The 140161-nt window shown below is 34.9% G+C and overlaps 5 protein-coding genes across 13 annotated transcripts in view; 1 reads left to right on the forward strand and 4 right to left on the reverse strand.

Annotated features, from left to right (window-relative positions):
* Window positions 1-13420: 13420 nt before the first annotated feature.
* Window positions 13421-23422, reverse strand: LOC128245025 (uncharacterized). Its single transcript, XM_052963223.1, has 7 exons — window positions 23160-23422; window positions 19324-20377; window positions 19091-19199; window positions 18471-18581; window positions 17907-18231; window positions 17524-17705; window positions 13421-16705 (listed from the first exon to the last, which is right to left on the reverse strand). Exons 2-7 carry the CDS (start codon window positions 20370-20372, stop codon window positions 15359-15361), a joined length of 3123 nt encoding a protein of 1040 aa, XP_052819183.1. The 5' UTR covers window positions 20373-20377; window positions 23160-23422; the 3' UTR covers window positions 13421-15358.
* Window positions 23423-32954: 9532 nt separating this feature from the next.
* LOC128244990 (protein FAM13B-like) lies at window positions 32955-110824 on the reverse strand. 6 transcript variants are annotated; one of them, XM_052963190.1, is made up of 28 exons: window positions 110701-110791; window positions 108913-108944; window positions 98046-98149; window positions 78282-78474; window positions 76316-76525; window positions 75484-75667; window positions 72634-72757; window positions 69407-69511; window positions 63957-64120; window positions 63254-63307; window positions 56319-56431; window positions 52477-52519; window positions 51041-51203; window positions 48881-48976; window positions 47520-47865; window positions 47066-47207; window positions 45460-45525; window positions 42662-42723; window positions 41821-41879; window positions 41071-41152; window positions 40144-40319; window positions 38783-38866; window positions 38489-38575; window positions 37304-37369; window positions 36340-36611; window positions 35901-36002; window positions 34873-34927; window positions 32955-33959 (listed from the first exon to the last, which is right to left on the reverse strand). In XM_052963190.1, exons 3-28 carry the CDS (start codon window positions 98103-98105, stop codon window positions 33891-33893), a joined length of 3177 nt encoding a protein of 1058 aa, XP_052819150.1. In that variant the 5' UTR covers window positions 98106-98149; window positions 108913-108944; window positions 110701-110791; the 3' UTR covers window positions 32955-33890. The 6 variants fall into 6 exon arrangements, with proteins under 6 accessions (XP_052819150.1, XP_052819142.1, XP_052819136.1 ...); XM_052963182.1 differs by lacking the exon at window positions 108913-108944 and having other exon boundaries at window positions 110701-110824; XM_052963176.1 differs by lacking the exons at window positions 108913-108944; window positions 110701-110791 and adding an exon at window positions 105299-105434.
* A 2654-nt stretch (window positions 110825-113478) lies between these two features.
* LOC128219038 (STAM-binding protein-like) lies at window positions 113479-125161 on the forward strand. 3 transcript variants are annotated; one of them, XM_052926858.1, is made up of 10 exons: window positions 113479-113539; window positions 114513-114770; window positions 115268-115343; window positions 115883-115975; window positions 116607-117022; window positions 117700-117883; window positions 118321-118458; window positions 120411-120523; window positions 121193-121295; window positions 123645-125161. In XM_052926858.1, exons 2-10 carry the CDS (start codon window positions 114544-114546, stop codon window positions 123708-123710), a joined length of 1416 nt encoding a protein of 471 aa, XP_052782818.1. In that variant the 5' UTR covers window positions 113479-113539; window positions 114513-114543; the 3' UTR covers window positions 123711-125161. The 3 variants fall into 3 exon arrangements, with proteins under 3 accessions (XP_052782818.1, XP_052782814.1, XP_052782822.1); XM_052926854.1 differs by having other exon boundaries at window positions 113491-113539; window positions 114527-114770; XM_052926862.1 differs by lacking the exon at window positions 113479-113539 and adding an exon at window positions 113760-113845 and having other exon boundaries at window positions 114527-114770.
* Window positions 125162-130516: 5355 nt separating this feature from the next.
* Window positions 130517-138460, reverse strand: LOC128221342 (glutathione S-transferase 1-1-like). Of its 2 annotated transcripts, none has more exons than XM_052929926.1 (6): window positions 138202-138460; window positions 135621-135791; window positions 135050-135108; window positions 131714-131855; window positions 131116-131205; window positions 130517-130907 (listed from the first exon to the last, which is right to left on the reverse strand). In XM_052929926.1, the coding sequence occupies exons 1-6, from the start codon at window positions 138265-138267 to the stop codon at window positions 130701-130703; spliced, it is 735 nt and encodes a 244-aa protein (XP_052785886.1). In that variant the 5' UTR covers window positions 138268-138460; the 3' UTR covers window positions 130517-130700. The 2 variants fall into 2 exon arrangements, with proteins under 2 accessions (XP_052785886.1, XP_052785898.1); XM_052929938.1 differs by lacking the exon at window positions 138202-138460 and adding an exon at window positions 136538-136678.
* Window positions 138461-138771: 311 nt separating this feature from the next.
* The window catches only part of LOC128224311 (L-threonine 3-dehydrogenase-like), a 3118-nt gene continuing 1728 nt past the window's right edge, over window positions 138772-140161 (reverse strand). Inside the window, exons 4-5 of the mRNA XM_052934124.1 lie at window positions 139720-139888; window positions 138772-139282 (exon numbers count right to left, since the gene is read on the reverse strand). Of these exons, the coding sequence (XP_052790084.1) occupies window positions 139080-139282; window positions 139720-139888 (372 nt within the window). The 3' untranslated portion in view covers window positions 138772-139079. The remainder of the gene's footprint in view (window positions 139283-139719; window positions 139889-140161) is intronic.

Below are 140161 nucleotides of genomic sequence, written 5' to 3' on the forward strand. Positions count from 1 at the left end.
ACCTATACTCTATGTCCTTATATGCAGCAGTCCATTGTAAATAAACACTAAGGGTGACCTTGACCTTTGAGGTAGGGACACGGGTCTTGCACGCGACACGTCATCTTGGTATGTGAAACACATGTGGCAAGTTATTTTAAAATCTGTCCATACAAGAGAAAGTTACAGCCCGGACACGACAACCTATACTCTATGTCCTTATATGCAGCACTCCATTGTAAATAAATACTTAGTGTGACCTTGACCTTTGAGGTAGGGACACGGGTCTTGCACGCGACACGTCGTCTTGGTATGTGGAACACATATGGCAAGTTATTGTAAAATCTGTCCATACAAGAGAAAGTTACAGCCCGGACACGACAACCTATACTCTATATCCTTATATGCAGCACTCCATTGTGAATAAACACTAAGTGTGACCTTGACCTTTGAGGTAGGGACACAGGTCTTGCACGCGACACGTCGTCTTGGTATGTGGAACACATTTGGCAAGTTATTTTAAAATCTGTCCATACAAGAGAAAGTTACAGCCCTGACACGACAACCTATACTCTATGTCCTTATATGCAGCACTCCATTGTGAATAAACACTAAGTGTGAACTTGACCTTTGAGGTAGGGACACGGGTCTTGCACGCGACACGTTGTCTTGGTATGTGTAACACATGTGGCAAGTTATATTAAAATCTGTCCATACAAGGGGAAGTTATAGCCCGGACACGACAACCTATACTCTATGTCATTATATGCAGCACTCCATTGTAAATAAACACTAAGTGTGACCTTGACCTTTGAGGTAGGGACACGGGTCTTGCACGCGACACGTCGTCTTGCTATGTCGAACACATGTGGCAAGTTATTTTAAAATCTGTCCGTACAAGAGAAAGTTACAGCCCGGACACGACAACCTATACTCTATGTCCTTATATGCAGCACTCCATTGTGAATAAACACTAAGTGTGACCTTGACCTTTGAGGTAGGGACACGAGTCTTGCATACCACACGTCGTCTTGGTATGTGGAACACATGTGGCAAGTTATTTTAAAATCTGTCCATACAAGGGAAAGTTATAGAGCCGGACGGACGGACGGACGGACGGACAGACGGACGGACGGTGCGATTTTAATATGCCCACCTTCGGGGGCATAAAAAGAAGCAGTTGAAATTCATGAATATCAGTAAAAGAAAAACGTTGCAATATGGATATTCAAACATTTTATAATGCCATTGTCATCTATCTATATACCAATTTTCATTCAATTCCCTTTAGAACATTCCAAGCTGTGGTCTGAACAAGTATCCGTTTTGGAAAATATCACGTAAAGGGGAGAAAACTAAAACATATGCAGAGTAGAATTATTATTTTTTGCTACTACACTTCCTGTCGTTATCATCTATTTATATACCAAGTTTCATTTGAATCAATCAAGTACATTCCAAGAAATACCCATTCATCGTATTGTCATTTCTCTATATTTCAAGTTTCATTTCAATCCTATTTGGACTTCCCAAGATATGGCCCAGACACACATCCATTTTTTAAAAACAGATAAGGGAAGTTTCCTAGGGAGATAAAAAAAATGCAGGACAAACTATTACGTAAACGGGAAAGAAAAAACACAATATGAAGGGCATAATTATGATTCTTTTGCACGACACTTCATTTCATTGCCATAAATCTATATTTGAAGTTTCATTTCAATCCCTTTAGTATTTTCCGAGAAATATGCATGTGTTTTTGCAAAACACTTCAGCCTTTCGCCATCTATCTACATACCAAGAAATACGGTTATGCGGAGATAACTTAACAAGATATGTTTGTCAAACATTATGCCCCCCCCCCCCACGAGCGCTATGTTGTCAGGATTATTTGGAAAATTGAATGAAATATGCATAAACCGAAATGACGGATTATTTGTCGTAGACATTGGATGCCTTTGGGGCAGTTTAAAGATTATGACCATTCAAAGTGTGAGGATAGTAGATACATTTTTTAATAATGTCCAGATGATGACTGATATTTGTAGATAAAATGTATCCTCTTAGCAGCAGGGAATAAGTAAATATGACGTAAATTTTAATGATGAATATGAGTTATGACCTTGACCTTTGACTTTATGACCTCAAAATCCATATGGGTCATCAACTGGTCACCCCAAACCTAAATGTCAAGTTTGGGGCCATGGGTGCAGTTATTGTCGAGTTATCACACACACACACAAGCTTTTTACATTCAAGGTCACTGTGTCCTTGACCTTTGACCAAAAGGGGTCATCTACTAGTCAGGCCGCAAAGCAATATACCCCCTATTCTTCGAAGGGATGGCTTTATAAATATGCATTATTAGATTATGGTTATTTTGCACTGCACTTCCATCTATCTATAAACCAAGTTTTATTTACCTTTAGTATCTTAGTATTTTCCAAGATATGGCTCGGACAGAACCAACTATGAAAAATGGCTGAGGTGAGATAACTTAATAAATATGCATTGTTGAGTTTTGTGGACTGCATTCCTCTCATTGCCATCTATCTGTATAGTTTGTATTTCAATCTCATCGATAGTTTTGAAGTTATTCTCCCTACAAGAGTATGGCGGACGGACGTAGGGACGGACGGACGGATAACGTGGCAACTCTATGCTCTCACTTTGGGAAGCATAAAAATACTACACCAAGGGTTATGGTTTTTGTGCGCTGCACTTCTCCTCAATGTGGTATCTATATATATGAAGTTTGAGGTCAATACCTCAAAGACTTTTCAAATTATGCCCTAGACAAAAAAATAAGTATGAAAATTAAAAAAGGAATATCACTAAAAAATACAGGAGCCAGAGATATGTTTTTTGTGTTATGCATTTCTCCTCAGTGTGTATATGAAGTTTGAAGTGAAGACCTCAAAGACTTAAAGTTATGCTTCGGACAAAAAATAAGTATGAACATTAACAAAGGGCAATTGCTCAAAACAACACTGCAACAAGAGTTATGGTTCCTGAGCACTGCACTTCTCCTCAATGAGATATGTTTGAATATGAAGTTTGAAGCCAATACCCCAAAGACGTTCCAACTAATGCTCCGGACCTAAAAGTTTGAAAACATTTTTTATATTTACTATACTAGTAATTAAAAATAAATACTACACCCAGAATTCTGGTTCTTTTGCACTGAAATTCTCCACGATTAAATAGATCTGAATGTCTATATCAGTTTTAAACAAGAGATGTTTGTCAAACATTATGCCCCTCCCCCCTGAGCGCCATGTTGTCAGGATTATATGGACAATTAAATGAAATATGCATTGACCGAAATGACAGCTGATTTGTCACTGACATTGGATGCCGTTGAGGCAGTTTTAAGATTATGACCATTCAAAGTTTGATGGCCATGGGTGCAGGCATTGTTGAGTTATCACTCGGACAACCTTTTATCGTTCAAAGTCACTGTGACCTTGACCTTTGGCCCAATGACCCCTAAAATCAATAGGGGCCATCTACTGGTCAGGCCCAATCTCCAAGTCAAGTTTGATGGCCATGGGTGCAGGCATTGTAGTTATTACTTGGACAACTTTTCACCATTCAAGGTCACTGTGACCTTGACCTTTGGCCCGATGACCCCCAAAAACAATAGGTTTCATCTACTGGTCAATCCCACCCTCCAAGTCAAGTTTGTGGGCCATAGGTGCAGGCATTGTCGAGTTATCACTCGGACAACCTTCTACCATTCAAGGTCACTGTGACCTTGACCTTTGGCCTGATGACCCCCAAAACAAAAGGGGTCATCTACTGGTCAGGCCCAACCTCCAAGTCAAGTTTGAGGGCTTTAGGTGCAGGCATTGTTGAGTTATCACACAGACAACCTTTTTCCATTCAAGGTCACTGTAACCTTGAACTTTGGCCCAATGATCCCTAAAATCAATAGGGGTCTTTTACTGGTCAGGCCCAACCTCCAAGTCAAGTTTGAGGGCCATGGGTGCAGGCATTGTCGAGTTATCACTCGGACAACCTTTTACCATTCAAAGTACATGTGACCTTGACCTTTGACCCCAAAAAACAAAAGGGATCAGCTACTAGTCAGGCCCAACCTCCAAGTCAAGTTTGAGGGCCATGGGTGCAGGCATTGTCAAGTTATCACATGAACAACTTTTTACCATTCAAGGTAACTGTGACCTTGACCTTTGGCCCGATGACCCCCAAATACAATAGGGGTCATCTACTGGTCAGGCCTAACCTCCAATTCAATCATGAGGGCCATGGGAGCAGGCATTGTTGAGTTATCACTCAGACAACCTTTTACCATTCAAGGTTACTGTGACCTTGACTTTTGACCCGATGAGCCCAAAAAACAATAGGGGTCAGCTACTGGTCAGGCCCAACCACCAAGTCAAGTTTGAGGGCCATGGGTGCAAGCATTGACGAGTTATCACATGGACAACTTTAAACCATTCAAGGTCACTGTGACCTTGACCTTTGGCCCGATGACCCCCAAATACAATAGGGGTCATCTACTGGTCAGGCCCAACCTCCAATTCAATTATTAGGGCCATGGGTGCAGGTATTGTCGTGTCATCACTCGGACAACCTTTTACCATTCAAGGTCACTGTGACCTTGACCTTTGACCCGATGGGCCCAAAAACGATAGGGGTCAGCTACTGGTCAGGCCCAACCTCCAAGTCAAGTTTGAGGGCATTAGGTGCAGGCATTGACGAGTTATCACATGGACAACTTTAAACCATTTAAGGTCACTATGACCTTGACCTTTGGCCCGATGACCCCCAAATACAATAGGGGTCATCTACTGGTCAGGCCCAACCTCCAATTTAATTATGAGGGCCATGGGTGCAGGTATTGTCGTGTTTTCACTCGGACAACCTTTTACCATTCAAGGTCACTGTGACCTTGACCTTTGACCCGATGGGCCCAAAAACAATAGGGGTCAGCTACTGGTCAGGCCCAACCACCAAGTTAAGTTTAAGGGCCATGGGTGCAGGCATTGACGAGTTATCACATGGACAACTTTAAACCATTCAAGGTCACTGTGACCTTGACCTTTGGCCCGATGACCCCCAAATACAATAGGGGTCATCTACTGGTCAGGCCCAACCTCCAATTCAATTATGAGGGCCATGGGTGCAGGTATTGTCGTGTTATCACTCGGACAACCTTTTACCATTCAAGGTCACTGTGACCTTGACCTTTGACCCGATGGGCCCTAAAACGATAGGGGTCAGCTACTGGTCAGGCCCAACCTCCAAGTCAAGTTTGAGGGCATTAGGTGCAGGCATTGACGAGTTATCACATGGACAACTTTATACCATTCAAGGTCACTATGACCTTGACCTTTGGCCCGATGACCCCAAAATACAATAGGGGTCATCTACTGGTCAGGCCCAACCTCCAATTTAATTATGAGGGCCATGGGTGCAGGTATTGTCGTGTTTTCACTCGGACAACCTTTTACCATTCAAGGTCACTGTGACCTTGACCTTTGACCCGATGGGCCCAAAAACAATAGGGGTCAGCTTCTGGTCAAGTCCAACCTCCAAGTCAAGTTTGAGGGCCATGGGTGCAGGCATTGTCGAGTTATCACATGGACAAGCTTTTACCATTCAAGGTCACTGTGACCTTGACCTTTGGCCCGATGACCCCCAAATACAATAGGGGTCATCTACTGGTCAGGCCCAACCTCCAGTTCAATTATGAGTGTCATGGGTGCAGGCATTGTTGAGTTATCACATGGACAAGCTTTTACCATTCAAGGTCACTGTGACCTTGACCTTTGGCCCGATGACCCCCAAATACAATAGGGGTCATCTACTGGTCAGGCCCAACCTCCAGTTCAATTATGAGTGTCATGGGTGCAGGCATTGTTGAGTTATCACTCGGACAACCTTTTACCATCTAAGGTCACTGTGACCTTGACCCTTGACCTGATGAGCCCCAAAAACAATAGGGGTCAGCTACTGGTCAGGCCCAATCTCCAAGTCAAGTTTGAGGGCCATGGGTGCAGGCATTTTCGATTTATCACTCGGACAACCTTTTACCATTCAAGGTCACTGTGACCTTGACTTTTGACCCGATGACCCCCAAAAACAATAGGGGTCAACTACTGGTCAGGCCCAACTTTTATATCAGTTTGATTACCATAGGTCTAGGCATTGTTGAGTTATCACTCGGACAAGCTTTGGTCTACCGATGGACCGACCGACCGACCGACCGACATGCCTGTGTAAAGCAATATACCCCTCTTCTTCGAAGGGGGGCATAATTAATAACTGAACGACTTTTCAAGTTATGCTCCGGCCATAAAATATGTAAAATAGCAAAGGACAATAACATAAGTTTTAAAGTTATTGTGCACTGCACTTCTCCTCAATGAGAAATATCTGTATATGAAGTTTAAAGTCAATATGTTAGTGATATTTCAAGTTATGCTAGGTACAAACAAAAAATATGAAAATATCAAAGTGCAATAACTAAAAATACAGCAGCCAGAGCTATATTTTCTGTGCTCTGTACTCTATCCGTATATAAAGTTTGAAGTCAATACCTCAAAGACTTTTAAAGTTATGCTTCAGACAAGATTGCCCTGACACACGCACGCACGCACACACACACACACACATACACATACAGACACACCATTATGTCTCCTTCGCCTTTTGGCAGAAGGATAACAATTTTCTAAATAGAAAGAAATAAGATAGTAAGACAACGAATGAAAGTCCTATATATTTCAAAGTGGGAGGGGGATATAAATTCTGAAGTAATGAAAAAGACGTCTTACCTTTTTCCTCTCGACACTTTTTTGCTTGGGTGATAACAGTCCTCGTTTTTCTTGAAATTGAGAATGTCTTGAAAAATGTCATTGTTTCAGCTATCAACCTTGGCTGATAACAGTATCGGTCTCGTGCTGTTTAATATCATTAGGGCAAACCAAATAGATTCAATGTTGAAAGTCTGTAAAAGAAAATGTTATAGAAAAAATCTCATTCTTTTTGCAAAAATGCAAAAAATATATTCCACCATTGGAAATCATTAAGAACGCATATTACTGATGACTGCAACCACACCGCACCCCACAAAACCACAACCCCACCACCACCATACTCGCCCCTTTTCCTTTCCGAGGTCCAAGGCCTGCTTACGAGTATAGATCGAATTTATACTTTTTATCCAATTATAATTAGTAAAATCCAGTATAAAACCTTTGAATCTGACATTGGACTAAGGCTTGCAAAATCCTCGCGGGAGTGGCGTCCGATCCAAAGGCAGTTTCACAACTGTTTATATATACAATAAGTATTTAAAAAGTAGTTTTCAAGTTTTGTCAAATGGTTTCGCAACAGTGAAGGACATGTGGACTATTGAAAAGTAGTTTCGTACAATTTGTCGAAAAAAGCATCAAGACTAAATACACTCTCTTTGATTTGATCTAGGTCCAATGGTGTAAATTATATATTATCAAACCACAAGTTAATAACTCAGAAAAATGCTACATCTTTACCAGCAACATTATAAATGACATTAAAAAAGCGCGTTTATTTGTCAGGTCATACCATTCATGTTTTCTTTTCGTTTTCTTTTTTTTAAGCATTAGAAAGGAATCCTTTTTACCCTTTGATCTTAAAGAAATAATACGGCCTTGTCGTTTCAAACAGCACTGCACGGGTTAAAAATGTTGATTACTTTTTTCATGCTGAGATCTCACTACCAATAAATAATTAAAAAGCAGAGAAACATGTAAACATAATAAGCTATTATCATAATAAATAAATTTGACCACCCGTTTACAAACCAAACTGGGACTATAAACAAAATTCCGATATTGAATGGCCTAACGTAAGTCATGTCAAAGAGGTCAAAAACACTTCCTTGTATGTGTACGGTAACCATAAATTATCTAACCACGCTGTAGCTTTCTCTTGTATGGACAGATTTTAAAATAACTTGCCACATGTGTTTGGCATATAAATACGATGTTTCTCGTACAATAACTACCTTTAAGTGTAAGGTCACACTTAGTATTTGAGCATTATGGAATGCTGTATATAAGGACATAAAGTATAGTTGGTCGAGTATGGGCTGTAACTTTCTCATGTATGGACAGATTTTAAAATAACTTACCACATGTATTCGGCATGTAAAGACGATGTGTCGGGTACATTACGTGTTTACCTACCTTTAATGTTAAGGTCATACTAAGTGTTTGAATACTATGGAATGCTGCATTCCTTGCTTTATCAACACATTTCATAGCTATTTTCTGCCCTTTTTATGTACTGACATTGTTCGAATGTCAATTTCACATTCGGGGGCATTCGTCATATACTGTGACAGTTCTTGTTAAATTATGTTTTATTAGAACATCAGCAACGTCGGCTAGGGGTAACAAAGGCTACGGGAAGGGTAACACAAACAACTGGGTAACAAGGACGAAACGGGTTACAATAAAAATCACCATCATCGTCATCGTCGTCGTCGTCGTCATCGTCGTCGTCGTCGTCATCATCATCATCGTCGTCGTCATCAGCAGCAGCACCATCATCATCTGATTACCAAATAACTTTAAAACTTTATATATTATTATTCATATTTATTGTTATATGCTTTATTTATAATAAAGAAGATCCTAAAAAATAAAAAATCTACCTATCTACCTTCCAGATTTCTTTTCTTCCGATCCTTAGGAGTAGATTGTTGTGATATTAATAAGGAGCAGAAGATGAACAAAAAAGGCTTTCAGTCCGCCTAGTATTATTTACCATATTATATGATAAAATTATGATTCCTTGTCAATATATTTACAATACTAAACAATCATTAAATAAATCGTTAATGACTACTATATTAACATTATATCATAATACCTAATTTTAATATTTCTGGTATAAATAGAACATCACATGATCATTCAGTACAAAACTTAGCCAACCCGTTTAGTAAAAATCTTCTTTTTTTTAAATATCGTTTTCATTTAATTCGAAAATTAAAACATGAAACTTGTTTGCTGAAATTGATAAACATTTGCCACGGCTTGTGTTTATCAGTTTGATAAAGGAGCACGGGCGGTATCAATATGGTTTTGCCAATCATAATTTAAAAAGGCACTCTTACTCCACAATAAAATGTACCACAATTAATACAATTATTTTAATTTTCCGAAAAGGATACATACATATCGAAAACAATGGTTCTTATGAACCGTGTTTAATTTGAAAGAAGGGTGCAGAAAACACGGTATTTCAACCTTATGAGACGATAGATAATTACTGTAAATATTTAAGGACTCAACAGTCATTTAATATTTGTGTGTTTTCAGCTGTTAAATACACAATCCTGTTATCAGTTATTAATATTTTCCATAAATGCAATATTTAGTAAGTAGTTAAAGGTTTATCACTCAAAATTTATGTTTGTAGTACATGTGTATGTAATGATTTTAAATACGTGTGCCACTTTTAGTCGTGGCTTCTATGACTCTGGATAGCCATCATCAACGCGCTGGTTTTGACAGGCTATTCGAAGTATGGGTAACTGGTTTTTGATCTAAATAACAATGAAAACATTATGACAGATTTAAACCTAGTTAAACTTTTAAATCCTTTGAGGTTAAGACTACAATTGGAACACCTCGGCCATAATCCAACATAATTGACGTCTATCTCGAAGCTTGCCGGACATGGCCGAGTTGTTACGATTAGTAAAAAAGGCTTTAAAACATTATAAAAACCTTTAACTTTAGAAGAAAAGGAATTGGTCGAACACAGTGTATGTTTAAAAAAATGACTCTTTCCAATATCTTTGAAAACCAACGTGTACGCTGGGGTGTTGTTTGGGCGTATTTGTCCAAGACCCCAAAATGGGAGCATCGTAAGCGAAATGTAGTCTCAGAAGCATGGACTAATCATAAACTTTCACAATGATACTCTTTATTTACATGTGTTAAAAATGTACATGTGATTCAAAACTTCAAACTTAATTAAATAACTTAAATTTATTATATATGTACTAACTCTTACCCATAGTGGAACAAATGTTAAAAAATAAAAATGTACTAACCCTTACCCATAGTGGAACAAATATTAAAAAATAAGAAGTAAAAATATTAAACATTTTCCCCAATGCATCAAGAAAAGCTTTCTTTTAAAAGGTGTTTATATAAACCTTTTTTGGGGTAGAGGTGGCGCAGGGCTTTGAGTTCGAAAAAAACACAATCTATGGTCAGGTACATATAATATATTTTATGTTTTTTTGTCTTGATGAAAGTAAAATGAGTTAACAATAATAATGCATTAAAATTAAAAAGGTTTTGTTTTGCATCCGCCCTTAATACATTAAAATTTTTCATTTATTTAAAAATTATATCAAGTTTTCCTTCAACTTAGTTGGATCTAACATGACAGCAAACCCAGAAATCTAGGATTTTAAACTCATTTTTTCTATGACCCTTCTCATTGCTACGCCAAACAGTTAAACAATGCAGCACTAAGCATCCCTGTGACCTGGTCTAGTAAAATATGCCAACGCAATTAGGAAAACACACTATCGCAATTGCTGATGCAACAACTCAGTATTTTGTTACTCTACCCAAAAGTCACAAGGGGCCGTTTCAATGATGGATGTTTTTTTGTAACTTCCATAATCTCAAAACTGTATAAAGTCACAAATGGCAACACACTGTAAATTTCAATTCACTCAAATTTGTAGCAAAATAACGAAACTATGGCCATCAGGTAATTTAAATGTATTATTAAGATAGTCTATGTTATTAAACGGTATTTGATTCAGTAACTAGTTCCTAATTATTCATAGAAGATCCATGAAACTGCTAGCTACCTGTACTATAATGTTGACAATCAGACTCCCACGAGTCATCCATACACAACTACATGACCCGATCGGGCTACTGTGTGTCCAAATTCAGACTGACTCTTCATTTGTGTCGTTTTTAAATTGAATTTTTAGTAATATGCTCACTGTAGTAAAATCAACTCTTATTAGTATACTCAACGTTTTGGTACGTGGAATTCAGGTCATTTTAAGTACTAGGGTGGAAAATATTGCATTAATCGGTACGCCGACTTGCCATGTACTTAAATGTTAAAAGAAACTAAGATTCTGGTAGACAGTGAAGCGAACGGGGAAAGGTTTGCAGTCTTATGAGTCATCAGTTAATTAAGTCTGAGCACATGATACAATATACTGTTTCATCTACTCAAACCTATTTCAAAACACTATATGTTGATAAGTTGACCACAGGTTAGCTTTTGGCTAGTTTGCACATTTCATTTGTTTGAATGGTCGATATTTATTATTGGACAAATAATGACTTATTAATAAATATCTTGGCTAATTTTGACCAAGCCAAAGAGTTTTCAAACTTTATACAACTGGCTGCTGGTGTGAAATTAAAAAAGCACAATTTTACATGATATCAGAGCATTCGTTTTGCCATGGGAAGGTGCATTAAACAAAAACTTAAATATTGTCTGCATGGTTTATTTGAATGGTATTCGTACGCACTGTTTTACGAGATGTAGCTATCGACAGTGTCAATCAATTTCGAATATTCTTCGTTTTGTTTTATTTACAATATCAAATATTCATTCAGACTGGGTATGTGCACTAGTTAATACAAATCAGTGCTCCGCTTAGTAACAAAATCATTCAGTGATTCACAGAAGGGAAAACAAAATCAGTCACAACAATACTGATGATTGGCATTGCTATCAACAGTCGACGCTTCAGTATATAACATTTAAATGTCACAGTCATATTTTAACCTTATTTTTGGTAATAACTCCATTAAAACAGCAAATTTTACACCTCTCTTAACGAAGGTGTATCCATTTAAGATGCAGCATTTCATTAAGGAATGAATTGCGGGGTTGATGTCATTATCGGGGTATGAACGCAATTGGGTTGGTCAATGTGTGTGGAGTTCTCTGATCGTTTTAATTTTGCGTTTTGCTGTAGCTGAAGATGTGTCAGATGGTATTGTGTTGTTGAACATTCCTGAGTTCTGCAATTCCATCATCGATCCGTGACTCTATGTGTTCTGGTTCAAAAAATGCCGAATGGAACTTCTGAAGATTGTGCCAACATGGGTTCCGAAGGTTGAACAAATGAAAATTGACATATTCAATATCGTAACCAAACAAACTATACTTCCGACTCATAGAATCCGTGGAAACGTATAACACTGGGCCAAAAAAATAATATTTTCAATATAGTAGTAAAATATGACGATAAATGTTTAATACGAATATAATGATTTACGTAGTCATTGAAACAATACAATTTAAGGTGTTTTAATAGAAATACTTAAATGTAATTTTAGGATCGTTACAAGTTGATGTAGAACAGATATTCTTGTATGTCAAAATAATGTACATTTACTGGGAGACGAGATTGGTACAGCTGTCGACCCCTTGTCCAAGTGCTTTTGACCAGGGGTACGTTTTCTTGGTGTGTGCGCGTGTGAGATTGTGCGTGTTTGTGTGAGCGCGCGCGCGTTTGTGTGTGCTTGTGCGCTTTATCACAATATAGGTAAATTAAAGGAAAATTATTGCTATTGTATGTATACTATTCGTTTGAGGTTGTAGTATTTTTTTGAACTATAGTCTCCTATACTTTGAGCGACAATACATTTACTGTTATTTTATCGTGGAATGTTTGTATTTGGTATGGTGATGAAATTTTAATAAGGTATCAAACTTGGCTTGGAGAATACTGAAATATGGAGTTTTGGCGGCGGAACTGACAGCAAAACACTTTGGTGTCTTATAATATGGAAAACAACGGAACCATGTGTTAATCACATTGAAAATATTACACGAGTGTATAAATACGACTACTGTCTTTCAAAAGTGCATAAACAATGAGCCTAAAGAGGTGACGTTAACTTGATGGCACCAGTAAAAAAATCACAACTCATATTTATCGCGTAAATACCGGATACCAACATTTCATCAGAGCATAATATTTACATTCATTTCGAACTTTTCTCGTTTATTTGTTTTATAATATCAAGCAATCATTCGGACTTATCATGTACAAAAGAGTGTACTAGTCAGTAAAAATCATTTAGTGCTCTGCTTCATAACATAATCAAGCAGTGTTCAGCAAAATGAATAACGAAACCACGTCAGAAGTCTCAACAACAATATTGACGATTGGCACTGCCATCGACAGTCACTGGTTTAGTTTTTTTTTTCCGTCTATAACATTAAGATATCACAGTGACGGTTAAGCCGTAGTTCAGTGGAAATACTCCATTTTGACAGCTGTCAAAACGCGTAAAACATATGGTTCACCAATATTTTCTTAACAATATATATGCAAAAAGCTATATCTCAAAAAGTCTCAAATCCATTTATCCACGTTATCGAAAACATGCGTTCAGCACAAAGAAAAACACAATGAAATACAACATTTATTGCCTTGAATATGCTTGACATATATTTAACACTACATTAAAAGCTACGCACAACATTTCGCATCCAGAACCAAAAAAAAAACATTTTTAAAGGTTTTGCAAATTCTAGTTATAACCTTTGGAAGTAACATATCTTCTACAACATTTTATCATTGTTATTGATAGTTGTTTTCGTTTGTTATAAAAAGCACGGAACTATCTGCTTTCCGTAATGTAAGTTAGCTTTTTTACATGAATATCGTAATTGTTCACTTGTTAAATACACATACAATGTATCTTGCAAACATTCAAGATAATTAACGTTATTATGCTGTAATGCATACATAGTTTCATACTTAAATTTCCGAATTATATTTAAGTCAACAAAAATGTACAAAAGCCGAAATTAAGATGCACCCTTACTTAAATAAGATTTACCACAAATAATAATATTGTTTTAATATTCCAAAAAGAATTAATAAATGTCGAAAGCAATTGTTCTTATGAAGGATACCGAGTTTGTTCGTTTTTGAAAGAAATGAGCATGAAACACGGTATTTCTACCTCAAGAGACTATAGTAGACCACAGTAAATATTTTAGCATTCACCAATCATTTAATATTTTTGCGCTTTTTACTATTAAAAACACGGTTACAATTTTGTTATCAGTATTAAATATTATTAAGTAAGTATTTAAAGGTTTATCAGTCAAAATTGATGTTTATTATACATGTGTAGGTATTGATTTTGAATAAGAGTGTCACTTTAATGGTCACCTATACCTTTGATCAGTAACGATTCAGATCAAGAGATGACAAAAACACAGTTGGGGAGGATGCAAATAGAAATGTAGAGAAAACGTTAGGCCGTTAATAAGAGCGTAGCTGGGTGAGTATATGAAAGTTTTAATGAAATGTGAATGTTAAAACAGTTTCTTTAATATAATATCGTCACCTTTGTGCAATAACTCAATAACTGCATATAGAAATAGAAGCAGATATGGAGTTCTTGCACTAAGGTGGCGATATGGTCCATAGTTAAATATTTGTGTTGAATTTGCACAATTCCTTTGACAAGAGAACAACAAATTGACAAATTGACAATATGAGAAATACATAATATGCACGCGAATATATTATATGACCTAACAACAAATAATGTCAAAGGTATTATTATAAGAACACTATACGCAAAGGATATACATATCGATGCCTGCGTGACAATTTCTGCCTCATCAATGAAGCATTATGTAAAAACTTTGCAATATTTTAAATTGATCAGTATTGGTCAAAACATTTTAGAGAAAGTTTTGATGTTTGAAAAATAACATTTTTGAAAATGACCGTCTAAAAATAAGATCTGATATGTTATACATACAACGTGTATTTTGTCAATTGTGCAGAAAACATTAAAAAATAAAGTACACAAACAATATTGCATTAAACGCATAATAATATAAAGACAGATTTTCGTTAATGATAATAAAACTATGTTATCTACTGTGACACGCCCAGTGACCTTTTTAATGTCAGTGTAAGTGTCCATGCATACATTAGTTAATAATAAAAAATGTATTGAATGTGCACGTTTTAAAAAAAAATGGTTTTCACTGCACGATCGAAAATAACCCTTATTGGTTTTCAGAACGACAGTAATTATAACTATTTAACTTCACATTCCTCAGCAACTGCAGGCAGCATCATAAACATAATATAAGACTCTCATCATGTATCAATATATATATAACTTGCGTTTAAATCATGTACAAGACCAAAAATGATATAAGTATATGGAATAGTATTACTCAATGCAAAGTACATGACACGCAATGCATGTTATTTGAAAACTCAACCGTCCGACGTCATTTGTAGTTTTAACATCTGTAATGTTAGCACAATATGCTATGTGGCTAAAATCGATCTGCCGAGAATCACTGGCGATGTCTACCACCCAAAAAGGTCCCTAAATCTTTGGAAAACAGTTCGCCTGTCCTTCTTTCGTCTTCCTACAACACCAAGGGTGTTTGCCTCCGTTTGAAATGCTTCAACATCCTTTGCTACTTCTGCTCGCTTTTTGAATCGGTACAAAGTTTTAACACGCTGGTACCAGCCATTTTTCTTTTGCATTTTTTCATTCTGGATCATCAAATCGATATGCTCGGTGACAGTTAGTGGATTCGGTCGCAGTGCGATTGTTCCAAGCCTGACGTTACAATTTCGAATCGTTACCATCATATCTTCAATGGTATCGATCATCTCTCCCAATTCCTCTCCCATTTTTTCCAGCACTTGCTCCTGTGTTAATAGCTTTCCTGAAGCATCTTCATATTTCTGTTTCATTTCAGCATAGGTCTTCACCTCGTCAACCAAAACGTACTCGAATATGTATGGCGTGTTAGAATGCTTGTCCCAGTAGCAATTGTCTGGACAAATCCTGCAGAACCCAGTGCTCCTATTCATAGCCCAGCATCCGCGTTTATCTTCATTATTAGGAATGCCACAATTTTGATGACAAGTAAAGTGACAGTGTGTGCAGTTCGTGACATGTTGGCCCCTTGGAAGATCCTTCTTAACCTGGTGAGTAGACGTAGTAAAATAAGTAAAGTCCTTATTGTCCGCAATGATGGCTTTGTTCTCTTCAAAAAACCTAATTTCACCTTTAAGTTGGTGGATTTTATGTAATCCAACATCAATTTTTGGTTGCAAGTTTACAACAGTCATTTCCAGGCGACAACGCTCATTCAAGACGTCTGTTGTAAGCTGCAGGCTTTTTGTTGGGAGGTCATCAATATAGTGGAAGAAGTTGCTAAAGCTCTTCATTCCCATATCCCAGAACATTGGCGAAAGGCATGTGCATTCGATGTCTTTGTTTTTCGCAAATAGCCCGGAATTATTGAACGTAAATCGCTTTCCAAAAGGCAATCCAGATTCTTTCAGAGCGGCAAAAACAGGTGGGTCCAATCCATCGGCGAAAGTGACCAATGAACATATGTTTTCTTCTATGTCTTTCCCAAACAGGGACATGATCTGTTGGAAAATGTAACTCTGAATTGGGGTAAGACGGGCGTCTGGTGCTTTGATAAGAAAACAAACAGCATCGATTGACAATACGCCCTTTGGCTCTTTCTCGGAAAACAGTTCCTTAATTTGTTGCACAATTTCTTGGTCTCGGTCGATGCCTCTTGTGTCTCCAAACCCAGGTGTGTCGATGATATGTATCGTGTATTGCAGACGACTTCCTTTGGCGGGGTAAATGGTATAGCAAGTTATCCACTCGGTCTGTGAAAGCGCCTAGATACAAAAAATATTATATAAATATAATATTAACTCAATGTAACTGTCAACTTAACAGACATAGCATTGCATTTTTGCAATGATGACGGCTGTGTTGCAACAGTAAAACAGTAAGTGGTTAATATCATATATCGTTGCCTAATTTGATCCATGTCGCAGGCATACTTGCTACTTTGTCAAGCTCACAATATTTAACTGTTTAATTATTTATGAAAACCATTATTCATCAAACATATTAAATGAACCATGCAATAAAACTAATGCTGTAATTTAAATTCCCCTTAAAACGGTTCTTTGCTTTAAAGGTTAACATCGAACTGTTAACAGTGTTTATCAAAATATCGGATAATTACATTCAATATTGCTGCATGATTATGATAGCATATGTCGCTATAATAGCTAAGCGGCCAATTGTATAAAACTTAGATAAGTTCTACAGAGGTTATGTTTAGGCTAACTGTCACATTTTAATAATTTAATTGGTTAATGGTAACCAATTGTATACAGTTGTGTGCTGAACAGCTTAAGGAACCTGTTCATCATTGCCACCTAAATATGATCTTGTGATGTATGTAATACATGTACATAGAGCGGTACTGTAGTGCATTTTCAAATCACATTTTTGTGGCTGCATTGTCCGTAAAAGAATTAGCGCATGTATGGTGGTATTTTATTTCTCATAAACGCGAATATGTTTCCCCAATGTTTTCAACGTGAAAAACATTTTCTATTTTTGTTTCATCTTACATTTTGATTTTGTTCAATCAAACAGGTTTTTTTATGAAATGCATCATTTAGATGTTGTTCATATTTACCTGGTTCGTTTTCTTTTTCTTTTCCTCATCCTCTAAGTTGACAATAGAAAATCTAAAGGGATCTTGCCAGTTTACACCCATAACATAGTTGGCTATGCCATCGACTAGCGTGCTTTTCCCAGTTCCTGTTTCTCCAATCATCATTATATATTTCTCTTTCACCAAGCCCTTTGGTCGGGCACCTACAACATAGAAAATGAGTGTTAAGTAATGTATAATGTTTGAAAAACGAGTTAATATTATTGTTTTCATAATACATGTACATGTAGATAACGTTTTATAGCAAGTATATTTCACACTGAATTTCCATACGCCATCAGAGATGACGAACTACTGATCTTTTTGTTCTTACTAAGCTTTATCAACTTAAATGTAGACCTTACCGACTTCAAATTTCCTGGTCTTTGCCAGAGCATTTCTAGCCTCTTTCACTTCTGTAAGAGGTAGCGCATACACGTCGGGCGACCAATTGTTATCATTTCGGTGTTCTTCATCAGTTAAGAGTACTGAAAATTCCACAATTCTAGACGCCGGTGAGGTTTCTGTTTGAATTTCGTCACTCAGTGGGCTATATGGCCATTCTTCGTCAATAGAGATTACACGAACTCGAAAGACAAAGCGAGCATTGGACTTCAAGTTCTCCAGCTTTACCGTGGATGCTGTGTATTCGCCATGATATACCCGCCACTTGCCTTCTCTATTCAACTCCTTTAAAGTCAACAGTAAATATAACTGATAAGGACAACATTCAGAATACTGCTTGAAATAAAAATAATTGAAGAGAATCACTTTGAATACTTTTATGAATTTTGACCGCAATGGATCTAAGATTTAATATATATAAAGAAATGTCACCGAGTCAAGCAATAAAGTCATAAAGATACCAAGGAATGCAACCTGTGTAAAAAGAATTACAAGAATATATATTTGATTTAAGCACAAAATACCTTATAAGAAATCTGAAAGTAGTCATTTGGTCCGAATCTTTCCGGTTTATTCCAAAATAGTGTTAAAGAATCTGAGGATATGTCAGCAGCAATTGGCTTACCAGGCTGCTCCTGAAGCATACAGTAATAGATAACATTTTATAGAAATGGGATATGGAAAGAATGAAACACCGCCTTATTATCTTTACAAATTATTCGTGATCCCAAGCACTGTTGCTTATAGAAAGCTATGATTTGGCCGCTAGAGCTTGGTGTTGCTTTAAGGAAGTTGTGCAAATAAGTTAATTACAATTCCTGTCATTAAATTGAGAATCTGGACGTAACAAAACCTCTTTCGAAGTAAACTGCTTTGTGTCATCTGTACGTTTGCATATGTTTTAAACTTCAGAAGTGTTACAATAATGCCAATGTATTAGTTCTAACTGAACACAATGAAATGCTATAGCATGTAAGAGCGATTGACATTCGTGACATTCCCATTTCAACTGATCTTAATTTAGAAATAAACTCCGCAAATAAGCTAATTTCGAAAAATAAAATAGCAGACCGCAAATAAGCTAATTTCGAAATATAAAATAGCAGATAAAGTATATTGTGTGCATAAAAAAGGAAAAACACGCCTGTTTCCGATGCTGTTCCATCTGCTCCACCTTTTGGTGTGTATCGGTCTCAAATGATCTATCAAGGGCGTGTTTCGGCCTGACTGATGGAAATCCTGGCTCAGATAGTCTGCAAAATAAAACGTTTCATTTATGTTGGGTTTCGTTTCTTTCAAAATGCAATTGAAAGATTAGGTAACTTCTAATAAACCATGTTTTATCATTTAAAATTTATAAGAATGCTAATTGTATACCTTTTCATGGACTCTTTCTTCCCTTGGTTACTGTTTTCTGACATAGGAAACAAGGCATGGTGTCTGGTCTTTTTATGAGCGCCATGATACTTGACGCAATGGTCACAAAGGAGTTCGTCATCGCATTCTCTGCAAAACATGGATGCTTCGTACTCCATATCCTGAGCCTTGCATGGGTCACAAAATAGCTTTTGTGGCATTTTCTTTGTTGACTTTTGGGTTAAACCCTGAACTGGATACAGAATATGCTCCTTTGTTATCTTTTGTGCCTTGTGATAACGGGCACAGGCATCACACAAAGCTTCATCCCCGCAGACAGGACATAACATAGTCGCTATGGAATGAACATTTTGAGCTTCACAGGGTTCACAACACCGAACAGATGTCGGTGTGGGGGAGATGACGGGTATGACATCCGAGACATCAAAAATCTTGTGCATTCTCGTTGTCTTCATGACTTTGTGAACTTTCCTGCAATTTTCACAAAGCAATTCATTTTCACATTCTGGACAAAAGCAAACTGCGTCTCTTTGCTGTCCCTGATGCTGGCATGGTTCGCAATATAACTGTGGCTTTTCTACATCTTTAATTTTTGGAACTTCGGTAAACTCATGATCTCTTAGCCGTTTTGACGCAGAATGTCTTTCCTTGCAAGTTTTGCACATCAACTCTTCACATTCTTTACAGAAAACTTCGGCAGCTTTGTCCACATTTTCTAGAGATTTGCATGGCTCACAATATTTGAGAAATTCAGAAGATTTAACTAATACCCCAGGCGGTCCTTTGTTGGACTCAATATTTACCATTTTAGGTATGTTCAAATCCTCGCAAAATTCCGGGTCATCAACTTCATCAATATCTTCGAATGCTATTGGTAAACGAGGCTCCTTCCCAACAGCCTCAGAGTGTTGCTTTTCTAAAGGACGATCTCCATCTTCTTTCTCTTCTATTTCTCCACATTCACTTTGAGCGGCCTCGTCCGTCGACATTTCCACTTCTTGATCTGGACTAACAGTTATGTCACCTTCTTCTATTTCGTCTTTTTCCATTGTCACTGTAAAAAGGATTGATATTTACTTAATTAAATGCTTGTAAAAAGGAAATATATGGATTGGACACAAATCAAGACTCTAACCTTTGCTCTTACAAAGTCTTGTCGTGGTGGGTCCTGCATGGGCTCTCTTCATCGCCTAATTGAATATATTCAAGATGGAGCCCAAACAAAATCCATCTGAGATAAGATTTACGCGTTTATCAGTTTAATTGAAAAGTTCCTAAAGCATGCATTCTCAAATGTTTTAATATGTTCTATGACCTTGGCCTCATGCCAGCACATTTCCAACGTAGGTTGTGCGACACGATTCATCATTAAATATTTACACCTCAACTTTCATTCCTTAAATGAACTCCCGTTCGGCAATTGCGTTTATCAATCGATGAACGCAATATCTTCGGATATGTTCGGATCGCAATTTTTCGCAAAACATTATACATGAAAACTATTGATCTTGTTATTGTTTGTATTTTGTCAGCAGGTCCCGTACAATACAAGTCAACATTTTAGAAAGTGTTAATTTATTATTTTTTAAATGTATTGTTGTCATAAGTGTTTCAATTTTACGTTTAAAAGTGGTTGATCTTTTCCCGCGTTATTGTGACGTCATTTGAAAAAATGTTTCCAGTTACAGTCGGGTCGTTCTATTTACAGAATGGGTAAGAAAGGATTACTGAAAGTTTTTCTTAAATGAAATGAAGATTTTTTTTAACAATTATTGAATGAAATACTAAACTATTGGTGTAAATATAAAAAATAATTGCGGGGTTGATATTATTATTGGGCATATGAACGAAATTGGGCTGGTCAAAGAACGCGTGGAGTCCTTCGGACTCCACACACGTTGACCAGCCCAATTGCGTTAATTCCCCGATAATGACATCAACCCCGCAATTCATTCCTTAGACATTCAACGAAAGTTGCAAGGGTAAGGAATGCAACAAATCTTTGAACTAATATAGTGACCTCGACCATGACCAGGAAAGGTTACGCTATTCGTTTTACACAATCCCTTGGTATGATCATGTGACAATATATAATATATCATAAACCGGTCAATTGGTAGTCAGTCTGGTCGGACTACAAATAACTATAAACATTATTTAGGGAATCCTCTGAATGAACAAAGCTGTCGTAGGACAACCAGCTCGACTAGAAACCACTTTGTATAAACAGTGTGTTAAACATTGATACCCACCTCCAAAAGCTGTGTGCTTCGTTATATAAATAGTCGCAAGAGTTTGGATGTCACACAAATCTAAAATATCTGGGCAAAACATCCAAGTGAAAAAATAGTATGCAAATGAATCTAACAATCACAGCTTGATGGCATTCGTTTTAAACAAGTCGATCGAGGGTCATTATATGTAACTGTGTGATGGCCCTAAACAACTGTGTGAAGTAATGATTCCATTGAAGGAAGGTTATAGGAGTTGTGAAAGTACCAACTTGTCCCGAAATGTAAACTTGACCCTAAAACTTTAACTGAAGTTCCGAAGTCATTGTCAGTCAATCTGGGGCCATCATTTTTATTTGGGATGATATGGAGCTACGTAACCTAATTGTGTGATGGTCCTGAATAAATGTGTGAAGTATGACGTGAATGCAATGAAGGTATTAATTAGTGTTATATATGTGAACATTCCAACTTGAACCGGACGCCAACGCCGGGGAGAGTAGTATAGCCCTCCTTATTCTTCGAACATTTTAGCTAAAATGCCTCATGACATCGTTCAATGGATAGACCCGATCGTTTTAAAGCATTCATATATATGTATATTAAAAATTCTCGAAGGATTTATCCGAAAAGAATTACAAACAAAAAAACAAGAAATCTCTGCAAAATTATTCCTCAATCCGACCTCAATAATACATTTTGTATAGCTAAAGAACTTCAGCGAACATGTTATATATTATCTTATTGGACGTGTTCTGGCTTCCATAACTTTAATGTTGATATTTATTTTTTTGATGTTTACAACACATTAAAGTTATGGCGTATCCCTCATACTAAAGTCAACCAGAATCATCTGAGCATGATGATGCAATTGAATGACTCTGCAATCACATGACCATGATGACGTCGATGGATTCTATTCATAGCACCGGATTCACATTGTTCATTTAGTTGAAACTAATTGCAGTAAGGTTTAAAATACCTTTTGATAAGTAAAAACAATTAATTCATTCCAAGTTTGTTATGAGATATTTACCAATTATTCGAAATAGAAAAAATAACAGCAAAATAAACACTACCTTTGTGAGGTCATACATAGGTCACATGGGTATTTTCTGAAAATCTTGTTATCACGTGATTAAATTTGAACACAACTATGACCTAGTTAAGGAATGCTTATAATCGGATTTATTAAAATGATAAATCAACTATCTATAAAGCGTTTTTTGGATTTGAAAATGTGTTTGTGAACTACATTTTACTTCATTTACCTGAGGATATAGTTATTTTGTCTGTACAATGCATACAAGTGAAATAACAGCGTGACATAAAAATGTCACGAATTCTGGTAGGGTTTGGATACGGCATTCTTTTCAGCGAACACGTCCAAAAAGGTAATATACAACATGTTCGCTGAAGTTCTTTAATGTGTTGTAAACATCAAAAAAATAAATATCAACATTAAAGTTATGGAAGCCAGAACTACATTTTGTAATGTTTTCATGTGGTGCCTTTCTCATGCACCCATTATGATGTTATTGTTAAATGCCATAATATATAAGATATGACATTGCCTGTGCGAATATAAATAAAGATGTGTCTTACCTTGTTCACTGCTTGATTATAAATTACATCATTCTCGAAATCGAAAGTACACTATTTTTGGAAAATGTCATTTGGACTGGAAACGGATATGGCAATACCAAATTTATTCACTGTTAAACGTCATATGTTTTGGTTCTTAAAGCCCCGGCGAATAAAAATCAAGATATGTCTTGCCTTGTTCACTGCTTTAATATAAGTTCCACCTTTCTTAAAAAATAAAAAGTACACTATTTGGGCAATATTATTTCCCGGTCTCTTCTCGGTCTCATCCGGCCATCGCTATTTTCTGAAAATGTCATTACGACTGAAAACGGATAAGGCCATACCAAATCGATTCACTGTTAAACGTCATATGTTTTGGATCTGAAAGCCAGAGTTTTTTTTTAGATTAAAACACTTTCACAATATTGCAAAGAACACTTACGAATTTAAGCTGATATGATACTTAAAGAAGTATGTATTATAACTAATCACTCAGTGGACATTTCAGTAGAAGATCCAGTTAAGAGACGATGGTTGAATTTCATCCGCGAAATTTCATTATTTTTCTGAATAACTTTCTTATTTGACAAGATATCATCAAGATCTCGCAAGACATTGTTGAATATGTAGTCTGGGGCATTTTGACATAAAAACGAAGTACTAAAGTCGACAGACCTTTCCGTAATAATGTGAATGCTTTTTGATCCAAAATATGTAAACTCTTTTTTGTACACTTTGATTAACTCCTAACTAACGCAAAACATGTCGCCAAGAATAAATGTTTCACTCCCAAAAAAAGATCGTTTATCAAAGCTAAACACATACATGTATTTTTTAAACGTTTTAGTTTTGACCTTCCCCACCCACTTTTGCATCACTGCCGGCCCTTAATAAAATATGTATGGTTAACCTCCGTGGAATGGTCAGATGAACCGGAGTTCACTCAACCCCACACTTGTTCAAACACCTGTAAATAATGGTAGCAACTAAATGGAGCCAGCATCATCATGAAGGCAAAGGTGAATACAATAAGTTATATTGTGACATGATAAACTTAACTGCAAGCTGGGGGTTATAAAAAAAAGAATACTCAATCCCATGCGATTGTATGAAAAAAAACTCAAGGAGGTTATATGAAGGAAATTCTTCTTAATAAAATTTGCTTGTCTTTTCCCTGCCGTTAGGTTATTAGTTTGGTTTTGGGAACCGGACACTAAACATATAGTCAATTATTTATGACCATATGAAAATTGGCATTTGCAGAACGATCGATAGCAAAAGAATACGACTTGAATGATATCTATTATGTGCATTGAGTTTAAAAATTACCTGAATACCATTCTATAACTTCATGTAGAAAACAACTAAATCAATACCATTGAAATATTACTTTTTGAAAATATCGGAGAAGCACTTGCATTGGGAAACCGATGACATGCTTGACAGCTAATTGAACTTTTAGACGTGGTTGATAGGTTGAGGAAAATTTGACATCAAATCCATTATTTTATTTATGTATTATTTTATTTATTTTTATTTATTTATTATTAAATTATTATTATTATTTTTTTGGGGGAACCTCCACCCATTTGTCATCCTGATTTACAGGATTTGTCTTACCACTAGATGTCGGGTCTTGTGACCCAAAGCTGCTTATGTTCTTCTTAGCCAAGTGATAACAAATTTGATATGATGAACTTACAAATCCTTAATACATAAACATTTTCTCGTAAAAGTTAACAATCAGTTGAATCGAGGTGAACGTATCGGTTTCCCAAACATGAATGTTTTTACATTCTTATGCACCATCTAGCTGTTTTTACATTATAAACAAAGGAAATGAAGTTTCTTCTAATTCGTTTTATTCAAACATAGAACATTATATCTTTAATAATAGGGTGTTACACGAGAGCTGTATAGAAGAACCTTTGATAGGAGAATCTGTAAACTAAGATCTTAAAGATACATGCTCCAGATGTAACTTTACCTTTTTGTTGATGGGAACTTTGTCTTACTGTATTGTAAGTAGTTGTTATAAGTAGTAAACAGCAAAGTAGAATATTGAATCGAAGAGTTTTAACTGATATTATATGTTTCATTGGATTTATAGTTCATTTTACAATTATATCATTTAAAGTTGAATGTGGGGATGTAGCACGCCCCCCCCCCCCCCCGTTGTCTTTCTCTAGCATGTCGGGAATGACCAACACTTTTCTAGTAGACCTTTGATCTATAGGAATCACCAAAATCAATATGGGTCATTTATTGACCATAATCAAAGTGCGTACCAAGATGGAAGATCCTACACATAGTCGTTCAGAAATCATTGATCGGAAACGAAAGTGCAACGCTGACGACGCCGGACAAATTAATTTCTTAAAGGGATTCGTTCGTTCTGCATGTCCTTTTGATCACAAACAATGATAAGACATTGCAGTTCATTGAGGATAGTAATCTGACATTTTCACAACAAAAATAAACAAGAGCTGTCACAGTATGTGACGAATGCCCCCGAATGTGACATTGACCTACGAACAAGGTCAGTACATGAAAAGTTGATCTTGCCTTTACGTGTCAAATACATATGGCAAGTTATTTTAAATTGCCTCTGAACATAAAAAAATACCACCCATACTTGACAACCTACACTGTTATGTCCTTATATTCAGAATTCCCTTGTGAATAAACACTTTCTTTATCTTTCACCTTAGAGGTAGGGACATGGGTCTTGCACGCGACACGTCGTCTTGGTATGTGGAACACATGTAGCAAGTGATTTTAAAATCTGTCCATACAAGGGAAAGTAACAGCCCTGACCCGACAACCTAAACTCTATGTCCTTATATGCAGCACTCCATTGTGAATAAACACTAAGTGTGACCTTGACCTTTGAGGTAGGGACACAGGTCTTGCACGCGACATGTCGTCTTGGTATGTGAAACACATGTGGCAAGTTATTTTAAAATCTGTCCATACAAGAGAAAGTTACAGCCCGGACACGACAACCTATACTCTATGTCCTTATATGCAGCAATCCATTGTGAATAAACACTAAGTGTGACCTTGACCTTTGAGGTAGGGACACGGGTCTTGCACGCGACACGTCGTCTTGGTATGTGGAACACATATGGCAAGTTATTGTAAAATCTGTCCATACAAGAGAAAGTTACAGCCCGGACACGACAACCTATACTCTATATCCTTATATGCAGCACTCCATTGTGAATAAACACTAAGTGTGACCTTGACCTTTGAGGTAGGGACACAGGTCTTGCACGCGACACGTCGTCTTGGTATGTGGAACACATTTGGCAAGTTATTATAAATCTGTCCATACAAGGGAAAGTTACAGCCCGGACACGACAACCTATACTCTATGTCCTTATATGCAGCACTCCATTGTGAATAAACACTAAGTGTGACCTTGACCTTTGAGGTAGGGACACTGGTCTTGCACGCGACACGTCGTCTTGGTATGTGGAACACATGTGGCAAGTTATTCTAAAATCTGTCCATACAAGGGGAAGTTACAGCCCGGACACGACAACCTATACTCTATGTCCTTACATGCAGCACTTCATTGTAAATAAACACTAAGGGTGACCTTGACCTTTGAGGTAGGGACACGGGTCTTGCAAGCGACACGTCGTCTTGGTATGTGAAACACATGTGGCAAGTTATTTTAAAATCTGTCCATACAAGAGAAAGTTACAGCCCGGACACGACAACCTATACTCTATGTCCTTATATGCAGCAATCCATTGTGAATAAACACTAAGTGTGACCTTGACCTTTGAGGTAGGGACACGGGTCTTGCACGCGACACGTCGTCTTGGTATGTGGAACACATATGGCAAGTTATTGTAAAATCTGTCCATACAAGAGAAAGTTACAGCCCGGACACGACAACCTATACTCTATATCCTTATATGCAGCACTCCATTGTGAATAAACACTAAGCGTGACCTTGACCTTTGAGGTAGGGACACAGGTCTTGCACGCGACACGTCGTCTTGGTATGTGGAACACATTTGGCAAGTTATTATAAATCTGTCCATACAAGGGAAAGTTACAGCCCGGACACGACAACCTATACTCTATGTCCTTATATGCAGCACTCCATTGTGAATAAACACTAAGTGTGACCTTGACCTTTGAGGTAGTGACACGGGTCTTGCACGCGACACGTCGTCTTGGTATGTGGAACACATATGGCAAGTTATTCTAAAATCTGTCCATACAAGGGGAAGTTAAAGCCCGGACACGACAACCTATACTCTATGTCCTTACATGCAGCACTTCATTGTAAATAAACACTAAGTGTGACCTTGACCTTTGAGGTAGGGACACGGGTCTTGCACGCGACACGTCGTCTTGGTATGTGGAACACATGTGGCAAGTTATTTTAAAATCTGTAAATACAAGAGAAAGTTACAGCCCGGACACGACAACCTATACTCTATGTCCTTATATGCAGCACTCCATTGTGAATAAACACTAAGTGTGACCTTGACCTTTGAGGTAGGGACACGAGTCTTGCACACCACACGTCGTCTTGATATGTGGAACACATGTGGCAAGTTATTTTAAAATCTTTTCATACAAGGGAAAGTTATAGAGCCGGACGGACGGACGGACGATGCGATTTTAATATGCCCACCTTCGGGGGCATAAAAATTGGATTACTATACTCAATTATCTGGAATGTCCCATCATTGTCTGGACGCAGTCATATAAGTTCGTAACAGAGTCCAACAGATCAGGAAAGGTCCGGAGAAGTAAGCGCGACAGTTAGGTGCGTCCCGTAACATTCAGGAAACTCAGCCGATTTTGTACAGTCGGATTAACATCGTGACTATGTAGTAACAGATTCTGCTATATCGGATCAAACTCCTGTTTTGTAGGTACGGTGTCCTATTGAGCGGGCATAATATGGAGACAATTTTCATTGTCGTACCCTTACCATCACGCGAAACGGTTTTCTTACGGAGTTCACTGTCTGATCTCTGTCGGATCGCATTCGGGAGGCTGTCGGGACAAATTCGGTCATTTTTACCATGCACAAGATACAAATCGGATCAGAATCGGATTGATAACGGGGTAATCAGGACGTATTCGGCTGGAAACGCTGGAAACGGCCGAATCGGGACGCTCCCTTAACAATATCGGATTGTCGTACATTTACCATAACGTGAAACGGTTTTCTAACGGATATCATCCGCGTCGGTTCACTGTCTGGTCTCTGTCGGATCGCATTCGAGAGGCTGTCGAGACAGAATCGGTCGTTTTTACCATGCGAAAGATAAAATCGGACCAGAATCGGATAGAGGACTGGATATTCGGGACGAATTCGGTTGGAACGTTGACGGCCGAATTGGGACGCTCCCTTCGCAACATATAATTGTTCTCGTGATTAAATATATGTGTTTACAAATTCTAACATTAAGTTTGAATTTTCGGCAAAGAATCACCGGATCTTGATCAGACTTTGACAATTTTTAATCAGGAATGGTCCTATCAAGGGCGGCAGTTAAACTCTTGAAAATGTGACTAAAATAACTTATTAAAACAGCACCCTGGGCTTGTTCTTGTAATTGAATTTCCACTACAGTCACCGATATTGTTTATCATAAATCTTGGGTCCATAAATATTGTGCCCTTTGCACTGTTCATGTAATCGGTAAAGAGTTTCACTATACATTTGATTTCCTCACATTTTTGAAATACCATTTTGTTTTCCCCCGCCTGATAAGGCAAAGTTCATGGATTGGAAATGAAAAGTAGGTGGAATATTCCTATATTAACATGTAATATGGACGCAGAGAAATGGACCGTCCATTATGAACGTTGGAAATACGTTTGAGTTTGTTTGGAATTACTAGTTTAGTATTTGAAATAAAAGTTTTGTATATAGAGTAACATTTGTAATAGTTTCTATGAATTTGAATGATTTCAAAGTGAAAGTTCAGATATATCTAAATTGATAACAGTAAATAGTGGAAAATGACATTTTAAGGTACCTTATGATCATGTTCACTGTGTGTTATTTTCAAGCTCATATGAGCTTCATGTTGGTGATTATTGATTATAACCTATCATAATCGAAGTTGATGGAAGTAAATCAACATAAAATACACATATTTATTATCATGTGTTCAGTCATACATGCATGAACATAATCCGACCAATCACTACCATGAAATGGTTTCGGACAAGATTTTTGTAACCTAGTGACCTAATTTTTGATCACATGTGACCCAGTTTTCTATTTTTTTTTTATCACATGTGACCCACTTTTAAACATGTCAAAGAGTTCATCAAGGAAAACATTCCGATCAAGTTTCATGAATATTAGACCATACATATTGCCTTAAATGTGTTTCAAAGATTTTTTCTAAGATTTGACCTAGTTTTTGACCCCATGTGCCCCACTTTTACAAGCGTTCCATATTTAATCAAGGGGTACATATTTACCAAAATTGAACATTATCCGACCAATCATTTCCATTCCGGACAAAATTTTTTCTAAGATTTGACCTAGTGACCTAATTTTCGATCATATGTGACCCAGTTTTAAATAAGTCCAAGAGCTCTTCAAGGAAAACATTTTGATAAAGTCTTATGAATATTTGACCATGTATAACGCCTCTAGTACGTTCCAACGATTTTTCCTAGGGACCTGGCTTTTGACCCCATGTGACCCACTTTTTGAAGTGGTCCATATTTCATCAAGGGGTACATCATGACCAATTTTGAACGTAACCTGACCAATCATTACCAGATTTGACCTAGTGACCAACTTTTCGATCGTATGTGACCCAGTTTTATTTACGACCAAGAGTTCATCAAGGAAAACGTTCTGATTAAGTTTCATGTATAATGTCTCTAGTATGGTCCAAAGATTTTTCTAAGATTTGACCTAGTGACCTAGTTTTTGACCCCATGTGACCCACATTTACAAATGGTCGAGATTTGATCAAGGGGAACATTCTGACCATCTTTGAACATTTTCCGATCAATACTTAACAAGATATGGTACCGGAGTGACGGACGGAAGGACGGTATGACGGACGGACAACGCCTAAACAATATCCCCCTCACGAAACCTTCGGTTCGGCGGGGGATAATAATTTATGTTTATGAGGAGAGCTGATTAAATTCCCGAACATATTGCTGCAAACATTATGCTCAAAATCCTTTTATTTTTCTTGTCATATAAAGGTTTGGTCAGGATAAAATCCCAAGATTACAATATACTGACCTTTGATTATTTCTTTGACATTCTTCAGTCCTTTCTAACAGGATCAAGCTTAGCTTGGTTTTAAAATTGCCTTAAAAAAGTTAAATTGCTTAAAAAGATAGGGACATAAACTAGTGTATTGGTTTGTAAAATCAAATTTGAGCATTGGAAAGAAATGGCTTAGAAGTTTATCCCTTTTTTAACATTAAATCTAATCAGCAAAAGTACAGACACATGAAACAAGAACACTTTCATTTTTTTGCATTTAATATTTGTTCTCGTAACATATATAAACTCTATATGTAGAAAGCAAAAACATCAATTTGACAGTAAATGTGTGAAAATGGTGGAATGCCCTTAATTCACATAAAAAATGTTGAAAAAAATGATAATATTCAATAAGGAAATGCAAACATTAAAGATGCAATATTTGAGATTTAAACCGAATATCCATATGACAATTAACATTTTGTAAGATATGACCAAATCATTAAATGTTATAAACTTAAGTGTAAAAACCACATTGATATAAAAAAAAAAGATATTTTTTCGGCAAACATTTTTTTAAATCTCCAATCTTGCAACTTAAATACTTTACAAATTAATAAAATTTACATCATGAAATAACATCATTTCCAAATGTTTGGTAAACTTTTGTTCCAAATCTTTATAATCAAAATGTATAATAGCAAAATAGCAATTTTCGCAATAAAAATAAAAACTAAAACATAAAATGTTTGTAAACTTAACAAAACATATCAAGCAACAGAATTTAAGGTTACATATTGACAGTGTGCAACAATAATGTACTACTGATGTCAAATGTGTTGAAACCATATGAGCCGAATCGCACGATCATTGGCCTTTGGACTATAACAGCTGAAATAATCATGAATTATTAATTTCTTCCAAACTTATTTCTTTTAAAGGATTGTCATTGGCGCATCATTTTCTTGACGATTTATGACTATTGGTTTACTCATGTTTCCATAGCAACCATGGATTTCATCCAAACTTATTTTGACTGCATTCAGTCTGTGTTTGAAAACGGCCAAATGTATTAAAAATACAAAAATGAATCATCATTTTTTTTCGTTTCATAAAGATTCAGTGTTTGGAAAACGACTAAACTGTTAAGCTAGTTGTAATATAGATACATTAACTATGCACAACATTTCAAAAATGTATTTTCCTAATGACAACATGTGTGTGACATCAACCCAATAATATAATACCAGCAAATGTATGTCCAAAGGCCCGAAATTGCGCAATGCGACTAATATCATTATGGCTATAGTAACGTGCATTGAAATCAATGTTATATGAACTAGAATAAAACTTAAATAAAAAAATATTATTTGTTTTTTCATAGGAGACCGCCTGACTACGAGATAAAATCAAGGAGTCCAGTATTTTCAGATTGACTTTAATGTTTCATAAAACAGCTTAAGTTATTTCCTTACTTAAGTCATTTTTATAATTTAAGTATATCACTTGGTCATTTAGTATCTTAACTAAATATTATCCGAAATATTTTCATTGATTTTTTTTTAATATATCTACTTATATTTCCTTTTAATTTGACTATGAAAACTTAAAGAAGTTGACAAAAGTTAAGAAATGACTTAAAATTGTATTATGAATTTGGGAGACTCAGACTCTCAGACTTCCTTTTGTGTTGACCCCTGATAAAACTTACTGATATCTTCAAGAGGTTAAATTCAAGAAATTCTAAAAAGGGATAAAACTAGGGTCAAGTACCAGGTATTGTCCAAAATCGACCATTTCCGATTGAAATTACAGATAATCGATTGAATTATCTCAAAATTGATTATCACTAGGTATGTGCCTGAATTCTCTGAAATAAAAAGATATGGCAGAACAACGGTAAAAATTATTTTTTATTCAGCTATAAACGTCAAACTTATCTTAAAACATAACTTTCAAGTAACAAAAATACAGCATAAGAATTTGTTGAAATGTTCATGCATTTGTAAATACACTTATTAACGATAAAATTGGCTTGTTATTCTTTTAAACAACATAAAATGTTAATTACATAATCAAAAATTGATTGCAATGGCTTTGGGCATTTTAGAGACCTTCTAAAATGCATCTCAGCAGCACATTTTGGCATTTCAGAGACCATAAAATGGTGCTTATAAATACTACAGCTAGATATATGGGATTAACTTCACATATGGGCATTGTCCTTTAAAAAATTTATGTTAAAATTAATGATTTTGAAGTAATAACATTATCTGGATTATATGAGACAGTTTTGTCTGTTTATATTATGCAATGAGTATGTTAAAGCTGGCCTTAGTATTGGTACAAACATGATCTAATGGCTTAACAGAAAATAAAAGAATGAAAGACATCATTTTTTTTTTTTTTGAAATTTCACCAAATGTGATTTCACAGAATGGCACTAAACCAGACAGTAACTTTTAAAGCAACATCTACATGTAATGAGACAAAATTAAGGATATCAAAGAATACCAATTCAAACGAGTTGTATATTTCTAATAATAAACAACCCTCCTTCATTCTTATGTCATTAAAAAAAAATATATATATTTATTGACCTCAATCTTTACTTCAAAATAATTGACAACAATGTAACATCGCCTAAACTATCATGACATTCAAAACACTCAAAAGTGGTCACAACCATTATTTTCTAAAGCCAAATGTTCTTGTTTTTGTTATCATACAAAGCTTAATTTGTTCACTCATTCTTGTTATATATCTTTTTCTAAAAGGCATAGATTTTTTATGAGTTTTTTTTTTAACATTTGTTTTGGGAAACAGCCTGAAATGAGGAGATTATTTTCTAAAATAAAGTGAAACTGTATTTTAAAACAAATTCCATTGAGTGTAAAAATAAAATATTAAACCAAAAGAAAATGTGATTCAACTGTTAACCAAGTGTCTTCAGAATACCGTTCTCTAATTATCAGAGGTTCTAACAACTTATCATTGTCAATTCTGAAAAAAGCTGGGGGTTTGTTCGGATATGAGAGATTCATGTCCAAGACAGGGTATAGGAGCTCAGATTCCATTTGAAATTGTTTCCGATAACATTTATATTAAATTTCAAGTTACTTTCTACTGTATTTGATGCAAATATTCAAGCAGTTAACAATCTTTGCAACTGTACAAATGTTTAGGATTAATCCAGGGCTGGTATTCAATATCGGTCTTAATTGGATGTAAGAGCGATGTAGCTAATCCGATTACATAATATTATTAACTGACCAATAAAGTGAATGAAGTCAATGATGCACGACCATACTATTAACGTTGACTATATATTAAATACCACCCCAGAAATTTCAAACCCTCTGAATGATGATCCATTATGACTATTCTCTTTTCAATTTTTTCCAGAAGACTATTCTCTATAGAGACTTCCATCCAATGTTTATAGTTTATCACAACACTAGCTTGTATTATGAATACTGTTGTCAATGAAATAAATATCACTATGATAACACTGTGAACTGCTAAACAAGGTCTGTCAGTTGGTGCTTGGATAATAAGGCTTCAAGGAGACGTAATCTGGCTTTAAGTTGCTGAAAAAATGAAATAAAATGTTTATTTAACAAAACGACAAATGAAATACATGTGCATTTTTAGACATTTACAGAGAAGTATCTTTAAAGTTGATGAACAAATAATTTTGATGTTACATACACAACATTATTTGAATTGAACAAATTATTACAACACTTTTTTAGAGCTAAAATTGAAGGTTTTTAGGTAATGCTACTGTATACTTCTTCTGCCTTTATGACGGCTTTACTTAAACATAAGTTAAGTCCTTGTTAACTTTCTGTAGAAACCGATTTAAGAGGTGACAGAAATATCGGTTAGGAACTGAACATCAAAGTTAGAGCATGAGAGGCAACAACCGTACTACTAGTCTACTAGGGATATGCCAATTATCAAGTATGGTCCAAAATCAATTGTTTATGATTTGGGGTGCCAAAAATCAATTGTTTTATCTCGCAATTAATAAAATCTTTGTGTAAGTAGAAAAATCAACAAACAAATAATTCAATATAACTATGATTTTCTTAAGATTGAGCCAAAGAAATGTAACCAATAATACAAGTCTGCTGACAAACGATCAGATCATAGTTTTTCATATTTTAATACGTTCAAAAAGCAATGTTAATAATCAACAATTTTCCAAATGATTGAGAACTGTTCTATTGCGAGTTATTTTATAGGATTGTATTGAAGGCATTGATGCCAAAATCAGCTGATTCTGAGACATAAACTAAAAAAATAACCAAAACTGTCAATCTGTGAGAGTGCAGCTTTAAATATTTAATATGAATTTTATGGCTTGACAGAAAATTTAAAAAAATCGGTTTAGACCTTAGGCCAATTTTAAATCCCTAGTGTCTACTTCTACACTAAGCTACATTCCCCTAAAGAGTGTTTATTTACATTTATATAACTAAGATATCTAATACTAACCTTATATTCATTGTATTCTGTTTGCATAGGTTGTCTGTCCTCTCGTCCAACTTTTCTGGAAAAATAAAGAAAATGCTTTTAATCAATTAATTCCCAAAAATGACACTGCTCATGGATGCACATCCATATAAATTGGATAGTCCAAGGTCATATAACTTGCTACGCAGAAAGTATAATATATAACTATTTAACAAGAATCCAATTGTCAAAAATTTTAGTGTAATGAAAAAATTACGCCAAGTATAAATTTCCATGTACATGTACAAAGAACAGTTAGTCTGATCCATGTTATTATGATGTTGAAAATGAAAGACCAACACAGATTTAAGTACACTGACTTGAGCTTCATGGCATTCCATGAAACTTAATTCACAAGGACTTGACTTGGCTTTTTCGAAGTATGTCTTGTGTTGTTAAAGTCTTGTCTTGTATAATAATGTTTTATACTTAATAACTTAATTTAACACTGAAAGTTCATCACAGATTTTGGAGTCGGTCTAATGACTACCAGGTAAATACACCTTGTTTATATATATGCATGTAAAACAAATCCTACTCCTTAAACTGTTATTGAGAAATCACAATCATTTTGAAATCATTAAAATGACATTCATATATAAAATTATTTCATACAGATGTAATACAAACATAAATTGTGAGTGATAAACCTATAGCTACTTACTTTTTATTAAATAGTGCATTTATGGAAAATATTTATTACTGATAACAAATTGTATTTTTTTTTCTGTGTACTTAATAGCTGGAACGCATATATATGAAATGACTGGTGAGTGCTAAAAGATTCGAAGTGATCAAGTATTGTCTCTTAAGGTAGAAATACCATGCTTTCTGCACCTTTCTTTCAAATTAAACACAGTATCCTTCATTAGAACCATTGTTTTCGATATTTATTCATCCTTTTCAGTAAATCAAATCAATTCCATTGATTGTGGTACATCTTATTTGGGAGTATGAGTTCTTCAAACAAATACATGTATGTAATTAATAAAAAAAACACATTCACAAACCTGCCAGCCTGTTGAGCAAAACCTTCTTCAAAGTCTCGGAGAGTTTTCCGAAGCCGCTTTTTGGAACCCCGAGACTTCATCAGCTCATCTTTTAATTCAGGGCTGAAAAGAAAAGTCTCTCAGTTTTAATAACACATCAAATAACACAGAGTACCTCTTTTCAAATACTAAATTTCTTCCCTGACAACATGTATTCCAAGTTGTTAAAAGGTTTTGAGAAATGCCCAATTAAAAACATTTTAAGCCTTTTAAAGTCGATAAAAAATCTAACAACAACAACGCCAAGGCTATGACAGTGTCTCAACTTTATTTCTTTGAAAAACAGATACCGGTAATGATGCCAATGTCAATGACATCAAAGGCTATGACAACATCTGAACATTATTTCTTTGAAAAAAATATAAGCTGATATATGAATAAAATGCATAAACTAACTTACACACTAAGCTCATGAAGATTTGAATCTGTCACATGACCCCTGTTTCCCCCTCCCCCAACCCCATTTTCCGGTAACTCTAGTTTCCGTCGCGCCTTCGGAGAATGGGGACCTTGGTTTTCAACAGCAACTGGGCGGGACTGGAGAATCGAGAAATCTCGGGTGAACGCAAAATCTGCTGTACCCATATTTGCGACGTTGTCATCCTCCTCATCATTCTCCATTATGGCTGTTGGCACATGGATCGAGACTTTTTCACCGGGCACACCATCATTCTGGTAAAAGGAAAATTGTAATAAATGCACAGCAACTTGGCCCATACTTACTTACATCTTGAGTCTAAAAAGTTTGAGACTCAGAATCAGAAAAGCAGGCCCCCCACCATCATGAAAATACCCAAGTCAAATCTCAATCGCCTTCTTCATTTTTCCACATTATAGTTCAGACATTATTCAAAATAACTAATGTTTAACTATAAAATATTATATTGATTAACAACATTGCTGAATATTCAAAAAAAAAATATTTCTATGTACAGCACAACATGTACTTGAGTAGAACTTTAACATAATGAATTTGACTCAAATATAATTTTTGTTCTTAAATTTTTTTTTTTTTATAAAATATTGATCAAATATTTTTATCCACATACTGTAGAAGGGAATGCCATTTAAAAAGGGCTAAAACATCAATTTTGAATCAAATATGGCTGTTATATGATAAAATGAGTTAAGACTGAGATTGAGATTTTACTTAAGTATTCTTGTGATATTGGGGCCAGGATCTTAAATTTGTTGTAAAATAGTTAAGAACAGTTTTTTTTTGTGACAGATACCATATTTACACTCATAATATTATGAGTGTAAATATGGTATCGGTCACAAAAAAAACACTGTTCTACTACGAGGCAAATAAATTTCGTCAAAATAAGTCGCACTACTGAAATGGCTGATCAAACAGTACTCACATATTTAGACTGAATGTCCATTGGTTTATCTTCTGGTACAGTCTGTAGCTCCAAGTTACTACGAGGCTAAAATGATAAATTGTAAACATTCTGAAACAATTTTAATTAGATTAATCCAATAAAGAAATGAAAACTTTATTGATGAAGCCACACTTAATCAAAAGTTTGTTTGGTTTCCCCGGTCAACTCACAAAATAACGGATGACTCGGAAGTTTTTTCAGCCTCTCTAGTGGTCAAAGTTATTTGTTTCCTTTCTCCATTACGGAATAAAGGGTAAGGAAGTACCCCCCCCACCACCACCACCACCCCTCCTCCCAAAAGAGGAGGCCCACAAGGGCCTATGGCATGATTATTTTTGTTATAAACTGTACTCACAGTCAAAGTTAAGCAATTAGTGAAATGTGTGTTTCATAAAGGGCAAGTACATCAATAATACACAACTCTATGTACAAAGTTGTCTCCCTTAAAAGTACAACTATAATACACTACCCCTAACAGTTGTCACCAAAACTGCAGCATTTCAGCAGCAAGGGCCATAATCCAGTCATGCATGGGAAGATCTGCTGGTTTATTGAAGAAAGGAACCAAGCTCTCATAGATATCTAACTACCGTACTATTTTGATTAACATACAATCAAAACTGAAGACCGAATCACATTCAATTATTGTTTACAGACGCACAGACGACCCACAATGAGTCAACAAATGAAATGAGTGTAGAGAAATGCCAAACAAACTATTTATTAAATGTGGCCTGATGATCTCTTATATAACAGGCTGATCTGGCAAAACATACCAAAGGGGGTTGTCGGTGCACGAGACATTTGATTGTTCTGAATGAAATGGTTGCAGACTGTATACCAATGAACCAAAAAAATTACCAAAGGGTTAGAATTCTTCAATAACCAGGAATGTGATTGACCTGGCAGCTGAAGGGCTCAAATTATTTTGACCATGGGTTTGAACCCAAGAAGCAAACCCGGCTTTTTAGAAGCCCTTATGAGGGCCCTCCTGACTTTAAACTTGAAGCAAATTGGAGTGACAATACTTACAACAAATACAGTAACAACAAAAAAAGCACACAGTTTACTTATTTTATCAGTTATTTTTTTTTATATATTTAGATTTTTTTGGTCCCTGGAGCGAATCCGTGGACAAATCCCATCCCTGATAACCATTCTTACCGAAGGAGGTTGCCGGGACAAAAGTCGTTTTATTGTTCGGTATCGGTCATACAACGGCCGCATCAAGTCCTTTTCATCACGACTTTTCTGTGGAGAGAATATTGAAGTTCGTGCATTAATGAAAGTCCCTAAGACTTCCACCAACTATAAACTAAAGCAAAAGAATTAAACTTCCTACTGACACCAAAAGCAATAGATGATAGATGATATTTCTGATATGTAAACATTCCCTATACAATAATCATTTTCAGAATATGGTTATCTGCATGCTTCCAAAAACTGACAAGCACTTACCGGTCGTCCGTGAATACCCTCGAAGTGTAACAGAGCCTTCTGTACGGACAGCTTCTCATCTTGTACTTGATCATGGTTCATTAGCTGTAACAGAAATACAGTTAGTTTAAACGTTATCTATTTTTTAACAATTGTGAAATAAGTTATGATAACTTATACTAAGTCACTCTCGTTGGCACCATGTTACGCGAGAGTGTGGTCTAGTGTTGTGGGGGAAACCGGAGTGTCCGAAATAAATCTACTTGTCTAGCTTGGTGACCACTAACCAAATTCACATGCAACCAGGCCTGGAATCGAACCCGGGTTGCCTTTGTGAGAAGCGTGTACGCTAACCACTGGGTTAACCAAATAACTAATAATATAGTTGTTGTTGCGATATACATATAAATATATTATATAATATGCATTTTTTCTTTTCTTATTTTCAAGACCATTTTGCTTTAGGTGTTTTTCTGGATTTTGTGACAGAAAATACATACCATTGTCAACAGGGCTTCCATTAAGTATTTGAAACTGGAAGTATGAACTTCCTGTGAATCACTTTTGGAAGTTTTACACTAAAATATGGAAGTTTAAGTCTCCATAATACAATATCTTTTTCAACTATTTTTCAACAATTATATTAAAAATCAAATAATTTTCAATTTTACTTATATTATTATAATTCCTTTTACTTAAAAACACTTAAACTGATTGAAATTATGACTATAAAGGTAATATTAACAAAAGGTTTTGATTTTTTGTACTTCCAAGCTTTCAACTTTGGAAGTTTTCTTCAAAATTATGGAAGTTTTTTTATTCCAAGGAATCAATTTTGGAAGTTTTAACCCATTTCTAGGGAGTAATATACTTCCAAACTTCCTTTAACGGAAGCCCTGTGTCAATAAGGTTAATTTATGACTATATGTGATGTCTGAAAGCAGCTAAATGTGATTGGATTGAAAATATGTGTTCTTCAAAATATGTAAAATGAAAATTGATATTGTCAAAAGCATTTTCAAACTAATTAAGATTTTATGTTTATGAAAGAAAGCCATAAAAGTAAAAAAAAATATTTGTCATTTTTACCCCAAAAGGACAAAATTTACTACTAATCATTTTAAATCATAACATGCATAGATCTATAACTTACCTATACGAATATAAAGAGAAAACTAAGAAACAAACCGGAAAAACATTAATTTATTTACAGAATGACATTCTATATTTATTTCAGGTTTATGAGAAAACCCCAGTAAATATGGTAAATATTTTTCTTCGTCGATGCCTGTCTGGACCAATGAGAGACTGTCTATTTATAGGTCATATAATAAACCTTAATATTTCAACCATAATCTGAACATTTAATCCATGTTATATACCTCAATATCCTCTGGGCGATGCATGTCCTTGCGTTTCTCGTGCAGACGTTTAAGAATGATATCGAGGGTGGACCCCATGGATGGTGGGAGGTCGGGTGGGTCAATACGTTCGCCCGCAGATGAGGTCCCGCTCCCATGTCTGGAACGACTGCCCATCTCAGCCTCCTCTTTTAGACCTTAAATTAACAAATTTAATACAAATCAATTCACTAAAAATTAAAATGTTTTATTATATGCTTTCTGGCTGTTTATAGAAATTACCAGTGAGATATAATTGATATCACACAGTTTAAAACAGTTAAATAACTTTTTGGTATTAGTCACTGTTTCAAAACACTGAGTTCTGAAGGCCAACTTCAATGCACCCATAGCTTTGGATTAAACATCAATGCTGTAATTCCCAGAATAGTGTGGCGCCATCAAACTTTTAGTACCCTTTTGCAATTCAATTATGTTGATAAATGCCTCTTTGAATGAGTTTTGAGCAAAAAAAATGTAACATTTTATCTCATAAACATTGTAGGATTGAATTAAATAAATTTGATATCCACTTTCTGCTATATAAACCAAACCTCTAACTTTGAACGTTTTTCTATATCAATCAAAAAGCTTTACTGTGCAAAATATTATGTGTAACTCCAAACAAGATATCGAGAAAAACTCATTAATCATTTAATGTTGTTTCCATCCATTTTAATATGTTCATATTGTAATGTCTTTGTAAATAACTGAATAAAATGTAAAGCCAGACTATTATTGGACTTTTCACACATATATGTGAGTACTGGTATTGCCACAGTCAACATGAATACCACAACTGATGTAAATATCTTATGACCAAAGGTTAAGTTCTTGCAGGTTGTGGCAGCATCTATGCCCATGACAATTCCATTTCCATGACTAATTCCTTTCCAAATCATCACTCACGTTTAGCCTCCTTCCTTGCCCGACTGAGATCTGTAAGCAGTTTCTTTACTTCCACTCTTGAGGCTTTTTCAGCATGAGAGGGCTGAAAATAATTATGTAAAAAGTTCAGTATTACACACCTCGTTCATTGACATAATGGGATTCTGAAGTTTTTTCCAAAAATACTGCTCCTCTTTCGTACCTTAATGCAAGAACTCAATATCTGCTTCTATTTCTATATGAAGTTATTGAGTTATTGCGATAGGGTGGCAAATTTATTATTATCTATTATGGCGCCATTATAAAAATGGTTAAAACATTTTTGTGTTTATTTGGCTGATGGCAACACTCATGACAGTTTTAAAGCAAACCATGTTATCAATTCATTCTTAAAGTTCTTTAAAATCAATGAAATAAAGAGACTTGAACAATCGGGATATGAATTTGTTTAAATTTATTTATTTTCAAACGAAAATGAAACATTTAACAAGTTGTTACAACATTATATTAATCACTCTCGTTGGCACTATGTTTCGCCAGAGTGTGGTCTTGTGTTGTGGGGCAAACCTGTCAGTCCCTACAGGAAACCCACTTGACCAGCTAGGTGACCACAAACTAAACTCACATGCGATGGAAAGGCCAGCCTAGGATTCAAATCAACAACCCATAGGTTAGAATCTAGTGTGCTTACCACAGTGTACTATGAAAATAATTATCTTCAATCCATGACATTATGCAAGTATCAATTCATGTTTGTAAAAATATGCGTACCCTAAATCCATTTTCTCTCTCAAAAACATCTTCAAACTGTCGAATTTTCTTCTTTAGACCTGAAATTTAAATGTATACAATAAATTTACAATAATAATTTATAGATACCAACTTTTTTTTTTGCTTTGTCATTGCCTTACTACCATTAGTCAAATATATGAAATTCTGAGAAAAGAAACAATACAGAAAACAATTATAGCACAATGCTTGAAAAAGTTCTGTGGCCTTGGTTGGTAAATTAGAGAACATTTTGGCAAAATTGCCACTTTCAGGGACAATAACGGACCATTAAGCAGAATTCATCCTAAAAACACGAAACTGTTAGTTTTAATATGATGGCCAAAGCAGGGTAAACAGGCGAAGATTTCTCTTGAAGTTGTTTTAAAAGCCATTTATATTCATTTCAAGCTACTTTTTACTGTGTTTAATGCAAATTACTTTGTCTAATGCAAATCGCTGGAAATAGAAATATCATCACAACTGTACAATAGTCTGCAATTGAAAGATTTTAATCCCGATTTCGAGACCAATCCTGTTTTTTTTTTATCATTCCTAAAATTTCAAATATCATTGCCACACTAAATTAAACTATGAAATTTTGAAATCAAATTTAAAGAGAAAGAAACATTACACTAAGCAACCATAGCAAAACGCTTGAAAAATTTGTTTGCAGCCTTAAGCGGTTAATCAGTGCATCATTTTGGCGCAAATTTTGAAATGCAGTTTGAACTAATCTATACTGAATTATGATGCAAAACGTACCTAAGTCTATTAACAAATTGGTTGATTAATGCTACAGAAAATCAGAAGTGTAATCAACATCTATTAATAAAGCACTTACCTTGGATTTTTCTCATTTGACCTTTCATCTTTGTAGTAAGTTCATCATCGGTACTTCCATGACTGAAAATAAAAATAGGCATTTTTTTATTATTTTTTTTACTTTTTAGCCCAATAATTCCCTAGTGAAAAACATTATGACCAGGCCAAAAAAAATTGTTTGGTTAGGGTTACATCCTTTTCCAAAATAGGTAAGGTAGGAAAGCTTTTTTTTTGGAGTTCTTGGCTTTATGTAAATACGTTATTGTCATCATTGGAGAAAGATGTTCAAGCATAAAATTTAAAAGTTGTTAAACTAAATATTAAAACAATAGGGTTGGCACCTATTTTTTAGGTAGAGTTTGGTAGCCCAAACCAAACTCTTTTTTTAGGCCTCCACGTAAAAAACTTTAGGGTTCAGGGTATTTTTGTGAGTAGGTAAAGTAAGGCCAAAGAATACAATTAATTAATTGTGGCCTCATACAAAAACATTTTTATCATGCATGCACATATTTCTGAAACTTTAAAACAGTGGCTTGATTACAATCAATCGTAATGAATATAACGAAATTTTATGGATATTCAGCTGCAAACAAATTAAGCTAAATGCAAAGATAGCATCTAATATGTATGCGCGAAATATAAACATACTAAAAAGGCATTACAAACATATACATTAAGAACTGTATTAAGAGCCAAACACAGATAATTTAAGTAATAGTTAGAACATACTAGATTGACTGTTCAGATAACCTTATTAACATCATCATTGATAACCTTCAAATCTTTACCACTCTGGAAACACCAAGAAGTTAATATTTATTTTTGCTTTACGATGCAACTTATGCCCGCAGCTGGGTTGCGCAAGACTACAGCTATATGAATGGTAAATAATAACAACAACAATAACTACTACTTAAGCTTATTTGAAATAAAAAATAAAATAAAAAAGAAGACAATATTTACAACTATATTACACACATATTCAACATTAATGGCTGATCAGAATTGCATCATCAAAGATTCATAAAAAAACTTGTACTTGAAAACTTACTTCATCACTTAATTCATATTTTTACTACATAAAATGACATAATAGTTTACTATTTCCAGTTTCCTTGTAATAACGAGAAATAAAACTAAAATACCTTTTTTCTAAATCATTATTAGATTATAATTGCCAAGTAAATAACTAGAAATAGGGGTAAAAGTAATGATAGTATTTGTTCACAAATAATGTCAGCACAAGATTCAGACTTTAAAAAAATAAAAATAATTTTGTAATACTAGCAAAAAAGGTAAGATTATTCACTGCAAACTGTAAGCACACGTCAAAAATGCAAGGAGCGGTGTTATAACATTCTTACAAGAGCACAGTGGGGTGAACAGCAACACTTGTTTGTTATTTTACAGTTGAAAAAGGGGGCATACCTCAACAATTATTTTAGCAAGAGTTATGTGCCTTGCCATATTAATTTGTGTGTATTGTCTCTGGCAACATGTGTACCAAGTTTCATCTGAACATTTTGAAGGGTTCAAGAATTCAAATAAAAGCCGCGAGCAAAGTTTTTTTAACAACAACGACGCTGATACCAATGCCCAACGACACCTAGGGTATAACAATACCTCAACTTTTCTTTCTTCAAAAACAGATGAGCTTAAAAGCAGTGGAGAGGGCAAAAAGTAAATATGATACATAGAGGATAATAGCTTGTTTCAGTGTAAGATGGGAGTATATTTCACCGAGTGAGCACCAAAAGTGAAATATATTGCAATCTTTCACTCATTCCTTTTGTTTTTATTTCATGCTAAAGAATTATTGAAAACAACAACAAATTCATCTATTATCGTAAAACCACTCCAAATTTAGAGAAATGACATCATACAGGATGTGATGTCTTTGGATTTTTCTTTCCTGCACAGTGTGCAATTATAAATGTTTTATTATATGACTAAAAATTGCTTAAACATTGAAACAATGAAATTATATTCGGATAAACTTATGTTCAAGGACAAGTAAACCAGGATATATTCCACCATTATTTCTCAATATACCACCAAAAAGGATGAAAGAAACAGGCATTAATTCCTGAAAAAAGCAAAACTGAATAGCATAGAAAGGGAGAAAGCACTGCAAACTGAAAGCACACTAGCAGAAAAAGCAGATAATTTTTACAATCAAAATGATAAATCAAACAACTTTGAAAAAAAAAATCAATAAATAAAAACAAACTACAAAGGTGCCGAGACGTAAAGTAAATTACATGCTTAAAAAATCACAAATGAAAAAGAGAAGAAAAATTACATGCGCAATTTGTGACATTGAAAAAAAAACAATATATAAAGCCCAACTACATGGGTGCCTGGTTCTACAAGGTGATTGGCTGATTGGGATGCCATGTGATTATGTCATGTGACTACGTTGGAAACCCACAGTACTCAATTGTGTTACGCGTCATCATCGACCATGGGACTTTAAACTAGCAAAAATCTCATACCAATTTTATTTATAATAATAATAATAGTTATGAATGAGACATTTTCATTGGCTCCTTCAGAATTTTTTGAAAATCAACAGCCAATGAAATGACACATAATAGTACTCCCGATTTTCTGTAAGTTTACAAATAATTAAAGCCTCTTATGAAGCCATTGAAAGAATCAATTAAAGGGGATATGATTTATTTCTCAACTGGGGCCTTTAATTTTCCCCTTATTATCCAAGAAAACATGATTTTGCCAGTTTTTAAAGTCCCATGGCGCTGAAGTACTGATCACAAAATGTGTGTCGAGGGTTTGGACGATAGTCAGGTGACGAACCTGTGTGACTTATATTGGTCTTGCTCCGCTTGAGAGAATGGTAAATCCTCGTCATCTACAGACGTGCTGTAATTACATGGCAGAAAGAAAAAAATGTAAGGTGACCGAAAAAAAGAGATGAGCACTTTATTGCGGAGAAACTGAAAACAAAACGTGTGTCTTGTGTATATAACTATATATAATCTGTACACTATAGTCAATTAAAAGGTTATCAGGCCATTTCTATGAGTTATAAAATTAATAGAGGCTGCATTACAAATGAAAAATTTGAAGGTAAAGTTTACTGGCTAAAATACTATATTTTCTTATAGACACATGAAAATAATTAAACACTGAAAACTTAATTCTATCATAAAAAACTAAAAAAAACTGTGTTTTTGTTATGAAATATATTGTATATTGAAAGTACAAAAAAAATAATCTTTTGAGAGAGATGTTAAGGAGAAAATTTAATGGCCACACTCCATATAAAACTGCACATGCATTAAAATGGCACAAGACTGTAGCCCACAAAATGGTTCTTGCATAATACAACATTTGATAGATATAATTATTACAGAGACAATTTCATAAATATTTTAAATATTTTTCTTACAACATTAATTCCAAACAATCCTCAATATAAACATCTTGAGTTAAAATATAGTTAAATTGAAAAAATAAAATAAAAAAATGTTTCTATATAAAATTGAGGGAAAAACTTCTGTAAAAATTATTTTTGTCTTTTCTTGGTTAAATATAAGATATAATTAATACATAGAAAATGAATATCTATATAAGATAAAATCCACACAGCATTACGAACAATAAGCTCATTTAGAATACAACCTACATGTTCAGAAAATGAAATGGCTGACAGGCAATCACTAAGTACTAGGCTTAATCATTAATGAATTTCAACTTTCACGGGAGTTTAAAGGTCCGCCTACTGCCACTCATCCAATACACACTCCACGTGTCAGATTTTGCAGACAATGTGTCAGCCAGTGAGGTTGTATTCTAAGTATGTAAGATGACCTGAAGTAAACTCTTCATGATTAAGAAGGGCTTGTTTGCTACGCTCACTCCACCATTCTAAATCATTAAGATTTTACTTCAAGTCATCTAACCATTACATTATCATAATTGTTAAAACAATTAATGATACCAGAGTGGATTTGCTTGCCGATAAAATAGTCAACCAAAAGTTCTAAAGCTTGATTACTAGACATAGTTTAGGGTCTGCATAAAAAAAATCTATATTTGCTACAAATACCAAAATTAATTAATTTACAAAGTTAAAAGTTTACTAGAGATTAACTTTTATTATTTCGTTCACAAAATTATTAATTTTCGCATTGATTCAAATTTTTGGGTATTTCACACAATAAAAAAGGATCCACTTATGACCATTGCAAACATTCTGTGTATCAGACAACATTTAATTAATGCAATACCTCTGTCAAAACATAACAAACACCATTCATTAACCTTCAAATTTAAACACACTATTTTTTTCACAAAACTTAATCAACGCGAAAATTAACAATCTCGCACTACAGTTTTCCACTCTGGTTCCCGAATAGTAAGTATTTTTTGCAAATGCTTAACAAGTTATGCTACCTACCCAGCCTTCCGTTTGACTTTATTCAATCGTGGCGACGGTACATCATTTTCATAATCTTCATCATCGTTCTGTTGCATTTCTGGTGCTGCAAGCGTGGCCCGCTGGTACGAAACGGCTTGAGCCTTCTGGGCTAATATTGGGTCTGTTAAAAAATCATACTCTTAGATAATTTAGTAGTGAAACTTCAGTGGGTTGTCTGACCAATTTGCATTTTTTTTAAAATCTTTTTTATAAAAACATCGGACATTCAAACCATTTTTGTATGAAAGAATTGGAATATTCTTAAAGAAACAAACATGACCACATCATTTGATTTTGTTTTATCTATTTTTGTGTTTTTGTTCATTTTGTATAGTAAAATTTGAACTTCCCAATTTTAGTCCCTAGCATGATCGCTCACAAAACAATCAGTAAATGAATGCGTTCATAACTACAATTTATTCATGCAATTTACCTTGACTTCCAACGTTTTCATGGAGTGTCGAGAAATCCAGGGGAGGAACGAATGGTTTGGCACTGACCGTCGGAGACTTATCCGGTGATACCGACAACCCCCGATTGTTTGTATTATCCTGTCGTATATCCAAGAACGCTATCCTAGTATGGGTGTCACTATGAGTGTTATCACCACTGCGTAATTTTGGCACATCTATGGGCGAAGTTTGAGGAAGGTGACCATTCATAAACACTGGCACTTGCTCTTGCTGGTCCATTACTTCTTCGTCAGAATCTCCTGTAGAATTACGTCTTAACTGACGACTAGGTGATCTTCTATTTTGTGGTCCTGTGGGTCTCTTGAACTGAAAAGAAAGTTAGTACATGTTGCATAAAGTAAGTGTTTCCACTTGGCACTAAGGCACTAGGTTTGGGAAATATAAAATATAGACACCCAATGTCTATAAGGTTAAATGTCAGATATTTAAGTGACAAAAAAATTGATAACGTGTAAATAACTACTTGAATGATGAAAAATATATATAAGAATAAACAGAACAAAGTATCGGTTGTCCAGTAAGCGCAGGGGTTTAACCCTTGCAATCCTTACCAAGGTGTTCAATTCCTGGACTGGGTGCATGGGAGCTTGGTTGGTGGCCACCAAGCTTGACAAGTGGGTGTTCACCAATTCTCTGGTTCCATCCACAACACAAGACCACACTCTCATGCAACATTGTGCAAATGAGTGTGACTTAGCATAACTTTATAGCACTTTCTTCACAATTGTTACCATCACCTTTATCAATTCTTAAGAAAACACTTACAAGTTAAACCAAACAGCAATGCCAACTCCCTCCTGTTCTTTTTTTTATTGGAACACAGGCCCCAATTTCTCGAAACTTCTTAAGTCTCTTATAACAGGATTAAGCTAAACTCACTATTTTTGTTGTTCTATAATGTGCGTTATATATTTATTTCTTTAAGAGTTTTTTAAAAAATATATAAGAAATATCTGTTAAACCATTTTTCATTTATCAAAATCCATTATTAGTATTATTTTGGCTAATTGAAATAAGCTACTTAAGCCTGTTTAGCTTAAGAAGTTTCGAGAAATTGGGGCCAGGGCATTACTCAATCTTACGAGTTATATCAGAGTAATGTTCCTTGCTATACATGTGTTGTTTGTCTCATTGGCAACACAATCATTATGTACCAAGTTTCATTGGAATATCTTGAACAGTTTTTGAGCAATGGCCAATGAAAAAGCTTAAGTATGCCAACAACAACAGTTAAAGCTATAATTAAATGACTTTATCTAAGCAGAAATTATCACACAAACTTTAGAAAATTTAATTGAAATATACAACATTTTGCACATACCAAATGTAGTGGATCAGTGTTCCTATGTATTGCAGCGAATTCTTCATCGCTATCGTCTTTTTCCTCACCCACTCCTGATAACCCAGATGCCGGGAGCTGAAAAAGACAATCGTAACAATAAGTTAAATTAACAATGCTTGTTTTATTTCCGCCATAAACTTTCAGCCAAATAAATGATTCATGATTGTTAAAACCTCTAATAATATTCACCACAAAAAAAACACAACAATAATATTTATTATGATCAACTTCCTTACATTTATAATAATATGGTTTATCTTTCCTTACTGTTCATTATTTTCTGCAAAGTCCAAAGTGCAAGTTACAAAATCACCAACAAAATTCGTTTCTGAATTCGGCCCCAAAATTCATATTAAGCATAATAACATTCAAAAACGATTTTGCATTGGGGCCAAATAGTCATTTAATGTTTCATTACCCACATATTTTTCCAGTGTTACTTTATTTGTTGCTGTTGTTATATTTCCTCATACCTGAATTACGTCTTTAAAAATAAAAAAAAATATGACCACCAGTCCTCGATTTTTGTGAAAAGGATGAGAAACACCAAACAAACCATTTATTCATTGCAGCCTAAACAGAGATTTTTTTTTATTTAAATGTGCAGGTGGTAGCTTTTGTTAATTTACTGACTTCAAAGCTATGTGCCACTATCATCTTCATTACCTTACCTGACAAAACCAACAATTATCCATTTATTATTTATTTATTTCATCCTACACACTTTCATCCATGTTTCATTCAATGCGCTTCCAAGCCTCTAAGCAAACATTATTCTGCGCAGGAAATTTTGTTGTCCTCGCAATTTCGCCTCTCCAATATTTCCCCAGAAAATCATTATAGATCAGTCTGTATTATATCATTCATTATAGGATCCACTCACTCAGCTTGAACAGCCTCAGCTTGCTTTTTAGCTTTAGATTGGTAAAAAAGGCAGATCATATTGTACGAGCAGCATAACTTTCCCATGCATTAGGATATCTGTTTTGCAGAAATAGAGTTCAGTGTCTTGACGAAGAAAATGCAATGCGAGCTATAAAAGAGCTTTTCAAAGCAATAAACATTGCATTAACTGGAAATAAAATATATCTGTTAACTGTGCTGCAAAGCCAGCGCCCTGCATACTAGCAGCTGAATTATCTTCGTGCAGACAGGCAACAAGCTGTTTACTTTTTTGCTTGTCTCTGTCTCTCATTCAAAGGGTCCCAAGTTTGATAACAAGATCTTTAAAACTAACGTAACAACAGGCTTGTTAACCTAAAAGGTTAAGGACACGAGGAATACCACAGGAATGTGACAAATGCTCTGATTATGCCATTTCAGAGTGACATTCAATTGACCTTTGTTGTGTGACATTGTGTGTGTGTGTGTGTGTTGTTGACCTTTGTGTGTGACATCAAACTTGGCGTGTAAGGTTGACCTTTGTGTGTGACATTGACCTTAGCGTGTAAGGCTGACCTTTGTGTGTGACATCGACCTTAGCGTGTAAGGTTGACCTTTGTGTGTGACATTGACCTTAGCGTGTAAGGTTGACCTTTGTGTGTGACATGAACTTTAGCATGTAAGGTTGACCTTTGTGTGTGACATCGACCTTAGCGTGTAAGGCTGACCTTTGTGTGTGACATTGACCTTTGTGTTTGATCTTGACCTTTGTGTGGGACATTAACCTTTGTGTATGACATTGACCTTTGTGCTTGATCTTGACCTTTGCGTGTGACATTTACCTTCCATTGTGTGTGTCCTTGAACTAAATGTGTGACATTGACCTTGCTTGCGATGGAAGGTATAATACGCATGACAAACTTTCGATTCTGCTGTACATTTTTAAGCAATTCAAATAAAACTTGACAACTTACAACTTAAACATTATAGTAAGAGATAGATGAACAGTGTGAACACAACATACCTCACTTCTGGAGCATAAGAGAGGCAGGGTTCTCAATAATTTTCGGTTGAACTGTCTAAAACAGTAACGTAACTGACAAGCTACTACTTATTCTACTTAAAATTACCAAATTTGAAACCAGCTCAATTGCCATTTGAACCATCTATTTTGGTCGGCAGCCAGGTCTTATTGAGAACACTGAAAAGGTCAGTGATCTTTTTTCATGAAAGTCCAAAATCATAATAATCTCTCACCTGTGTAATTATAACGCCCTTCTTCTCAAACATTTCGAATGCCTTGGACATGGGCTTCTGTTTAACTGGTTTGTTGCTTGCGGGCTCAAAGTTTTCAATGTCTTGGGCTTCAAATGCCTGCACACGAGACTTCACTCCTGGTCCGGCTTCATGGGTGGCATTGCTGGAATAATAACATGCATATGATTTAAGTGATCTGACAGCTAATAATTGACAATCCTGTATAACAGCTGCTACCTTATCTCTGTGGGGCACATTAAAGAGTTTGCAGGAGATAAAATAGCCTGTGGTCTAGTTGCGTCTGAGGGGTTCAAGCCAAAGGCAAGATATAGGGGCTAAGACCCCTTTGAAATTGTTCAGTCATTAATATTCTTTTCAAGGAAATACCAATCAAACAAAGGCTATGATAATTATAAATAATGACTTCATTCCTTAAAAAAAAAACATAAGAAAAATTTACAAACATTATTATATGCAGATAAAATACTATTGATAGATAAGTCTAGCTGAAATGTTAGATAATAACTTGTTGTCAATATATTCATCAGAATTTAAAACCCAGACAACATGATATTTTCTAACGTTACATAATTCTGTTTTAAGAGAATTTCCTTTCACAATCTTAATGTCTATGGGAAATAAATTTAGTTGTTTTCAATATAGAATTGATATGAAAATGTCTGGTTCAAATACCTTCATCAGAGTGAACATTTTCAACTTGGTGTACTTTAATCATCAAATCTATTCATATATATATATATATATATATTCAGGGCCTTTTTTACCCTTCTTTGCTGTAGCTAATACCGAACTAATTCCCCAAGGGCCAGACCCTGTTGATTCCCCCCCCCCCAAAAAAAAATAGCCTCTAAACATGGAGGCATTTCAAAATTGAAACAAGACTGATTAAGATAATTTCTATAATTAAAGGGCGATAACGCTTGAGTGAGTAGACTTAATAAGCTTGTTTAAGGTATGACACATTCTGACCAAATTTGATGATGATTAGACTCAAGCGTCTACAGTTATTGATTGGACATCATAAGGGACGCGATCTGGCTAAATGCCAGAAAACCAGCCCTCCAGACACTACGCAGCAGGTCAAGCTGTAAAAACCTTGGGTATTTTCCATGTTTTCTAGATAACATCACATCAGAATACTTGATTTCAAATGAAACCCATATGATTTTATTCAGCGATAATTTATATCTTTTACGGTTTTGAGAAAATCATGTACATGAAATACATTCTTTTGAATCAAATAAATTATTACGTCATAATAATACACTTTTCATATTCATTTGCTTAATTTCATCAACAAAAACTATATATTCCAAAAATTTGATATTTTTAACGGAATTTCACATTATAATATAACATAAAAAACATGAAGTATTTTAGTCAGAATTTCATTCATAATTAAACAGTGTACGCACCTATTGTTATTCGTTGTCTTCTTTTCCACATCGGCCTCAGTAGCTGAAAATATTCACAAGAATGACTCTGTTACTTCACTTAAACAAAACAGAAACTTTATTTACGAAATAAAAATTCCAGCAAAAGTATTCCACAACTGCACAGATCAACACTAACACGTGCACAGAATCTGAAACTATTCAAAACAGTTCCTCCAGGCCAAAATAAAACATTCCTGTACAAAGTGTAATAGCGCTTAAACGATCATTAAGACATTCACCTGGTTAATCCAACACCCCCTCGATCTTCAATGGATTGGAATGTAAGCACAGTTCTTAAAACAAAGTACAGCTTTACTGAGCAATAAATAATTAATCCTGCAGCTTAGTATGAAGCAATCTCATAAATGATTCAAATAACACAGAGACAATTGGGCTCCAAACTGTTCCAGGAATTTGAATTCTTGTTAACAATCTAGTGGGGTGTAATCTATCAATCGATCAATTGTTTCAAAAAATGATGTAGTTCTTTTAAATTCCAACATCTTCAATTTTTATTTACCAGTGTGAGAATACCACATGATAAATTGCATCAAAAATGCTCCATTGGAAGGCAAAAATTTGCTTCCGACAATAATTTGTGGAAGGCAATAATTTGCTTCGAATAAAGACTTTAGATAAAGATAACTTTACTAGTTCTTCACAAAACTTCCAACGTAGCATTTAAGATGAAATTTATCACATGGTATACACATACTGACTATGTCCCATTAAAAATGTTCTGGATTTTGTTCTTGATTAATATCATCATTATATTTACAATAATCTTCATATTTTTGATATGTCATAATATTTGTTTTGAATTTAAAAAAACAGAAATAAAAATCCAGCAATAATATGATCAATCTATTTTGAAGATTATTTTTTTTAGATATGTCATAATATTTGCTTTGATTTTAAAATACCAGAAAAAATATCCAGCTATATAATAATCGAACTATTTTTAAGAAAATTACCTTAAATACATACCATTAAATATGTTCAAGCATATTATTCATAACAATCAGTCAAGTATTTTGCATATTGCCCATAAAAAAATCAGCCTTTATTATAATTGAACTATTCATAATAATAAAATAACGATAGATGGTTTAAATACACACCACCAGTAAATACAATAACATCCAAACACATAATTAATATCAATCAGTCAATTTGTTCAGCTAACATCAGTATAAGCATATTTTGCACAAGTAAAATAATATAAGCTATAACAACTATCCCAAACTGAAGTGCTTTCCTGATCGTTATCATAATCGATACAGATCCGTCGATAAATGACGTAAATTAATTACGAATATTTCTCAGTACATATCTCATCCCTTGTAACAATAACAAGAAAGCTTGTTTGTTTACATGGTAATTCTCAGGGAAAACAATTGACTGCTTCCTATTAATATATACTCTTAGTATCTCTCTTGTAACCTTCAGAACACGAATCAGATCTATGGAAAACAATTGTGACTCAGGGTTCAAAACACTTGCATCATATATAACATTCAGCTAATAAGGAGAAGCTGTTAAGTGCTTTCGCTACTGTAAGTTTTATAATGCATTACGTAATTTACTAAAGATATTCTGCACCAATAAAAAGCTGTTCTGCTAAAAAATTATCTCCTGCTAGTTACGGACACTACATGTCTAAAATCACAAATGAACTTATAACCGGACTTGAATTTAAATGTAAGATATGTCATCAATTCAAAATCATGTTCTATGATTAATTATAGGACCTTACACAAGGAAGCAACAGATATCTAATTATCGTTCTGATATTAGTCATCATGCTTCTTGCCACACTTATTTTCTTTAAATTAGCATATTTGTTGAAATAACAGTTATCATAAATCATTGGATTTGAATTTTCAGTTGTAAATGCTAATTCAAAACAAAAGATCTGTTCTGTTGTTATTATTTATGCATTGAAACACTAATTTGCAATATGAGTAATAAACCAGTCCACTGATGACAAAGGGAACACTTGGATATAAAACAAGACTGCTACACTAGCAAACGCCAACAACTTGTCTGTTTTATTTTCCTGCAGCTGAGAAACAAAACTAGCTTTTACAAAACCCATATAAGGCCTCTCCAGTTGAAGTGACTTCATATTTGAAGCAAAGTTTCAATACTAACTAAGAATCAGTAGCAACCAAAAGCAGCCCCTTTTATTTTTCAAACAGTGATTTAAAATAAAAAAAAATAAAAAAAATAAAATATTTCCTTTTTCGGTCATTAGAGCCATTAGAAACCCGGAAATCCACAAATCTAATTCGAGAAAATACACATCCTTGAGTATGCCTCCAAGATTCTTCATGAAACGAGTCCCGAGTGGACCTTTTATGAGAAGTGTGTTTCTTAACCACTGCGCTAACTAGACATTGGTATAAGATAACTGTTGTATTTCAGATGAAAAAGGGGCATAACTCAACAACTAATACGTCAGAGTTATGAGCCTTGAAAGCATGCAAGAATTATCTTTGGTAACATGTGTACCAAGTTTCATATCGATATCAAGAAAGTATTTTGGGGTTCAATAATGGCCAAGGTTAAGGTTAAAGTTTTTGCACTTTGAAGCAACACCGACAACACAGACTACGACTAAGAAAATAAATTTATTTTTTTCATAAAAAAAAATTCTATTAAGAAGGTAGGTTAGCTCTTTATGCAATTTAATGGCTAATACTTTCTGTTTAATGTATGAAACAATGTTGACTACATGTGTTTATTCACACCACGCCCTTCACTATCATTTCACAATTCGTGTTGCTCCTGTGGTTTCCAGTAAGAGTGGAGATAATTTCTATTAACAATCCAGGAACTATTTAGAACAAAGATTAATGCAAATTCACAGGTAGAAAAAAAAAACATATCAAAATAGTCTGAACATTTTCCATCCTAGTAATTATGTTCTATTACAAGATTCTTCGCACCTGTACAACCCCATCTTACAACTATTCGGTCACGATTCATGGCCACTCTTCACTGGATTGGTATTCGCACAATATGTGAGCAAATAGTTATTGTCAATAAGAATCTAAAAGAATGATGTTTTTATCATGAGAATCGGCTGGTATCAGCAGACTGTTGTTAGTCATGTGAAGCACTTTTTAATGTCATGGATGCATTAGAAATACTTATTGCGATCTTCTCTCAGCCACCAATGAGGTACTTCACAGAAAAACAACATGTCACATGCATGCACTATAAACATTCCACACTTTTTATCATGAACCTGGGGCTGTATTCAATAACCACCTTAGACTTCACTTAATTCAAAAATTAGAATCCAAGAGTTTTGATTAGACAGAAGAAATAACTGGCTAATGGAATGAATGGAATCACTGAGGCGTGTCTAAGGACTAGGATAAGAATGTTGAATATGGCCGGCCAGGTATCAAAGGCTGCTACCAATCTTGGTGTCAGAAAATTCAAAAGCACCGAGGCTAGGATCAAGGCAGTCTTAGGACCAATGGACAAAGGAGAAATTTTCATCAATGCAAAATCACTGTCGCAGAATCAAAACTGGCTTTTCAGATGCCCATGCCCTGACTTCAAATTTGAAACGACAAAAACACTCAGTTGCAACCAAAAGCAACCATATTTTTTTTAAAATAATCATTTTAGACATTAGATCCATGGAAATCCACAAATCTAATCCAAGGATAAATCACATCCCTGAGGTTGCTTCTAGGATTCTTAATGAAACGAGCCCCTGGATCTTTTATGAGAAGTGTGGGTTTTAACTACTGTGCAAACTAGATAAATCAATATTTATGGGTTAAACGAAAGTAATAACCTACCATGTTCTGAGTCTTCCTCTCTTATTGTCGTATCAATACTGGCATTCAGTAGCGAACATTCATCCCCAAACAGGTGCCCGATTACCGTCGCCTTAATCGCCTTATCGACAAACCTAAAATGTAAAAACACAAAACATAAATATATGCCTTAAGTATTTATCAAGATAACAGCTAAATGGTTCAATAATGTAATTGTTTTCCTTGGTCAAATTTTCAAGGGGCAATAACTGACACTGTGAAAAAGTGCAGTGAGAGTTGTCAAACCTGCACAAAGTAGGGCAACTTATTAACTAGCATTATAAGACTCAATATCATAAGACCAAAAAAATATTCATTTGAAAATTAAATGACCAATAAAAATTATTCTGAAATAATATTACTACATGGTTTTCCCAGTTTGAAAAAGTGATCATATGATATGATAAAGAGGGCCTCACAAGATTTGTGGTTCACTCATGATCAAATCTCAAATGGCTTCATGCTATGATTTTTATTTTTGCAGAACATAAACTGAAACCTTTACAGGCTTAAACCTATAACTTAACAACACCCTGTGACACGATTTCTTTAAAATGTCATGTCTTTGTTGAAAAGTTCAACAAGAGCAGAACTTGTAAATATTTAGCTCTATTCATGTGACTAGACATCCAACTCTTTTTTATGCCTGATGAGCTTTAATAATGTTTGCCAATGAACTTAGCATTTTAAGGGTATAAAGCATTGAATGAACATTCTTGAAGCATTGAATGAACATGGCTAACATGTATAGTATGTCAATGAACTTGATGCATCATAAAAACACCGACTGCCGCCGTCAGCAATCGGTGTATTCTTTAACATATCAGTAGAACTTATTACCAAGGAGATGAACTTTTTACGAAGCTAATGATCGTACATTGATGAACTGACTGACAAACAATTTTTTCTACGTTTTTTTGCAAACATTAGTATAACAAATTTATGAGAAATGACTAGGGATCAGCAATAGGCGTATTCTTTTAGATATCAGGGGAATTTATTACTGAATAGGTGAGCTTATTACCGAGCAAAGTATCCATACATGTACTATTTGCGTTGGTTGCCCTCTAACTGGCCAATTAAATCAGAGCTTTGAATAACGCTCGTAAGAATCGCACAGTTACAAAAAAAACTTTTTTTACGAGTAGAAACTGACTGTCCTTAGAGCCACCCTTTAAAAGGTGGTACGATTTGACAGTCTCTTCGTAGTAAAATGGCATCGAAATCGTACATTGATTAACTGACTGACAAACACTCTTTTTTCTACTTTTTTTCAGCAAACAGTAGAATTACAATTTTATGAGAAATTGAATGGATATGCCCCGTCCCTAGAAAAACTAGAAATGTGTCCATAGGACACGGATGCCCCCACTTCGATTTTTTGTCACAGAAAATAAGCCATAATGATTATTCAGGATAATCTGCACATATAGGATAAGTTGAGTTGAGTTGGGTTTTACGGCATCGCAAGACTGTATAGGTTATATGGCGCCATTCAGGCAGGAAAAAACTTGTTGGATCCACATCTCATTTACATCGAGATGATATTTTTTAAGTATTGTTGGGAAATAAAGGGCCCTAACTCCTAAATGATTAAAGCGATTTCCATGGCTATCGAACTTGATCAAGATATTATGGTCACAATCATGTATGTAAAGTTTGGTGAGGATTGGACACATACTTTTCAAGAATTAGATTGGAAACATATATTTTTGAAGTATTTTTGGCAAAAAAGGGCCGTAACTCCTAACTGACTAAAGCGATTTCCAGGACTATCGAACTTGATCAAGATATTATGGTCACAAACATGTGTTAAAGTTTGGTGAGGATTGGACAAACAGTTTTCAAGAATTAGATCGGAAACAATCTTCGGGACGTATTTTTCAAGTCTTTTTTTGCAAATAAAGGGCCGTAACTCCTAAATGACATAAGCGATTTCTAATGGCTAAGGAACTTGATCAAGATATTATGGTCACAAACATGTGTTTAAAGTTTGGTGAGGATTGGACAAACGGTTTTCAAGAATTAGATCGGAAACAATCTTCGGGACGTACGTACGTACAGACAGACAGACGTACGTACGGACAAGGGCAACCCTATATGCCGCCACTTTGTGGGGGCATAAAAATCCATGACTGGACATGTTCAGCTACATATTTTCTATGCAAAGAATCAGATTTTTAAGTTAAATTTTGCTTCACAAATCCGCAATGGCATGTTAAAATACCATTCACATTATCACTCCAATGATCGGCTTCCCATGATAAGTGGGAATCAATGTCCAATACCAGCCTTTCGAGAGTTTAAAGGGACTTGTTAGTGTTTTAAAGGGTCAGACAAGGAAAAAAATAGTTTCGTGTGAACTTAATGCTTGTAACAGCGAAAAAACATCATCCCAAGTCAAAATGAGAGTTCTATTGTAACTGAAAAAGTGGACAAATTATGTTTTATTTTGACGAGTAAAAAAAACCGTTTTATGCTGCTGAAAAGTATTAGTAATGATTTTGAAAATGACAGATTTTAAAAAAAGGCTTATAATGATTAAAATAAAATGATATATCAGTTCAGTCAGTTGCTGTTTGGTGTTTGTGAATAAATTTAGCATGAAAAAACACACTATTTTAACGAAGTTTGAAAAAAAGGTGACAGACACCACAATAAAATTTGTGAATAGTCCCGTAGAAGTAACATTTGCACAAAATCAAGTTAAACCATCAAAATTGTTTGCTATCAATAAACATTGTGGGAAATACCATTATCTTGATCATACAACGATTGTGATCAAAATAATTTTACTGTTTTATTGAAGGTCTCCAAAGACAATAATGCCATTCATTACTGTTTTTGTTATATACAAAAAAGCTTGAGCGCGCAGCACATTACATATTTTGTTTTATTACGCAAAACCATGAATGTCAGCATTGATGTAATGATTTTATTATTATGAAAACACCAGATTTATAGAGAATTATCGGAGAAATTAAAATGGTATTTCATAGTTTCAAACAATGAAATAACAATTGATATTGTTCACAGTGTAGAAAATTCAAACGCACAGCTCTCACTTCCAAATTATACGTCAGCACTCATATAGAATATGTACTATAAGTATATTATACTGAACGAGGACACTCTTATTAATATGAGTGTATTGTCAGTCATAAACAGTCATTTATCTAAAATCTTTCAACCACATTAATTATAAATTCATTTTAAACAGATATTTTGGCTCCTAATTTTTTTTAATTTCAAAGTTTCAATTTTATTTTGATTTCCAAAACTCAAAACGAATAAACTTATTTATTTTTTTTAACCTTACATGTTATATCTTGTTAAACATTCACTCATATTAGATAGTCCTGTTATCCAAATATTTTTATATAAGAATCAGCATTTTCATTCATTCAAAAAAAATAGTAAATAATAATTAATTACATAAAGCGCTTTTAAGGAATAGTTTTTATAAGCTTTCATTCTGTTTTCATTTTCTTGGGTTGAAACAAAACAGTTACATAAAAATACCTAAGAACTTCAAACCTCGACAATAAGCTAGTATGATATAATGAATCGCTGCTCAAAGCAAATAGAAAGTAATCATCTATCAGAAAAAAATAAATAAACAACAATTAATCAACCTGATTATGCAAATTAACTAAATTAACTTAATTAATGTCAAATTAACTTCATTAACTCACCATTTAAAGTTATCCATTATGTAATTTAACATTTATTAAATATACACCTTGTAATTGTAATGTACTTTTATAAAATATCAGTTGCATAAACAGAAACTGGTTTTGTTTTATTCTGACAACAATCTGTAACCATATCATTTATGTATGAATACTGTTAAATAAAACATTGAAGAAGAAAAAAAAGATGTTACATGAATAAAACAAATATCTAGACACAAAGCATGAAAGAATGTTAAAATGTTATGGGTTTCCCAAATTGTTTGTGTATTATTTATAAACATTTCTTATGGTGTACAAGGAGTGCTAAAATATGCACTGAAAACCACATTTTTATTATATGACTCTATTCTATTTAAAAAGTCTGATGCAATTTTATCATTTCTAATTTTGTTATATTTTTCCAATAAAAAAAACAAAAAAATAGCATAAAGGATTGCACCGCATATTAATTATTTTAATCAAAGCTATATTTTTTTTTTTACATATGTACATATTTAAATCATTATTTACATATTTACATCATTTCTTATGTATAATTGTCGGCACAAACTGCTACATTGTTCTTTATAATTAGAGGTCAATGCTCCTCATAAAAAAGGTGTGGGGGGGGGGGGATATTTTTTTACCTAAATGTAGGTGTAAACATACACTTTTGCACTTTTCAGGAGGGGAATGGGGCCAATTTTGGCTAAAAAAGGGTCTTAAATAACACTGTATGATATGGGTGTTTCCAAGATAAGAATGACCTAAGATGTTTAATTTGCTTATTAAGTAATTGTTATTGTTTCTTTTTGGTCTTTTAAACCTTGAATTCCAGGTGCAGTGAATGCAAATGTCATACTTTAATAATAACGTCATAATGTACAATACAAAAAATCGCTCCGAATTGAAACATAGCCAAATTCCTTCAAATCATTTACTATATATGGAAACAAACAAACAAAAATAAAACTGACATTTATCTAACCAAAATTTTCATACCAGTCTCTCATAGTGTGGAAATGAAAAACATGACATTTGTAAAAGTTCAAAATGGCAGACATTCCAGTAACCATTCAAGTCTGTTAGTCTTATAGGTTATAGTTTATTTTGAGGTCTTTATATAATTGTTAGTGTTTAGTTTTTATCTCCTATACAATTTGGTCACCAGGCTTCTTTTTAGAAGGCCAAAATTAAATGCTTACTTTCTTATAGTGTTAAGCGCGTAATGACTCCATACCAGCAAGAGTGCATCCGCAAGCTTTTAAAAAACATACTCAATAAAATTAATTCATGACTAAATGGAAATTTGGCAGTAGTTTTCATCAAGAGTCTTTCATAATGATTATGAAATTTGGCAGTTGTTTTCATCAGAGACTTTATAAATGATTATGAAATTTGGCAGTTGTTTTCATCAGAGACTTTATAAATGATTATGAAATTTGGCAGTTGTTTTCATCAGATTATACAGTAGTATGACAAGGGTGTAAAATATATCGAACATTTCTACAATTACTGGAATAATCATTTAATGACATTAACAATTTAACAAGACTTAACAAATTTGAAAAAATGACTTTCTTAAATACCATGTACTATGAACATGTAAATACCGTAATATTCCTTATGACTTGAAAATCCACTGAAACAATGACAATAAAGCACGCCTTCTTACTCTTAACATAAAATCAAGTTTAATACAAAAATAAGGAAAACGGTTTACAATGACTAAACGGTTTACAATGACTTTATTCTACAACTTAAACCAGAACTAGAAATAGGGAAGAAAATTATGAAACTCAGTTTGAAGAAAACTATCCAATGGAAACATGACATGTGTATACACAACCACTTAACTGACAATTAACACGAAGCTTCCGGAATTCCGAAGTATATAATAAGTATCTTTCCAAATAATACAAAGTCATACACATGCATTACTGTTGTTTCCAGGTTATTTGACTTTTGCATAATGAACATAGTGTTCAGCGTGAAATGACAATCCAATGCCTCTATACTAGTAAGCTTGCATGAGTATCTCAGCTTCTAAATAACTCTCTTCATATATATACAGCCAAGTTATGACTAAATGCAAAATTCGCAGTTATTTTCATAACTAAATGGAAACTTGGCAGTTATAATTTGGCTGTAAATGGATTTTTAGTTGTCGGACCCCTTCTCAATGATTAAATGAGAATCTTTCTGGCGATCCCAGTGTCCCCCAAGTGTCTGTGCTTGGCAGGTTCACAGTGTCTCCCCTATACCCTGAGTGAATTAAATTATATTGGTTACGATCACGAAAAGTTCCATCAACTTGTTTTGACCTCTGAAGATCAGCCAACTGTGAGATCAACAAGGTATGTGCCAAGTTCCAGGCAAACATTACAAAACGCAAGATGAATGTAGAACAAAAAAAAAGACAAAATACTTTAATTAACAAACCAGACATTTAGCCGCATTCTGTCGAAAACATTTTACTGTAAATGATGTGTAGAATTTGACAGAAACAAACTTGGCAATGGGGAATAACAGACAGTGCCAACATTTGAAACAGAAAAGAATAATACCAATTTTTTCCGTCATTTTCAACAAAGGCTTTCTAGATAAATACTCATATAGAAGGGAAAAGGTGAAATTGAATTGGCAAGGTAAAGTTCCATGAAAGCAAAACTATTTTTAACACATCTTTTTTTATTCCACCTGGAACTCTTCTATCTCCCAAATAGAACATAAACTTTTAATGTGTATCAAGCTTCAGAACATTAAATTTTAGAATTAAAGCTGCACACTCTTTCACACTCTTTCAGATATACCATCTTTCACATCTTTTTTTATTTTATGTCTTCAAATGAGCCAATTTTTGCGTAAATGTATGGAAAACAATGATACATAACTGCTGACAAAAGATTAGATCACAATTTTTCTATTTAACGTTAAATTTTTTATGTTTTATGGAGTATAATAACACTTAAAGAAAAAAAATTCAGCAGTTTTCCAAACAGAATTAATCCGTCCTATCGCATGTTGTCTTATGACTGCATTGAAGGCACTGATACCAAAATCAGCTGATTCTAAGACAAAAATTCAAATAATTCAAAACTGTTAATCTTCGAGAATGCAGCTTTAAGCTGAGCTCTTAAAACACTTTGTGCTATAAACCACAAAACAAATTAGATGATCGGTCTCTTCTATAAACCAAATTTTAGTTTTTTATTAAATGAGCTCGAAACTTTGTACACTTACTCTGAAGTCCTGGCAGATGGGACAGGCGACTCAATAAGGCTGTAGCCGCTCTCACTGAAATGGTTCATCATATATTAGCAAATTACTATAGATACATTATCTGTTGTTAACTCAAATACTCTTAGAATTTTCCGGTTAGCGCAATCACTTCTTACCAAGGCAACTGGGTTCGATTCCCAGCCGGGGCATATGTGAGTTTGGTTTGTGGTCACCAAGCTGGACAAGTGGTTTTCCTCTAGGTTCTCCGGTTTCCCCCACAACACAAGACCACACTCTCGTGCAACATTGTGCCAACATTGAAGAGTGACCATATTAGCATTAGTTAATATAACTTTCTTCAAAATCTTTGTAAAATAAATAATATTTAAATGTCAGATGCTCTTGTTACAATAATCGCAACAATCAGTGATAATATTGATCTACTTAGGGCCGATTTTTGTTAAAGTTAACAATGTTGTTAACTTTGATGTTAACTTTCAAATGCTCACAGCTCTGGAAGTTTTATTGATACACTTGCAATCCCAAGTATTTCAAACAAACTTTGAGACAGCTGTTTCAGCTGAACTTGTTTTATTTAAAGAAAAAAAAACAAAAACACATCATCACTACTCGATGTTTAAATGTTAACAACGATCTCGTTAAGCATCTTTGTAAAAACATTTAAAGTAAACCAAATAATCTAGAATAAAATCAATCCACCAACCTGTCAAGATGGAAGGGAGACAACCTGCCCGTCATCTCATCGTCACTGAAGCTGGGACTGTTGTATGAGTGGGAATTACGTCCCTTGGATGATACAGAACTCTCGCTGCGGTCTGGTTCCTCGATCTCAGGCACCTGGCTTCCTTCTTGGGTTTTTAACTTGCTCTGTAGAAATAAGATTTTATATTATTTGAAATCAAAGAATTAGGTGAAATGGGTTGAGTAATTCACAAGTCAATTGTAACCACGGCTCCCCCAGGTCCGGGGTATAGCGGTGACTTTGACTTTCGGTCCAGCCAACCCCGAGTAAAATCCCCGCCCTACGAATACAAACTGATGGTAAAATCCCTGCCAAATACCCCCCGCACCCCAGGGACACTATGTAAGGCCATTCCCCCCTATATTTTGCGCGAAGACAAAACCACCCCATTCACCCAGCACTGCGGAGCCACCTGGAAGGTAAAAACACAGCCCAATTCTCCGGCCATCCCCGGTATACCCCCGGACCTGGGGGGGTGGTGGTTACAATTGACTAGTGCATAACAAAAGGGGTGCAAGGGGGTGCACTTAAAGCTTATCTGTTTTGATTATCAAAAAAAACATTTTTAATTTTAGTCATAGGATGATAAATATTTACAAGGAAGGGGAATCAAGTTTTAGATTGTAATCTTCTTCGTCTGATACTATTACTATAAGATTACGCTTTGCTTCATTGAGCACCATAGGACATATCGCTAAAAAAAATTGTTATCATTAATAATTAATGAGGCAGTAGTTTCATTGGTGCAGACTGAGTAGCTCTTTGGAATCTAAGCCAATGAAACTATGCTGTGCATTGTTTTCTATATTTAGATAAAAAAAAACTGGAGTAAGAGTTTTCTTCCCTTAATTTAATAACATTCATGAAAGACTATACCATTTTCTGCTTCTACACAAGTGAAATATTTCAGATTTGCTTGTATTTAATGATGCAATCCAGTTGGCCTTAATTTCAACTTGACAGAATTTTGTAGAATGATGCAATAGAAATATTGGCCAAAGATTGCATCCACCGTCCCTCACCCTGAGTACTTATAATGTGTATACAAAACAAAGTGCCGGGGTTGCTGATAATGCAATCGCCATTTTGACTTATTAAATTCACAGTAGAATACCAAACTTTATTTTTTGCAAGCATTTAGATGCATGTAGAAACAAAATGACAGGAATATTGAACTTCATTTTTTGCAAGCATTTAAGATGCATGTAGAAACAAAATGACAGGAATATTAAACTTCATTTCTTGCAAGCAATTAAGATGCATTTAGAAACAAAATGACAGGAATATTGAACTTCATTTTTTGCAAGCATTTAAGATGCATGTAGAAACAAAGTGACAGGAATATTGAACAACATTTTTTGCAAGCATTTTACATGCATGTAGAAACTAAATGACAGGAATATTGAACTTCATCTTTTGCAAGTATTTTGCATGTGGAAATAAAATGACAGGAATATTGAACTTCATTTTTTGCAAGTATTTAAGATGCATGTAGAAACAAAATGACAGGAATTACACACAAAAAATACTCTTTTTGAAAAACAAGTATCAAATATTTGTGAAACATTTTTCAATGAAATGAAGTATAGTTATTGTTCATGTATTACAAATTAAAAATGATGATACTGAAAAAAATGAAATCAGTATGCACAAAATACTTGGCTCTGGTTGGCTTGCTTGAATAGATGAATTAAAAAATGTCATTAAATATTACAAACAACTTTTAATAAATACCTTTGTTAAGAAAAGGTTCCAGAAATTTTTAAATATTAATACAAAATTTCAAAGAACTCTCAGTCCATCACAACAGAATGCTATGTTAATCACAGTGCATATTTTAAAGTAGAACTTCAAACAAAGTCTTGATAACGCAAAATACATAACACTGCATTTCCTGCACAAAACAAATATTCAAGGATAAACCCTGACCATATTTCAATTTATTACGTTACAACTCCTATCATTAAATTCATCAAGATAACCAAATTATAACTGCTGATATATCTTATCATATAAACATTTCGAAACCCAGCTGGCATTACTATGTTTAAGCTGGTTTCAACTAGCTCGTCAGATACATTATTTTAATAGCCCTGTCAAAAAAATGAACATACTACAATAAAGCAACTTAAATTTCTAACGTCTTGAAGCCTAGCTGTTTCAAGTTTCCGTGAGAGATCAATTATTTCAATGGCCTTGTTATTGTTGTTACAAATACGCAACATATTCAGTATACATAATAGTTAAATACCGTTTGAAAGAGAAATGAAAAAACCTGATGTCTGACCTTGAATACAAACAAGATCCTGACATTGACAGCCCTAGTACAGTATATGCAATAAGAGACAAAACATGTTTACATGCTCTTATATCATTCAAGGCCTTAATAAAATATTTTTTGTTTCGGGTAACAGGACCCTACCTACCTACAAAAGATGCTGACTAGAGTAAATTTACAAAAAAAAAAAAAAAAAAAAAAAAAAAAAAAAAAAAAACCTCAATGTAAACTTATTTTTTTTAATATAAACTATCATTAATTTTTGACAGAATAAAGCTCCATAACATTAGATATAATGAGTAATTTTTGAAAGAAATACCGCTATTTGTAAGAAAATGATCTTGACATTAAGTATATTTGAAAATAAATAAAACATCCCTACCGACCCTTCATAGTAATTTTGGAGATGCTACCATAAACAAACAATTTTATTTAGGCCTAATTGGCATGATTGAAAAAAAAATCCAAAGTATTTAAGAAAAAAAAAAAGGTAAGGCATGAGCAGGTGGAAGTTTAAAAAATAAATCACTGCTGTTTTGCCTCTTGCTGCGACTTATAGTAAAGATAATGATGCAGAGCACCAGATAAGGTTTTTAGTTTGAAGAGTAATACCCCAGATTTTTTACAAGAGAGCATCCCACAGTAGCCTGATGAGAATGAACTCCTACTTTGGTGTCCTATGACCTGTAGAAAATTTAGTGACATTTAACCTAAAATATGTATTTTTTCTTCAGATTTATCAAAAGGGTCACTCCAACCAACTAATCTAGCATAAAATAACTATAACTTAAATGCAGTTTATCAATGTCAGAAAATCTCACAATGCCTAAATATCTAGGCATTTCGAAATTTTCTGATATTGTTAATTTCATGAATTTCCAAAGATAATCTATGTAAAACAAGTTACAGCATATTAATCAACTAAGCAGTGATGTTTTTTTGTTTATTTGAAAGGATTTTTCTTGTTGCCATATTGTTTGAGTCTGCATTTTATTAACAGTCTGTTTGATGGTTGCAAAGCAGCTGCTAAACCGGTTTCAGTGTTATGAATTCTACACAGTGATGTCCCCTGACAAATACAAAATAGTACTGCATGTTTTTCAAAGGGGTTACTCTACATACTATATAGTTTGTAACACTCCATTAGACTGCCAAATTAAATCAATTAATACTTTACGTCCATAACACAATGGTCAATAAAAAAATACATTCAGCTAAATATCGTGCATTTTAATATGCAATTAATTTTATTTGCATTATTCAAAATTAATTGCATTTTTCATAATTTTTAATGCGTATTTATGACCTTAAATATCTTATCCTGAGCTCTGAAGGACAAACAATTATCACGTTTCATCAATTAATCATTATTGACAAAGAAAAGTTGGCGTCAATCATTGTTGTTAGTCTAGAATCGATGTTGCTAATTAAACTGTACTGTTCACATGTTATGCATTTGAGACAATTACAACGCAGTTCTGAAGTTCTCTTAAGGGAGAGGTTCTTGGTTTTGAGGTCTGGTGGTTGTTTAAACCTGGTTTAATGCACACATTCAAAAGTAGTGCTAATAAACACATTGAAACAGATTCAACTTTCTTATAATATCTAAACACAAAAATACTATAATATATACCGTACTAATACTAATATTTCTTCTATGTTAAATAGAGAGGGAAAAATAAAAATATCCCAACACCAAAGTCATTTTACTTTAACATAATAATAATAATAATAATAATAATGATAATAATAATAATGATAATAATAATGACAATAATAATAATAATAATGATAATAATAATAATGATAATGGTAATAATAATAATGATAATAATAATAATGATAATAATAATAATAATAATAATAATAATAATAATAATAATGATAATAATAATAATAATAATAATAATAATAATAATAATAATAATAATAATAATGATAATAATAATATTAATATTGATAATAATAATATTAATATTGATAATATGTGCCAGGCTAGCAAACAAGGGTAACAGGCATGTGGCATAATTAGGTTAGGAAAAAGCACAGCATGTGTTATTGTGATCGTTTGATGTATAATGAAATTATAATCCATGCAAGCTCCATGTAAGACATCAAAGTATAAATATACCACAATGTAAGATGAAAACTTCCATAAGTTATCCTTAATTAAGCACATTAGCCAGACAAGCATATACATGTTAAAGCTCATATTGCCCTGCAACAAAAAATGAAGCGAAGCAGAGCGAAATTCAGATGAATCGTTGGCCGAAAAAAAAGAGTGCAAACACCAAGTTTTTAATGAGTCATGACACGATGTTTAATGAGTGATGATGACCATGTTTCGACAGACAGTGGTGCAAGGCTAGAGACTGGGTGCCATGCAGGGCTACTATGAAGGGAACATGATTGAACGTAATGATGTACTATTCTCATTACCTGGAGCTAAGATGTTTCATGCGAAATGATGGTCAGTGTGAGAGAATGGGTGCAGAGTTGGGCTGTCATGACAAATAATGCACAAGATTTATATCGCCAAATTACAGTTTAGCCATACCAAATCCTGTGTAAAATATACTTTTTTTTCATATGATTTTTCTTGTTTCTTGCATAATACAACCTTTGCATTAAATTTTGTTCTCATATTACACTTGTAAGTGTAATAAAACTTCATCATCTCGCCAAATTCATCATCAAATTGTTTACAGAAAAATGAATAAATTTTTCAATTTTGAGGACAAATGTGTTATCTAATGAATAAGAATCTTACTTTCATTCCCATTTATCTCAAATTGTATGAAACTCGCTATAGCAAAATAATAAAGCTTGCTAAAAGCTCACTTTTATAAAGGAGTGATATACATTTCTTAATTAAATGGCAACTCTTAAGATCCTATCTTTTATATATATGTAACAGAACTTATTCGCAAAACTTCTGACATGCAATAAAGAATTGAATATATATATATTTGAACAATATTAATATTGTAAACTGTGGCTTTCAATACATTATCAATGATATCTCTGTATCAATTTGGAAATCTATCACTTAAGATAACTGTTATTTGAACAATCTATCAGCATGACAGCTCAACTTAAGGGAGCATCACTCTAGGAGAGGCAACTGGCTTACCTTACGAGGTAACGGGGTGGGTTTAGGGCTCACCGCCTCGGGCTCAGGGTACGCTATTTTGGGCGGGGGAGGACGCGGAGGAACTAGGTTGTGCTTTTTCCGCTCCTGAACATAATTCATTACGTGATTCAATCTTGAATACATGTCATTTATTGTGATGGAAACTTGTGAACTATATGTATAATTATATATGTTCAATTTTGCTGTTCTAGAGGAAATAGAGGGGGCATACCTCTGTTGATTGTCAAATTTGGACTTAATTGAAGTTATTGGTATTCAGTAAACACTAATTTAGAATATACTAACTCATTTTAGCTGGATTGTGACGAAAGCTGATAGCTTATATAACTATCAAGTCCGTCTCCTGGGCAAAAACCAGTACTGGTGTCCATATTGAGAGGCCATGAGAAAGTATCCCTGGTGGGGATCGAACCCACGACCTCTTGGGTGAGAGGCGGACACCTATACCACTGGACCACTCTCTCACCTATTGGTATTTGTTGCTGCATTCGTCAGAATCTATCTACATAAAATTAATGAACAGAAAATTCTCGTCATTGGCCCACACAAAAATGCAAAAACCATTGAATGTCATTTAACTCATTAAAGTACAATTATTGTACTTTATAAAGACAATCATTAAAAAAAAACTATTTGTCTATGTGTATTAGACTTGACTTTTGGAAAATTTAAATAAATTATATGCTGTATAACCTGCTTCACACATAAAACGTTCAAAAAAGAATACATTGGACTTCGATGAGACAGTTTATTGAGTATATATAAGAGTTAGATCTTGCATATATTCAATGAGTTTCAGTGCAATGCATATACATGAAGTGGCACAGCTGTATATAATGTTAATTTGCAGTATTTAATGCATGGTGTATATACCATAAATGTCCTTTTAAACGTGCATTCCCTAATAGACACACCGGAGGTCTTTTAGTTGGTCTTATCTCTGATTCTGCGAATAACACTAAGCTTAACTCTTTACTAAAACAAAATGCAATTTGCTCTGATAAAGAGCACCCACTCAGCACACAAGGTGCTCAAAAAGACACTCGGTGCGTTTAATAGGACATTTACGGTATTCATGTGTATTTACATAACACAGGGTGAATGTGAAGATTCCAAGGGCTTTTATATTAAATGTCATATGGATTCTTTCACTTTCACCCACCGAAATGCATCAGGAACAATGATATAAAAACAAAAGCACTTAATTAAGACGAACAATTCCTCAACATTGCTGACATAGTACCGCAGTACTTAAGGTGTTCAATTATAATATGACATTCGGTTGCTTGGAGGGCGTTTAAAGCTGCACTCTCACAGATTGAACGTTTTGACAACTTTTTTATTTTTTGTCTTTGAACTAAAAGGATTTTACTGGTTACAAACTTCAATTATCTTCAATCTGCATAAATGTCACAAACAGCAACACATTGTTTTTATTGCCTGAACTTTGTGTTTATTTTTTTTATACAGGCTAATGCACCAGTCAATTGTAACCACTACCCCCCAAGGTCCGAAAGTATACAGGGGGGGGGGGGGGAAAGCCAGGGAAATGGGGCGTGTTTAACGCCAATGGGGGATCGCTGGCATGGTTACAATTGACTGGTGGATAAGGTTCGAATTTCACAAATAAGTAGCACAAAATAACAAAGATATGATACTAAGATAATTGGGACACCTGAAACAAACATTATTTTATTTAACGCCTTAATTAAAAGAAACAAAATCTTGACATTTCTCATCAGTTATGTGCAACAGAAGTAAGGCAGAAACCAACAATTACCCTACTAACATTGCACATTGCCTTAGTAAACTACTTCTTTCATTAACAATTTATCAAAGCTTAAATAATGAGGAAAACTATATCTCTTGCAGCTTAAAATAGATTCAAGGACAAAAAACAACAAAAAATACAAGTTCAAGTGCACTCGACTAATTGCGCTAATTAATTAACAACATTGATATAGGACAACACAATCTAGCTAATGTTAACACAGAAAACAATTTAAAATTGCAAGGCTAATGAATGTCATCTTCTTTTTTTTTAAATCTTATATATCTTTATTAAACTTATTAAAATTAGAAAGCTTTTGGGTTTTTTTTTACAAGGTTTTAAGTCTATTTTAATCGCCTTGCTTTGATAAAGGACCGTCAACTGATGCCTATTAAGGTAACATCAATTTTAATTTAATTTTTGATTCGTTAAAATTTGGCTGAGAAAATTATAGCGAGTGGGTGAAATTGAAATTATTTTTTTCCATTTCCTTTAAAATATTCTGAACAATTGTTATTATATTCTCCCTTCAGAGTATAAATTAAAGGAAATGCCCCATGAAGAATTCATTTTAAATAATTGATTCAGACTTAATTAAGCTTTCATAATTTAGACATGTTGCCTTTTTTGATGCAACATGGCATTTTTGGGATTGTTTTGCTGGAAAAATAGGAGCGGATGCATATCTCTTAACTTCTTTTGCATTTTCTGAAGAAGAAAAAGGCAGTCAATCTAATGCATGAACTTCAACTTGGTTTAGCCTTATGCAAAATTTAACACTCAATGTCAATCCTGCATATTCAACAGACTTCTTTTCTTCCATACATGAAGTTCCAGACATGTAAATTAGGTACAAAAAAATAAAGTTATTTTAAAATAATTCCATGTTTAAATTGTCACCATGACTTCGAAACCATATCTGGATTGCAAGATAGTTCAGTGAATCCTTACATTCATGTTTTAACCATATTATCATTGAATCATTAACATAGGCAAAATTGGTCTCATTTTCGCAAGATATATGCTTGAGAAATTATTACAAGGCCAGCTATATATATATTTAGACCCACAAAATGTTGTGTTGTTTTTTTTCGTGTTTTTTTTCAACGTTTGCAATGGTCAATGTGTTTGGGTTTCTTTTTTGTTTTTTTCCTCCCACAGAATGTTAATCTCTGCATTCCCTCAAAAACATTTGCTCTTTCAAAAAAATATGCTTTTTCTCTTCACACTATATTATATAATATAAGATATTCATTCATTAGCCCTGCAAAACATAACACATATCGAGGGCTCAGCCCAAGGCCCCAAAGGCGGTAGTAATTCCATATACAAATAGAAATTGCGTCTTTGTTGCGCTAGGCCCTTATAACCTATGATCTACATTAAGCTCTCTACTAGAAGACATACAAAACGCATTATTCCATCTCCTACCTACCCAATATACAGCTGGGGTGTCCTCCGACGAGTCTTTAAACAGAGTGTTGTAGTCGACGATAAATCGATACACAATCTGATTGGTTGTTCCTTGGTCCTTAAGGGCCAGAAATCCCTTACCACATCTGCAAACAGATAAAGTCAGTGGCTGATATTAGCACAAGTCTGCAAATCTTAACACAAGCAATCCAAATAAGCACAAGCCCCATACATGCCATATCCCCTGGAGGGAGAAAAAATCCCCCGGAATTTCGACCCATCCCCCGGTTTCCCGGAGGGGGATGAAAATCCCCCGGAATTGAAAAAAGTGTGTTTAAAATTACGCAAATTTATCACAGGGTTTAATTATATATGCCTGTTTACAGTTATAATGCCCTTCCTGTCCTGAGGCTTACTTGGATTATCAACTGAAAAATGGGGTGGCACTTAATAAATCAGCAGGGCACATTTCATGCATGGTTTTGATTGAAATTGACAGAATTTGCGCAAGAAGTGTCAAATTAGACTGGTCAGATAAAAGGTCGATTTTCATTGGTTAAAACTATAAATTTTATCGAATCAGAGAGGATGTAACAAATTAAAGCGTTCTTCAAAACATGTGCCATTGTCATCAAAAGGATTAATAATTTAAAGGTGACAGTAAATTATTCAGTAAAGAAAAGGATTAAAATAACTAATAGACAATGCTGTTCTTTGTTATGCCTTACTAATATGTTTACATACATGACATTGACCTTCATCGCAAATATCGGAAAATAACAGAACTTCAAGAAGAGAAACTGAAAGTAGACAATTGGGATGAAATGACTTTTATTTATTTATTATGGTGGTGATGTTTTAATTTTTTGATGAATGCCAAAAGAAGATATGTTTATGAACTTAAACAATAAATTATGCATTTGCTTTTTATCAGAAGCAAACAAATCTGACTATTTGGGAATTGAAATGAAAAATATTGATAATTCATTCCATTCTCTCTATTAGTCTGAAAGTCATCATTAATGATCATAGGCAGCAGATTTTGTATCCAATTTTAGAGGAAGGTAAGCCCATTAAATTGTCTCTGAAAACTATTTTTCTGTTAAGTATTCTATTTTGCAAGTGAGTGCTTTTATTATGCAATATGGCCGTGTCTCATAAAAATATAGATGAAGTGCTGGAAAAAGGGGTAAACAAGGTGAATTGGCACGAGTGTCATGCCCGTAATGCTACATGGCGATGATGAAAATCCCCTGGTATGTGACCCAAATCCCCTTAAATTCTGGACATAATCCCCTCGGGAGCCTTTCAAAATTATGGCAATTTGTTTTTTTCGTACTTGCGTCTTAAAATACTTTGAAATTTTGCCAAATTAGATCTGCTAATAAATCCCCCTGAATACTACCAAAATCCCCCTGAATTTTCAGACTTTTGAACAAATCCCCCTGAATGGTCTCCAGAAATTATGGCATGTATGAAGCCTTTACACTGGTAAAATGTTTTCTGGGCTTGCTCAAATTCTGGATTTTATAATTGAATAGCAGCTTGTTAAAATAATTGATGCTTTATAGCACTAGTGTATGAATATTTGATGCTTTTTCATCCAAAAGTCCCATTTCATTGACTGCTTGAAGACTGGTAAAATCTCTGCTATGCATATAAATATATATAGCTGGCCTTGTAACAATTTCTCAAGCTAAACGGAAATCTAAGGATTCTGTCTTGTTGATCCCAGTCTAATTGCTATGCCTGTTAAGTTATTTATAGAATGAGGGTTTACATAACAACAGCTAAATGCAATAAATGTGCATAAGATGTTTGTCAGAAGAAACAAACACTGACTGCAAGATGATCAAGGAATGTTAATAGCTTGATGCATTTCTAGTTCTGTTTTAAAGACAAAGCTCTTTTAAATGAACTGAGGTCAGTTTCATGGATTATCTGTATTTCACCCTTCACTGATTCAAATATTTGAGGCCCTCATAGCTGATTTGATAACTTTTTATTAATTAATCAACAAGTTTACTAACAAGTTGACTTATGATCAGTGTTGGTATTCAGTATTAACTTCAGTAAATCTTATGGTCATTCAACATTGACTTCAATCTATTGGTCAGATATTAATAACAAGTAATCCGATTAGCTACATCATTCTTAAATCGAATTAAGACCAATATTGAGCACCAGCCCAGGGCCTCAGAAAGCGTGCCGCAATTGTGATCATGGAAGTTGCATATCCAACAAATATACTATTTCATTAGATAAAGAAGGAATTCATATTTCTCACAGAATTTTATTCTCAAATTCCATAATTCAAAGTTATTACAGAGCTACAGATAAGGGTAATAACTGGCGTAAACACGCTTTAAAATGTGCATCAATTACGTATCAGTACAAATACAAACCGTTTTAAGGGCGTACAGTTACTGCTGTAAATTTACGACCATTTTAGGAACAACTGTTTTGACCAGATCAAAGATGGCCCCTAACCGGCGTGGAATCACTTCTACATAGTGATTTAACTTGACAAGCGTTGTGTTTTAATATGCAAAAGATATACACCGTTGTCCGGTGTTTTTAATTGATTAAGTTCAGCATTTATGATCAAGCCTATTGTGCATGTTTGCACTTAAATGTGCCACTAGACTTTAGCAATCGCCACTACACGTTATTGAATGAAACCAAGGTGTACACTACACTTTACAAAATTACATAAGGGCATACAACACACTTTAAGTGAAAAAGTATTCTGTAGCTCTGCATTATTATTTCAAATTAAGCGGTGAAAGCTAAAAAGTTCAATGTTATATTACATAAAAAGAAGGTAGAACCTTAATCGCTTTCATCCTCCCAAATCACACCATCCACATACCTGAACAGGTTTGGTCCGAATACAATTGCCAGGGCCATGGGACTCATTCTGTTGACTGCCTCATTACACGCTACGATCGCAAGGAAGCGGATCATGTGTTTCAGCAGGTCGTAATGCTCTTCTGGTAAAACCTTGAGTAACATCTTCAAGTGGTTGACACATTCCCTGGCATCCCGCTGGTGTTCTGTGCAAAAATAAGGTTGATATTCAAAAGATGAAAAGGGAATCTGGGATGCTAATAACTCTGCTACCACATTTGACAAGTAGAAAACAAATACATCTGGAGTTAGCGAGAGAAGTAAAGAAATAAGTTTAAAAAATAATCAAAGGGCAATAACTCTAAAAATACCATACACAATCTTTTGCACAGCCCTTTTTCTCAACACCTTAAAATCATACAGTCCTACGCATATGTTCAAGAGACTGACTGAGATTCAGCAAGGGCTTATCAGTTAATTAATCACTTTTAACTGTTGATTATGGAGTTACGAAGAAAAAGTGGACTTGTCCCGATGTACCATTTTGGACAGACCAGACAAGGTCATTCCAATATAACCCCACCGCCCAGTGATGGGAGTATAATAAGTAATATTTGTCTGTCGCATCCTCTTAATTGATTTTTTACCATATTTCGTTTTTGACTAAAATGAAGCAGAAATGTTTTTCAATCCTAATTTTTTGACAATAACTAATCCAATCTTAAGTCAACAAAAATATTTATGTACAATTAGCATGAAACTTTTTTCTTTTCTTTTTTTATAATTTTAGCCTTTTTATCACATAAATTTTCTCTTGTAAAAATAACATTAAGCCCTGTATTGTAATATAATACCTTCATGAACCATTACAAATCTCCGAGTCATTTTCTCAGGAACAGCAGTCTCCGGCAGTTCTCGCAGGAAGAGTTTCAGCAGCCCAGCAACAGCCATCATATCGTTATCCTCCTCGAGATTTGCGTCACCCTGAAGGTCAAAACTTGCTCGTAGCTTCTCCACCACACGTTGACTGCCGTTAACGCGGAATATTCCCTCGTACTCGAGTCCTATGTTGGATAAAGGGAAAATATCAGTCAAGTGATTTTATTTAAGAGCACTGCAAGCTAAAAACCTAACCGACACAGTTATCAGTGTGTGTATACCACGTGATAAATTACGTCATACATGATACGTCGGAAGGCAACATTTTGCTTAAAATGAAGACTTAAATCAAAGATAACTTTTCTTTTACTACATTATTTTAAATAAAATAAAGGGCAGTCTATGCCGCTTAAAGAGCCCCGCCTTCGTTTTATTACCGAAGTTTGATAAGGTGATTAGTTTCATCAAACACTTCGACAAACCTGTTTCCAAAATAATGTTTTGACAGTGCTCCGTCAGATGGCCGTATTTTGAAAAGGTTTGTCGAAGTGTTTTAAGAAACTAAACTCTCAATCAAACTCTGGTAAAAGACTGAAGGCGGGGCTCCGTAAGCGGCGTAGACTGCGCGTTGTTTCATTTAAAATGGTGAAAAAATAGTGAAGTAATCTTTGTTAAAAGTCTTCATTCGTAGCAAAATGTAGCATTTATGACGCAATTTATCACGTGGTATACACACACTGGTTATTAAAACCAGAGCAGGGTTCACAGAAATTATAGAAATCAAGATGCCTTGACTTTTCCCACTCACATGCACTCAGGACAGGAATCAGATGTACTATAGCCACTGCGCTAACCAGGCAACCAATTGGTTTAAGTGCTGAGACAGTAGTACACAAGTACGACAGTAGTACACAAGTACGACAGTAGTACACAAGTACGACAGTAGTACACAAGTACGACAGTAGTACACAAGTACGACAGTAGTACACAAGTACGACAGTAGTACACAAGTACGACAGTAGTACACAAGTACGACAGTATGACACGAGATATCATTTGAGCTCTTCAACAGTTTTTGATTTCTTAGCAACATTTTATTTTGATGACCCAATGAAAGAATAAATTGGGAACAATGCAGGCATTACATGATAATGGATATCTCGCTGTGACCGATAGTGAGTTTCATCGGAACTGCAGTGTGGTGTTTTTTTGAATGTTTATTATACACTCAAGTCCCACTTGTCACCAGCAATCAAGGGTAATTGTCTTACAGGAAATTTCCCTGGTCATTTTGCTTAACACTTTATAGCATTATTGATGCTGCACATACATACCAGTAATTAAAGATGCATTCTTACTCCCAAATAAGATTTACAACACTAAATACAAATATTGTTTTAATATTCCAAAAAGGATGAATAAATGTCGAAAACAATGATTCTTATGAAGGAAGTTTAATTTGAAAGAAATGGGCATAAAACACAGTATTTTTACCTCATGAGACTATTATAAGTAGACCACAGTTAATCTTTTAGCATTCACCAATCATTTAACATTTTTGTGCTTTCTGCTATTAAAAACATGGTTATAATCTAAATACATTATTTAGGAAGTAGTTAAAGGTTTATCAGTCAAAATTTATGTTTGTTATACATGTGTATGTATTGCTTTTGAATAAGTGTGTCACTTAAACTGGGGATTGAGCTGTATTTCTGTACTAAAACCATTGTTCATGCTACACGCGGGGCCGATTGTTCATGCTACACGCGGGGCCGATTGTTCATGCTACACGCGGGGCCGATTGTTCAGAACATTATAAAAGTTAACAACGTTGTAAACATCACCATTGTTAACTTTTCACTCAAACCTGCTGTGGAAGTTTAACGGATACACTTATTAGTGCTTATTACATAACATAAAAAATGACATAATTATACTAACCATGATGTTCAATAAATGAGCAGATTTTCTTCACAATAAATGGGACCCGATAGCCCAGCGGAGCCCTGTCCACAAGCTCAGAAAGGGGGACTCCGAACGTTCTCGCACCCTGTTGTAAGAGACGTTTCTTCATGCCGGGACTGTTAATTTTCCTCCCTTTGTCCATAGACTCATTGAGGGCACTGGGGTGGACCTGAAAAGAGAAAATAGCAGGTTATTTAACATATATATTCTATAGAAGAAAATGCTTCAATTTCTGAAGGCCAAGAGCACCAGTTATGCTTGGGTGAGAGGTAGACACATAAACTACTGGTCACAAGCTGAACATATTTTTTCACATATTGAGCATGGTTTGATAAACAATAACAAATTGTGCAATTTTTGCTTTTACAATATTTTTTTTTCAATTTTTACTAGTAATGCAATAATGTACTTTAAAAAAGACTACTTAGAAATATGTAAGATTTTGAATCTGTTTATGCTGTTATGTGCTCTAGACCTATATTTGTTTCATTTTTTTCACAGTCTGCTGGCGTCTATTGGCTGCATTATGGCTTGACCCTACTGTGACACCATCACAATTTTAGTTGTATTTAAATGCCACAAGAGACATCATAACAAAGTGACTCCAACTCCCATTCAAATTCAGATATTAGAAGACTTGAAGAATAATAGTGAGATGCAAGATATCCGGGTGCAATGCATTAGCTCATTGCACAGAGAATTCTTGGTACTTAAACATGCTCAGAGTATAGCTCCGATGCAAAGGATACAATTTACCTGGGTTTAACCAATACTGAGTGCACCATTTCCCAGTTCTACTCTTTAAATGCGCTAGACAAGTGAGTTCAGACACTGCAATATGGAACTGAATAAAAGCTCTTTTTTTCTTTGTGATATTGCGGCCAGACCACTCACCCCTATCTTATGGGTTTCTTAAAACATTATTATCTTTTTAATGTTTCAAAAATATCAAGAAAAATTACAATAAAAACACTTCCCAGTGGAATATTTGGAACAAGATAAAATCTCTGTGTGAACCTCATACTGTTACTATTGCACTGTTTTGTTCTTCCATATGTTTTTGAGATCAGACCTTGGCAAGAATAATTCATGAAGACAAACTTATGTTCACTCAATGACCTCAGTTTGTAACCAGGGGCAGATCTAGGACTTGATGTTAGAGGGGGTGTAACTTAAGGGCGTAACCTTTTGATTTGCCCCCTCCCTCCAAACTGAAATTTATTTGGTTTAAAGAGTTATCAGAGTGGTTTTGGGTAATCCCCCAAGATTTTTTTTGCATCTTGTTTGCAATTCATTGTCCGAAATGGTACATGTTGGGCATATGTTTTTTTCTCACCTATATTGAACTAAAACTTGGACGATTTTAGGACCAGGAGGGGCCCATACCGGGTGCCCCACATCCTGTACCCGCTTTTGGTAACCATTATTGAAGAAGCTATGGGTTTTGTTCTTTTTAATCCTCTTAACCTTGAATAAATGCTGCTACAAGTGCATAACAATAACGTTTAAATCATCATTGTCTGGCGTCTGGTGTATATTATCACAGCAGTAATCTTTACTGGTTTCCTGCAACCGAATTATACAGTCTCATACATATTCTATACCTATATCTGACTTAACCGATATTGCATAAAATTGACCGATTTTTCAAAACTTTGTGAAAGTTAACGATGTGATTTATGACATCGTTGTTAACCATATTGCATAAAATGGGCTGATTTTTCAGAACTTAATGTAAGTTAACAATGTTATTTACGACATCGTTGTTATAACTTTTAAACGTCATTTACTTGACGATGTGCTCATATATTTAAATGGAACAGGTATAGCTGAGATAGTTCAAATCTTGTTTGAAAAACTTCAGATCAGAGCTGTATCCACTAAACTTCCAGAGAAGTAAGGATTTCAAAGTTAGAATCAATGACATTTAACAATGTTGTTAACTATAATAAAGTTCTGAACAATCAGCCCAATGTGTAATGCTTTGCATCCTACTATAGACATATAGTTTGTCTCACGAGTTTTGATATTGTTGAGGTTTGCATTATTCTTTAAGGAGGGTTATAATTCTTAGCCCCAAAAAAGAAAATTTGGTAATGTCAGTTTGTTGGTCATTTGGTATCGAAAGAAATATGTTGTAACATGTATGCCTAAAACATCCGTGCTAAAACAAATGGTGTGAATTGCATCTAAGGCACGTTAAAACATGTATTCCTTAAAGCACCCGTGCTAAAACAAATGGTGTAAATTGCATCTAAGGCACGTTTAAACATGTATGCCTTAAAAAGCACCCATGCTAAAACAAATGGTGTGAATTGCATCTAAGGCACATTTAAACATGTATGTCTTTAGGCACCCGCGCTAAAACAAATGGTGTAAATTGCATCTAAGGCACGTTTAAACATGTATGTCTTAAAAAGCAGCCATGCTAAAACAAATGGTGTAAATTGCATCTAAGGCACGTTTAAACATGCATGCCTTAAAAAGCACCCATGCTAAAACAAATGGTGTGAATTGCATCTAAGGCACGTTTAAACATGTTTGCCTTAAAAATTTAAGAGACAATTTTAAAGCACATCTGCTAAAACGTATCGTGTGGATTCTTATTAAAACAGGTTTCAACATGTATGATGCATGCAGGATTGCATGCTAAAATATGTTGTGTGAATTGTGTTTTTGACAAGTTTGTAACATATATGTTTAAGGCACGTGTGCTTAAAGAATTTGTGTGAAAAGTGTCTAAGACAAGTTTAAACATATATGCTTAGAGCTAGCTTGGTAAAATATGTGGTGTGAATTGCATCTAGGACCAGTTTAAACATATATGCTTAGAGCTAGCTTGGTAAAATATGTGGTGTGAATTGCATCTAGGACCAGTTTAAACATATATGCTTAGAGCTAGCATGGTAAAATATGTGGTGTGAATTGCATCTAGGACCAGTTTAAATATATATGCTTAGAGCTAGCGTGGTAAAATATGTGGTGTGAATTGCATCTAGGACCAGTTTAAACATATATGCTTAGAGCTAGCATGGTAAAATATGTGGTGTGAATTGCATCTAGGACCAGTTTAAACATATATGCTTAGAGCTAGCGTGGTAAAATATGTGGTGTGAATTGCATCTAGGACCAGTTTAAACATATATGCTTAGAGCTAGCGTGGTAAAATATGTGGTGTGAATTGCATCTAGGACCAGTTTAAACATATATGCTTAGAGCTAGCGTGGTAAAATATGTGGTGTGAATTGCATCTAGGACCAGTTTAAACATATATGCTTAAAGCTAGCGTGGTAAAATATGTGGTGTGAATTGCATCTAGGACCAGTTTAAACATATATGCTTAGAGCTAGCGTGGTAAAATATGTGGTGTGAATTGCATCTAGGACCAGTTTAAACATATAAGCTTAAAGCTAGCATGCTAAAATATTTGGTTTGAACTGCGTCTTAGACAAGTTCTTATCATATATGCTTAAAGCTAGTGTGATAAAATATGTGGTGTGAATTGCGTCTAAGACCTGTTTTTTCATATGCGTGAGGGCTAAAAACCCATAACCATTATTTGCATTAAAAAATATGAGTCACTGGCAACTACAAGCTCTGCCAGTATTAACTGTTTGGCAATGCAAACTAAGAAAATTGATGCCTCTGTGTTGCAATAAACTTCAATATTGCAGAAAAAAATGCCTGGGGAAATACAATATCAAGTTCTTCATTTACAAATTTTCAGGAGATTCAGTAGAGAACATAAAAGAAAAATGTGAAACATATGAATCGTAAGTTAACAACGATGTCGCTAATAACATTGTTAACTTTAACAGTCTTTGAACAACGATGTCTCTAATAATGTTGTTAATGTTAACAGTCTTCGAAATTATATGTTAACAACGATGTCTCAAATAATGTTGTTAATGTTAACAGTCTTCGAAATTATATGTTAACAACGATGTCTCCAATAATGTTGTTAATGTTAACAGTCTTCGAAATTATATGTTATCAACGATGTCTCAAATAATGTTGTTAATGTTAACAGTCTTCGAAATTATATGTTAACAACGATGTCTCAAATAATGTTGTTAATGTTAACAGTCTTCGAAATTATATGTTAACAACGATGTCTCAAATAATGTTGTTAATGTTAACAGTCTTCGAAATTATATGTTAACAACCATGTCTCAAATAATGTTGTAAATGTTAACAGTCTTCGAACTTATAAGTTAACAACCATGTCTCTAATAACGTTGTTAACTTTAATAGTTTTTGAAAATTAGACTTTAGAATGAATAAGCCCTAATTCCTACACTAGTGTTAGGCATCATAAACTTTCAACAAGCTCTACTATATATAAAATCAAGAATTTGAGAAAGCCCAAGCGCAGGGCTTGCAGGCTTGTGCAAATTTCGATGCTGCTGTTACAAAGTTCCCATCAATCAGCGCATTCAGATTCATAAAGAATCACATAAAGTTAAATTACATTGATGAAAAATATACATAACTACAATTACAGATATGATTGACATAATTATTCAACACATTTTTCTATAATTGAACATATAAAATAAATAAATTAAAAAAAAAAAAGATACAATTTTGCATCACCATATAAGGGAGGAGAAAATATCGGCTGCCATCTGTCCACTATGAGTAACCAACGCACGCAACGCATGACTAACAGTAAAACTCAATATTCGAAAGTGCAAACCACATATGTTCCGACACATTGAAGCTAATAATCGAAGCTACATTACAAAATCATGCACTGATCAGATTATAGTGACAAAAACTTGTTTAACATTCTGTTCAAAGTCAAACTTTTCAGATTTTTGCAATTTCCGACACATTTAAGCTAATTATCACACTTACGTTACAAAATCATGCACTGATCAGATTATATCCACAAAAAACTTGTTTACCACTGTGTTCAAAGAAACCATTTTTTGTTTTTAACATTTCAGATTTTTGCAATTTTTTTTTCTAAACAAAACCTCAGACAGTTCAGATACAATTTCAACACAACCTCACAATTCTGCCAGGCAAAATGGACCTAGAAAATGAATTGGCCTAAAAAAATAATCCAAGTCGAATTTTCAACATAATTCCTGAATGCACTTTCAAAGATTACAGAAGTTCTTTTCTGAGAGCTTGAATGTAAAAATAGAAGCCTGTTTTCCAATTGTAAGTACAACGGCACACAATATAAGTACAAAAATACACCATAAATACCTGCTATTAACAAAGATCACAGACAGTTTTTTGTCTTAAGCCAAAGGGTTTTAAACACACAAGTGTAAATAAACTTCTGCTTTTTGTACTCTTAATGTAATAGTATCAAAGTTTCCAGGCAAACAAATGGTATTATCTTAACAAGAAGCAGTAACAGACTGCCATGTCCCCATCAACATTAAGTACAGATGAATCTTAAATAATATGTAAGCAGGGAAAGTAAAGCATAAGTAATTTGACGATAATTCAAAAGAAACCTTTGGCATGAACCTCTGTGAGCTTATTTATAACACCAATAACCAATATTGCTGTTGCTGTTTGTTGTTGTGGCTGTTGTTGCTGCTGCTGCTGTTGTTGATTTAATAACCAATGTTGTTGTAGCTGCATGTGGCAATAACCAATGCTGTTCTTGTTGTGTTTTCAATAACCAATATTGTTGTTGTTATTGTTGTTGTTGTTTTTGTTGTTGCTGTTGTGGTTGTTGTTTTTGTGTATTCAATAACCAGTATTGTTGTTGTTGTTTTATTGTTGTTGTTGTTGTAGTTGTTTTTGTGTATTAAATAACCAAAATTGTTGTTGCTGTTGTTGTTGTTTTTGTGTATTCAATAACCAATATTGTTGTTTTTGTTGATTCAAATACCAATGATTTTGTGCTGTAATTTAAGCCGTAATTTGGTGTTGCTGTTTTTATATTTGTTGTTGTTGTTGAGGATTCAATAACCAATATTGTTGTTGTTGTTGATGTTGTTGTAGTTGAAGCTGTGTTTTGTGTTGCCATTTTTTTATTTGTTGTTGATTCAAAACCAATGTAGTTGTCGTGTTTATTTCGTTTGCTGAATTTATTCCTTTTATAACATAAATTTTGAATAACAGCTTTGAAGGCCACAGTACACAAAGGCGCAGCAATTTAAGAACAATTATGCTGCTGTCTGCCCTGATAACACCATTGGAAAATCAGCTTTGAAAAATGAAGAAGTAATCATCTGAATAATATCATAGGACCTTGTGTTTGAAATAATGTTAATAATAATATAAGTGAACAAAGGGCAGCAATAATGTTAACACAAAAGACAGAGTTATGGGTTCTATTTAAAGAACACCGCCTCAAAAGACCAATCTCATTCCAGCCCATCCCCCTTGTCTTTTGGCGGGGGATCAGTATCCCCTGGAATTAAAAAAATATATATTTTCCAAAATCTCGTTCAAGGTTGACAGTGGAAAGCGTCCACAATATTATGATTGTGAAATTCAATAAACACACAATCTGTAACTTTTTTGTACCACCAAAGACCAGGTAATTCAGTCCAAAAATTGTAAATCCCCTGGTGTAATATCAAAATCCTCTGGATTTCAGACCAAAATCACCTGAAATTCAGACCAAAATCTCCTGGGAAGCCTTTCAAAAATATGGCATGTATGCTCTGGACAAAACTTTGATACAAAAATGAACAAAGGGCAATAACTCTAAAGGAAAATAACTCTAAAAATCCAGAGTTATAGTTTCTATGCACTGCACTCCTCCTTAGTAGGATATATCTGTATAATATGAAGTTGTAAGTTTTGGACTTTTGATTTTTTTAGTAATGCTTCAAACAAAAGTTAATTGTAAAGGGCAATAACTCTAAAATAACCAAAACAAAATTATAGTTCCTGAGTATGCATTTCTACTCAATCAGGTATATCAGTGTAAATGAAGTTTGAAGACAATACCCCAATGAGTTTTTTGAATATTATGCTCCAGACAAAAACTAAGCTTAAGAAATAAATAGCTAGGAGCAATAACTCCAAAATTGCCAAAGACTGAGTTACGATTCCTGAAAAATTATGGTTTTTGAGCACTGCACTCCTCCTTAATGTCATCAAAATGTGAATTTTGGAGTTACGCTCCGAACAAAGGGTAACAGACACATGCATGCACACACACACCTACCATTTTTATACATATTCTCTTCACAACTCAGTAGGTCATAATTATATTCACTGGCCTAAAAGTGTACTATCAGTACATAAAACTTAAGATTAAGGCTAACACAACTCAAGGCCACTGATTTGATAACAATCTGTTCCCCACGATATTAGCACAACATCTACTTGAAAGCTGCTTTAGTCATGATAATAATTAGCCGCTGCCAGCTTCATTGTTCATTTTGTTTTTTTTATAACAATAAAAACCGGCTAAATGATTTACTGCAGTTTCACATTTGCCTTTTATTGCACTGAATTGACAACAGATTAGCTTCATTGATCTGAACAGGGGTGTAGTTAAAACTGATTTTGATGTGGAGTGATATATTGACAAGCCCCACCCCTCCACCCCATCCCCAGCCTGAGTCAGTGAGGCTACTTTTACATGCATATGGTCATCTTTATTGACAGGTCCAGTATCTGGACAGAGGTCTTGTACTCCAGGCTGGTAAAGTGGCATCCCCCCCCCACACACACACCCTTTTACAAGACTGTAGTAAGTGTCTTTCACAAAGGATACTTTTACATGTATTAAGTCACTTATACTGAGAGGTTCGGTAACTGGAAAGAGGTTACATGGTACTCTGGACTGGCTTAGAATTTGGTAAGTCATGCTTACCATTTGTTTTATATAGAAAACATAATTGTTAAACGTTCTTTATCATAGTTTTGTTGGAACAGAAACAGAAATATCATTAAATAAATAGAGGTCAGTATATGTTATCTCCAACAAACAAGCAAGAGACATCAAAGACCATCTGTACCTTGCCGGGCAATGTCAACATCATGGTCAGAGGACCCAAGATAAAAGGCCTGTAAATTAATGGAAGTCTTATTGAGGACTGGTCAAGTTTGTAAAAATTTCAGGAATGTTATTAATTTATATAAAAGCCAATTAACCTTTCATTATCAAGAGTTTATTTTGAAGTTGAATTTAAAACAATGATGTGGTATCTGTTGAAGATACCGTCAATGTCCAATAAACATGCATGTTCTTATAAAAAGGACATATACGGTATATCTCATGACATTTACTTTCCTGCATTTCTAAAGCTATAATATATCAATATATGTCTCTTCGTTTCTGAATACATTTTGTATTACGCCTAAAAAGACAAGCTGATCAAGAGTGCCAACTATTTCCAAATACGCCTTTCCTCTTTTTAGGAAACCAAGTTTAGCGATAAATGGTTGTTCAAAAACAAACAAAAATAGACAGTAGACACTGTAATTACACTTTGCCCATTCAAGGGTCATAACTCTGGAGTGAAGTGAGGCGACAACTCTGTGGCGAGGCGACGAACTTGACCAAGATACTCTACCCATACACATTCTGACCAAATTTCGTAATGATTGGACAAAGGCTGTTACAGTTATTGATTGGACAAGACCGATTAAGGTAATTTCTATAATAATAGGATGATAACTCTTGCCCATCAAAAAAATACATTTGTTTTAAATCAATTAAATTGTTGTTTTTATTTGATTATTTTTCATCACGATATTAAAAATAATCGTAATTATATTTCATAATTGCGTTTTTGTATTTGAGGAGTGAAGATGTAAATACATGTGTATTTTGACATTGATAAATTTCTTGGATTTCCCCAACCATTTTCCATCAATACCATTTCCCAGTTAGGCAACAAATTTACCATTGTAAACCTCAGACAAAATGGACAACATTACCCACATCATTTACATAAATAAAACATGGCCATTACTTGTCCTGTCAATTTCAGGAAATTCTATTAAGAACTTTTCTGATACTTGTATAATTGCCGGAATATGCTGCCGAACAATAGCTCTGTAATACGAAACAGTCCCTGAAAACACAGAAAGCAATAAATTCATTTGCCGAAATACGCCTGCCGAACAAAAGCTATGTAATCCAACACAATCACAGAAAGCATCATAATGAAGCAATAACCTTCGAAACTTGTTGATTAAATATTGATCCCGAATCCTGGTTGAAGGTCGGAATGTACCAAAGTGTTCTATATTTTAATGTGGTTTGGTACTTTCTGGTATAAACTTTTAGTAATGAAGTTCACAAAACACTACGAAATAGGTCAACCTCATTTCCTATGAAGTTTATTTAAAAAAATGTTGACCTTGAGAGCATCCACTAGCTTTTGACTATGCCTCCATAGCTTAAACTGATGTCATTTCATCTAAATTTGAGCAAGTTACCAAAGCACTGTATAATTCTGTTGCCTTCTCTATTCCATAAAATTAATTTCCATAAATTAATCAAATTTTTAAAATTATTTTCCCAAACTTTTGAAATGAGAGTGACTGGCTCTCATCCAAGAGGTTGTGGGTTCACTCCTGATCAGGGCAAGAGTCCTCCAGTGGTATTGGTATATGAAATTGCATTTAGTGCAAGAGGTTGTGGGTTTGATCCCCACACTGGTGAGTGTGGTCTTGTGGTAAAGGTGTCTGCCTTTAATCAAAGAGGTTGTGGGTTAGATCCCTACACTGGTGAGTGTGGTCTTGTGGTAAAGGTGTCTGCCTTTAATCAAAGGGGTTGTGGGTTAGATCCCTACACTGGTGAGTGTGGTCTTGTGGTAAAGGTGTCTGCCTCTAATCAAAGAGGTTGTGGGTTAGATCCCTACACTGGTGAGTGTGGTCTTGTGGTAAAGGTGTCTGCCTTTAATCAAAGAGGTTGTGGGTTAGATCCCTACACTGGTGAGTGTGGTCTTGTGGTAAAGGTGTCTGCCTTTAATCAAAGGGGTTGTGGGTTAGATCCCCACACTTGTGAGTGTGGTCTTGTGGTAAAGGTGTCTGCCTTTAATCAAAGGGGTTGTGGGTTAGATCCCATCCACCATGAGAGTAGTCAACTGGTATAGGTGTCTGCCTTTAGTTTAACAGGGATGTGATTGACCTGGCAGCTGGAGGGCTGAAACCATTTCGGCCATGGGGTCTTGGGGCACTTTTGGGGTCAAAAGCACACTGCCGTAGAAGAAAAACTGGCTTTTTAGAAGCTCTTTTGAGGGTTCTTCTGGCTTTAAATTTGAAGCAAACTGGGATATTAACTCTTAAGCACACAAGCACACTAGTATCTCTTAATCATCTAAAAAAAAAAAATTTTTTTTTTTTTGGGGGGGGGGGGGGGGTCCCTGGGGCAATTAGACCCGCGGAATTCCGCGAATCCGCGGACAAATCACATCCCTGTTTAAGAGGTATAGTGCTGGCCAGGGTTCAAATGCCACCAGGGTGAGAGTGGACCAGTGGTATAGGTCTCGGCTTATCATCCAAGAGGTTATGGGTTCGATCCTGTCCTAAGATGCTTTATCATGACCTATCAAAAAAGATACGGTATTAAATGGTTTGTGCCCCTGGACTCAAGAGTAAATTATATTATTTTTCAGCTGTCTACAAAATTGAGCTAAAAATAAAGTAGCATAAACCAAACCTACAATTTGCAATAGAAGCTTTAATTTCAAGTTATTTTATTAACTACTGTAAGAAAAACATTATGCAAAACTGGACTTGCTAGGGCGATACCAACAATTTCAAAAATCAAAATATATACAAAGGCAAATCAATAGTGTCAAAGGAACAGAAATTCCATTTTGCACAGTGCAGCCTCCAAAAGAAACAAAATATGGATATAATCGTCCATCAGAAAGATGAATGGCCCATCAAGTGCCAGTGAGACAAACAATTCCATCAAGGGAAATCCAAGCCAAACAAGATTTGTGGCGTTTGGCGGAGATATGGTCTAAACATGACAGGGAACATGATCTATATTCCTCTCCAGATGGTCAGTGACTTTTGACTGTCTAGCAAAGGTAAACATTGTAAATAGATTATACATATTGAAAACAAGAGCTGTCACAGTAAGTGATGAATGTCCCTGATGTGTCATCCAGCTCAATGGATTATGCAATTACAAATATGCCTACATTCAGGAAGGGCTATTATAACTGAACACAGGTGCTAATTTAATTAACAATCCCTCTGTAATTCACAAGGTAAAAACCCGGTCATGACCAACTATACTGAATATGAATGCAGCATTTAATAATGGCTGAACACCTAACTCTGGCGTTCAACTTACAGTAAGAGGAGGTGAGATCTTGTGTCTTACATGTGACACCTCATCTTTATATAACAAACAAAAGTGCGAATTCATTTTAAAATCCCTCCTTGCATCACAAATTTACAGCCTGGACATGAAAAGAAAGGACAGGCGGTGTTAGTTTAATATGTCCTCTAACAGAAGCATAAAAACATCAAGTGCAAATTCAAAAGTGCACTGCTTATGACCAGCTGGTAGCCTGTCAACTGCTGAATTTGACAAATGGTGCACCACAGATGCCGACAATTGGTGTACCATAGATGCCGACAATAGGTGAACCATAAATGCCGACAATTGGTGCAGCATAGATGCCGACAATTGGTGAACCATAGATGCCCAAAATTGGTGCACCATAGATGCCCAAAATTGGTGCACAATAGATCGATGCCGACAATTGGTGAACCATAGATGCCCAAAATTGGTGCACCATAGATGCCCAAAATTGGTGCACAATAGATCGATGCTGACAATTGGTGCACCATATATGCCCAAAATTGGTGCACCATAGATGCCCAAAATTGGTGCACCATAGATGCCCAAAATTGGTGCACCATAGATGCCCAAAATTGGTGCACAATAGATCGATGCCAAAATTGGTGTACCATAGATGCCCAAAATTGGTGCACCATAGATGCCCAAAATTGGTGCACAATAGATCGATGCTGACAATTGGTGAACCATAGATGCCCAAAATTGGTGCACCATAGATGCCCAAAATTGGTGCACCATAGATGCCCAAAATTGGTGCACCATAGATGCCCAAAATTGGTGCACAATAGATCGATGCCGACAATTGGTGTACCATAGATGCCGACAATTGGTGTACCATAGATGCCGACAATTGGTGAACCACAGATGCCGACAATTGGTGTACCATAGATGCCGACAATAGGTGAACCACAGATGCCGACAATTGGTGTACCATAGATGCCCAAAATTGGTGAACCATAGATGCCGACAATTGGTGAACCACAGATGCCGACAATTGGTGTACCATAGATGCCGACAATTGGTGAACCACAGATGCCGACAATAGGTGAACCATAGATGCCGACAATTGGTGAACCATAAATGCCGACAATAGGTGAACCACAGATGCCGACAATTGGTGAACCATAAATGCCCAAAATTGGTGCACAATAGATCGATGCCAAAATTGGTGTACCATAGATGCCCAAAATTGGTGCACCATAGATGCCCAAAATTGGTGCACAATAGATCGATGCTGACAATTGGTGAACCATAGATGCCCAAAATTGGTGCACCATAGATGCCCAAAATTGGTGCACCATAGATGCCCAAAATTGGTGCACCATAGATGCCCAAAATTGGTGCACAATAGATCGATGCCGACAATTGGTGTACCATAGATGCCGACAATTGGTGTACCATAGATGCCGACAATAGGTGAACCACAGATGCCGACAATTGGTGTACCATAGATGCCGACAATAGGTGAACCACAGATGCCGACAATTGGTGTACCATAGATGCCCAAAATTGGTGAACCACAGATGCCGACAATTGGTGTACCATAGATGCCGACAATTGGTGAACCACAGATGCCGACAATTGGTGTACCATAGATGCCGACAATTGGTGAACCACAGATGCCGACAATTGGTGAACCATAAATGCCGACAATTGGTGAACCACAGATGCCGACAATTGGTGAACCATAAATGCCGACAATTGGTGCACCATAGATGCCCAAAATTGGTGCACAATAGATCGATGCCAAAATTGGTGAACCATAGATGCCCAAAATTGGTGCACCATAGATGCCCAAAATTGGTGCACAATAGATCGATGCCGACAATTGGTGTACCATAGATGCCGACAATTGGTGTACCATAAATGCCGACAATTGGTGAACCACAGATGCCGACAATTGGTGTACCATAGATGCCCAAAATTGGTGAACCATAGATGCCCAAAATTGGTGCACAATAGATCGATGCTGACAATTGGTGAACCATAGATGCCCAAAATTGGTGCACCATAGATGCCCAAAATTGGTGCACCATAGATGCCCAAAATTGGTGCACCATAGATGCCCAAAATTGGTGCACAATAGATCGATGCCGACAATTGGTGAACCATAGATGCCGACAATTGGTGAACCATAGATGCCCAAAATTGGTGCACAATAGATCGATGCTGACAATTGGTGTACCATAGATGCCGACAATTGGTGTACCATAGATGCCGACAATTGGTGAACCACAGATGCCGACAATTGGTGTACCATAGATGCCGACAATAGGTGAACCACAGATGCCGACAATAGGTGTACCATAGATGCCGACAATTGGTGCACCATAAATGCCGACAATTGGTGAACCACAGATGCCGACAATAGGTGAACCACAGATGCCGACAATTGGTGAACCACAGATGCTGACAATTGGTGAACCATAAATGCCGACAATAGGTGAACCATAGATGCCGACAATTGGTGAACCATAAATGCCGACAATAGGTGAACCATAGATGCCGACAATTGGTGAACCATAAATGCCGACAATAGGTGAACCACAGATGCCGACAATTGGTGAACCATAAATGCCGACAATAGGTGAACCACAGATGCCGACAATTGGTGAACCATAAATGCCGACAATAGGTGAACCACAGATGCCGACAATAGGTGAACCACAGATGCCGACAATAGGTGAACCATAGATGCCGACAATTGGTGAACCATAAATGCCGACAATTGGTGCAGCATAGATGCCGACAATTGGTGAACCATATATGCCGACAATTGGTGAACCATAGATGCCCAAAATTGGTGCACAATAGATTGATGCTGACAATTGGTGAACCATAGATGCCGACAATTGGTGCAGCATATATGCCGACAATTGGTGAACCATATATGCCCAAAATTGGTGCACAATAGATCGATTCTGACAATTGGTGCACCATAGATATCGACAATTGGTGCACTAATAGATGCCGACAATTGGTGCACCATAGATGCCCACAATTGGTGCACAATAGATGCCGACAATTGGTGTACCATAGAAGCCGACAAATGGTGCACTATAGATGCTGACAAATGTTGCTCTATAGATGCTGACAAATGGTGCACTATAGATGCTGACAAATGTTGCTCTATAGATGCTGACAAATGGTGCACTATAGATGCTGACAAATGTTGCTCTATAGATGCTGACAAATGGTGCACTATAGATGCTGACAAATGTTGCTCTATAGATGCTGACAAATGGTGCACTATAGATGCTGACAAATGTTGCTCTATAGATGCTGACAAATGGTGCACTATAGATGCTGACAAATGTTGCTCTATAGATGCTGACAAATGGTGCACTATAGATGCTGACAAATGTTGCTCTATAGATGCTGACAAATGTTGCTCTATAGATGCTGACAAATGGTGCACTATAGATGCTGACAAATGGTGCACTATAGATGCTGACAAATGTTGCTCTATAGATGCTGACAAATGGTGCACTATAGATGCTGACAAATGTTGCTCTATAGATGCTGACAAATGGTGCTCTATAGATGCTGACAAATGGTGCACTATAGATGCTGACAAATGGTGCACTATAGATGCTGACAAATGTTGCTCTATAGATGCTGACAAATGTTGCTCTATAGATGCTGACAAATGGTGCACTATAGATGCTGACAAATGTTGCTCTATAGATGCTGACAAATGGTGCACTATAGATGCTGACAAATGTTGCTCTATAGATGCTGACAAATGTTGCTCTATAGATGCTGACAAATGGTGCACTATAGATGCTGACAAATGGTGCACTATAGATGCTGACAAATGTTGCTCTATAGATGCTGACAAATGTTGCTCTATAGATGCTGACAAATGGTGCACTATAGATGCTGACAAATGTTGCTCTATAGATGCTGACAAATGGTGCACTATAGATGCTGACAAATGGTGCACTATAGATGCTGACAAATGTTGCTCTATAGATGCTGACAAATGGTGCTCTATAGATGCTGACAAATGTTGCACTATAGATGCTGACAAATGTTGCTCTATAGATGCTGACAAATCATTGATGCACCATTGCATTTTTTTTTTTTTATTTCAACTAAGATAAAACATTCAATTTTTACCTGTTCTTTCTCCATGTATAAAACTCAAAATATTTATATGGGGTCACCTGAGGCATCCAAAATTCACAATGTTGCTCATTTGATACCATAAATGACTGATGACAGTTTTACCTAAATTACCTAACAAACACTTCAGGTATCATAGGTTCTTTTAAAACCAACCATGCCGTACCCTTATATAAACTATCAGATTAACAGTTACGTCATTTGTACAAATTAACGGATTAGCAGTGCTTCATCAAGTTCCTTCGTTAACAGTTTTTTGAGTGGTTTGTTTTGGGAAAAAATAGAACCTCAACCTAAATACTATCATCGTCCAAAAGAAATATCAGTCTTTCTTTACTTAAGAAAAAAAATAACAGTTTATCAATAATGTTTGCATAGAAAAAGACCTACTTGACCTGCCAAACTGAATTTGAATTACTAGGAAACAAAACAGGGAACCCATTAGTTGAAAAAGATATACGACATCGAAGCATTCACATTATAAATTAATTTTGACTAAAAAGAATGACTTATTAAATACTTTTGCCATTTTGACCATTTCTTTAAGAATTGTAAAGAGCTGCATATAAGAGTTTCAACTGGCTTTTATAAATACACTTGAAAATGCGCCTATTACAATAACGCGCCTATTACAATAACAAATCAGGGTATACCATAACTACAATTAATTTACAACTGTTTCAGGAACATCTGTTTTGATCAAATTGAAGATTGTCAATAAACCTGGGTATTATCACTTAAACTCCTTACCAGTGATTTCCCATGAAGTGTGTTGTTTTTTTAATTTGCAAAGGGAAGTAAGTGCCATGCTGTGTTTTTAATCAATTAAGTTCTGTGTTAAGAATCAAGCCTATCGTGTATGTTTGCACTTCAATGTGCCTGAGTAGACTTTAACATCGCCATCACACATGATTGAAAGAAACCAAGGTGACATTACTACATTACTTTGCAAAATTACATATGGGCATACGAATAAACGTAAAACGTGATCTGTATTTCAGATTCTAGAAGCCATTTTGTATCTTGCAGAGCTTTTTTAAACAATCAAAATAAACTTTTGGTTAGAGAAACCTGACCCTACCTACAAAATAGGCTGCTGACCATACTGTTTTCAAAGTCAGTTGGTAAAAATAAAAAAAAATAAAAATTAAAAAAATATAAATATTTTAAGTGTGTTATTAATTGATAATATGTAGTTTAAAACCTTTAAAGCTTTATACAGAAGATAACTTTAACACCATTCTCCAATAATGAGAAAATAACATTCTTATATATAGGATTCCTGATGAAATGGCCCTTGTTCTCCTTCCATGTTTCTTTTGTCAATATTTTTTCTGTTACAATACCAGAGGACAACCCATGGATGCCAACGTTTATCCCCTTTTTATTAATTACTCAAGAAACATCTTTGTATCTCTGACAACATGCATTTCAGCCAGGATTATGGAACTTGGTATATTGCAAGCCTTTAGTCAAAGTCAACATGATCAGTACCATGTTTCATGCCTTATAAATTTTAAACTGTTTTCAAGTTATGACAAACATTTAAGATTTTTTTGGATATAGCATGATGCCAAAGAATCTACCGAATATGACAATATATATCAGACTTTTTCTTCCGAATATAGACACTCAGAGCTTCAAAAAAATAATTAAGTATTTCAAAACTGCGACAAGAAAATGTGGTAATTCAGTACAAAAAAGTTATTATCACTTCCTAGAAACTAATGTCATTTCAGCCAGACAAACTGTTAATTCAGCAATCTTTCCCTGTAAATTGCACAGGGCTTTTCATTATGTCCCTGCATTATTTCAAAGAGACGTGAATGCTTCAATATAAAAGGACGCTGGTCTTAATATGGTATGTGATCAGACTTGCAGGAAAAAAAAGAAAATGCATTAGCTTTTCATTCAATGTATAATAATGGTGATATAGTTTGCAAGATTGAGTTTCTTGCAGAAAAAAATGATTAATAAACTAAAAAAGATCTCTACATCTTGATATAGATCTACTGTTGGTAATAGACTTAAAGCATGAAAGTCTTGCTAGGAAACTGACTGCCGCGTCAGCAATTGTGATGTATTCTTTTACGTATCATGTGGAGCTAACTACTGAAGACTGGCAGGCTCGTATTCCTGCAAGGCATCCAAACATGAACATTTTGTTTCACTTCAACCAGCCAATCAAATCGTAGCTTCAAGTTATGCTCGCAGGAATTCTTCGGTGCAAAATGGAAATGCAATCATCTATTTTGTACATGAATTTTACAAGGGTTTAATCAGTAAAATTGATTTTCAAATTTTGAACTTGTTCTATATATCAAAATAAAATGCCTTCCCTCTTCTGTCACTTTAAGAAATCTTAAAAAAAAAATTGTCATATCGTATATGTCCTATTAAATGTGCCCTAAACGTGTCTTTTTGAGAATCCTGCATAAATGCACAACGTCAGCAGGTGCCCAAGATGGCGGCCATAAGAAATCTTTTCATCGGGACTTTTCACATCTTTTGGGGTTCAAGGTCAAGGTTTTCATTGTTCATGTCACAAAATTAGAATATAGACCCACCATAATACGGCGCGTCTTATAGGGCATGGACATTTAATAGGACATTTACGGTAAATATAAGTATGTTTCCTTTCTTTCAAAAAATAGCATACAAAGTAAAGTCATGTTTGCAAATGATATCAGCATTTTAGGTTTTGAGGCATTGCAATATTTGTGGCATTGTTTACTCCACCCAATGATTCCTTTATCGAACGATTAAGTCTCAGAATATCAACATGTTGCCAGTTTTGGATGTAAAAGTATCAAAACCACTTATATCATTTACAGCTCACAACAGACTGAACAAATATATACCAACGCATCGCAGTGACTTTAAACACAATTTAAAACCGGTCTCTAATTTTGGCAGTATAAGTAATGACCTCTTCATCAGTCATGGAAATGAGTCTTTTGGTTGAACAAGCCCGATTTCATATACTAGCTTGGCATTATATGTTTGAACAAGGCCTGCTGTATAAAACCCAGAATTTGAGCAAGCCTGGAAAGCATTTTACCGCATTTTAACAGTGCAGGTCTTACAGGCTTGTGCTAATTTCGATCACAGTAATAAGTGCTTCATCAGTGCAATTGCACTGTAACATGCTTTGTTTCACTAATTGACAAGCACATTTCACTAAGTTTATTTGCAAACAGAAGTATACAGTATCGGTCAAATTCACTTCCAGTGTTGCAATAAACAGATATATATATATATATAAAGTTGATGAAATTGTTCAATATTATAAAAGCAGACAAAAAAAACGACTCCAACCTGTCTCTCTTGAATAAAGCAATTATTGTTTTCTACATCTTTTTAATCATAACATGTCTGCCAATTATACGTGATTATAAATCATTGAGAAATATAGAGTAGATCTATATAGATTCAAGCTAGAAATAGCCACAATTTATTACATTAAACCCATATCTTGGCGAAACCTGTTATACGTGATCTAAGGAAATTGCGTCTTGCTGAGAGAGAACAGGAACAGAGAGCCAGAGGGATAATGACCTTGGAACAGGAAGAATATTAAAATGCGTTGTTGCTTTTCCGATTCAGCAAGTGCATTATTTGTTCAAAATAAAACACAGCTACAATGTTTTAAATGAAAATAGTCAACAGGGACTTTTTAACATAACACAAATTCAGGGGCAAATTGTATAAAACTGGATAAGCTATACGCAGATTATCTTTAGATTAGTTTGAAAAATGCAAGCAATCTAATTTTGCATAAATATTGACCAATCAATAAAGATTCAACTAACTCGAACCAAACAAAAGAATTAACTAGTTTTCTTTAATTGGCTGTGTTTTAAACTTTTTAAATCATCATAATTCATTTTTTCCTACTGATACCCGAAAACAATTCTACTACTGTTAAAATGTGTGATCAACTCTGAATCTTAAATCTGCACTCTCCCAGATTGAGAGTTTTGTCAGTTTTTTGGCATCAACGTCTACAATTCAGTTTTATAAGATACACTTTTCAATGTTTTCATATCAGCCAATTCATGTACTTTTAAAAAAATGTGTAAATCTGATGCAGCATATAGATGTTCCATTTTGAAAAGGGAGTTAACTCTAAAATTAACTCAGTTGTACAGAGCTTCTTATTGGCTGAGCTATAAATAGATATTTTTGAATTCAAAATCATTTACAATACAGATTTGAACAGCTCAAAGACAGATTTTACCTAAATAAGATCATGCAATTCAGTCCGATTGAAGGGTTACTGGATATTTTATTACATCCTTGCATGACACTATTCAGTTTCCCCCAAATTTGCTCAAAACTTTACTTACAAAATGGCTCTTGTGTTTGACAGTGGTAGGTTCAGTACTGTGAAGGGTGGGAATTTTCATCGCTCAGCCCAGAAAACACATCCCTAGGCACTATGTATGGCACACTGAAAATAGAAATGGATTTCTTATAATATTGAATGAATAATATTCAAGCCAATCTCATCTAAACAAACATGATTTAAACCTTTATTACTCATTTCAGCTGTTCATTATTAGGCCAAAAATTAAATAACCTGTCCATACAGGGGAAAGTTACAGCCCGGACACGACAACCTATACTCTATGTCGTTATATGCAGCATTCCATTGGGAATCAACACTAAGTGTGACCTTGACCTAAGAAATAGGGACACGGATCTTGCACGCGACACGTCGTCTTGGTATGCCGAACACATCTGGCAAGTTATTTTAAAATCTGTCCATACAAGGAAAAGTAACAGGCTGGACACGACAACCTATACTCTATGTCATTATATGCAGCATTCCATTGTGAATAAACACCTAAGTGTGACCTTGACCTTAGAGGTAGGGACACGGTTCTTGCATGTGACACGTCATTTTGGTATGCCGAACACATGTGGCAAGTTATTTTAAAATCTGTCTATACAAGGGAAAGTTACAGCCCGGACACGACAACCTATACTCTATGTCCTTATATGCAGCATTCCATTGGAAATAAACACCTAAGTGTGACCTTGACCTTAGAGGTTGGGACACGGTTCTTGCATGCGACACATTGTCTTTGTATGCCGAACACATGTAGCAAGTTATTTTAAAACCTTTCCATACAAGGGAAAGTTACAGCCTGGACACGACAACCTATACTCTATGTCCTTATATGCAGCATTCCATTGGAAATAAACACCTAAGTGTGACCTTGACCTTAGAGGTTGGGACACGGTTCTTGCATGCGACACATTGTCTTTGTATGCCGAACACATGTAGCAAGTTATTTTAAAACCTTTCCATACAAGGGAAAGTTACAGCCTGGACACGACAACCTATACTCTATGTCCTTATATGCAGCATTCCATTGGAAATAAACACCTAAGTGTGACCTTGACCTTAGAGGTAGGGACATGGTTCTTCACGTGACACGTCGTCTTGGTATGCCAAACACATGTGGCAGGTTATATTAAAATCTGTCCATAATATTCTGAGTTATTGAGTAGGACAGACGGACGGACGGACGGACGGACAGAAGGACGGACGGTGCGATTTTAATATGCCCACTTTCGGGGAATAAAAATGGTTTTGTTAGGGTTACATCCTTTTTAAAAACAGGAAGGGTATAGGTAGGCTTTTCATTTTTTTTCATTAGGCATTATATAAGAATGTAATTGTCATAACTGGAAAATGGTGTTAAAGTAATCTTCTGCATAAAACTGTAAAGGTTTTAAACTACATATTAAAACCCACACAAGGTCGGCGCCTTTTTCGTATGACGGGAAACCCGAACCAAATGTATTTTTTTTAGGTCTGAGTAATATTCATGTGACTCTCATCTAAGCAAACATGATTTATACTATAATTTTACACATATTTCAGCTTTTTATAATAAATGAGAAACATTAATATCAAGGAAATGTTCCTGTAAAACAATTTTCTCAGCATTCACACATGAGGATGAGAGTGATCTAGTACAGTAGTAGTAAAGGTGTCAGCCTCTCACACAAGAGGTTGTGCGTTTGACTCTTACTATTTGTATATTCTCATGACCGCTCAAAATGAAACCCAGTTCTGGTTACAAGAAGATTGATCCTGACAAATGCACCAAAAATTAGTTTCAAAGTCAGTCTATTTTTCCATAGGGCCTAAAAAAAATACATTTGGTTCGGGCTATCAGACCCTACCTATGGAATCGACGCCGACACAAACATTTTAATAGTCAGTTTGAAAAATAAAAGAAAAACAAATTATTTTTTTTGGTTTAAAACCTTAAAATGCTTATACAGAAGACAACTTTAACACCATTCTCCAATGATACAAATGACATTCTTATATAAAGCCTTATAAAACAAGAGATGTTTGTCAAACATTATGCCCCCTGAGCGCCAAGTTGCCAGAAATATTTGGACAATTGAATGAAATATGCATGGACTGAAATGACAGCTGATTTGTCATTGGATGCATATGAGGCAGGTCATCTACTGGTCATACCTAATCTTCATGTCAAGTTTGATGACCATAGGTCCGGGAATTGTTGAGTTATCACTCGGACAAGCTTTGGTCTTCCAACAGACCGACCGACATGTGCAAAGCAATTATATAACCCCTCTGCTTCGAAGGGGGGCATAATTAAACTAGATGTTCACTGAAAACTGATACTTCAACTCATGCATTTAGTGACATATAAATTTCTACTGTCTACTATATAAGAAAATAAAATATGGACAATCAGAAAACCTTTTTTCAGCTTACAGTCACACTGACCTTGACCTTTGACCCACTGACCTCAAAATCAATAGGGTTCATCTGCTGGTCATGACCAATAAGCCTACCTAGTATGAGGTCCCTGGGTCAAAGCGTTCTCAAGTTATTGATCGGAAACCGTTTTTCATGTTAAGGTCACACTGACCTTGACCTTTGACCTCAAAATCAATAGGGTTCATCTGCTGGTCATGACCAATACACCTACCAAGTATGAGGTTCCTGGGTCAAAGCGTTCTCAAGTTATTGATCGGAAACCGTTTTTCATGTAAAGGTCACACTGACCTTGACCTTTGACCCACTGACCTCAAAATCAATAGGGTTCATCTGCTGGTCATGACCAATAAGCCTACCTAGTATGAGGTCCCTGGGTCAAAGCGTTCTCAAGTTATTGATCGGAAACCGTTTTTCATGTTAAGGTCACACTGACCTTGACCTTTGACCCACTGACCTCAAAATCAATAGGGTTCATCTGCTGGTCATGACCAATACACCTACCAAGTATGAGGTTCCTGGGTCAAAGCGTTCTCAAGTTATTGATCGGAAACCGTTTTTCATGTAAAGGTCACACTGACCTTGACCTTTGACCCACTGACCTCAAAATCAATAGGGTTCATCTGCTGGTGATGACCAATACACATACCAAGTATGAGGTCCCTCGGTCAAAGCGTTCTCAAGTTATTGATCGGAAACCATTTGGTATTCCGACCGACCGACCGACAGACAGACAGACCGACCGACCGACCGACCGACCGACCGACATGTGCAAAACAATATACCCCACTTTTTTCAAAAGGGGGCATAAAAAAAACCTACCTACTTTTAAAAAGGATGTATTTACCCTAACCAAAATTATTTTTTTAGGCCTTATGTAGGATTTTTCAAATTTTCTGTTCATTTATTATCTGTATGATTGTGTAGATCGCTTCTGCTAAGTGCAATAACAAACACTAATTAAGTGAGAGTCCACATGCCGAGGTATGCCCGCTTTATTTTCTGTACATCGCCGAAATTGATCTCTAACATAAACATGGCAGCTATTATAAGTAGTAACTTCAAAATTTAATTACTTCCTGAATTTTTTCTAACTTTTTTTATTTAAGGTAACTGTATGATAGAAAACACTAAAAACTGAACTGTGAGGTACAAAGTAATTAACCTTGAAATGATCAAGAAGAAAAGAGGTTATCTATACGCCAGCTGTTAGTGTTCATTTTTCACAAGGTAAGTTGGATCTGAGAACAATTATGCAGTAAGGAGTTTTTTTATTTTTCGTTTTATGGGAGGGCCGTACCTAAATATTGCAAAACCCAAATAAGAAAAAGATTCAAATTCCTAACTTTATTTTTTTTTTTCCGCCGCCCATTTTTTCGATCTCCGTTATTTAACCTAATGCTAATTTCACAACAACAAAAATTATCGCGCACAATTTCCAAGATGGCGGAAGCCGGCGGTTTGTGCTCATGATGTCAACTGAAATATGTTACATTGTTTTGTGATATCACATGCATATTACATGTATATGCCACGATGAAAATGAAACTTAAAACTTGCTTATTATCATCATCTAAGCGCTTGTAAGGAAAATGGCCGCCTTTTACGAAAGAGGATTTAGTTTGAAGACTGATACGCTGTTGTTCATAAAATCAGTGCGTTTGTCATTTTGTGATATTTCGGAACGTAATTGTATTTTCTTTATACCAAAGCATAAAATTTCTTAAATATTTCTGTGTGTAGACCGGTTTACACGGGGAAACACTGATAATTGGAATTTGCTGTACAGTTTCTGACAGTGACAACAGAAAAAGACGAGAATGTGACATTGGATTTGGCTTGTTTGTCTTAAGACAATAAAGTTATACCAACATATCGCATACCATTTTAATGGGCATAATGGCTCCTCTTTTCAAGTCACCCATTTTAAAATGGATTGTTTGTACAGTACACTCAACGAGTTAGACCCACTTTCCGTTTCCCTCCGCGGATTTTTGCTATCGCGGCCAACACAATGATTTTATCGACTGTCCGCCTTCCTCGGAGTTTGAATTTAAGGCCCTCGGAGGGTGATCAGTCGACCGAAGAATGGCTCCTCTTTTCATGTCACCCATTTTAAGATGGATTGTTTGTATGTTGATTAAGAAACTATAAAAAATGGACTCTACTGTGAAATCTGGTAAGTTTGAGTAACAATCCTTGTTTCTTTTCTTGTTTCTCAAAGACATTAAATTTCTTCAGATGTGTTGTTTATCTCAATATATGAACCCAAAATGATATAAATCAACATTTTAGACACAAACAATATGCCAGATGCCTTATGTTTTGCTAGTACGAGTTTCAGTGACTATTAAAAGCACTACAAAAGTATAGATGCTCATATTAAAATCATGCATATATATAATAATTTATGTGTAATTTTTATTTGACCGTGCAGTGTTTAATACTGTGGAGTTACAGTTGAAGAATATATTTTCACTGGTGTGAATCAGTTGACTTGTGGCATTTAGGGAGTAAAATGAATATCCAAATGTTAAAAAAAGTTCCTTAAACGTGCAGATTATGCACCAGTCAATTGTAACCATGGCCCCCAAGGTCCTTGGGTATATAGGGGATAAAGAAAGAAATGGGCCGTGTTTTTACCTTCCAGGTGGCCCCACAGTGCCTAGTGAATGCGGTGGTTTTGTTTTTGCGCCGAAAATAGTGGGGACAGGGCCTTACCTCGAAGTGAGGGGGAATTTGGCAGGGATTTGACCAGTACTTGGTCTCTGCATGGCGGGAATTTTACTAAGGATTGGCTGGGCTGAAAGTCAAAGTCCCCGCTATTAGCTGGACCTGGAAGGAGGGGGCGTGGTTACAATTGACTGGTGCATTATTGTGGCTACTTGTGAAAATGACATCTTGTTTTGACTTTATTATACAGATCTATTATATAATATAACAGGCTGTATGGAGTACAAAACAACTGTGCACAACTTCAAAACATACATTCTATAAATTATTCCGAAAAAGAAAAAAATACGGAAAATCCATCTTATTTTTATTTATTTTTCTCGACGCTCATTTTTGGACATCTTTTTCTAAATTCTATTCCCTCCTCCTGACGCTTATTTTTTTAAATTTTCCCGTAAAACGAAAAATAAAAAAAACTCTGGCCTAATTGAACTTTTCTCTCAAATATATCAGTTAATTATCCGCCATGTAAGACAATACAGAATTGATGTTTTGTTCAACTGACTTGCTGCATCTATTTCTCAGAAAATGTTCCAAAAATAGTTAAATTTATTTTAAGTGACTGCTCCTATTTTTTATCTGACAAAATAACATTTTATTGTGTTCTGGAAAAGCCGTGTCGCATAAAACATTCTGCAAGTCTGTGCCAACTTCCGGAGCAATGAAACAGTAACATGAAATAAATCTTTCCTAGGGTATTCCAGATTACGCAGATAACATAGGTGAATAATATTTTAATTGTGCAGCTAGATTATCATCCTAAATAGCCCCTAAAATCGTCCAAGTAAACCAAATAAAATTTCCAGATCCGGGGGAGGGGTGCAAGTCAAAAGGTTAGGCCTGTATGTACGCCCACTCTTACGTCAAATGCTGGATCAGCCCCTGAAGTGGGTTGGACCACAGGAATTAAGACAAAACTGCAGAGTTGTTATCCAGTGTGTGTATACCACTTGATAAATTACGTCATATATGCTACGTCGGAAGGCAACATTTTGCTTAAAATAAAGACTTGAATCAAAGATAACTTTTCTTTTACTACACCATTTTAAGTAAAACAAAGGGCAGCCTATGCCGCTTAAAGAGCCCCACCTTCTTTTTCTTACCGAAGTTTGATAAGGTGATTAGTTTGAACATCAGACACTTCGACTAACCTGTTTCCAAAATAATGTTTTGACAGTGCTCCGTCAGACGGCCGCGTTGTGAATAGGTTTTTTGAAATGTTTTAAGAAACTAAACTCTCAATCAAACTCTGGTAAAAGACCAAATGCAGGGTTCCGTATGCGGCGTAGACTGCGCTATGTTTCATTTAAAATGGTGAAGAAATAGTGAAGTTATCTTTGTTTAAAGTCTTCATTCAAAGCAAAATATTGCCGTTCCGACGTAACATTTATGACGCAATTTATCACGTGGTTTACACACACTGTTATCTAAATCTCATCCCAGGAGCAGGGAAATTAAAAGTGTCAAAAACCTCTGGGTTTGTGTTCTATGCATTGAAAGAAAATCAAGTCAAGTCTGTTTTCCTGGGTGGCAGTCTCCAGGACTGTCATATGCCCAGCCGTTGGGAATAATAACCCACTGTCTTTAACTCTTAAGTCCCCAATGCATCCCCCTACACCTTCTTTCGTTAATAAGCAAAATATTCATAAAATAAACCCGGGATGTATAAATAGGAATACACATGTATATTAAAACTATTTATAAATGATATCTGAAGTGATAATTTCCTTGGATAATTTTATTTTTGCAAGTTTTGCGATACCAACATGTCACTAATTATAAATACAAATGCTTAATGATATATGAAACACATACCTGAAAATTTGATCTACAGTGTATTTTATAATTGTCTTCTAGAAACAGGAAGACTATGGCATTAAAATAGATTTCTATTATATCATTATGAATGACATTTAAATACATTCTAAGCAAAGTTAAAACCGAAAGTTACACATCAATACGATAAAACCTTGTAATTCACCGACATTTACATAACCAAATAGAATATCAAATAACAGATATTTACAAATACATGTAACTAGCTGTTGTAATTAAAAAAACTTTACTTTAAATGGTCAGAGATAAGGCTTTACTTACAAACGCACTTAAATCCTGATACAATTCATTGCACAGAGCTCAGAAAAAAAACAAACAATGGGAAAAACACTGGCGGAACTCTATCTAATTAACATATCAATACCACACAGCCAACATTTAAACTGTTTTCATGTCTGTTAAGAGCACTCCGGAGGAATCTATTAATTAAACACACTTCATTTACATAACAAAAGTCGCGCTAGACGTGAATGACATGAACCGTTCTCAGATCAGATTTCCGATGCATTTTCTTACACACCTTAGCAGGAACAAGATTTATATGAACATGTACATCGTAAACACAGTCACTTCCAAAGAATGCATTAAATTGTTTATCAAGTGCAACCATTCAGAATATCAATCTCATAATTATGCAAAGTTCACACTCATGTACTTTAATGTATTTTAATTTAAGTCAATGCCAAAAAGATTTGCCAGTTAAAATAAGTAATCTGATTTAGGTCGTTAAATCTTGGACGTTATTCAATATCTGAAGAGACATGTTGAGCCACTGCTATCGGGAAGGTATTTACCATGTTCATAATACTCTCAATAAAATAATTCTCATGTATACAATGTAGCGCACAACATGTATATAAAGTATCAAAACTAATGTATACATGGTATCAGTATCAGATCTCATGCATACAAAGTGTCACATCTCATGTACATATAGTATCAAACCGCATGTATGTAAAGTATCAGTCCTCATGTATACAAAGTATCACACACATGCATATAAAGCATCACACCTCATGCATATAAAGTATCACACCTCATGTATATAAAGTATCACACCTCATGTATATAAAGTATCACACCTCATGTATACAAAGTACCACACTTTTGACCGAGTATTACCTATTGGTTTAAAGCAGTTAACGCTTTTATTTAACTGAAATAAATAAGTTTTCTGATTTCAGCAGATATTTTATTTTTGAAGCTTGGCATTTGACTGAACTTTATGTACACAATGGTATTTACGTGTCTGTATATATAAGGCCAAAAAAAAAAATACCTGTGTTTCCGGTGACCCGACCGACCCTATTTTTTCCTCGCTGACCCTAATCTTTTTTTTAGACTTAAAAGTAAAAAAAATTAAAAAATTCTATCGTAATTTTTTTAAATATATCGTCATTATTTTCGTTCTTTGTCTTTCTATGTACCCGGAGAATAAACTTTCATTCCTTATTATGTATTACCGAGACGCTATGTCAACAGGAATACCAAATGGCGGAGGGCGGCGAACCCTGTCCGATATCTTCAAATTGGCAAACGCATGTTTACGGTCCAAACACGTGGTTAATCACAAGATACATATTTTGCAGTCTTTAAAATGAAAATATTTAGGATTATAGCTCGCGGTGTTATTTATTAATGTCCAAAATAAAACTTTCTTTTTACGATTAGGCATTGCGTATATCATGCAGGCTTCTTACGATTAAGCTTTGCTCCATCTAATGCAGGCTACTTGCCAGGTTCCAATACACATTTCACTAATCGTTACATTAATTTATCCGCAATTATCAATGGTTATTTATTTCGCCTTATTAAAAATAAGTCCCATCAACTGAAATCCAATTAAAAACCTTCGAAAGTTAACGACACATTTGTTGGAATGTGTCGGCTGCAGATCAAACGGTACTATTTGTGACGTCAGTACACGAGCGGAGATAATATCAAAGGCGCGTGGCTATGGTTTGTATTTAATTCGGTCAGTCGGATACCGTACGATCCCATTTGTTTGCCAAGATTTCGCCTAGGCTGGTAAGAAAATACCATACGATCGAAAAAATAATAATCAATAATCGTCATCTACGAATCTTATAACAATGACCGAAATGTTTGAATTCACTATAAATATGAATGAAACTTTGATTGTACGAAAATAAGATAAGTAAAATAAATCCATTTCCGCGTTTACTTATTCTATTTTTAACCTACCTCCACTTGAAGGCCTAGTTTAAGGAGCTCACAGTTGACAAGAAAATCGGCGATTTCCCTCATGCAAATTAACAAATTAGTTGATAACTGACTGTTTGGGTAGAACATTATCACAGATCTGTAGAAATTGAAGTGCTGGATTTGTTTTCTAAAAACCGATCGCGACTTATAAACGAGTATTGTATACAAAAAAAAAAAGATTTCATAGGCAAAATTGGAAGGAAAATACGGTAGTCGAAGGTGTTTTTCTGTGACTTTTTGTAAATTATGAAACGCTTAGATATAACCTAATTGTTATGATTCAACAGAAAATTGCATGATATGGAAATTGTAAAAAAAAAAAAAAAAATCCCGACCAACCGACCCTATTTTTTTATGCCATGTCAACGGAAACACAGGTATTTTTTTTTTGGCCTAAGTACATTCAATATACAGCGAAAACTTAATTATGGTCATTAGCTCCTATTTATGATTTAGTGTTATTCAGCATTTCATTAGCCAATAATAATTGCTGTTGATTTGCATTTTTTTAGCTTAGCTTTTATTTTTTTCAATTTCTGTTTAAATAATTTACCAAGAGCAAATAAAATATTATAACCACTTCAAAATTCAGGGGGAAGGCGATCAAAAGCTGCATCAAAACCTTTTATTTTCTGTGTATGTAAACATCAAGATTACTTGACAACATTTGATTGGTCCAATCTTAGGTCAAACCCATCTTATACAGCTATGTCTACAATGATCTGCAGTTGTACCAACATCAACTTAGTAGCTTAATCTGCAGGGTTCTCACCTCTTTTGGTTCGGCAATTTCAGAACTTTTGATATGAGAGTTTATTTTGAGACTCAATCATTTTAAATCCAAAAGAGGCTGCTCTTATTTGGACTAAAAAAAATCAAATTCAAGAAAGAACCTTGACCTTTATGAATGATTTATATTATATTCTTTATTTGACTACATATCAGGACAGTTCTAGGATTTTTTGTTAGAGAAGAGGCAAATTAGGAAGTCTGCCCCCTTCCCCAGAAACCAAAATTAAAGGCTCTAAACATGGTAAGGAGGTTTGAGGGTCCAATTTCTTGAAAAATCTTAAGTTCCTTATAACTTGGTGTGGTCTTGACAGCTTTCATAAGTTATTGTACTGAACAGTCGGACCCGGTTCAATCCCGGCCAGAATATTTTACAACAGGAAAGCACATATAGTACCTTGCGGAACCAATGAAACTGCTTCATTAATTATTCATGATAACAAGATTTTTCAAGCCAAATCGTCTATGACACAACAACAAAGCATAGGGCAGTAGCGTAATAGGGGTATCGTACGATGTGTACTTGTCCGAAAGTCAGGGAACTCCCAAGTCAAAAGTGAAAAGGAAGTTTAGGGATGAGTGGTTTAAGGACTCTGAGTGGTTTGAAATAAGTGTGAAAGGTGAAGAGACCCTCATGTTCAGTAGATATCACAAGGATGCTAATAAAAAATAGCCATTATGCTTCAATACTGTTAATGGTTACTTAAATACTGGTAATGGTTATCTTCAGGAAAAACCTGATATACATGCTTTTAGTTATCTGGAGCATTATAAGGTCACTCAGGAAATCTTAGATGTGACTGACATTCAAGAAAGTACTTAAACTGCTGAAAGATCCAAGTCAATGTTCAGTATCTTACTTGATGACTTTGTCTGGGGGGTTTCCGACACACTGAAATTATTTGTACATGTGATTACAATGAAGTCATAGAAATTAAAAACTGACCTTGCAAGGAAGTCTGTCTAGATTGTTTCAATGGCGAGTGATGGTGAAAGTGTTATGACAGGCTGAAAAGTGGGTGTACATGACGTAGCTGTCAGTCTGAGAGAAAAAAACAGACTTGTGAAAATCCACTTTGTTGCACACAGCCTGGCATTGTGCGCAAGTCATGCTTGTAGACTGAAAGCTTTCAGTGACTATCAGATCACATTGAACAATGTGCATAGGTACTCCCACAACTCAGCTGTTTAGAAGGTATAATTATTTGACAGCGATGGAGACTGAATTAAAATATGTTAACAATGACACCAAGCAAGTGCTGTCAAGCAATATATCCAGTCAATCCAGCTCTTATGACCCTTGAGAATGTCCTGGTCAATAGGAACAACCAAGCAAAGGAATACTGAAACAGGAGTTTATCTATCCTTCAGAAGATATCATTTCTTGTTGATACTTGAGCAATACTGAAAATGTTATACAGAGGTTTCAGAAGGATGCACACCTGAAATACAGTATATGACTCAATCAAATTATCATTGATGGGAGGAATAATGATGTGAAACTGACTGCACTCCTAAGTATAAAATGGGCTTCAAGAATAGTTCTGACCAATATCTTAGTTAAGTTCTGTTGGTATATAGAGCCCATCTTTGAGGTGCAGTCCATGGACAAGCTTGTCATACCAGGTAGTTTCACCAAAAATATTTTTAGAGACTGTAAAGCATATCAAAAACAATAATAGACCAAACCGAAACCATGGCATAATGAACCAGGCTGTTATGGAAAACGGGACTAATTTACACTACGTCTCTGGCACCAACATAAAGATGGATAGATGTACATGTCTCAAATAAGACTGTAATGCTTTTCGAATTCTTGTCAAGTATTTTTGTTTTTATATGCAAACAATGAATGAATTCATTGATGTATTTTTCCTTTCCACTTCCAGTACCACTTTTAAGACACAGATAAACAGATTCAGGGAAACAGACCAAGGTTTGTATTGAACACACAAAGGTTTGTATGGAATATACCCTGGTCAATACAATCCTACATGTGTCAGCGAAATGAATTATTAACTTATCTTCCGCAACAATCTCCTTAATATCCAGATTCCATCAAGTTCATCCTGTTTCATTGCCAAGTCAATGTCATCTGTTTTTTGCCAAGAACAGTAGTTTAGTGGAACAGCTTTCCTGTTATAACTACCAGCATAGACCGATTTAAAGCTGCAGTCCAGCCGGGCTTGTGTGATAACACAATTAAATTATTTATCACATGTACAGTGTAGATACATGGTGGACACTTTAAATTTCAGCATCAAGCACTTCACTTGCTCATACCGTGTTTTAGATGCTCATACACTTGTCAAGATCTCAGCCCATATATTATAAACAAGTGTTGCATTGAAGTTAAAGTCACACCAAAACAAAGTCAGTGAAACATTTTAAATTTTAAAGCAGAAGTAAAAAAAAAATTAGTTTATGGCAATATTAAGTTGTTCAAAAAACTAAAATATAACAACAAACAACAGAGCAACACTTCACACGAGAAACAAATAACATGAATCCATGATGAAATGGAATTCGTGACAAATTTTAGTTCGGACATGTCGGAATGCAGCGTTTCTGATAAATTATAATAATGTGTAAAAGTGAATATATGATATATTCCATCTCTAGATAAAATAAAAATACCAATAACAAACCTTGTTTTGAAAGCAAAGGGTATAGATATAACGAGTGACAAACACACAAAATCGTTTAAATATTCCAGGAGTTTCAGTTTGTTTTTAGCTAACTCGACTAAACGTCAAGGACTCATTATTGACCAATGAAAATGCTCGTTACATTCTTATCTTTTTCATTTCAGTCATATCGGCCAATACTGCTAAGGTCGAAGAGCAGTCATTAAAATGTTGTGTCCCAGAATAATAGACGTTCTCTAAAATCTGAAATTGTTCATGTGTCTATTTTTTTCAAGGCCGGATTATAATTTAGAGTAGAAAAAATCCTATGTTTGGGATTTTGCAAAATTTGCCTTTAAAAAAATGTTTTGTGGTGTGGCCTACAAAAACTAAATATATTTTAGAAAGCGTCCTACTGTTTATGTTTTAATTCTGCAGATAAACTAAACTGCTCTTCATCTGTTAATGCCCCTTCATTTCCTGATGATAAAACTAGGGTAATCAATCGTGCGCTTAAATACAAATTTGGCGAGAGAAAGTAAAGAATTGGTCTCAACGTAATAAGATCATGCTATTTTTTCAACGAATAACCACCAATATTTAGGCTAAGCACAAATACAATGTACACAAAACTGGAATATTTCTGAAAATAAACGAGTAGGGATCGATGTTTTTTATGTTGTGCACATTATTTTCATTTTTAAATCAACCAAAATAGTTCATTATTAATAAACTGCAACTTTTATAAGATTCATGAGTCATTTAAAATCATGAAAAAAACAAAGTTGAATTAATTTGAAATGCCTGTCTATTGTAATTGCGTTTATCACCGTTTGCGGGAAAATTCAAACGCTCGCATTTTACATTCAATCATAGTTTTAAGGAAAATGGTTTTGACTAAAACAGTACAGAAACAAATATTTTAATAAATTGAAGCGACATGCACGTGTCTACCTATACGCAGAATACTCGGTGCCTGAAAGACTTCACAGTTTTTGGCCTTATTGTGGGTACATAACTGCACGTGTATTGAAAATGCACTAACTCGCAAAAATACGCATAATTATTAGATCCAATTAACTGTTGGTAAAATATTGTCATGATAAAATAGGATAAACAGCTTGTTGGATTACTAGAAACACTGTTTTCGCTGAAAGTTGGTGCATCCAAGCTCTTAGGGATATTCTTATTAAATAATTTTAATACCTGAACAGTTAAGCTTTATTTGGCAAGGGATTAAAACTGTATTGGGGCATTTCTTAGAACGTATAATGTATTTTATTTTTTTTAATGTATTTATGATTCTATTCCATATTATGTATAACCTATGTCATACCATGTGTTTGTTTATTTATTATTCATATGTGGTTAAGAAGATGATGTACTTTGTACAAGTCTTAATAAAATATCTGTTCTGTTCTGTTCTATAAAAAAATATTTTGTTTAACTACCCCTTACAAATATTGACACCTACATGTACACGCCGGTATGCTTAAGTTTCAAACATTCTTTCAGTCATGTACATTTTGGCACCTTTTATTGAACAAGCCAACGTCATGTAACGCGCATTGAACATTATAGTAAAATAATGTGGTTGTTTTTATAAAATATTAATTATATAAGCAGATGTAAATGTTGACCCGGAAGGCAGAAACATTTTAATAGTTTCCTAAAAGTTGACAAAGAACACCATTTTGATGAATGACTAAGTTTTTACAACATGTAGATTATTTGTGTGTTGCATTTTATGCAATACATCAATTCCACGGAAAGGGGATATATGTCATATAAGCCATTATTTACAGTGGAAACATTATATTAGGGTTTCAAATCACGAATAGATTTGTACGGGAACTGGCTGACCTCAAAGCTACGTGTGGTCATGCATGGTACGAGATATGTCTTCCCTTCTATCTTTTCCCTGGCCCCAGGGCATACATCGTACATGCGTTTGTGCTTGCGAAAAGGTTTTAAGGAATATAAGATTATTTATGCAGAGCCATAAGGCTTTAACACATTGACTAGTGCAATGCAGGTTTGGTTGTGGTCATATCAGCGATCCATGGGATTGATAACATCACCTTCAAATTCATCACGTGCATACATAATATATGTATTTGCACTCAAATTTAATTCATCTCTCAAGAAATCGAATGTTTGTGCATCAGTCGAGGGATGAATGCGAAAAGGTTCTAAGTGACATTAAATTAAGATGCAGATAGAACCTTTTCACTTTCACCCCCTCGATCTGGTATGACGAGATTATTGCTTACCTTTGACTTATGCCCAGTGTGTAGGAGTGTTTTCGATGTTTCGTTTAAACCTTAACTTCCACAATTTGTCATGTATTGGAATGGTAACAAATAGGCGGAACTTTCTCGTTCAATAATCATTCAATAACTATTCTGTGAATAAATGACAACGCTATTCATTCACTTATAAAACATCGCACGCTAGTCAACGAACGTTACATACCGGTCCTTGAAAATGTGATACATACATAACAGTTACGTCACCCACTACCCTCGTACTAGCGCGTTGTCACGGGATTCAAAAACATTTACTTAGGACGATCGAATTCCAGGAAACGTTATTCTCAAAACTACCACGTACAATTATAGCCGGAAAGAATACCGGAAACTTCGTTAAATTCCCATTTTGTGGTAAATTCGAAGGTTCGGTATATTAATTAATTTGTTTGATTTTTTTTCCGGTTGTACGCATCATGACTGGAGCACGTGCGGAAGCGTATTTAAACCGTTTCACCGAAGGACGATTTGTCTAATTAATCAAAATAGTCGAATAGCTTTTGTTTTTATCCTTTTGACAACTGGGAAATAAAAAAAAATCTCAAGAAAATGTAAGTTGCAACAAATGCAAATGTTTAAGGTGATCTTGAGTAACAATTTGATAAATGATGCAACCGGCTTAATACTAATTATATTTTTGGTCCTGGCTATTCTCATGAAATCATAAAAAATATAAATGACACCCAGTTTTTAAAATAAATCAATCTCATTCATTTTTGTTGTCTGACTCTGAGTCATTGATTATTTTGAGAGGTCGACATTCAGAAGTCTTACAAGACTATTTCTTTTTTAATTTGCTTTTGTGTACTTTTGTTGTTTCTGTTTAACATTGACGCTGGAGAGTGTTGGATTAATTGGTATGTAATCTTTCGCCGTAGTTTCGGTTGGTCACTTGCTAGTACAAGACAGATTTTTTATCTGGAAAATCCTTCATGTACAAATTGTTTTGACGCCATTCTCAGCAAGTTTTACTGATTGGTATATGGGTTAAAGCATATGTCTATAAAAGATCATATAGATTTTCCTTGAATGTTATTACATATCAGTTTCTTGCACTTAAAGTAAATATCCAAGGAACATTTACAACGGTATATACATGAAACAGACAACAGATTTGTTTGGTTATGCAGTTCACATATGCAATGTATGCAGTTCACATATGCAAAACTGTTGTCTGTTTCATTTGTAGCTTTTTTTTACCGAATTTTATTAAGGAGGTAAAACCTTTTTTAGGAGATTTTATGCTTCTTTATGCAAAATGTTTTTGTAATTACATAGTAAAATATTAACATAACCTTTTAAATTCTATTTCTAGCTTAAAATACCGGAACAACCTGTTTTCGACTGCAGAAAGTTTTAATGTCTTCAGCCAATATCTACATGTACTTAGATAAACATGTAAATAAAAAGTATATTTGTTTATGTTTACTTTTAGTTTACTGTTCCAAATAAGATTGGGACTTAAAATTTTGAAGGATGCACAAATTTAATCTTTTAAAAATCTTAAAGTGTAATTCAAAATAGGTTCTCTCTTTCAGGATATAAATAATTCAGAATGGCGGATTCTGTGAAAAGTAACATAGCCCTCAGCCTGTCATACATTCGAGACCCCAAGGCCAAAGTGCGGGAGCTATGTACATACGCTGGCCAGGTGGAGGTAGAGCCATCAGTTCCAGCAAGGCGATACCTAAGATCGGGACTGGAGATGCTCAGGATGGCTAAAGTGTACAAAGATGAAGGGGAGTATGAAAGTGCATTCATACTCTACATGAAGTTTATCACGTAAGTATTATCATAGAGTTTTTTTGGGGATGCGGTTATTTGCTTTTGTCCCTACATCCAATGCCAAAAAAGCTTCACTAAAGTGCCATTTAAGTTGTACTAAAAGCCTCGCTAAAGCGCTGCTTAACAAAGCAGTATTGGCCAAAAACCTGAAGCCTTTGAATACTTCAATAAAAGCGCAGGTTTTGAAAAAAACAACGTTTAATAACGTTTAGGATGGAATGGTGTAGATCTGAATACAATCATCTATTGTCTCGATAGAATAATCATTATTATCATGTAGAATAAAAAAAAATCATTTTCGTTCAGCCCAAACTAGGCAAAAGTTTGGCAGTTTGGGTGGACTTACTCATAGACTTTCATCTTTCTTTCTCATACAGACTTAGTTATTGTTTTAAATTTGTAAAACATAACATTTGATGTTAATTCTTCAATAAATGGTTGGTATAAAATTGTGTATTTTGTTCCTTTTATGATTTCTTTTTCATCATTTACAGATTGTTCGTAGAGAAGCTTCCCAGACACCCAGGCTACAAGGATGCGCCACCAAAAGATGTGGCAAACATAAAACAAGTATTCTGATTATTTGCTCACCTTTTAATGTTTAATCTATAACCTTTCCGTTTCTTGAAGAAAACAAAATGACAAATTATTGAAGTTATTTGCTCATCACCAGTACTCAAAATTAGAACAAGCCCACAAACCCAGCACATGTAAAATGCCTCCCAGCCTAACTCAAATTTTGGATTTTATAAAGAAGAGCTTGTTTAAAATATGATGCTGAACTTAGACTTGTTCATCCTCAAGTCTAATTTCCATGACTGCATAACCATCACTGATCGGCATTGGTTGGTTCTTTGATTGAGTCATTTTCTTGTTAGTGTCTGACATCTATAGGTGTTCTACAAAGTTAGTGCTTGAATTGTATAAGCTATCTTTGGAGTCAGCATCTCCAATGAAGAAATTCGTCACAAAATATGTCAGACAATTGCTGCCCAAGTGTCTCTTAACAATTCCTTTTTAATGTGGCAATATGTTGTTGTAAAGTTGATGAACATTAATTTTTACCATTTGTTTTACGGTAATAACACTAGGCTGGTTCATTCTTACAGAAAGTGAAGGCAGTCTTTCCAGTTGCCGAAGAAATTAAAGCAAAGCTGACAGCGCATTTTACTGCGATTGAAAAGAAAAGACAAGAAGAGGAGGTACGATTGATTTTTGCTTGTCAAGTCATTGTCATAGCCTTGGTATTGTCATTGTCCATGTCATAGTGCAAAAAGGTTGTATGGTTAGGGCAGTGTTTAGTTTACTCGCATCTCACCTAGGCGACCCCTGCTCAATTCTCAGCCTGGGTGCATGTGAGTTTGGTTTGTGGTTAAGTCTGACAAGTGGGTTTTCTCGGGGTACTCCGGTTTTCCCCACAACAAAAGACCACACTCTCGTGCAACATCATGCTAACAATAATGATTAATATAAGTTGTAATAGCTTAAGTTTAAACTATAGTGCAAAAACTTTAACCTTGGATATAACTAAATAATTGTTTAAGATATTTAAGTCAAACTAGTTACACAAGTTGCCTGAGAATATAAGCATATGCATTACAGGGCGAACAGCTAAGCCTTTAATAGCTGTTGAGTTATGCCCCTTTTTTACTGAAATACAATTAATTAATTAATGCAGATTAGGAGATTTTTACAAGATGTAGGAAAACACAAGGAGGCTTTTCAAAAAGTAAGAAAGCCTGTGTAATGCAACATTGTTGAAATTACTGTTCTCAACATGCATGTTAATATGTAAACTGAATAAGAAAACAACAATAACTGTTGTCACTTCAGAGGAGAGAGGCCGAGGAACTAGCAAGAGAACAAGAAAGACTTCGTCAGGAGGAAGAGGCTAGGAGAAGAGAGGAGGAGGAGAGAAGCAAAAAACTGCGCGAACAATCGGAGGAACTATGGTTACGAGAACAGGAAGAGAAATTTCGTCAACTTCAGGAGAGGGAAAAAGAGAAACAGAGCGATAAAGATCGTGCAGACCCCAATATTTTACTTGTCGATGTTCCTTGTCCAAATCGACCGTCGTCTGGTTTAAACAATGAAAGAGGAAGCATGCCTTCTGGGAGTTTAAGTTTCATACCAAATGATTTACGTCAGGGCCAAAGACCGAAGTTGGAAAAGAATTTGTCTCTTGATTACACATCAAATATTCCTGATAGAGAGTTGAAAAGGACTTTGACCATTAGTGATGTCCCAAGGTATGGTGTTATTAAGTCATTTAATAATAAATCTTTTAAAATTGAACCAGTGATATAAGACAGGTGACAAAAATATAAGATTACAGTTTTGAATATTTATGTTCAAATATTGAAGTAATATGGCTAAAAGTGAAACTAATGCTTTAAGAAAAATGAGGAACGTAAATATGCGATCTGACCCTTGTCAGCAGGTTCTCAGACATTGGCTCATTCTAAGACAAAAAATAAACAAAAGTTGTCAAAACAGTCCATCTGTGAGAGCAGCCTTAGGAAAGATGAATTGTTCTGACAAGAAGACTAAAGAAGAAATTTAAAAAAAAGCTTCGAAAATTATTAATACAATGTTTTTTTTTATTGTTATAATATTGTCAGAGGCAATTTATTATAATATGATAAATATAAAAAAAGATGAGACAATATTCTCATCTGATGAAATTTTTCATTTTATAGACAAAAACCTCAAATCTATTGGGTTTCCCAGTCACTGCTTGTACACATGAAATCAAAATTTGAACAAATGTGTAGAACAAATGCTATTGAAACATTATGAAAAGTGGAAACATTTAGATAAAACAGTTTCAAAAAACATAACTTGATTGGTTGATTTTTCAAATATTAAATATACATACGTACGAATGAAATACAAAATTGAACAATTTTCTTTTTTCACAATACAGGCCTGATGTAGACCGTACAACCAAACCGGTGGACCATTTCTTGAGTACAGGGGTGTCTGGAACCAACAAATATGGTCTGAAGAATGTGGTCATCCCACGGGATATTGTTGTCAAGTTTATGAGCATCGCTGAACAAAACACCAGGAGAAATATTGAAACTTGCGGGATCCTATCAGGCAAAATGGTATATAACCCCTTGTGTATGCCAGGCGTAGAAATATGTCGTCTGTGTAGTAGCAGTTTTATTTCTGATCAGCAGTATGACTATCTAAACTACATGTGCAAGTATTTAAGAATATTCATGTAGTTTATGAAGATAATAACAAATGGCAAAAAAGAAGAAGTTTATACTAATTATACATTTAATGAGCAAGGAAATACCGAACAAGTGTTGAAAAATCACCATCTCACAGTCTGATACTGCCGTCCTTGTTTTGGCATTCCTTATTATGATAATTGATATACAAGAACAGGGGTTGTTTTTCACCACACACATCATATAAACCAAAGTAAACTGTAATCCTGGACCACTGCCATTACATCATGAATAAACTGCCCATTTGGAGTTCATGTACTTAATTCTAATGTAAAATACATAGAAATAAAACAATTGTTTTACAGGAACGTGGGTCGTTTTTCATCACACATGTGTTGGTGCCGAAGCAGACGGGAACTCCAGACAGCTGCAATGCGGAGAATGAGGAAGATCTATTTGACTTTCAGGATTCCAACGACCTTATCTCTCTCGGGTGGATACATGTAGGTGTATATAATAGTTAACCCTTTCCTCAAAAGAGAAGTGGCCACATCAGCCCCCTCTAGTTAATCCCCTCCTTTAATAAGCTACGAGTAAAAAAGGTGTATCTATAGATATACAGTGGAAACTCACTAAACTGGACAAGTTCCGGACTGGGCAAAATTTCCGGTTTAATGAGGATTGCGGTTTAGTGAGGATTTGATGTACGGAGTAAGTTTACTCAAAATATTAACTGAGTTAACCTTTAAAGGGAAGTTGAAAACTGGAATAAAATAAAAACACATAAAGATAACATTATTTTACATCAACAATGGTTCAAATAACTTGAAATAATGCATAGAATATACATGTATACTACTAGTGTAACTACTATTCATTAATATATCAATGTGCATGTGTTTGTAACATTACAGATACAGTTTATATCATTGTTCATGTACATGTATCTTTACGCTTCTAGTGTGACACATAATGTTTAGTCAAGGTAATTCTTCTACATTACTTAAAGAAAGTGTCCAGTGTCGTCTGTTTCTGAGCACTACATTTTGCTTTCACAATCTTAGTTTGCGTCATGGCATAATGTCCTGCACCTTATCGAGGTAGTCACTATGAACACATCTAGCAAAGTTCTTTATATGTTTGTTTATTGCTTGTTAAGTATGTTTGATAGTTTAATTAACGCACCGCACTAATTTGATTCAATCATAGAAGTCTTTAGATAAAACAACCCTCCAAAATGATCACTTAATAACCGTTTCTAGTTCTTTATTTTCTGCAACAAACAAATTAATGTTTCAATCAATTTTCTTTTCACAAGTTTGATTATCGTTTGATAATCAAGCGATTATCGGGTTAACACAACATCACAGGTGCAATATTTAACGACGCACCGGCTGTCAAAACAAAGTGACACGCGATTCGCGAATTCCTAATACACAAAATCATTTTGACATGTTTGAACAAATATACGTCCGTTTTTGCGAGGTAAAATTACGTTGACAACTAACAATTTTTCTCGATTTTTTGTCCGGTATCCGGAATTCCGAGGTTCCGGTTTTGTAGAGATTATTTTACATTGAAAATAGAAGGGGAAAATCGGGACTCTGAAAAAAGTCCGGTATCCCAAGGATTCCGGTTTTGTGGAGATCCGGTTTAGTGAGTTTCCACTGTATATAGATAGACTGGTTGTCCGGTAAGGGCAGTGGAATGTGCACTTGCTTCTAACTTTGGAAACCAGGGTTCATTTCCTGGCCTAAGGGAATGTGAGTTTGGCTAGTGGTCACCATGTCAGACAAGTAGGTTTTTTGCCGGGTACTCCGTTTTTTCCCACAACACATGACCATACTCACGTGCAACATCATACCAACAAGAGTGTTTTAAGTTTAAGTTGCAATAACTTGTTTCACAATTGTTGTAAAATAATTATGTTTAAACTAAACTAAGAATAAAGGAGATAAAAGGCATATCCTTGAAGTAAATTGTTAGACAGGTTGTGAAACACTACATGTATGTGTTAGTCCAGACAACTTTTTGTGTACTATGTCATCCTCACTAACATTACTGGTACATGTTAGTGGCGACAACTTTTTGTGTACTATGTCATCCGACATATGAAGCTACAGGTACAAGTTCACGTAAACAAAGTGTTTCTCAACATCTCAAATATTGTAAAAACAGGGTAACGGAAAAAAAGGAAATATCAACAAACAATTTAAATTTATACAGAAATTTCATAAATTCAGAACGAGTCCAGGAGTTCGCTTCAGTCATCAAAGGAGATTTGAAATGCAAAAGTCTAATGTTTTTCATTGAATTTTACCATTTAGATTTTGTTTGAACACATTCATTGGATTGGAATTACATAGAAAAATTCACATTTGTCATATCACCAGAAAGCTCACTTACTCCAAGGTAAAGCAAACCAAGAGTATTCCATCCCTTGTTTTATTTTTAGACCCACCCAACTCAGACAGCGTTTCTGTCAAGCGTGGATCTACACACCCACTATCCATACCAGCAACTGATGCCAGAGGCCGTCGCTATTGTAGTATCTCCAAAATTTAATGAGTAAGTAGGCTCATGTTTTAATAAACATTATTCATTGCCATAACCCCTATTTAAGTGTTTAATAAAATAGTATACATGTAACTTTGTATTACTCTTGGCCATGAAATGTTTGGGGTTCAAGAAGTGGACCCTTATAATTTGTTACAGTATTATGTACGAAAAGGAGGTCTGTAAGTTTTATGCTAGAGTTTTCTGTTTTCCACTATCTTTTAAAGCTGCACCTTCACAGATTGACCGTTTTTAAATTATTTTTAATTTTTGTCTCAGAATCAGCTGATTTGGGCCTTCAATTCAGTAATATAAGATTACTTACAATAGAACAGATCTCACTTGTTTGAAAAACTGCAGAAAAACTCATTTTTTTTAAAGCATTAGTAATGCTTTTAGCCATAAAAGATCAATCTTCGAACAAAAATATGAAAAACTGCAATCAGATCTTTTCTAAGCAGTCTTATATCACTGGTTTCTCGATATTTACGCAAAAATTGTCTCATTCCAAGATGAAAGTTCAATCTGTGAGAGTGCATCTTTAAAACCTGATAAAAAATGTTTTAAATTGAATACTACTACTTGTAGGTTTTGAATAGAAGTATTAATTTTTGTTGCGTATATGTGTGTTCATAATGCTGTACAAGTACATGTTATCCATGAATAAATGTACAATTTCAGAACAGGGGTTTTCATGCTAACCCCGGACCATGGTCTCCCAGAAGTGGCCCGATGTACAAAAAGAGGCCATCACGAACATACCAAACACCCACCAGTGTTTGAGGTAGGGTTGTTATTTTTCACTAAATCAGTAGAAAATTGTTCTAGAAATTATGATCCCTGTTCACAGATGGACTTGTGAAACCTTTGATCAAACAAAAATAATATTATGGTTATGCTTCCATGTTGAAAAAAATCAAAACTGACTGGGTTTGCCATGAAAAAAAATTTTAGGAAAAAAATTTATTGCGTTTTTTTATTTCATTTTGTATTTGTCTAATTATTTTCATACAGATTTTATCAATTTTTCCAAAAATAATATGGGTTTGGAGTAGGAATGCAAACGAATGGCAAAATTGATATTCAAATATTCGGTAATTCTTTCGATCGAATATTCGGTTACCAAAATGAATATTTAAGAAATGAAATAAACTACTATTATTATCCGCTACATTTATAGCCGGGGCCTTTGTCATTGCCGGTACACGCGACGACCCTGATTTTCCCCAAAACTAGCATCTAAAAATCCCCATTTACAGAAAATAAATCCAACAAAAAGCAAAATATTTTGTACAAACAAAAACCAAAATTAATTTCAATTCAACAGCATTCATTTTTGTAAAAAATGCCATGATCGTAAATTCCCTGTCGAATGTCGTGATCACCAACGGAGAGTCTTTCTGTAGGACGAGCAGCCTCGTTCTGGGATTGATCTCTACAAAATATAACTATGGAAAATAAAACCCTACCCGGGAATTAGTTCAGTAAAACGAAAATAACCCTGAATTTTGACTCATCTGTTGTACAACAATATCCTAAAACGTTATTCTATACAGTTACATTTCAAAGCACGAACTTTATAAATATTGAAACATGGAAAACAGTTTAGAGCACATAATTCATTTATATCATTATGGCGATTTGAGCAATATCATGCACAGCTTAATTGGCAGCCATGACACCACGTTGGTAGCTGATTCCGTATATTCTTTATTGGCATGGTCATAAAAATTTACCGAAAATAATTGAAACTTGTTTGATGTCACATGTCTAATAGCCAGTATACATAAAATTATGGGTACTGTTTATAGTCGCCGACGATATGTCCCTTATTAACATGTGACAAGTGTATAGTGCTATAGCGTACATGCCCCTGGCATTAGGGATCGTTGTAAAAACAAGACACATGAATCATATACAAAAACACAGTTGTAGGCAAAAGGTTAATTTTTTATCAAACAAAATAACATCGAATATTCGAATACCAATTCTAACATTCGAATATCAAACGTTCGATCGAATATTCGTTTGCATCCCTAGTTTGGAGTGTCAGTTGGAAAACTAGGTGCGCAACATTAATTTTGTTACACCTTATAGCTATATATTTTGGCTTGATTTTGAAGGCAGCTGCAAGCTAATGTGACTCACTCTGCAGTCTGTTTTGTGGGTATAAACAAATACTGATGCTAGAGAATGTTCCCACAGAGGGGATCGCCCTTTGGGATGAGAGGCTGACACCTATTACTCCAGACCACTCTTACCCTTGTGGGGAATAAACACACAACCTCTTAGGTGAGAGGCCGACACAATACCAAAAGACCACTCTCACCCTAATGGGTATTGAACCCATGACCTCCGGGATGACTCCCACCCTAGTGGGGATCAAATCCACAACCTCTGAGTCGAAAGGCAGACACTTATACCTCAGGCCCTTTCTCATCTTGGTTGGGATCAGATCCACAACCTCTGAGTCGAAAGGCAGACACTTATACCTCAGGCCCTTTCTCATCTTGGTTGGGATCAGATCCACAACCTCTGAGTCGAAAGGCAGACACTTATACCTCAGGCCCTTTCTCATCTTGGTTGGGATCAGATCCACAACCTCTGAGTCGAAAGGCAGACACTTATACCTCAGGCCCTTTCTCATCTTGGTTGGGATCAGATCCACAACCTCTGGGTCGAAAGGCAGACACTTATACCTCAGGCCCTTTCTCATCCTGGTAGGGATCAAATTAACGACCTCTCTGGCGAAATGTAGGCACCTTTATTCGTACATGAGGGTTTAGATAAAGAGATATGGAAGGGTGCTGCACCCTGCCTGTTTTGGTATCACCCTTCTGCCCTCCTGGAGACCAGCATAGGCACATTTCTACCTTCAGAACTAAATGCTTAAGACTGTGAAATATTTCTTTTCTTTTGATTAAAACTTAAAATAAGATTATAAATACTTACAATCTTTACATATATGGCAGTTAAAACCTCAATTAAACACAAATTCCTATCAAATTTTTAATGTTAAAGTTTTTCGCAGCCTGATAAAATGGGCCCTTTCCTCTTTCTTCTTTGCCCTTTTTTAAAGCCTGACTTAAATCTTAATACGTATGTATTAACATGTACATATTCTTTATTGTAGGCCTCCACCCATGCGAAGTTTGTTGACGACAAAAGTATTATTCTGGTGGATCTACGCAACAAATGAATCCCAGCCAACTAGCTTGAGAGCTGCTTTCTTGGAGAGCGTTATTTTGAATGCTGCTTTCTTGGAGAGCATTATCTTGGAGAGCATTATTTTGAATGCTGCTTTCTTGGAGAGCATAAACATTATTTAAAGTTGAACCTTGTTTTAGAAAGCTGGGCATTTTCACTGGTCTTTGTAACAAAGGGTACACATGTATAAAAATTGATGTATTATCATGGCCTTTATGTTGTTTTTATAAAAGATGTCACATGAACTTTTGTTTATACAAGTCAATAATTTGAGATAATTTGACATTGTTCTGTATAAAAGGCATAATTTCTGTATATTTGGAAAAGAACCAAGCTTGCATAACCATATTGGATGATGCAGTTTTGGCTGTTAAGAAATACATGTACATTTGGACAAGGATCAAGCTAGTGTAACCTTATATGATGAGCAGGACCTTCGAGAGTTAAAGATAGCAAAATGGTGAACTTAAGTTAGTCTAACCTTAAATTATATACATGTTGCAGTCATCAAAATATGTCTTTTGGATTAGCAAGCCCAAGTCCTTATACTTGCTAATCAAGTTTTCAGCTGGGCCCGTATTTACTAACGCCCTTAGTCGGAGTTTGAGACTTTGGCTCAGAAAAACTAAATTTTAATTTTGTTGTAAAAATTATATTACAGGATCAAAATAATATTGTCAAATTTGCGTATTTATTACAAATGATCTGTTCTACAATCAGGTGCTCATCTTTTGTCAAAATTAGTTATATTATAGATATTTTGAAACATTTAAGAATCTAGTTTTCTGAGCCAGAGTATAATGAAGTAAGTGAATACAGCTCAGGGCCCCAGGGCTTGTGCTAATTTCGACCAATGATGTTGCTTCGATCTTTTGTCTATGTGCAATATTGATGACTACTTGTATTCGCTAGTCAATACACAATATTTACACCTCAACTTTCATTCCTTAAATGAACTGCCTTTCGGCAATTGCGTTCATCAATTGATGAACGCAACATCTTCGGATATGTTCGGATCGTAATTCATTGCATAACAATATACATGAAAGTTATTGATCTTGTTATTGGCTGTATTATGTCTGCAGGTCCCGTAAAATATAGATCAACATTTTTAAAAGTGTTAGTTTTTTATATTTTAAATATATTGGTACCAGAAGTGTTAATTTTACATTTTAAAGTGATTTCAAGAGGTTGATCTTTTCCCGCGTTATTGTGACGTAATTTGAAAATAAATGTTTCCGGTTAGAGTCGGGTCGTTCTATTTACAGATTGGGTAAGAACGGATTACTGAAAGGTTTTCTTAAATGAAATGAAGTATTTTTTTAACAATTCTTGAATGAAATAATGAACTATTGGTGTAAATATAAGGAATGAATTGCGGGGTTGATGTCATTATCGGGGATATGAACGCAATTGGGTTGATCAAAGTACGCGTGGAGTCCTTCGGACACCACACACATTGACCAACCCAATTGCGTTCATACCCCGATAATGACATCAACCCCGCAATTCATTTCTTAAATGAACGTACTTGAATGTTATCATTCATATACCATACCTGTACATTAAACTCCACACAGCGGTTACTGCCCTTTACAGTAACCACTGCCATTACGCAAATTACAAGATGATGATTACTGTAAAATCATCTGACGTCATTTTAATGTTCTGTCATTTGAAATAAAATACCATTTATATCTTTGAAAACAACGTTATTTTATGGAACTTAATAAAATATAAAAGCATAAATAAGTTTTGACCCCAGGACATTTATACCAAATATTATTTACCTCATTTTCTTTGTGAATTATTTTCATGCATTAAAGCTGCACTCTCACAGATTGATTGTTTTGACAGCTTACCTTTATTTTTGTCTTGGAATGAGCCAATTTTTAAGTAAATGTCTGGAAACCAGTTCACAGTTTTTATATTTACGTTCATATTTATGTTTGAAAATTGAAGTTTTATGGCTGAAAGCTGTATGAAAAATTAAAATTTTGGCCGTTTACCAAACAATCCAGATCTGTTCTATTATGAGTTATCTTATATGTTTGAATTGAAGGCACTGATGCTAAATTCAGCTGATTATGAGACAAAAAAAATGCCATTTTGTGAGAGTGCAGCTTTAAAGAAGAATTTCATTATCTAATGGTAGAATAAGATTTTTGCATTTACTTACAACTTACAAATGCATATTCTTTTGAATTATGATTGTGGAATTATGTTAAAAACAGTTTTGATTGTGTTTGTATGGATTTGAATTTTGCATTTAGTTTGAGTGAAATAATTTTAAGTAATACGGTAATTCATTATCAAAATATGAAATATTGTTTCTCTCAAGCATTTACATTACTTTCTTGGCAAATAGTACCCATCATATTTCAATATTTTACATTTCTTGCAAAAATACCAACCATCTTCAAATATGTTATTTTTATGGGAATATTACCGTACAAATCATTTTTCAATATTTCATTATTTTTTTGGGAATATTACCAATCGTATTTCGATATTTCATTTTTTCTTGGGAATAGTACCAATCGTAATTCAATAATTCAGTTCTCTTACAAATATTACAAACCATATTTCAATTCTTTCAATTTTCATGCTAATACGGTATTACCATTCATATTTCAATTTCTCACTTTTCCTCCGAATAGTACCAGTCATATTTCGTTTGTAATTAAGTCATTTACAACAACGCCATAGTATAATTTTGTTATAATTTATTGTGCAGTTGTTTAAGGGGTATAAATAGGAACAATAATTTAGCTAGCATAATGAAATAGAATCATGCTCTGTATTGTTGCATAGCTTCAGTGATATAGACATATTGATTGCTCAGTTTTATTGCTACATTGTGTTGTAATTATGTTGTAATTATTATTGTCCAGTAACATACTTACACTTATTCAATATCCATCTTACCGGTAGGTTGAAATTAGGTTTAAGATAAGAATCTAAGTGTTTTGATTGGCCTGTATATTTAGCTGACCAATTGGATGAATGGAATCACTGAGGCATGTCTAAGGATAAGGATAAGATCAATATTGAATACTTGCCCATATATGGTGCTTAGGCTATGTATAAAAAATCGACAAGTTTTGAGTCTGCCCCTGCAAGGGCTCGAGCCAAGTTCTTGCTGTCCGACCCATGTCTAATTTCATTTAAGTCAATAAATACACATTATTTTCAAAGTGCTTCATACTTATTGTAAATTTTACATCGTTGCGAAGTATTGCCAATTACGTCATTATTTCTGGTGCCATTTTACTGGTTCTTCTTTATCTGTTTGTGTTTGTATCACATCAAAGATACAAATACTACTCCGACTCAAACCAGTACACAGACAATTCAATATTTAATGTGTGATATCAAACTTTGCATGTTTTTTCAATACAAGTTTTTCATATAGTGTAAACTGTTTATTAGAATGATGTATGTTGTTGTTCGGGCAAGCAGGCTGCGCATCAAACTTACCTATGAAACTGAATAACTTAAGGTAGGGTCAACAAATTGTGATCAAACTTGTTACCTAGGAAGAATTTACGGAGACTTGCAGCAATTCTCGTACTGTTCTTGATGAAGGTCCTGGGCCCTAATTTAGCTCATTTTAGACAATTTTCAAGTTATTTAAAGATATCATATATGTGATCTACTGTACTCTCCACTGACACATTCAACTAAAAATCTATTTAACTATCAAAAGGGGTTTTAAATAGGGCACTGCAATAAAGGGAAAGGGTGCTAGAGATTAAACAAGCACATTGTACTGGGCGGTGAAGAACAAGTTTATAACAGAATGAAGCTAAGCTCGTTATCTTTGTTTTTGGTATACCGTTATCTTTGTTTTTGGTATACCGTTATCTTTGTTTTTGGTATAATTTGTGTAATATTCTTTCTTTAATGAAACTTGTAAATTAAAATATTTTTTATGATAATCATGATAAAAAAATATATTTTGTAAAATAAAATGTGAAGTCCTTGCTATATGAAATAAGTGACTTAAAGCTGCACTCTTAGATCCATAAATGTCTACATTAGGCCAATATCTACATTGATAAGCAGGTTCATAAGTATTATTATATTGTTTAAACATATGTATGGATACGTTCCATTCTGTCATAGACATTGATATCACTGATATCAAAGAAATGATTTACCCACAATCCTTTGGGCATGTTCAGCATATAAATTTTTTCGATCAAAAGTAATTGGAGATCTGGATTATTTCCGTTAGCTCTGCTTTTAATTGGTTATATAATTAAGTTATATATGTCCATGATTCTGAGAAGATTGTATCTTTAATTTTGTACTATCTGTATTATCTTCAGTCTTTCTTGCTAATTTGTTACTTATTATTCTCTTATTATGTATGTATACATTAATCTTTGTTGGTAATAAATATTGTTTGATCTTATTTATTCGTTTTTAGCTCAACTATTCGAAGAATAAGTAGAGCTATACTACTCACCCTGGCGTTGGCGTCGGCGTCACACCTTGGTTAAGGGTTTGCATGTAAGCACCTTTAAGTCATTATCTCAGTAAATACATCAGTTATTGCATTGAAACTTTGGATATGTATTCCCAACTATCTTACATATACTAAATTAATGAAGTTAGATAAAAATTATTTGAATATAAAGCAAATAATAGGCCTTTATTATTCAACTTAGAAATTCTGGTTAAGGTGTTGCGTGTAAGCACACATAGGTTAATATCTCAGCAACTACTTGAGGTATTGCATTGATACTTGATACAATGGTACTCAACCATCCAACCTACTCAATTAACCAAGTTAGATAACTTTAGTTTGTTTTTTATGCAAATAATTGCCCTTTATTATTCGACTTAGAAATTCTGGTTAAGGTTTTGCGTGTAAGCACACATAGGTTAAGATCTCAGCAACTACTTGAGGTATTGCATTGAGACTTTATACAATGGTAGTCAACCATCCAACCTACTTAATTAACCAAGTTAGATAACTCTAGTGTGCATTTAATGCAAAATAATTGCCCTTTATTATTCGACTTAGAAATTCTTGTTAAGGTTTTGCATGTAACCACCTTTAAGTCAATATCTCAGCAAATATATCATGTAATGCATTGAAACATTACACACAGGCTCCCATCTATTTAACCTTCTTATTTAATCAAGTAAGATAACTCTATCTTTTATAATATATAATTTTTGCCCCTTTATTATACGACTTAGAAATTTTGGTTAAGGTCTTGCATGTTAGCACACATAGGATAATATCTCAGCAACTATTTGATGTATTGCATTGAGACTTTATACAATGGTATTCAACCACCCAACTTATTTGAATAACCAAGTTAGATAACTGTATTTTGCAAATAATGCCCCTTTATTATTAGACTTAGAAATTATCGTTAAAATTTTGCATGGAACCACATTTATGTTAATATCTCAGCACACCATGTATTGCATTGAAATCTAATCTAACAATGATCCATGCAAAACTTTTCAATCCTTACTTTAAAAAGCGGCGGAATAGTCGAGCGCGCTGTCTCTGTGACAGCTCTTGTTGTATTAATTTAAATTTGAAAATTATTATTGGTATATAAATCAAAGCGCTAAAAGCACTGATGGACAAGGGCTTCATACAGGTGCAAATTCACAACTGTGTTATATTCATTGACATTCTATTGAAAAAAAACATTTATGACTCATACCACAAGGTAGCACTGTTGAGTAGGCTGGTATGAACAATTTGAATAATTCCGCAAGAAAATTGAGCATGTTTGCCGCCTATTAAGCAATGAATTTACAGCGAGGTGTGTTGAAAAAGTTAAAATCCTCGTGAAAATCAACTGGTGATATTTCTGCTTCGCCTTTTGATTGCTGATTGGAAGTGAGAAAGTTTATTTTAGGATCTTGGTCTGCAGAAAGCTTAGCACATGTCGACCCAGGTCGAAGGTTTCAGTGTGTGTTATGAAGTGATGCAGGACACTTTCAATACGAAATGCAGTTTTACCAGTTATTTCTTTAACATCATGATATTTTCCTTTCAGAAATTTTAAAGGTTGCTCTTTTACGACTTGGTTCATTTTCATGCTTGTTTTTTTTTTTCATGCAGGTCTTAAATGCATCAAAATAAATAAATTCCGTCCCATGTTCACCAAAAACAATGGGAATATCTTTTAAAAATGGGCTGTTGAATACCATCTTTGACAATAGACGGTCTTCGAGTTTTTACTACAATTCTATGTTAAGGGTTTATTTAGTTTAATAAAAATAATCTACTACTTTATTTTGGTGGTGCGTGTCCGCATACATCACATTATACTGGCATTCTGAACACCTCGGTCGTTCCCCATAGAAAACAACCTACATGTATATGAACGGTTTACATTAAGCTACGCTGCAAGTAGTTCGCGTAGTTATTTCGATATACATGTACATGTAGCAGTTAAACGTAATGACTTTGCTTTTGGGAATCTTAATCATTTCTGTAATAATACACTTCAATGGCAATCAATTTAATCTTAGTAATTCAAAATACACTTCAATAAATTAATACTTCAAATATTTCATAGTTAAAATTTTACGAACTTCTACTAATCTACCGGCATACATCCGAGGTTGTTTTCGATAAAAAATGGCCGACGAGTTCCAAATGATTATACTGGCACGTTGAAATCTGTACGACTAAAGAAAAGTAAAGGAAAGTTACATGTATTTTGAAAGTCTTGTCTTCTTCGTATACCGTTTTATACCGCTGTAGAGACCGGATGTAGATACTTGTACATAAATCACTTGGGTTTCTTATGTCCGTTTGGTTTTGCTTTCCCTAGTAATTTATTTGATCTATATACATTTACAAATGAAGTGTCAATTGATCCGTATCTTTTCATAATTACATACTATGAACAAAATATGAATGGTGAACTGTGTTAAAGAAACATATGAACTAGATCTTAATTCCAGAAATGTCTTTGGTCGCCTACACACCAGTGCTCTAGTGATCCATCATCATGGGCGACTTCCACTCGTACAATCCTTGGTTACACTCCGCCCAGTACGGTAAACTCTTCATTCTCTGGTACCACGTGGCCATTAGTGACCACTGGTCAAGCTTGTAGTTGCGTAGCTCTATCAGTGCGAGATTTGTTGCCATGGAAATGTCCACTATTGTCATGTCGTCACCGCACATGTATTTTTGACCCTATTGATAAAAAACGTTTTGAAAATGATGTGAAAAGATTAAGAAGGAAAGTCCAACAAGTATTATAGAATGGAATTAATATACTGCGCATTTTCGCTCGCCGCTTTGCGCAGTTTTGCACTTTCGCCCGCGTCAAAATTGCTAAAATACGAAATGGCACAAATTAGCCATCATAATAGCTGGAGTTAAAAAGTCACTTAAATCGTACCTGAAGCTGTCTGTTCATGTAGTCGAACACTTTCCTCATGGCTGCTTCTTTATCCGTGTCCGGGGGCTTGGATTGAAACAACTGGGGATACTGCAAAGGAGTTGAACATGTCAACAAAAACAAGAGATTCCACGAGCGGCTCAAAGGGGGAGGGGTGCCTAATAAGTAAACATTTAGTCGCCATATGTCAGAACTTATATGCTTATGATACACGAGAATGGGCCGTTTTAGGCTCTAAGTCCGCAACCCCCATACAAAGTTTAGACCCTTTGTTTTTTCAGTTACGGAGGCGGGCCTGCATGTCGAAAGGTGTGTATCAAACTTGCACCCTCTTTAACATCCAATCCTGGACCCGCCCCTGAATTCGGTTCTAGAGGTATATTTAAAACAATCTATGCATAAAGTATTATTTTATTATCATTTACAGAGGCCATTTTGATTTCGTTACACAACTTTTGACGTTTTGATATAATCTATAAGTATTGAATTGGTTAAATACGAACTTAACTTATTCATGCATTGGCACTAATTGAACATAGTCTTGTACACTGAACCAAGGTCATAGTGCAGTAAACAATGTACATTAAAAAGTACCCACCATATATTCGCTTATAGTTTTGTACACTGAACCAAGGTCATAGTGCAGTAAACGATCGCAAACTGCCCTCTCCTGGAGGTCTTTAGGGTAGAGTCTAGAGTTCTTGGCATAGCGAGATACTAGATAGGTCATAATTGGGCGACTGGAACAAAAAAGAAAACCATAAGGCCACAACAAATTGATCATTTGTTCGTCGAATTTGCCGCACCTAAGATTCGAAAAACGAAAAAAGAATAAAAAAAAAAACTATTTTTTGGCGCCCGCACATACTATTTGGCCGCGAATATTTTTTTTGTTTACTTCTGAATTTCCTCTATTTTCTGAAGTTCTTTCACTTAGAATTTAAACCCGTAACATCGACTTCGCCTTTTTTTGAAGGTGTTTCCATGCTTTACATTCTTCGCGAGTAAAAAAATCCTCGTGTCAGGACAAAATCAGGTCCGGGTAACCGCAAAACAGCCGATATTTGTTGACAGTTTTTTTTGTCGGGAATATTTTGCAGGACGCACCGTTGTATTTTTTCCGGTATTAATTTTCAGGTTACTTTCAGTTTTCGTAATGTAAAATACACGTTTTAAATGAAAATCAGTGTCATAGTCAATGGACTATAGTCTTCAGTAAACAACAACAGTTTCACAGCGTCGAAGGCAATAATTATTTATGTGTGTTTTAAGTCAGTCAGTCAGTCAGTCAATATTTATTTATTGTCGGGTACTATCATCAACAGTTTAACATAAGCTATGAATAGCTTTTGACCGACATTATAAATAAATAGCATAATTTATGTAACTAATATATCACACACTTCAGTTCATGCAAATAATAATATTCAGTATGTACACTTGAAACAAATAAATAATTCTTATAGTAAAATCACATAAACATATTTGGCAGTTGAAAGACATTAGACTATATATATAGAATGTAGGTAGATTAGCGTAATTTATAGCATAAGTTAATCGAAAATACGAATCACAAGGTAATACGACAATGCATTTAGCATTGGAAATAAAACAAAAGAAGTCACAATTAATTAACATGATTTAAATCAAAGACACATTGAAAGAGACCAGCTGCCTAGGCAGTCTAAGCTCGCGAGGTCCCATCCAACATATCTTTGATTAAGACATTTTACAGCATGTTATATTACAGCATTCTTATATGCAAAATGAGCATTTGCAGTTATCTCCGCTCCATGCCCGGACTAAACTCTTGAAATGATTAAAATTAGTTTCTTCCCTAAAATGTTGTGGAAGGGAGTTCCAGAGTTTAGGGGCACCGGAGCGGAAATAATGGCACCCATATGTTGTAGTTCTTACAGTTGGGATAGCAGCCATCATCTTATATCTAAAGTTAAAGGAATGTTCTTTTATTACCACTAAGTCATGTAGATACATTGGACCCTGCTTGTGGATAATTTTATGGGTTTCTATAGCAATGGACCTTAACCTTCTAAGCTTGAGAGTTGGCAACATTGATTTAGATAAAAGTGTTGGGTAATCAGATGTGTAATCATTGTATATGAATCTGAGGGCTCGTTCTTGTACTTTTTCAAGCTTCTTAGTATGCACCTCGCCACAAAAATGCCAAGTAATTGGACAGAAATTGAAACTTGATAGGATAAATGAGTAATATATGTTAAAGTCATTCATTGTTTTGTACTCAAAATTTAGTGTTAAATAATAACTAGATTTTAAGTGCAAAACTTATATATATATTTAAATACACGGACACACGACTTACAACAATTGAACATGTTTTCGTGAGTTATTTTTTAAATTCTAAAATACATTTCTCAGTTTTCATATACTCATAATTGTTATAAACAGATACAAATAGTAGGACTTGTAAATGTTTTAGAAACAGTCTGTATTTATGCATCAGTAACCACGCCCCCCCCCCTCCAGGTCAGGGGGGTATATCGGGGATACCCGGGGCTGGCTGGACCAAAAGTCAAAGTCCCCGCTTTTCCCCGGACCTTGGGGGCCGTGGTTACAATTGACTAGTGCATTACACTCACATGTACAGTAGAGACATCAGTAAAATCAGAAAATAAAACCTTTTATAAGTAAAATGACTGTTTTAATTTTCTCAATTCTTTGTTCTTATCCACTTGTTTTCTTTGTTCGATTTGTATTAAAGTGGCCTGTTTCTTACGGGCATTAAAGCTTTGGAGGCCGTCATGATATTCCTTTTCAAGGCACGGACAGATCTATGAACCATAGGTTCGTGGTAAAGGGAAATATCTTTATTCCCCAACCTGCTCTCATATAATGACCATTGCCACATTTGCGGATTTGTTTGATACTGCTTCAATTATGTTGTCCCTCAATTTAATCCACAGTGTCCTTTTTTAGAAATGTTCTCTGTGTTATTTACATTTTCGATCTTCTGCAATGTCAAAGTCGCTACAATTTTAGCATGTGCTTCAAGAGGTTCACATTTAGACCTGGCCAATATATGGAAATGCTCAAATGATGAATTACTCTTACTAGTCTAAAATGTTTTTTTGTGATAGTAAGTTACGGAATGAATACAATAGTTTTCTGTTTGGTCTTCGAATAATTGCACGTTACTATGAGGAATGTTGTCTTTACAATATATACGTTTAAATTGAAGTTAATAGTAAAGCACTGGATCTTATTGTTAAATATTGAGACAGATTTTCATGTGATACAATCAAAACCTTTCCATTAATAACTGAGAACCTATGTTTGCAATTAAAAAGCATTTCTTAACATAATTGTATGATAAATTTGGTAAGAAATAAAAAAATTAATAATTTTTCGCTTTGCGCTCGCCTCTGAATTGCCATAAATTAAAAAAAAAGTTTTTTTTGTTGTTTTTTTCGCTCGCTCGCTCCTACTTTTTTTGGGCAAAATCAACTGATCAATTTGTTGTGGCCTAAAGTACTACGACAAATAATAATAGAATAATATAACTTTTGGGACGAAAAGGATCCTAGTATTCTTCATATGTGTAAAAAAATCTTATCTGGGATAAATATGGTCCTAAATATGACTTTAGTGATATTAAATCAATACAATAAGGCCAATTTGAGTGGACCAGAAAAAAATCAATACTGGCTTATCTTATAAACTATAGATCACATTAGTTTATCCAAAGTGCACTTTTTGTGAACTGGAACTGCACTTCTAGTACACAAGGGTGTCAAGTTTGGTCTAAACGGTACTGTATATTTTTAAACTGCATTTTACTTTTAAGCGCTGTTTCTTTGCAACTTTATATTATAGGTAAATGAAAGTGTTTGCTCCTGAGAAATGTTCGAGGCATGTTTAACTTAACGCTTACAATGACCATTGTGTTTAATGTTACCTTTCCCATAAAGAAAAATCTCCATCCTGAAGTGTAGGCACTGTTGTGTCGGGGTTTATCTGAATAAATATACAAATTACTTTATAGAGAAAGAATACAACCTTCAGCACGAACATTTAGATTTTGAATAAACGCTGTTCGAGTTATTGAAAAAATAAATCACATTAAAATATGAACGACTTTTGGAAATAAGCTTGGAACGATTCACTATCTCGACAAATCTGGAGATCCATCAAAGGTTCATTCGGAACTCTTCGGCCATTTTCCAGCGAAAACAACATGGGATGCAAATATGGGTGGTTTACGATGTCAGAAATCTTAACATTTAACTGCGCTGCAAGTACTAATTTCAATTTAGCATTTAAATTTAATGACTTTACTCTAGGGAATGTTTATTAGTTATGCAATTAAACACTTCACTGGCAATCAATTTAAACTCAGATGTTATAAATTAACGTTTAAACGAACTCCTTCCACCGATGTACCGGCATAAACCCGAGGTTGTTTTCGATGGAAAATGGCCGAAGAGTTCCGAATGTCAAAGGTTAACTGATAATGTAACGCATCTTACTTTCGCAAACTCGGGAGTTTTATGTTCGCCCTTGAAGAGGTCCAGGTATCGAATGGTGACCGGAATGTCGGCGGCTTTAGCGGCCATCCATACAGCCCGCGACGGAGCGCTCAGTCCGTGGATGTACAACACCAGGTTCTTGGGCGGTGAGGAGCTAGCGCCGACGCCCATCTAGATTGATATAGATTTCAAATTTATTTTGCACAAATGCTTGAAAATGATTTTATTGGCGATATGTCCGCGAGGGAAATATATCAAGAAGTATGGAGTGAAAAGGTTATTATTTCTTTGTTTATGTCACTAAATACCTCTTTTTTGCGTTACCCCTCGAAAAAAATAGTAAATGGATGAACAGGGCTAGGTTCCTGCAGGGGCCGATCCAGGATTTGACGTAAGAGGGGGTGTTACTTAGAGTTGGAACCTTTTGACATATGCCTCTCCCTTAGAACCGAAATTTATTTAGCTTGAAGTGTTAACGGGGGATGGGGGAGGTGGGTACTCTCCAAAGAAATTTTAAACATTTTTTTAGGCCGAAGTGGTGCATTTTAGGCGTATTTTATTATTTTTCTGCCTATATTTAAATAAAAAGTAATCTTAGATGATTTAAGGTGTGGGGGAAGGGGGGCGTGCGCCCCCTTCTGGATCCGCCATTGCTAATGTTAATATTTATTGAAAACAAGTGATCGAAAATACTTTGTTACGCCATATAAAGTAGTTAACACTATTGAAAAATTAGTTATTTAGAGTTTGTCTACAAAGCCATGTTCAAATGAATTTCTGCCAGTTGTTGTTTTGTTTTTGTTTATAAAATACATAAAATAACTCACTTTTAACAGATTTCAATTATTTTCTTTGGTAAAAATAAGTCTGTGATCAAGTCCCTTTAAGTCCCTTTAAGATGAACAAAATATACTCACTGGTTGGAGGGTAATTTCCTCCCCCTTCTCACCAAAACAAAGACAGAACAACATTTTTGTGGAGCACAAATACAGCCAATTTAAAATCCAACAAATTATTAAAATATTAAAATCGTTTCTCTCAATATCGTACTAGCAGACAATGTTTACGGTACATCGGTGCCATATAGATACGAAACGAAAACAATAGAACCTCCGTTTCACTGATTTCGAAAGAAGTTTTGAAATGTGATACTCAAGATTTTAAAACGAAATTTTGTTGGTGGCTACAAATATAATCAATCGGTCAATATGAATTTAATTAGCAACCATGTTCAACTATTTAAGAGACGTAACTTCAAAAGGTCAGGCCCTAATATTACAAATAATACTTTTTTGAGACTCAAATCTCAATATCAATCTCAGTTCATTTTTTAAAAATTAATATAACATTAGAAGTCATTAAAATTCGTTTATGTTTTTATTATTATTATTAAGAATAAACGCATTCTCTCATTGAATATGTTGATTAAAAACTTTGGTCAAGATTCCAAGGAAATTTTATTATACACCAAGAAGGATCTCTGCAGTATATCTGAACTTAAAAAGGTTTTATTTTGATTCTAAGAATTCCTTAACATGCGCACTGTAACTCAACTCATTTTATTTAAGTGAACGAAGGTCACCGGCCCAAAATACACAACACATAGTTCGAGCCAACAAGAAATTCGAGCAAAGCGCGTTCGAGCCAACGGGATTTGACTGTTTTAACATGTTTTTACGCAAAAACAGCAGGTTCTTGCACGTGTATAATATTTTCAGACAATATATATATATATATATATATATATATATATATATATATATATATATATATATATATATATATACCGCTTATTTTGATAAAGTATATAGTCGTTTCAGAACCAGAGCAAATTTACATTACATATACAAAATAATAAATGCAATTTCAAGAAGAATTCTTAAATAGATCTATATAATTTATTTTCGTTTATGCAAATGAATTTCATGCTAATTTATAAAACAGTTATTAAACTGACATAAACCACGCCCGAGTCCATTCCCTCGCTAATAGCCAGAACTGATGTTTCTATGAGAACGCTCTTCGTTGGTCTCGAACCGACAACTCTTGTGTCAGAGATGGACACGGGAAAGGCTAAGACTACCACACCCTTCCAATAAGTATTTAAATTAAAGTTTAACAATGGTTAAATATGGTACACATGAGATGCAGTGATGGTGAAGAGAGTACCACATATGTTAACTTGGTTACCTAACCTTACTTTCAGAGATCCAACATGTGTTTACTTGGTTACCCAACCTTCCTTTCAGAGATGCAACATATGTTAACTTGGTTACCTAACTTTTCATTCAGAAATGCAACATATATTTACATGGTTACCTAACCTTACTTTCATACATGCAACATATGTTAACATGGTTACCTAACCTTACTTTCAGACATGCAGCATATGTAAACATGGTTACTTACCCTTAATTTCAGAAATACAACATATGTTAACATGGTTACCTAACCTTACTTTCAGAAATGCAACATATGTTAACATGGTAACTTACCCTTAATTTCAGAAATACAACATATGTTAACATAGTAACCTAACCTTACTTTCAGAAATGCAACATATGTTAGCATGGTTACATACCCTTGGTTTCAGGAAAATCTCTTCAGGCTTATGTTTGAACCACACACACAAACATAGTCCGCTCATGATGATTATTTTAGTGTAGAATCTGTCTTTAACTATAAATACTTCACAAACAAATAATTCAATTACATGAACAGTAACTTAAATATGTAATCTTTATGCATTCGGCGTTGTTTTTGTTTTTTTAAGTTCTTAATTCAATTTCCGTTTTCATTCTCATAATTAAAAAGCTAAACTACCATGAAACAAAACGTTCATTCACCAATTCAGCAAAAGAAAGGGATTACACTCGTGTAACTTAATATGGGTGTCTTTGTTTACAAACATTTGAATTTGTTTTGGTAATGATCGTTAATTGTAATTAAATACTTAGAGACCTATATACATAAATGTCTATACTCGTGAGAAGAACATTACGAATGGTTGCCATGGAGATCGTCCATTTTGAATATAGATAAAAGTAAAATAAAGTTAAAACATAACAATTCATACAATTGAATGTTTATTTGCCAATATGAAAAGAACAACACAAACAAGTCTATTTCTATTATTTCAAACTTCATTGTGCATGTTTTTAACTGAAATTCTAACCATTCTGAAATACACTTGTACATACAGTCGGACTCCGTTGGCTCGAACTCGCTTGGCTCGATTTCCTTGTTTGTTCGAACTGGATGTAAAGGATCGATTTCTTAAAACTGGTGAGACTACTACTGAGGTGAGAGTTCTCGCTTGGCTCGAATTCCCCGAGGTTCGAGGTATTTTCGCTGGTCTCTCAGAGTTCGAGCCATCGGGGTACGACTATAAATGTTAAATTCTGTCATCAGTTTATTCTGAAAAAAAACCGTCTAGATAATGATAAAGCCAAAATAAGTCTATTTCGATGGATCCATCACAATCTTGCATGCGGTCCCGTTGAAGAGTACTTCAAACGCCTCCCGGAAGTTTGACATCGGGAAGCGATGTGAGATCACCTTGGTGACGTCAACTTGGTGGCTCGCTAGGAGCGCCTCGACCGCCTCCCACGTGTGGTACATCCGGCGGCCGTGCACGGTCTTGATTGTGACGCACTTGAACACTGGAAGTGAGAAAACGCGATATGATACAGATACATGCTCATCGAAAGAAACACAAATTTATCGTGAGCAAAAAAAGTTGACTGTATGGACATGGCTCTTTGACCTTGGCATTATAGGTATATGGCTTGAACATGCGCTCTGAATGTCAGCTTTTTGTGGTGAACATTTGTGTTATATTGAAATCATTTCTATTTGTTGGGATTGGTCACTAACATTGAAATCTGACCTTTGACCCCTAACTGTGACATTGAATTTGACTGTATGTGTCTGAAACATGCGCTATGTACGTCGAGGATGCGGTTAACATTTGTGCTAAGCTATTTTGAAATCCTTCCATCGACTGAGAAGTTATGTATAGAACGAAATTAGGGGACGAACGCACAGAATGACGGACGGACCAAGCGGCATCAGCGTGGCCCGGAGATCAAGTTCTTACTAATATCCGGAAGTGGATGCTCAAAAGTGAGCGGCTGTTTCGGAAGACCAATTAGGACGACGCGACCACCCTTCCGGAGATAGGAGAAGCAACTGTTGACCATGGCCGCCACCCCGGAACACTCGCATATCCGCCCAATCCCCGTCCAGTCAGTCAGCTCCATAATCACCTGGGGGGAGGAAAACAACTATAATTATATGCAAATTTTGTATCAAGGCAAATTTATGATTTATGAATGAAAATTGTATGGTGGAACCATGTTCAAGTTGATTACAAATAGAACGAATCCGACGCTGGCCACTAGCGGATCCAGGGAGGGGTGAGCAACCGGCGCACAAAGATCGTCCAAGTTAATATATCAATATAGAAAAAACGTAATTAAAAAAAAACGCCATAAAAGTATTAGAAAATGTTAAAAAAAATCTTGAGAGGGCACACCAAA

The sequence above is a fragment of the Mya arenaria genome, chromosome 2 (assembly GCF_026914265.1).
Source record: "Mya arenaria isolate MELC-2E11 chromosome 2, ASM2691426v1".
Lineage (NCBI taxonomy): Eukaryota > Metazoa > Mollusca > Bivalvia > Myida > Myidae > Mya > Mya arenaria.

Excerpts from the sequence above, each read along its gene's own strand:
- LOC128245025 (XM_052963223.1), bottom strand. The coding sequence starts at position 20,372 with ATGGAAAAAGACGAAATAGAAGAAGGTGACATAACTGTTAGTCCAGAT. Across the intron at positions 19,200-19,323 it reads AAGAAAGAGTCCATGAAAAG|ACTATCTGAGCCAGGATTTC; the intron begins GTATACAATTAG and ends TTTATTTTGCAG. Across the intron at positions 18,232-18,470 it reads ACTTTCAGATTTCTTATAAG|GAGTTGAATAGAGAAGGCAA; the intron begins GTATTTTGTGCT and ends TTGACTTTAAAG.
- LOC128219038 (XM_052926858.1), top strand. The coding sequence starts at position 114,544 with ATGGCGGATTCTGTGAAAAGTAACATAGCCCTCAGCCTGTCATACATT. Across the intron at positions 115,344-115,882 it reads ATGTGGCAAACATAAAACAA|AAAGTGAAGGCAGTCTTTCC; the intron begins GTATTCTGATTA and ends TCATTCTTACAG. Across the intron at positions 117,884-118,320 it reads GGATCCTATCAGGCAAAATG|GAACGTGGGTCGTTTTTCAT; the intron begins GTATATAACCCC and ends ATTGTTTTACAG.
- LOC128221342 (XM_052929926.1), bottom strand. The coding sequence starts at position 138,267 with ATGAGCGGACTATGTTTGTGTGTGTGGTTCAAACATAAGCCTGAAGAG. Across the intron at positions 135,109-135,620 it reads AAACTCCCGAGTTTGCGAAA|ATAAACCCCGACACAACAGT; the intron begins GTAAGATGCGTT and ends ATATTTATTCAG. Across the intron at positions 130,908-131,115 it reads ACATGAACAGACAGCTTCAG|GGTCAAAAATACATGTGCGG; the intron begins GTACGATTTAAG and ends TTTTATCAATAG.
- LOC128244990 (XM_052963182.1), bottom strand. The coding sequence starts at position 98,105 with ATGAAAATTCCCACCCTTCACAGTACTGAACCTACCACTGTCAAACAC. Across the intron at positions 37,370-38,488 it reads TGTCCCGGCAACCTCCTTCG|CCTCGTAGTAACTTGGAGCT; the intron begins GTAAGAATGGTT and ends TTATCATTTTAG. Across the intron at positions 36,003-36,339 it reads AATCTTCATGAGCTTAGTGT|CCCTGAATTAAAAGATGAGC; the intron begins GTAAGTTAGTTT and ends TTTTCTTTTCAG.